General features: G+C 41.3%; 5 protein-coding genes across 10 annotated transcripts; 1 reads left to right on the top strand and 4 right to left on the bottom strand.

The window, feature by feature from the left end:
• Nucleotides 1-18,046: 18,046 nt before the first annotated feature.
• On the bottom strand, nucleotides 18,047-18,625 carry SMIM43 (small integral membrane protein 43). Its single transcript, XM_077300417.1, has one exon. The coding sequence runs from the start codon at nucleotides 18,341-18,343 to the stop codon at nucleotides 18,059-18,061; it is 285 nt and encodes a 94-aa protein (XP_077156532.1). The 5' UTR covers nucleotides 18,344-18,625; the 3' UTR covers nucleotides 18,047-18,058.
• A 10,661-nt stretch (nucleotides 18,626-29,286) lies between these two features.
• On the top strand, nucleotides 29,287-38,596 carry EXOSC9 (exosome component 9). Of its 2 annotated transcripts, none has more exons than XM_077300413.1 (12): nucleotides 29,287-29,437; nucleotides 30,365-30,459; nucleotides 30,851-30,970; nucleotides 31,065-31,167; nucleotides 31,985-32,122; nucleotides 33,292-33,374; nucleotides 34,097-34,229; nucleotides 34,699-34,787; nucleotides 35,041-35,187; nucleotides 36,281-36,465; nucleotides 37,321-37,396; nucleotides 38,466-38,596. In XM_077300413.1, exons 1-12 carry the CDS (start codon nucleotides 29,372-29,374, stop codon nucleotides 38,551-38,553), a joined length of 1,323 nt encoding a protein of 440 aa, XP_077156528.1. In that variant the 5' UTR covers nucleotides 29,287-29,371; the 3' UTR covers nucleotides 38,554-38,596. The 2 variants fall into 2 exon arrangements, with proteins under 2 accessions (XP_077156528.1, XP_077156530.1); XM_077300415.1 differs by having other exon boundaries at nucleotides 29,336-29,437; nucleotides 30,365-30,416.
• A 766-nt stretch (nucleotides 38,597-39,362) lies between these two features.
• CCNA2 (cyclin A2) lies at nucleotides 39,363-48,980 on the bottom strand. Its single transcript, XM_077300416.1, has 8 exons — nucleotides 48,670-48,980; nucleotides 48,004-48,256; nucleotides 44,624-44,736; nucleotides 43,435-43,658; nucleotides 42,773-42,977; nucleotides 41,770-41,883; nucleotides 40,826-40,959; nucleotides 39,363-40,490 (listed from the first exon to the last, which is right to left on the bottom strand). Exons 1-8 carry the CDS (start codon nucleotides 48,829-48,831, stop codon nucleotides 40,442-40,444), a joined length of 1,254 nt encoding a protein of 417 aa, XP_077156531.1. The 5' UTR covers nucleotides 48,832-48,980; the 3' UTR covers nucleotides 39,363-40,441.
• A 2,973-nt stretch (nucleotides 48,981-51,953) lies between these two features.
• BBS7 (Bardet-Biedl syndrome 7) lies at nucleotides 51,954-80,178 on the bottom strand. Its single transcript, XM_077300412.1, has 19 exons — nucleotides 80,010-80,178; nucleotides 78,101-78,166; nucleotides 76,380-76,442; nucleotides 74,294-74,469; nucleotides 72,156-72,342; nucleotides 70,708-70,780; nucleotides 69,039-69,155; nucleotides 67,172-67,302; nucleotides 66,512-66,596; nucleotides 64,264-64,366; nucleotides 62,774-62,966; nucleotides 58,833-58,907; nucleotides 58,016-58,081; nucleotides 56,251-56,390; nucleotides 55,285-55,449; nucleotides 54,395-54,504; nucleotides 54,209-54,312; nucleotides 53,478-53,601; nucleotides 51,954-52,573 (listed from the first exon to the last, which is right to left on the bottom strand). The coding sequence occupies exons 1-19, from the start codon at nucleotides 80,043-80,045 to the stop codon at nucleotides 52,437-52,439; spliced, it is 2,151 nt and encodes a 716-aa protein (XP_077156527.1). The 5' UTR covers nucleotides 80,046-80,178; the 3' UTR covers nucleotides 51,954-52,436.
• A 1,542-nt stretch (nucleotides 80,179-81,720) lies between these two features.
• On the bottom strand, nucleotides 81,721-142,459 carry TRPC3 (transient receptor potential cation channel subfamily C member 3). 5 transcript variants are annotated; one of them, XM_077300407.1, is made up of 13 exons: nucleotides 141,840-142,458; nucleotides 131,564-132,335; nucleotides 120,397-120,582; nucleotides 108,365-108,529; nucleotides 106,128-106,344; nucleotides 104,177-104,410; nucleotides 103,411-103,675; nucleotides 100,839-101,034; nucleotides 96,177-96,386; nucleotides 93,934-94,020; nucleotides 93,219-93,302; nucleotides 89,283-89,358; nucleotides 81,721-85,936 (listed from the first exon to the last, which is right to left on the bottom strand). In XM_077300407.1, the coding sequence occupies exons 1-13, from the start codon at nucleotides 142,067-142,069 to the stop codon at nucleotides 85,794-85,796; spliced, it is 2,865 nt and encodes a 954-aa protein (XP_077156522.1). In that variant the 5' UTR covers nucleotides 142,070-142,458; the 3' UTR covers nucleotides 81,721-85,793. The 5 variants fall into 5 exon arrangements, with proteins under 5 accessions (XP_077156522.1, XP_077156525.1, XP_077156524.1 ...); XM_077300410.1 differs by lacking the exon at nucleotides 141,840-142,458 and adding an exon at nucleotides 133,148-134,841; XM_077300409.1 differs by lacking the exon at nucleotides 120,397-120,582 and having other exon boundaries at nucleotides 141,840-142,459.
• Nucleotides 142,460-144,179: the final 1,720 nt, after the last annotated feature.

Below are 144,179 nucleotides of genomic sequence, written 5' to 3'. Positions count from 1 at the left end.
ACCTCCCTTGGCCAATGCCCTGCTCTGCATCTACTGCATACCTTGCCAAAGCCCTGGACATGTTCCCCTTGAGCACTGAAGCCCATCCCACCTTTGGTTCCCTAAGTCCTACAGGTTGCAGTCCGTGGTGACATTGTGAACCACCACTAATGTACATACACCTTCTGATCCACGGATGTCATACCGGGGTAACCCCATATGCCAGCATATTGAGACCTGACTGGATCTGCTAGTAGCCCAGCCATGAAACATCCTCCTGAACCTGCAATATGCTTAGTCTCCAATGCACAGGCAGATGGGGTCCATGCCACTTTCCCAGGTTGGAGTCTATGCAGTCCCAAGACAGCTCCCTGAACTCATGCTGGCCATGTGACACTTCCCCCTAAACCACTTGTTTGTCCCAGCCCCAGACATAATTTAAGCAACCTCCCTGAAGGACAAAATTGGTCTCTCTAGTCAAAAGAGGCCCCATCACTCCTATAACTGGAATCCGAGCAACCCCAGGCCCCCACGCTATGTGGGGAGTGGGTGAGGACAGGTGACAGGTTTGCAGCCACGTCCTCCCACAAGGCTGGCCTCGTCAGACAGTATCTCATATATCTGCAGACCTGGGCTGCAACGCAAAGCTCAGATGATCAATGAGGCCATCCAAACAGATCGGATGCATAGAAGTGAAGAGGTATGAGAGATTGATCTGCAGAACTTAATATGTAGTCTGCCCCTGCTCCCTCCAGCTAGAAACAGCATTGGCATCACGTGATGGGGAGCCAAATAACGCTGGCATAAATATGAAGCTAGGGAATTCCTGAATGGGATGAAGAGGTACCTGCATCAGAGTGATCTACCAGTTGTTGACAGACCTGCAGTCTATCATAACTGAGACTATATAACCAGATGAATGCTCCCTTAGAGCATTGTACCTTACTATGTGGGTGCCTTAACTTCATTTCCTTGGCCAAAGATCTCCACCAGCTTCTAGGGTGCAGCACCTTGCATACCTTGTGTGGTCCTAAGCAGCCACTTCCTGTGCCAAGCACATTCCAGCTCAAGCCCTGGGAAGCTCTTGGCATTGCTCGCCCATCCACACCAACAGCACTTCCATACTGGACCTGTAATGAGACACACACCCCTCCAAGCCAGGCTGGCCCATTAACTTCAAATAACCTGGGATTGGCCGCCCTGCAAAACAAGACCAGGTGATGACTCTGACACCATTTGCAGAAGGCGTGGCTTGCCTGAAGCCAACAGGTGATGTCCGGCCACTGCTGCAGGTTGACCCGGCCACCAGGGAGCCACCTCCCCTTTTGCAATGATATTCTCCCCTGGAGTAGCCTTTGCGTTGGTGCCCCCTGTAAACTGGCCCTTGTAGGGCCCATCATGCATCACAATGCCACTGGCTGAGGCCCACCAGTGGCATCCAACGATGCCCCAAGACCCAGAGTACATGGCACCCCCGTTCCCCCAATACTGGCACCCACTGCCTGTCTGATGGGCATGTATTGCCTGGCGAAGACAACGGTGTAGCCCTGGCCAGTGGCCACCAGACACCAGTGGCCAGCTGAGGGCCACTGGGTGCTCCATTCCCCACCCATGGGGTGGGTGCCTTCCTACCCACCTGAGCCAGGGACCAGCAGCCAGGCCAGTGGACAGTGCTCACCATCTGCTGTCGAAGATGCCATTGTTCCCCATGGCTGCAAGCCTCCTCAGATTTCCCTGGAGACCTTCCGAGCTGGTGCACAGCAGCCTGCCTCAGCATGAGGCAAGGGGTTGGACTGGATGACCCCCAGAGTTCCCTGCCAACTCTGTGCTCCTGCAAACCAAGACCGTTGCCTGAAGCAGGGGGCTGGACTAGACTACCCTGAGAGGTACTTGCCAACTCCTCGCTCATACAAACCAAGACTGCTGTCAGAAGCATGGGGTTGGACTAGATGACCTTGAAAGGTACCTGCAGCTCTTTGCTCATACAAACCGAGACTGCTACAGAAGCAGGGGGTTAGACTAAATGACCCTGGAGGTCCCTGCCAACTCTGCTTATGCGAACAGTGCCCATGGCGTACAGCATGGGGTTGGACTACATGACCCAATGAGGTCTCTGCCAGCTATGTGCCCTTGCAAAAACTGTAGTTGGTTGTAGCTCCACTGTTGGATCCCAACCTTCCCCCCTTTTTTTGGGAAGAGGGCTGATCCCCACAAAAAGGCATTTTTGTAACCACTGGCTTGTCACGTCTTTTCTTCAAGTGGGCTCCACCTTAAGCCTCGCAGCAGTGCTCAAAGTATTGGCACATGCTCATATTGAATTCCCAACAGGTGCCCCGCCCATCATTCCTATACATGGGCTTACATCTGTCTTGTTCTGTCCTCCTGACATATGGGCCCACTTTCATGTTCTAGGTGTCATGGTCCTTTAAGTCCCACCTTGTCTAGATGTTGTTTGAAGATCACTTGCGAGCCTAATCATTATGCACCATGGCCTCTGCATCCCCAAAAAGTGCTTTGGCCTCCAAAACATTTGTTAAATGATTCTCCAAGTGCCAACTCCCTTCTGGGAGAGCATCAGCCACAAAGCGTAGAAAATCTGTTTACCCCCTTAACCAGTTAGTGAAGGAGTGATTGTTATATCCCACTGTAAAGTTGTTTTTGTTTTTGTTTTTAAATCCCCTTTAAACCCTATTTTTGGAACATCTCGTCTGGTCACAACCTGTTAAATATGTCAATATAATACCCATCATGGGCCCTCTTGATTTCCTAGTAAGGTGAGTACCATATGGGTTTTCACCAGATGCATAACCCAAAGGGGATTTCGTGGACTAACCCATCCCCGCCTTATCTTTATAATAAATATGCAAAGAATGCAGCTGATTCATCATCCAGATCAGATACCCAGAACCAAAGAATCCTGACGCCAATAGGTCCCATCCTGTTGGCCTTCAGAGAAGAGAACTCACCCGAGGTACCGGCAGCCTGCCAGGCCCTGGAGTACTTTCCTCCATACATTATACTCTTATGCCCAGTTGTCTCTTGTTGCTCTGTTCCTCCCTGTTGAACATTCCTGGAGGAGCTAGGAATACTAACCGCACCTACACTGGCCTGTCCCTGATGTGCTGCTATAGCAATTGCTATAGGGTCAATGCCCATGTGTATGGTCTGCATACCATGATGTGGAGCTGGCCAACCCTGTCCATACCACCCAGACATCGTAGGGCCAGGTTGCTGCCAGCTTCACCCAGGCATTGCCTCCTGGCCGTATGACCAGGGTGATCTTGCAGATGTGCAGCAGCAGAAGTCCTGCTCCCCATCCATGTCTGCAGTCCTACAGCATAACCTCAAGCTTGATAGTCAGCCAAGTGTTGGCCCAGAGGCCCAGCAGACAAATCCTGATGGCCCCCTGGCCACAAAGGGGGTTGTTGGTATCCTGGACCCCATGGAGCCACAGGTGAGCAAGATGAGAAACTGCCAATTCCACAGTGGTTAGACACACGTGAACCTAAACCACCTCTGACGGGCTTGGTTGTGCAAATCCTCTCTGAGGAAAACCATGGATGTTCCCTTCCCCATGGCTGGTGGTCCAGATGATCCCTGCCACCAAGATGGGCCCACAACAACCTGCCCCAGTCCTGCACCAATTGTACAACTGCAGCCAGGATCTACCACACCCCCAAATGATGGGCCCGCATGTTGCAGAGTAAAAACACCCCCTGCATAATTGTTGGAAGGGGATGGGGGGCGGAAGCCTCACCTCTCCCACCTAGACCCCCCCTTCCTCTATCAAGGTGGAGGATCCCACTGCCACACATCTTAATGCCCTCAGCATCCCATGAATTGCAGAGGAACCTGCTGCCGCTGCATCATGAAATGTGCCTGTCACATCACTTGCTCCCAAGGCCCTGGAACCAGCAGCTGCCACCAGCACAGCACAGTTCACGGGCAGTTGGGGCTTCCCCCCACTGGCATCCTTTTTCGGCGCCATGGGCACTTGTTCCTCTCTCCCTCTCCTTCCTTTTCTGAAGGGGCAAATGCTCCTGCCCAAACGGCCTGTGAGAGGCTTAGTTGTTTGTTAGTCTAAAAAACAAATAAACAAACAATGCCCTGCAGCATGTCTAGCATCCATTTTCCCTCAAAAAGTAAAATGAAATAAAATTGCTGGGCTTCCCTGACATCGCGAGGCGGTTGGGCCAGGAAAAAGGCTCCTTCCACCAAGCGATGCGTCTTTGGGCGCCCTGAAGGGGGGAAAGAGGCCAAAGAACATCAGGCCATCCGTTTAACTGACGCCCAGTTCAGCCACACACCCTGTTGCCATGCCAACACACATACTGCTCAGAGAATGCCAGGGCTGGGCAATCTCTCCAACCAGCCAGGTCCCTGTCGGTGTTCCTCCCCCGCAGCAGCAATGGCCCCCTTAGATAAGTCTTGGGGGCTTTTTAACATCAAAGGCGACATCTAGTGGAAAGCTCCAGTACTGCATGTACATAGCAATAATAGCTGAATGTCATTTATTGACACCTAGAAAAATACCTAAACGCAACTTTTCTTGCCCCCTTTAAGACCAGTAAAGATTTATTGGTCTTAAAGGTGCTTCTGGACTCAAATGTTGTCGTGCTACTTCAGACCAACACAGCTATCTGCTTGAATCCATTTTAATTCGTGCTACTTCAGACCAACACAGCTATCTGCTTGAATCCATTTTAATTCTTGGGGTTCAGGTGTTGCATGTGTATTTTAGTGTTAGTTTGCTGAATGAAAGAGAACAGAAAGGGGGGGGGGGATCCTGCTATTTAAATTAGTGAGACTTTAAAACTGACAAGCAGCTGTGAAGCCCTATTTTCTGTATTGTAGAGCACTAGGGGATTCCCTGCTGTGTTATCAGCCACTGTGAAAAATGGGTAGGAATCACACAATCTCATAATATGGGGGAACATGCTGAGTGTACAGAATGCATGGCAAGAACCCAGTGGCACAGGTACTGCAAGCTGTGATCGTCGGCAACAAGCTATTGTGTATTTCCAATTTGTATTATTTAAAAATTCCTCCCCGTTTAATTTTTCAATAAGAAATTGGAATACGGTGTTTTTAAAAAGAAAAGCATATGATAAAATAAAAAGCTGCATACTGTAAGTTCATATTGTTCAAAATTTACAAACCACAATAGCATGCGTCCAAAAGAAAATGCAATCTATTTTAAATAATTTAATACCCATTTTGTAAAATCATGTTTAAAGCACAGGCAAATCTTAGGACTATTCTTCCATAAACTGATTAAAAGCCAATCGTGCAGTCTTCCATTCCCATGATAAATGCAGGATGCTTTAAAGTTGGGAGAGAGTTAAGGATTCAGTGCCCACATGGTTAAATGTTTGTGCGAGAATTCAAAACAGAAAAGACATCAAAACCAGCACATCCCCCCCCTCCCCATCTCAAGAGTTAAAATACAGTAGCTATGTTTTTCTGCTTCTCAAACACTATTCCCTGGCAGCAAATTGCTTTCAGTGTTTGCCAAGACCGGGATCAATAAGATAAGTCTTTCTGAAATTGTCGGTCCTAATCTCTAATCAGAAACAGCTTTCAGAGAAACTAATGACAGGATATGATATATCTTCTGCAGTCTCCAAATGAAAACTGGAAATGAAATAAGTGTAATTCATAATTTAACAAGAATATGAAGAATGCACCAAAGGTTTTCAAATAGTCAAATCAAATCACAAATATTTGCAAATATGAGCAAATATTAAGATTCCCCCTGTCCCTGCTCAATTGCTATGCTGAATTGCGAACTCTGAGTTAATCACTGGATTTGTCAGATCTGTGGGTGTTGTACTTGGAATTCATTCATTCATACTCGGAATTCATTCATTCATAATTCAACCCTTTTTGGACATGTTAAAATACCAATCAATATTTATCCATTAAGACTGATGTTTTCTGCATGATCATAACAGACAGACAAGAGATCTGGGCAGAAGCTTTGTCATACTCTATAAACCAGCCTTTTTCAACCTTTTGACCATGAAGGAGTCCCTGAAATAAATTTTCAGGCCTCGAGGACCCCAGAAGTGATGTCAGCTGGCCACGCCCCCTGGAAGTGGCATAACCATCCACATTCTTTGTTCTTATTTCACTCTTCACCACCACCATTACTACTACTACTCATGTAGGCTGGAAAGGGCAGGAACTGAGAAGACAGCTCACAACTGACTTCCTCCCCCTCTCTTTGATTCTTACCCACCAAGTCCTCTGGCTGGAGGCAGCCAGTTTCCTAGCTGGTGCGCAAGTCCATTTAGGCAAGGCCATGGACCCCCTCTGGAGCTCCCACAGGCCCCCAGTGGTTCAGGGACCCAAGGTTGGGAATCCCTAGAACTGAGCCTTCAGGGAGGGATGTATACAAATGTGAAAATAAATAAATATAAACAAATAATAAATATTACTAGATAGAAGAAGGTGGGCTCCACATGTTACAGTATAGCCAAGTACAGGGAAAGCTTGGAGGATCATTGTCCATGGGGTCGCGATGGGTCGGACACAACTTCGCAACTAACAACAACAACACCAGATTTATGATGGAGATTCATCAGATATACATGTGATGGAGTTCTGAGACAAATGGCAGTTAGGTGAATTGCAACCAAATCACATAAACCTTTTTCACATTATGATATTCACATATAATATATTCACATATATTATTGTTGCAAACAAGACATTTCCCAAAATACAATTATAATTAATTTAAACTCATCAAGGCATTAGCTATTAAATAATCACAACATGATCATTAACAAATATTTAGAGGCCTCAAATATTCCCCTAAGAAGAGCTGTGTCCCCCCCCCTTCCCCCAAACCGTGAGGGAGCTGTCCTTCTTTCCTTTGTGAGCCCATTTCAGAATGCTGGAGTAACTACAAAATGTGGTCTAACATGAGCTGATGCCATTTGTGCTTTTATTTTAGCTCCCAACAGAAACACACTTGTGGGCATAGAAAGTGTCTATTTTTGTCACTGTGTGTGATAAGGAATGGGCTTTCTTGATGGAACAGCCTCCAATCAGCACAAAAAGTGCTGAGGACAGTTTTGTGTCAAAGAAAAGAAAGGGAAATCAAAGGGAAGAAGAAACTGGCTTCCTCTTCCCTTCCTTTTCATATGTCCTGGAAAGAGGATTGCAAGTGGGGCAGAATTTCCTGGTTGTTTTCTTTCTCCTGTGATTTGTCATGAGCCTTCAACACCTTCATTTCTAGCGTTACAAATTCTAAAAAGTGGAGTCTATAGGCACAAGGGAAATATGCAAGCACACTTTTAATTCACCAAAACAGCAAGAGGAAACTGGAAAATGAAATCAAAATGTCAAGCAGAAGGGATGGAGGAACCCAACCTGAACAACTCTAATGTCATAAATCTATACCTCAATTACAAGGATCATTTAGATGTACCTAATATACAGCATTCACTATTTTTAGATAATTACACCAGAAAGCAAATAGACCTCTGAAGACTAATATTTCTCTTTCTAGTTAGGGTGCAGCAGTGCCTTCTTAATTGGCTCAAGCTAAATGGAAACAGACGTGTCCAGTGAATAATCACCCAATTAGGGAAGCTTGGACACACATGCAGGACTGGCAGGTTTGCGTTTTTCTTTCTTTCATGAGCCATTTTCAGAAACAGACAGGGTTGACATGATCAAATGTTTAAACGGGCTGGTCTAATGAGATAACAAAGGCCAATTTAGTAGTCACGACGGATCAAGAAAAAGGAGAAGATCAATTTCCTGATAGCGAATACCAATTCAGTTTATAAACCCTCTCAGGCCTCAGAAACATGAACCAGAATTATAATATTGGAGGATTTCTTCTGGGGACAGAGTGAGGTCCTGACCCAAATTCCCTGTGATGGTATATGGTATACAGTGTTATACAACATAGTCCCTTCTCCTACCATAGCTGTCACTGCTGGGATATAAGTACACATTGTTATGGGTGATGCATCTGTGTGTGGAAGGAGAACTTGTATATTGCAAAGAGTTCAGGATGACTTGTACACCTGGAGGAAACATTCTACTATAAAGGCTCTACCACCCAATGGGGTGGGAGGGCTTCCATACACAATATTGGTAGTCCCAAGTGCAGTGTGCTCTACTTCCTTCCCCTGCCATGGTAGCTCTTCAGGAATACAGGGGGCAAGAACAGGAAGTAGCAAAACTGTATGCCCATCACACGGTCCAGCTTCATTCTCCATAATTTCTGCACAGCTCCCACCCCCCCACCCCAAAAAAAAAACACCACCACCTGCAGGAACTTCCAGAGTGGGATTTAATGCAAGAGGATGCATCCCCAAGACTTTACACACACATAACAATAGATTCAAGCGGGTGGCCATGTTGGTCTGCACTAGCACAACATTTGAGGCCAATGGCATCTTTAAGACCAACGAAGATTATTTCAAGGCATGAGCTTTCGTGTGAGCTCACGCCTTGAAATAATCTTTGTTGGTCTTAAAGATGCCATTGGCCTCAAATTTTGTTGCCACACATAGCAACACTTTCTACTTGCTCATTTGGTTTGATTTTAGTAGCCAGTACAAGTGGCTCTGGAATGCATCTGAGCTGCAGCACACGCAGTGGTGCTACCCGTGGAAATTTGTGCAATCGCGCGGAGGCTGCATGTAACGGCCCTGTAATTTGCAACTGCAAATACAGGATTACTATGATAATTAACTTCAGTATAAGATCCTCTCCATATTTGGAAGCAACACTTCTCACAAACTATGGCCTCTAGATGAGCTCTGGCAGCCCTTGCAAGTCCCAGCCTGCCAACAGTTCCTTTTAGCCTGTGAAACAATTACCTGCCAATATCGTCTGCAGCAAAACCACTTGGCCATCAGTGGGTAGTACATATTAGCAGCTGTGCATCTGGAAAAGTGATACGCTGGTGCTGTAGAACTTGTCATCACCTAGTGGAGAGAACCACTGAAGCTCCTTTTTGCCTTTGATGCAATGACTATCAACTAGCCTTTTACATGTACAATAATCTAAAAACAGAGGCTCAATTTTACCAAATGTTTCTGGATTTGGCTTACTTTCTATAGAAGACATTGCAGTGTTTCAATTTCCCCCCTCACCTTTCTTGCAGTGTTATAATTTCCCTCCTCATTTTTCCTGCAAGTTATAAAGACTGTATCATCCTGTTATTTACTCAGAAAAAGTTCCATCTTGTAAACAGGACTATATTCCTACATTGTGCACAAATACCAGTGGCCTTTAGGTCCCTTATTTCTGTGCAACATTTGAAGATGTCCTCAAAAATTAAAAAATGCAAACAGGAAATGCTACTTTTCTTAATAAGAAGGGGAAAATTATATGCCATTTTAATACAACATAAAACACCACCACTTGATTAAGACAAAACAAGTGATACCATTTCTTAATATTTGTTTGTATTTTTATTCACATCTGTATACATATGAGGCACCTTTTTTATTATTATTCATAGGCCTTGAATTAAATCTGTATCATCAGCACAGTAATTTATCTCAAACATCACAAAGAGAAAGAACATTTTTTCCTGTTGAATTCAAAGAGAGAATTGCATCCATCAACCAGTTTATGATAGACCTAGACCTTGAGTATGTTAATTTCCAACACATTTCCGTTATAGGAACACAAAACTTATTGTTGTAGGAATAGATTACACTTTGAGTTTTAGTTCTTTACTTTTCTGTTTCTTACAGATTAATTACCTCACCATTTAATCAGTGTTGTCTTGCACTATACTCCTGTGTAGAGCTCCACCCTTCTAAACACAGGACTTCCAACTGATTTAGAATTGTGTGATCCTGCTTCGGATGGCATGTCCAGTTACCCAGGATGTGCTAGATGCCCAAGAAGTGGCTTTTTAAATATGCAGGTGATCATAAACCAGTGTTGTATTCAATTACATTCATATGGGTCTTGACAGGCCTGGAGTTGGAACATTTCTGGAAAACACTGTAAGCTTCGCATCAACTGATGTCCCAGTATAAAGGAACTCTCTGAATAAAGATTTTAAATAAGAATTTTTTTCTTCATCATCAGTAGTGAAGGTCAGGGCTCTTTAACCTTGGTGCAAGTGCTGTTTTCTTTCCAACATCATTCTTTTCCCCAGAAAGACATATACATAAATCACAAGAGAGCACAAATTTCATTTGCAAAACAAAGAAACAAATTGGGAGCAGGAAGGATTGAATGAATATCAAGAAGCAGGTTGCTGCTGTATAAATTTCCATTCCTGCTTATGTTGCATCCTAAAAAGAGGCCAGCCATTCTACCATTGTCATGGACACATTTCCAAGGAGAAAAGTTATTTATGGGTGGCCCAGGTTTGGTAGAAGCAATTGGGGGGGGGGAGGAAGACTTGGAAAAAAGAACACGACCAGCATTTTCGAGCATATTGTAGATCTTCCTGAAAACACAATCAGCTTTGATGTGAAGCTGGAGCCATTGTTGGCTACTTGTCTAATCTCCAAGTACAGTTGCCTTTTTAACCGGATTGACTGTTCCCAAAGAACACAGTCTCATTTTTTCACAGGGACAGCATTTTGTTCCATTACCCAGTGGGATAGCAGGTCCATCTGGAAAGAAAAGATAATCTCACCTGAGCAAACAATTTTAATACCATGTCTTGTGCAAATGAGCACTTAGTTGAAAAGTAAACAGCACATTTGATTGGTTCATCTCTGCACTTCATAATAAGTTGATTTTTCTCTCCCCTATATACAGTGCTGACTAGGGTTTCATAATTAGAATGGGCAGAACAAAATTTGAGGCCAGGGACACTTTTACGACCAACACAATTTTATTCAAGATATAAGCTTTTTGCACATGAAAGCTTGTGCTTTATACCTTGAACAATAATGTCTGTCTTGAATAAAATTTTGTCAGTCTTAAAGGTACCTCTAAACTCAAACTTTATTCTGCTGCTTCAGACCAACATGGCTACCCAACTGAATCTATCAGAGGTTCCCAAACGTTTTTGAGCCTGTGGGCATTTTTGGAATTCTGACAGGGCATGTGGGGGCAGCAACAAAATGGCTGCCACAAGAGGTGGAGCCAGCCACAAAATGATTGCCACAATTTAACACCAGTAACACAGTATAGAACTTTGTGCTGCTGTTAAAGCAATAGTTTTTTTTAATCTGCAAAGCAATTCAGAAACTTTGCTGGGCAAAAGCCCTACCTGGCTCCATCTTCTTTCTAAAACTACTTGACAGGCACCAGAAAGACTGTTGGCAGTTGCTGTGCTACCCACAGGCACCATGTTGGGGACCCCGATTTATTTTTTTGTATGGAGACTGATCATACAATCCTAAACAGAGATGGTGGTAGAAAGTGTCATTAACTCATAGCTGCCCTGAGGTAACCTGACAGTGTTTTTATGGCAAGAGACTTTCAGAGGTGGTTTTCCATTGCATGCCTCTACGTCGCAACCCTGGACTTCCTTGGTGGTCTCTCATTCAAGTACCTACCTGGGTTGCTTAGCTTACAAGATCTCAGGAGAACAGGCTGAAGAGCCATTCAGGCCAGGGCTTACCACCATCTAAATCCACTGAAGTCATTGGGTTTAGAAAGATACCATTTGGCACTGTAGCATATCTAGAAGACGGTTTCAAGCCCTACCTCTTCAGATTCACTGCATGGTTTTGCCTAAGCCAATATCCACGTATAGCATTCGTCTCCCTTACAACCTCATTGTAAGGACCAATTAAGAAGTAAAAGTGCTATGTGGATTATGAAATTTAGGAACAGCTTCCTAAATAACAAAGTTCAAATCATTATCTCCCAAAGTGTTGTGCCTTCCAGAGGGCTCCTTGCACTTAGTTTATTACAATAGCATAAATGGATCCAAATCTTTTCATTTGGCCCTGGCCAGGGCAGAAAGGTAAGGTCAAAATCTTGCTAATACATACATAGTTAACAAATCAATAATAATAACGTAGAACTTTTAAAAGTGAAGGCACTCGGGTTGGGCACTTTGGCACTGGCCACCTTGGGCTTCCGTGATTGCCAAAGTGGCCGAAGTACCCAACCCTAGAAGACACCTTGAACAAAACTAGGGTTAACTAATTATGACTCTGTACGGCTGGGGTTTTTTTTAAAGCTCAGTATTGTCATGGCAATGTTTTATGCAACACTTTGAAGGGCTCTTTGGGACTATAAGATATACATTTAAATAAATGAAACTCATCCTTGTTTCATCTACAATTAACAGATAACCAGTGGAAAGACCCTGACAACAGCATGTTTTCCCAATTCTATCAATACATGTAGGCAATCACTAGTCGTCAATTAAGCCAACATGACACACCCATCTTTCTGTTGTTTTCCTTGTTCTGTCAATATTGGACAACCAACGGACCTGAACTTCTCTCTCCTGTTGCCCAGTATAGCCCAAACATATGCTTTTTCCTTCCTTTGGTATTCTTAATTCAATCTTGATTGTCCATCACTGGCCTTTTTGTCTTCTTTCACTATTTATTTCCTGCCCATTACCAGCTCTATTATTTATTTACTTATTTAAACAGTATTTCTTTAAACAGTTAGAATCAGTTAGTTTTGAACTGCATTATTAATTTAACGTAATGGGCAGAACGAACATCCTAAGAATTTATCAGCCTGTGCATTTTCTACTCTGCTCTCAAACATCTGAGGCAGGCATACAAACTCTTTACAATGGTCTGAAAAACATTTACCACCTCATTGCAATAGCACCAGAGGAATGGAAACTCTAGGTTTTCATGAGCCAGCAAGCTGCAATCAAGGCAGCTGCATTATTACGCATAGCAATTCTGTGCACTGCCTAACTGTTGATATTGAGGCAGCTAAATGTTCAGGGTAACTACTCAGCCTCTGATGCTACGAGCCAGGGAAATATTTGTGCATTTTTGCCAGGTATTGTTGGGAAAGTGGTCCCTCCTGAAAAAATGTAGGCCACTAAGAATGTAGAAGACGTGCTGAGGGCAAGTGGGGTCTCCATTGGAATCCTGGACCATGGTTCAAAGAGAAGGAAGGTTTAAGTAAGAAAAAAATCATAGGATGATTATTATGTCTGACCCAATCCAGCAATGTGTTTTCTATGCTGTTCTTAGCAGCAGAAGTCCAACACAAACATGTGTTAGAAAGGCAAGAAAAGCTTATTACAGTATGATGATTAAGTGCTTCTCTGTTAAGTGCTTTCAAGTTACAGCTAACTTATGGTGACCCCACAGAGTTTACAAGGTGAGGGATGAACAAAGGTAGTTTACTATAGCTTGCCTCTGCATAGGAACCCAGGGCTTCTTCATGCCCTCCCATCTAAACGCTGACTCAGGGCTGACCCTTTTCAGCCTTGGACCATCCAGATTATGGCTAGCTTTCTCTACACACACCTTTTTCTCTGCAGGGTCTGTGACCAAGTACCCTGTACACTACCATTTCTCCATTACACACTGGATTTCCACCAAAAGCTTGTATACTGTGTTAATGTGCTATGCACTGCAGCCCTGCCAGGCTTGAAAGGGCTACTGTTCCCTCTGCCTTTGATTGGACTTTGTTATTTGTGCTGCTTTTCCTGGGTTGTTCTTGGAAGTACAGCTTTCATGTCTATGGCTGATTAGTTAATTGCTGATGGTTATGCTTTCTGGTTAAAGTTTTATGTTTCAAATTTGCTACCATATAACTGATTAAATTTTGTGATAGTTTCATTAGCTGTGCTCAGATTTTTGATTCACTTCAGAAAACTCACTAAGAGGCATTCTAAATACATATATACAATTTGCACTGCCTATGTCCTATGTTGTTTCCTATGAGAAGAGGGCTTCACAAAGTTTGCACCTAGGGTTACCAAAACAGGCTGTCATCATGACCTCCTCTGACCAGCACAACAAATCGAACTCTTCAGGATGGAGCCAGAGAAGCCACGGTGAGTGACTAAGGAGGACCCGAGGAACCAGCACAGCAGAGGTGCCTGCCAGGAACACCTGCCAAGCCCATACCAGCAGCACCAGAAGCCACACCGCTAGACCCTGCAAAGGAAGCCTTTCCACCAGCCCAGGTCAGCTGCTAGGCCTCCACTAGGCAGGGCTCAAATCCAGGCATGCAGCCTCAAGACTCTTTCTCATTTTTCAGGAATGGCAACAACGGAAGGCCTAAGCTGAGGTAGTACAAAGGAAACAAAATGCCCAATTGGCTGCACATAACTTCCCTGTAGGTCTAGAGTAGAGTGCTGAGGAGAATGCTTCCTCACAGGATCCTGGCCAAAACACACTGCAGCTGCAGGATCTTAACACCTGCCAGCAGGGCAGCTGAGTCTGATTACTTCCCAAAGTATGTAGGCTGAGGTGTGGGAAACCTACCTTTTTGGATCAACCAGCCTACTAGACATGAATCTGTGTGCCAGCTCATGCCCTCTCAAACTTCACTACCTGAGGAGACCTGACTGGGCTGGTACGCCAGACACAGGCATGAAGAAGGGGTATTCTGTCCCTTTACGAGTGAATGAATGTGTGGAAATGGGTGGCTGAAGCTTTTCATGGCAGGGAGATAAACAACACTGCCTGGTAAATAACATCTCATCAGTGGAAGTTTTGAGCCCACCTTTAAAACCAATCAAGTTTTATCTTAGGTATAAGCTTTTGTGTGAAAGTTAATACTTTGAATAAAACTTTCTTGGGCTTAGAAGTGCTACTGGATTCAAACTCTGTTTGCTGTTTCAAACCAATGCAGCTACCAACCTACAACCTTCTCATTAAAGGAACAGGTCATCCTTAGCTAGGCCTGTTGGCAATGCTATTTGTAACAACTACTTTGGGTGATAGCAAGGGTTTATAAACTTGACAGGCCTTGCAGTGAACCCATTGCTAAGTAGCAAAGACTGAAAACTAGGTTTCTCCCACAATAATTCCCTCCTAATCAACCCATGAAATAATGTTAGACTCCAACAAATAGGTCAGGGTTATAATGCAGGAGTCCTATACTTGAGGACAATAGTATGCTTGCTACAATGTTGCCATTGTAATTTGCATGTCAGGACCTTGCAGCTGTCTTAGCAGCTGTCATAGGAGCTATCTGATCCAATAACCTGTTGGCCAGAAGCATCCCCTTCCTTAGTACATCACCCCTGAGAGTAGTGATTTCCAGAATTTAGCCACTGAGCTCATTGCCTGGACTTAATGATAGGCTTCCTCCCAGAAGAAGATTAACAGTCCAGTCATCAGCCTCAAAGATTAAAAATGGCCAGAAGCCTTCAGCGGCATACAGATACAACCACTTAACCATGCATGTAATTTTTCTTTTAAACAACTGTTAGCCTCCGACCTGTTCCGTCTGCTGCTCTCCAAACTGCAGACAAAGTATTCCCCACACACCCTCTGAAAATTGTCTTCATTCAAATATACTAACCTTGCAGTTCCCAGACTGCTTTGCAAGGACATTTGATCAAAAGATTAAGGGTCAGAAAAACCAAGAACTTCTGAAATCCTAAAAATATCCCAATTTTCTGAGCCTCATCTGGTCTTCCAGGATGTTGTTCTTTTGTGCATTTGTGTGAGTTTGACCATCCAACTCTTGACTAAAACCTGAAATCTAGATACCTGATAATTTTTGAAAAAAAAACACAAATGCCTTTTAAAATCCAGAATCCTTCCTCTAAAACTGCCCAAACTTGATATGTCTGTAAATATCCCCCAAAATAAAAGGGCATGGCTTAATTTGAGCCAGGCCTCATCAGGGATTAGCAGACAAAAAAAGGGAGAATGAAAGACATGTTAAGGACCCTCAAACATGTGCAGAATACTTGTATTTACAGTTGATTAATTATTACTGATACACCACACGGGGCATTAGTGAATCCTTCAGACAAGTTACCTTGCCATAGAACTTCTGTAGAGCTTCTTGTTGGGTTTGGCTTGCAAAAAAAATGCATATGAATTTCCATTCTTCCAAATAAACCTTCAAAATAAAAATTTGGGCTAACCATATAATGTTAAGACAGTTTAATGTCCACAATCCCATGCTGAGAACTCGATAAAATATAGGAATCAAAGTACTCAAGAGGTTAGAGTATGCAAGCAAAGAGGATCATTGCAGTCCTACTTTGCTCCTGAATTATACTGACAGAGACTGGAAACCAATTATATACATCTCTTGGTTTCAGAAGGGTAGGAGAGAGAAAAGGTAAAGTGCAGAAAAGTATTTAAGTACACCAAAAATCAATAGGCAAGTCCATGCAAAAGAAGGATTTCCCCCCCACAATAATTAAAATGTTGACTTCACAGGCAAAGGATCCAAGGATGGCCACAAACATAGAGGGCTTTAAACAGCTAATAGTTTAATGAATGGAGTATAGATCCATCTATGGCTGCTAACCACAGTATCTGAATGGAACCTCTGCCCAATCAGACAGTAAACCTCTTTCTGTCAGTGCTAGGAGGAAACTTCAGGGGAAGGGCTCAGCCTCTGTGCCATGTTTGCTAGCCCTCCAAGGCAGTAATTTGGCCGCTGTCTGAGACAGTGTGCTTGACCAGATGCCCCATTGGTCTGATCCAACAGGATCCTTCCTTCCTTCCTATTTATCCCCACCACTCCCGAAACCAGTCCAGCTTCTGGTGGTTGACTGTAAAAGAATAAAAGAGTACAGTACAATATGATAAAAATAAAATATAACCCCCAAATGAAAACAATAGCAAACAACAACAAACAGCAATAAACTTTGATGGCGGGAAGACAATTTAAAAACCCAAGCCATCCGTTGTGTCAAAAGAAGTGCGCTCTACTTAATAAAAGCTTACGCTAACTTCTGCTACAGTTTTGTCAGTCTCTAAACAGTAATGACTGGGGAAGGCACTGGCAAATCACCCTGTATTGAGTCTGCCATGAAAACGCCAGAGGGCATCACCCCAAGGGTCAGACATGACCCAGTGCTTGCACAGGGGATACCTTTACCTTTAAGGAGGCCAGAGTCGGTTTGTTACTTTGCAATGGTTCTGGATTGCACCCATAGATATTTAGCCACAGATAAAACTGTAGAGTGTGTATACTATACTTAAATAAGAAAACATCATCAGACTCTTTCTTAGTTTTCAGACAAAAGACAAAGGGGCTCAGAACATACAACAAGCCCGCTGGATCTAACCTGCACACAGCCCACCTATTTGAACATTATCCCAGAAGCCAAGGAAAGAGGCACAGAGGCCAAGGTCTTCCCCTGAAGTTTCATTCTAGCATTGGTGCTCAGAGGTATTCAGGCTCCTCAGAATCTCTTTGGAATCCAAAAATGCAAGTCAGCTCAAACACAACAACTAAATGGAGAATTTATGGGAGAGGCTACTGGAAGTGTGGAGAAAGTCCCTCGGAGCTGTCATAGATCGCCAGTTCACCTTAGCCATTGCTGTGGGATTGGGGGGGGGGAGGGTTACCAGCTTTGAGGTGGAGCTAGGAAGGACAGAGACCCAGGGGGGGGGTCAAAGTCCACCCGCCAAAGCATCCAGGGGAACCAATCTCTATAATTTGGAGGTGAGCTGCAATTCCACAGGATCCCCAGGACCCACCACCTGGAGGACGGCATCCCTAGTGCTGTCACTAGTACAATTATCAGGGGGAGTCAACATGTGGTCCTTCAGATGCCCATGGATTACAATTCCCACGAGTCCCTGCCAGCAAATGCTGGCAGGGGCTCATGGGAATTGTAGTCCATGAACATCTGGAGGAAACACAGGTTGACTGCAACACTGAAAAACAAACAGCCCTGCAGCCCTGCAAGGGGAAAGGCTGTCGGTCCCATTTCCACACAGCAAAGTGAAGCTTTGGGGAGTTAAGCTAACCCTTAATTCCAAATAACATACTTAGAACTCGGGGGCAAGCGGCCCGCCCGGCGACGCAGCATGTCAGAAACGGGCGCTGAGCTCCAACTCGCCCCCCGCCGACAGACCAAGGCACCTGGGCGGCTGCTCCCCGTCGCCGTCCTCTGGGCCCTAGGGCGGGGATGAGGCGGCCGTCCCGCCTGGCGTCTTCGCCGGCGCATTGCCGGGCGCCCTCTAGAGCCGGCCGGCCGGGCGGGCGGGCTCCTTCACAGGGTTTGCTCGCGGCAGAAGCCCCAGGGCTCCCGCAGGGAGTGGCGGCCCGGCTGCAGAGCGCCCGTGCTGGCCACGGAGTTCTTCAGCTGCTTGATGACTCCGAAGAGCAGCAGGAAGAGCAGGAAGAGCAAGAGGAAGAAGAGCGCCAGGTAGACCAGCAAGTTGAATTCCCACTCCATGCTGCTGCTGCTGCTGCTGCCGCTGTTGCTGCTGCGGGCGCCGGCGCCAGGCTGCCCCGCGGAGGGGAGCGCTCCCTCAGTGCCCCGTGCGCCCGGCATCCGCTGGAGCCCAACTTCAGCCCACCTGCTCCGCCCGCCGCTTGCCTTTAGTGCCCCGGGGAGCCCATGCGGCTGCCCCTCCTGAAGGTCGCCGTGCACGGCCGCCTTGCGGCGCTCCCGGGAACATGGGGCTTGGCGCGGCCGGGACCGTGCGCGGGGGGAGCGGATCGCCTGCCAGGCTTCGCCGCCTCGTTCAGAATCCTAAATCCACCCACGCCGCCGCCGCTGCCGCCTGGAAAGCGGTCCCCGGCGCCTCTCCCGGAGCCCTCTCCGTCCCCCCTGGGAAATGACGAGGGGTGGGGTGGGGAGGGGCGACAAATCTTGATCTGGGATTGTACCGAAAGATGTAATTGAGGATTATACCCCGCTGCGACTCTAGCCACGGCAGCCGTGGCCGCCAGTCTCTCTGAAAAGCCCCACCGAGAGCGAGGGAGAAAAGGAGGACATGTAGGGCGCCCGTGTAGGGGATTAATAGCGCCCGGGGCGAGCTTTGATTCCTGCCTCGGAATGGGGCCGTTTCAATCACGGGGCCATTGTTGTGCCTGCAGAAGGGAAACGAGGCTGCAGGTGGTGCTGAAGTTTTTGCCTGGCTGGAGAAACGCGTCTCTCAGGTTTCCCCGGCAGATACAGAGCCGTAGCCTCAAGTGGGATTTGTCACAGCAAGGATTCATTTATGCCCTCTTGCGCTTTAACAGCTCACTGGTATTCCCAAGCAGGGGGGCAAGAATCATTGTACATCTACTTTATTCCTCACGCCGGGATGCCTGGCTCTGCAGGGAATGGGGAAGAAGGATAATGGTCTCCTTCCAGAATTGTGCCTTATTGAAAGTCAGAGGACAATTTAGCCACCGCCAATTTAGGACTGCCATGAACTGTACCTAATTAATTCATGGTTTTATGTTCTCCAACTGTTAATTCAAAACTGTCCCACCATTTCAAATACACTATCCTTGAAGCAGCTTACAAGAATATTTGTCTGATAATTATTTATTTATATTTATATTCATATACTGCCACTCTCATATGTCTCGCAGCAGTTTACAAAATCAGTAAAAATACAGTAAAATCCCCTAAAATACCCCTTAATACAAAAATATAATATAGCATAACAAGATGGCGAACAATAAAATACCCAACCGCTCCCCCTTCAGCATATGGATCAATAAGTTTCACTGGGAGCAGGGAACCCAGTTGACCTCAATTTAGAGAGCCTCGGTTGGTAACACCAGGTACTGCCCTGGCCTCAACCATACGCTTGGCGGAAGAGCTCCGTCTTGCAGCCCTGCAGAAAGCTGACAATTCTGACAGGGCCCTTAGCTCTTCCAGGAGCTCATTCCACCAAGGCTGAAAAAGCCCTGGCCTGAGTCGAGGCCAGGTGTATATCCCGGAGGCCTGGGACAACCAGTAAATTCATACCCACAGAGTGAAGAGTCCTGACGTATCAATGGGACCATCTTTTCCCTTATATTCCCCAAGAGCACTAAGATCTTTGAATCAACATTTGCTCAGGTTCAGGTTCCTGGCTCCAAAAAGGTGAAACTGGCTTCAACCATGGCCAGGTGGAATGTTCTCCTGAGGGAGGTAAGAGTCCTGCAGAATCTCAATCAGTCTCCAGGGCCTGCAAGATAGAGCTATTCCCCCAGGCTTATGATTGTGGCCCAAATAACTCCTCCCCCCCCCCCCCCCGGATGCTGATCTCATAGCTAGAGGAGGAGGAGAAAGATGGAAAATCACCTCCTTACTTAGTTTTAATTTATAATGCAGCAGCATTAAACAAAGCAAAACACTGGCCTCCAGAACCAGTTTGAAACTATAGCCAGCCAGGGTCATCCAAATGTTTTCTGTAAGTGGTATGTTTAAATTGCTCTTAAATCTGTGACAGAAAGTACCAGTTGTGTTTCTGGTAGGAAAGTTTCAAAATCTTGGTACCTCTGCTAAAAGGGTACTGTCATGCCACTGAGCGTCCAGTAGTGGTAGCGCACAAAGCAGATTCTCAACAGGCAGATTGAGCCTCCGGGGAGCCTCTAGGGAGGGCAGTATATAAATATAATAACAGGGGTAGTCAAACTGTGGCCCTCCAGATGTCCATGGACTACAATTCCCATGAGCCCCTGCCAGCAAATGCTGGGTAATATCTGTAGGGAATAGAGTGTTTTGCTAGGATCTGTTATGGAAGCATGATGGCTGACCCTGGGTTAGTCATACATGACTCAGTCAAGCCTACGTTACAGGATTGTTGTGAAGATAAAATGAAGGTCAGAAGAAAAATGTAAGATAATTTGAGTCCGCATTGAAGAAAAGGCAACAAATAAAACGGACTATAGATGTGCATATTTCTAGGAACTTATTCTTTTCTTACATGCACCATGCATGGGATAAGTCCAGTCATTCTGAATTTTACAGCTTTTTCTCATTCTTTGCTTCCCTGACAATCTGCCTGACATTAATACCTAAGCAAACATTCCAGTTATCTTTTCCAGCAGCAAGGACCAAAAAAGGGAAACTATAAGTGGAGGCATTTGGAGAAATTAGTCGGAAGCCCTGAAATATTCATATCTTCTAGGAAAAGAAACAAAAGGTAGAAATAAACACTAATTTCTTAAGAGTTTCAAGCTTGTTACTCCATTGCATATAATGTTGTGTCATAATGAGAATGTTGCACACACACACATTTTCTGAATAAAGAACGAGTCCCTTAAAAAACAGGCTGCGCTGGCTGCCTGAATATTCATGAAGACAAGGAGCAGAGATCATCTTTTGCTATTCATTATAAAATTGTCTAAGTTTTTGCCACTGGTGTAGAAAAAATATAACTGCATTCGAGTTTAAAAATGATAGTTCCACTAGCTCTCTGACTCTTCTGAGCATGCAAATCAGCCTTGCGGAATCAGGTGACAAGTTGAAACCCAAAACAATTTAGTGCACTAAATAAATGGCAGCAATTGGTAGCTGATTATTTATCTCTTCTCCTTCTGACCTTTAAATCAATACGTCAAAATCGGTAAAATTAAAGTATAGTTTCACTTTTTAGCAGTGAAAGCCTGGCACTTGGATATCTGCAATGGTTGTCAGTTTTAATATAGTTCATTCTGTAACATATTATTCCCCCCACTTTCTCTTTTACTGTAGGAGGCTACACAGAAATCCATGCCGTTGTTGTTGTTGCGAGTTTTAAAATTAGAATGTTGGTTCTTATGGCTGGAATGTTTTCAAATTTTATACTATTTTAATTATCAGTGATTCTTTGATGTACTTTGTAAATACCATGCCACTGTTCAAGATGTTCAGTGGCATGGCCGACCCTCACAGGGGTGTCTGTCCTTCATTTCTACTAGGTGTAATATAAATGATAAAGAATTTTAAAGTATGCTGAAGAATTTTAAAGTATGTTGAAGGGTATATCAGCATTGCCTGCAGTAAACCATTAAGCTTCCAATATCATTGCGTGTGTCATTTTCAGGCATATTGACAAAGTTTTGTTGTAGCTATTAAAATTTAGGATATTATGCATCGCTGTGGAGCTTGAGACAAACACCAGTCAAAATCTAGACAAAGAAATCTGCATCCTGCGCTAGGAAGGGTTTGTGCTTGTGTGGAATTATGCTTTCTCAGCAGATCAAAATAGAATCATTCTGTGCTCGCTTAAACCTTCTTAGGCTGTTTCCAGCGGGCCGCAGAAATGCCGCTTAATGCTGCTATTCCAAAATCATTTACTCTGGAATAATTCCAGTGCCTTTAGACAGTGCCACTGTTTCACAATGGGTGATTTGTTTTAATGATATGGCCACTTTCAGTGTTTAATGTGCTGACAGCCTCTAATCTGAACACAGAATAAATTACATGCCAAAACTAATTCCAGAGCCATCAGTATTTTAGAAAACAGCAGGCATGATGTAGATAGAGGGGGAAGAACATGTAAAAGCTACAAAAGGGGAAAAAATTAGTTAAGATGGAACATGATTAGCAGCAGAGTCAAATAGCTTTTGCTACTTTATAAGTCAGTACTGAAATGGGACATCAAGAAAATGCAAGGTGATATTGGGTTGAGTTCGTTTCCTAACGTTAATCTACAATCCTGCACGCTGCTACGTACATTCGATTCCCGCTAAAGTTTTCAGGATTCTCAAATATTTAATAGCATCCAATATGATAGCCCCAGAAGACAGCTCTGAGACAGGTTCACTCCCCTTTAACACTCTGGAGATGCAGGCCCTACCTCCATACATTCACTTGTTTAGCCTACTTACGCACTAAGCGTGAGACAGGATCTCTCCAGTCAGTTTCCCTTTCTCACTCTTTGATGGCTCACAGACCTTATTTGAGCTGTGACAGCCTAATGGTTTTTCTTCTCCCTACCTCTAAATCTGACTTCCTCAGCCATCCATGATCCCTAATTGCTTGTTAGCTGCTCTAGACATGCACACACACACATACATTCAAATAGGCGCACAGAGAACTAGTGACTGACAAAAGAAGGACCTTTGCCCACCTGTCAAAGATTGTTTCTGGAATTTCTTGTCACAGAGTGTGTAAATGTGTTTTGCAATGAATGACTCATCAAACACTACCACATATCATAAAGAAGCAGTCCCGCATCAACTTAATAGGCCTGATGTGGTCTTCTGACAGCACAGCAATAAATGCAGGGAGAAGGCAGGCTCTTAACCGGATGAATGCTTTGGTGCACCTGATGAGTTTATTATTGCATTAGCGTCTGAAAAGATCAAAATAAGGAGAGTGTTCTGTAGATGAAGATGAAGTTCCAGGGCTAAGCCCATAGTGGGAAGGCAGATCCTGCCCCCATCCATCCATCCGTGTAGGACTGAAGCGCTCGTAGCTTTGATCCTTTAGTGCTGTCTCCTGGCTCTATGAAGACATCTGAAGTGGCTAACAAATGGAAGGAAGGTTACCAATCATGAGAATAAAAGAGCAGCAGCTTCTACTGAACTGCTTCAGTGAGGGAGTTCTGATAGAATGCAGTTACCAACCTCTCTGTTCCCACAAATACTTAATAGAGTACAGAGCCCCTGTGCCTGAGAGTACTGCCTGGCTTGAGGAGCCAGCAGGTGTAGCACACGTATCACTGTGCCTCCACACTGGGTAGGTCTCTACCTGCTCAGTATTCTCTGTCATGCATTAGGGCAAAGCACTTATATGCGGATGGCTGCTTATTTGCCTTTGGATGGCAAATGACAATATGCTACGGGTAGCAAAAGCCACAGCTGGGTCCTTTGAGTAAGTATATAATCTGGGGGGAGGGGGCTATAACTTAGAATGCTCTTCCGTTCAACATGCCTCAGCCCACTATCCCAATAGTGGTCTCCATTTGGGGGGTGGGGTCACTGTGACAGCATTCCCCCCTCCACTGCAAAGAGTTTTAGAACTCTGTCCATTTCCCATTAGTTCTGCTGTCATGTGCTTTCATGAATTAACCTGATTTTTATCATGAAAAGGAAAAGGAGTCACAAGCATTTGACAGTGGTAATAAATGATATTCATAAACGTGTGTGTGTGGGGGGGGGTTGTGGTTTTATCTGCATGGAGAGTATCAGCTAGAGTCCCCTTATTGGAAATTGCATGTGGGGAGCATCCGTCAGTCTGTTGGACAAGGGAGGGCTGTTAACCAACACTCAGCTTCCCCTGATTGCAGGAAGTAGAGTTTGCATTGTGGCTACTGGTGCATGTTCTGTAACATATTTTAAATTGCTTCATTTAGGGCAAGAAGTGGATAAGAACTGTTTCTCCTATTTTATTCTTTCAAAGTGACTCATTATTATTAACAGTCACAGACCTGTTAACTACAAGAAAATGAAGCAATTTGTTCATTTCCAGCTATTCAATTTATAGAATATTGCTGAGAGTAAATGTCAAGATGATCCATGCAACATATTGGAGTGCAATGGGAATAAGGAAGATAAGGTATAAAACTAAGCCACAGTTACTTGCAGACGGGGAATACAACATGGTTCCAGGACTAACACATAGAAGTCTGAATTGCAAGAGCATCTCCTCCTATGTTAATCCTTACCCATTGTTGTTCCTCTGTATATTTCTGAAACAGCCTAGGGATCGGGACATGTCCGGCTGTCCAAGTTGGAATAGGGCCAATCAGGGTGCAGCCAGCTTTGCCCTGATTAGCCCTGCTCCTGTGGCTCCCACCCTCCGGCCCTGGATTCTAGCCTCTTTGCTCTCAGATGCCTCAGTGCCTGGAGCCAGCAGCAGGTGAGAGGCCCCTGGGCAAAGGGTCGTGGTGGAGGGCTTGCTAATGAGGGCCTCCTGGCCTGCTAGGCTGGGCCTGCTGACTGCCTGCTAAGGAGCTCTGTCTTGGGCCTGCTAACAATCTGCCCAGCCCCCGCACGCTCCACTTGATTTGGCTGTGAGCTGCAGCCCAAAGCCTCTTTAAGCTGCCTGGCCAGGGGCCAGGGGACCCTTTCAGGGCCCGTTCTTAGGAACGGGCTTTGAAGCTAGTGTCTATATAAATCACAATCTGTATAAACCATAAATCCACAATGCATCAGTTTAAATACACAGTATCCACTTGAACATTTAATATTAACACATCTTGGATCCTCTTAAGGTGGATAGCCATGTTGGTCTGAAGCTGCAGAACAAGCTTATACCCAGAATTAAATTTTGTTGGTCTCAAAGGGGCCACTGGACTAAAATTTTATTCTACATCTTAGGCATTCTATCTCAAACTGCTTATATCTGCTATGTTAACTTACTGTTTTTATCAGGACCTCAAACTGTCCTTTTCTTGCCCTGCACAAGTTAGCATTTTTACAAAGTTACATAAAATATCATCTAAAACAAGCAGGTGTTGGTGTGACAGCATCTGTTCCACATAATATATTTCTGGTAAAGGCTTGGAGGAGGAGCATGTCTCATGGCTTAAGAGCCACTCAACACTTAACACCCACTCACAGTGGCTGTCCCACCCGAGTGCTTCCTCCTCCAAACGGCTTGCCTCTCTGTCCAGCAGCCAGTCTCCCACCCCTGACACCCCCTCCTCCTTCCACTTCCCTCCGAGGCCCAGAGGCTGCAGATCTCTGCTGTATAAGAGCTGCCCCTGCCCCTGCTAGTGAGTTCCCTTCCCAGTGGCCTCCAGCCTGGGGGAGGGAGAGGCCATCCACAGAGTTCTTCCACCCCCCATCTAGCACTCGTCGTATTCCTGAATGCAACAGGTTTGGCCCCTAGTCCATTCAATAAGTTGAAGCAAAATATTAGATACCATGAAACACAACTTAAATACCACAGCTATATGCCTATGCAGTTAGCTATTTTACACAAATGTGTGTGCGGTTAAAAGGGTCCAAAAATTGGGTTTGTTACATTTATATGCTAGGAAAAGTTGAAGGCAGTAGATAAAGAGGAAGGCACAACATGAGATGGATTGATTCAATAAAGGAAATCATAGCATTCAGTTTGCAAGACCTCAGCAAGGCTGTTAATGCTAGGATATCTTTGAGGTCATTAATTCATAGGGTTGCTATAAACTGGAAGTCATTTGACAGCACATAACACACAAGTTCTGTTTATAACATGTCTGGACTACAAGAGTAGTCAACCTGTGGTCCTCCAGATGTTCATGGACTACAATTCCCATGAGCCCCTGCCAGCAAATGTTGGCAGCGGCTCATGGGAATTGTAGTCCACTGGCATCTGGAGGACCACCGGTTTACTACCCCTGCTACAAGAGATTATTGTGCAAATTGTAATCTAATCAGTAAGATTTAGAAGGCAGTCAGCAATTCATTAAAATGTAAATCAGAGTTGAAGCTCATCCTGTTTCTGATAAATACTGTGAGAGTTTTTTGCCTCACTGCAACAGGAACAGGGTAGGGCCACAAATGAGTAAACCTGGTGATAAATTCAAGTTGGCACCCCAGGATTATCATATTAAATATATGAGCTAAATGTATTGAAATGAGGGCTTTGATGGGTTTAGCATGAGCCTTTTAGAATGTGCAACATCCTTTGAATGACTCTGAAGCATTTGAAGCTTAAATAGTACTGAGTTTCTGTGAAAAAACTCCATTACCTAGTACGTTGTTTTTCAGGAAATATCTTTAAAGTCCTACAGACTTTGTACTACAGTAAGGATGTGAGTGGGTTACTAATACTACTAAAGGCTAATAATGCTTCAGGGCAAAATGGGCTGCATGTTTTTTCTTGGTATTATAGTGTGCCTGCTTATAAGGCTATTTTTTACCAATACATATTATTTGAGTACAGTACTGAAATTTATGCTATTCAAATTGAACACACACAAATACCATTAATTTCAATGTAATAGGATCAGCAGAGCAAGCTTTTAAAAAGTGCTGTGCCTGTGTTTTGCCTAGGTAGCTATTGCAACAAATTTAAAGAGGAGTCTAGTGGCTTTTTAAAGATTTACAAAATTTATTCCAGTTTGAGCTTTTGTGAATTAAAACTGCTCTGAGATCTCCATTCGAAACAACTAAGTGTACATTGGTGGGGTGAGGAGTGAGGAAACAGAAAAAGAAATTATGAGGCTGGTATAAAAACAATAACTAATTAAAAAGTAATCAGAACATTCAGAGTGGGTGAGAGCTACTCCCAAGTGATGATAAACAGCATAGGATTAACATACAATTTAATTAAGGGAAATATTGTGTGAGATTTGTAGTGTTCTATGTAGGACCTTAAACAATGCTAGAGCTAAATGATGGGAAAGATTACAGGCTTTGTTGAGTTGCTAAGGCAGAAAAATATACCAATAAATTGCATTGCATTCGCTATGAAGAGCCTGATGCAGCAAATCCATGACCTTCAGGCCTGTCAACTTGTGACAGAGTAAATGCTTTTTCCCCCTGCAAAATATGTTTCTACTAGATATCTTATGTATAACTGCATGAATTAATTATGAAAACTCTTGGTAGGTATATATATATATTACAGTACTGCATTAGAATCAATAGGATATTCTCTTGGGATAGAAATAACTAAAAAGGGATATAAGTAACTTCTGTACCTGAAAACCAATTACAGTTTACAAATAGGGGAGAGGAAAACACAGACTAGGGGCAAATTGCAGAGAACAAATTTCACCAATGGTGCTTGAGGGAGCTGTGTCCAAAACTCCTCTGAGAAAAGAAAAGCAGCACTACTTGAGAGTGTATTTGAGTTTTGAGGCATTATTTTTCTGGGTTGCAATTCCTTTTTGTTATGGAACACTGACCACTGCTCCTTTTCTGAAGACCTGGATGTTTTGTAAATAATACCATGTCTTTTCATTAAAAACTACACGTTTTATAACCCCAGTGCTTAAAAGTCCTGCAGCCTTGTGATACCAGCAACTATTATGAAAATTTGTTAGCGGTAGAAAAAGTTATTTATTGTATGTTTGTTTCTTTCCTAAATGAACTTTGCACTGGGGCCCTACCTACACAACTACTCACAGGAATAAAAACATAAATTATTAGTAAATTAAACTTCTATTTACTGGTGCCTTCAACAAAAGTTGGTGAAAAGTGTGAGTTTAAACATTAAAAAGAATAATAATAAGCAAATCAACACAAACCTTTGGACAATATAGCATGAGCCTTGCACTTGATACAAACATAGATTAGCATGGGACCCCTATGCTGGTGGGGCTCCAGGGTAACTGTCCAGTGTGCCCATGTGTTAAGACAGCCCTGCATATAATCCCCGAAGAGCAACTCACTCTGTCCATTCCAACAACCTGGTGATCCCTGGCCCCAAATAAGCCCACCTGCCATGACCAGAGCCAGAGCCTCCTTATCTGTGGCCCCAACCTGGTGGAACAAACTCCCCAATGAAATCAAAGCTCTATGGAATTCAAACAGTTCCTTAGGATCTACAAAATGGAGCTCTTCCTCCAGGCTTTCAGATTAGGCCAAAGATGGGGACCTCACTACAGCCTGTCCCCTTACAGGCAACCTTGACAACTAGTATGTCCCTACTGTTGCCATTGTCTCCTTCAACTGTTTATAGTTACCCATATGTTATGCTGTTAACTGTGTATATCTTTCTTATTCATATTGTTCCAAATGCTGTATGTACCTTCCCCATTCCCCATTGGTTTTATGTACACCACCCAGAGACGTTACAGTGAGGGGTGGTATATAAATTACATGAATAAATAAAAATAAAGCCATAAAAAGTAGGATATTTAAGTTGCAGAAAGATGTTTCTTTTATCTTTTGAGAATGTGATAAGGGACAGTAGTAAACTTCATATTCAAGACGTTTTAAGGTTGCAGGCTCGTTTTATGTGAACACCATTGAAATGTCAATGTTTCATTAGAAACTGATTATCGATTGGTTGGTCGTGCTGCTTATGGGTTTGATTGCTTTAACTTTTAATTGCTTTCTTCAGCTCCCTCTAGAGAAGCAGCATACGATTATTCTGACTATATAAAGATTATCCTGCCTAACTCTTACACATTTTAGACCTGGAAATAACAATTACATTTATCTCTCATTCCCCCCCCCCCCACACACACTTTGCCAATAGTTCTTAGTTCTATCTCATATAATTTTATTCCTTTATATTACTAGCTGTAGTTGCAACAAAATTTGAGTCCCATGGCACCCTTAAGCCCAAGATTTATTCAAGGCGTGAGCTTCATCTGAGGAAGTGGGCATGCACACGAAAACTCACGCCTTGAATAAGTCTGTCTTGGTCTTAAAGATGCCATGGGGCTCAAATGTTGTCATTCTGTACTCACAAAAGCCTAAACTTGGTCTATGTAGCCAGGGGGTGTCAGTCTCTAAATCAGTCAGTCGTAGTTTTGGCTGCAGCCAACTAACACAGTGACGCCTCAGAAAAAGACTAAGAGAAAACTGCTGTCAGTCATCCTTAACCCAGGACTGCACCCGTTTGCGTGAGACCCGCCTTCCCTGCCTCTGAGCAACCACCCTCCTGCTGGCGCGCTGCACGCGCGCATTTGGCCTCCCGTCGCCTGCCTATGACGTCCTCGGGGCGCGCGAGGGAAGGCAAACACGAGGGGGGGGCTCGCGAAGAGAGGTTGGGAGCGCCGCGATGAAGGAGACGCCGCTGTCCAACTGCGAGAAGCGCTTCTTGCTGCGCGCCATCGAGGAGAGGAAGGTGCGGGTTGCCGGATAATGTTGCGCTGCGCAACGGGGGAGGGCGGCGATAGGGTGTCCCGTCGCCTGCCGCAGCCTCGCTTTTAGCGCCTGTGGGGCTGGCTGGCCGTCCCCCATGCGGGACTCGGAGGAGATTAACTTGGTGGCTGCTCTTTCGAGTTCCCTGGTGAAAGTAGATTCAAGCGGGTAGCCGTGTTGGTCTGCAGTAGCACCACAAAAATGGAGCCCGAGAGCATCTTTCAAGACCAACCGAGATTTATTCCAGGCGTGAGCTTTCGAGTGCATGCTCTGTACTCTCAGGAGCCTTGTTTTGTCTGAAGAAGCGTGCATGCACTCGAAAGCTTGAATTAATCTTGGTTGGCCCTTGGACTCAGTTTTTGTTGTGGTAAAAGTATCATTTGTCAGCAGTAGTGTGCCTGTTGCCCAGGCTCATTCACTTGGAAAGTTTGAAACAGATTTTTTTACGTTCCATGTAAACCACCCTGAGCCTCAGGGGAGGGCGGTATATAAATATGGATGGATATGGGGATGGAGTGTTAGAATTTCTTTCATCCCAAAGGCGCATTGAAGGGGGAAGCCGGTTGAAAGATCAGTATTGGTGCTTTAATCCAGCTGGCTCAAATGTTGTCATTCTGTACTCATAAAAGCCTAAACTTGGTCTATGTAGCCCGGGGGTTTCAATCTCTAAATCAGTCAGTCAGTAGTAGATGGGAAGAAGATGGGAAAGCTGAAGCCTGTTTGTTGTCTACTTCTTCAGAAACCCCCATCTATAAAAACGTGGCAATTATGGTTAAAATGGAGATGGTGTGTGTGAAAGAGCTGTGCTTTTACTATGTGCCTTTAATTCTGTAGGGACTTTTCTTGATGTCTGTTCTTCACAATCTCAGCTACATATCTGTAACGTATCTGCCATATTCTGACTTTCTAGCGTCTGGATGGGCGCCAGTGCTATGACTACAGAAACATCCGCATTTCCTTCGGTACGGACTACGGCTGCTGCATTGTGGAGCTTGGGAAGACTCGGTTTGTTACTATGCTGATTATGCCCATCTGTCTCAGTCTCCTTAGCATCATTTCCATCTTAGCGTTCTTTACTTAGATTTAAAGTGTGCTGAGCAGCACTTTGGGAGTCCTGTTCATTATATCAAGGGAGGGATGGGGGGTGAAGTAGGATGTAGGGCCTGGAAGAAAAGCAGGCTGCAGAATCTAGTTTCTTCTCCTGTTTCAGAGCAATTTCCAGGTGGCAGCCTGACTGCTCTGCCTTGAGGCATTTACTACTTTCTCCATCTCAATTGCAAGGATGGAACATCAAAAGGACTCCTTTTTAGACTTTCTTTAAAGTGTAAATACAAGGAACGAAATACCAATAACTTACTACAGGCTCATATTTTTGGTCTTTGATTCTCTTCTGCAGAGTTCTTGGACAAGTCTCATGTGAACTTGTCCCTCCCAAACCAAATCGTGCAACAGAGGGTATACTTTTCTTTAATCTCGAGCTCTCTCCTATGGCATCACCTGCTTTTGAGCCTGGCAGGTATGTGGGTTTTTCTTCCCTCTGCTAGCAAAAATAGCAAGCATTTTATGATTCCTGTTTATGCATTTGCTAGTGACTTTTTTAAAATTTCTAGGCAGTCGGAGCTTCTTGTGAAACTGAATCGACTATTAGAAAAATGCTTAAGGAATTCCAAGTGCATAGATACGGAATCTCTCTGTGTTGTAGCTGGTGAAAAGGTATGCACTTACTTGATTTATAAAGACCAAATACTGGAGAATATAACAATCCTTAATTAAAATTTTTGGCCTTGAAGGCTGTGTTGATTAAAACTTACCTCTTTAGGTATTTTGCCAATCTTTGCTAACCATCTACAGAGGGAAGTTTTAATTGACAAGCACCAGAATTTTAATTAAAGATTGTTATGACACTAGCCGTGAAGTTGTTTCTAGTTCATAATATCATCAAAATCCGCTTCATTATTTTAATAAATCTCTATATCTACAAGTGCACTAAATTGTACATAGGAATATAATACTGTGCATAATTCCTTTTTACTCACTTTGTTCACTACAGTATGCATAATACTGCGGCCTTAAATTTGTATGCACACAAACACAGTATTTGGAAAAGAGTGTTTCAGATTTCTGTTGAAAATTAGAAGCAGCTCTGGAAAATGTTTTCAGTAGTATGGGACTACTCAGGGCACTTCTAGCTGTCCTTCATGTGGTACTAATACTACTACTATATCCCAATATGATTTCAGGCATTTTTCTGTGTATATGAAAACTGGTGAGAAGACAGGGTGGAATATTACTGCTGTGACCCTTTTTTGTGTCTTTTCATAACATCTCGGGAACCATGATACAATAGTAATGTCTCTTGTTATGAACATACTGTCGTTTTGCTTTATCTATGTTCTCTAATTGAAACAAGGAGCAACTAGTAAATACATAGCCAGTACATGACTGAACAGATGCTTCAGGCTTATAATTTTTGAGTAGTAGAAAAGCTGTAATCTGCTTAAATTGAAATGGCTTGCTTGTTTCATCTAAGGTTTGGCAAATTCGCGTGGACTTGCATTTATTGAATCACAGTGGAAATATTATTGATGCAGCAAGCATAGCAGCAATAGTGGCATTGTGCCATTTTCGGCGGCCAGATGTGTCTGTGCAAGGAGAAGAAGTAACACTGGTAGGTCTCTCTACAACTAAATAATTGTATACAGTAAGAAGAGTTGGTTCTTATATAAAGTAGGACTTATAAAGTAAGACTTACTTTAGTGTTTGCATGCATTGAGGAGAGGCTATGGCTCAGTGGTAGATCATCTGTTTGGTATGAGGAATGCCCCAGATTCAATTCCATGTGTCTACAGTTAATTGGATCAGGTAGCAGGTGATGTGAGAGATCTCAATCTAACGCATTGCAGAGCTGCTACTTGTCTTGAGTCCAGTGCTGAACTTGATGGACTACAAGGTCTGAATCAGTAAAAGGAAGCTTTGTGTGTTCATGGCACTTACTACTTGGAAAACCAAAAGCACTATACCAATGCCAAGGATCATTACTATTAATAACAACAAGGGATAACTAATGTTATTTATTTCTTTGTTTGATTTCTTATCTGCCGCTCTTAAGGATTGTCTCGCAGCAGGTTACAATAAAACTAAACCCTGAATAGATTAAAACATTAAAATCCAAGCAAATTCCATATTCCAGCAGGAAGAAAAAGCCAACCCAACCTCTTCCCTTATCCCCCCGCCCCCCCAGCACCTCAGGCACAGATCCTAGGGGATTAATCCTGAGCAGTATTTTTGCTTAAGAAGGTAAGAAATAAATGCTTCCAGTGCTGCTCAGGACAAGTAACGACATTCATAAAAACATCATATACAATTTTTTTTAAAGCATTATTCATCTATCTTCCCCCAACTAATAATTCCAGATGCAGGGGGTTGTCATCAGGAGCTGGTCTTACCATCTCCCAGCAGGGTGTAATAATCATTAATTCATTCAGTCATATGCCGCCCTCCCCCAAGGATAAAGTTTTCCTAGGCTAATCTTTGCAAGAATCCCAGCATGCATTACTAAGTGATAACCAGATACTGATTAAACGTCCCAACCTAATAAGATAACTGCAAGAATCAGTTTTCTTTCCAAATTATCCTGAAGTTTAGTCTGATGAAATGAGTGTGGGCATTCTTTTTGGCATCACCTGATGATGATGATAGCCATTAGTCATGTCTGACTGTTGATGATCCTAACATATAAATGTATCAGTTTTTCAAAATTAAGAATTTAGTTAGGTAACATTTATTGAGGTGTGTGTATCTTATCTATAGTTGACTTATTGTACATTGAATTTTTAGTATACTCCTGAAGAAAGGGATCCTGTCCCACTGAGTATCCACCACATGCCTATCTGTGTAAGCTTTGCTTTCTTCCAGCAGGGGTAAGTTAGCATTGTTCCACTGACCATACGTTGTTTATCAGCATCTCAAGAATTTAGACACTTAACCATTAAGCAGAAGTTTGCTAGATTAATATGAATATAATAGTATGTTAGATTAATATGAAACACCCGCTAGCATTGCACAGCATAACATTACTGGTATTCTTTAAGGCAGGGGTAGTCAACCTGTGGTCCTCCAGATGTCCATGGACTACAATTCCTATGACCCTGGAGGACCACAGGTTGACTACACCTGCTTTAAGAGTTCACATCACCTTGGCCTTGTGAAATGTACAAAAGTAAAATCCATCTCAAGAGCCTCTTGTGGCTCAGGGTGGTAAGGCAGCAGAAATGCTGTCTGAAGCTGTCTGCCCATAAGGCTGGGAGTTCAATCCCAGCAGCCGGCTCAAGGTTGACTCAGCCTTCCATCCTTCCGAGGTCGGTAAAATGAGTACCCAGCTTGCTGGGGGGTAAACGGTAATGACTGGGGAAGGCACTGGCAAACCACCCCGTATGGAGTCTGCCATGAAAACGCTAGAGGGCGTCAGCCCAAGGGTCAGACATGACCTGGTGCTTGCACAGGGGATACCTTTACTTTTAAAATCCATCTCATACACATTCCTGTTGAAGAGTATTGATACTGTATTACCTAGGTTGTTGGCTTGTATGACTCTTCATCTCCCATGAGTTTCAGACAACTTATTATTTGAAAATGATTTCAGAACCTACTTATTAGTGGATCCCAGTGAACAAGAGGAACGTGTGATGGATGGTCTCCTTGTGATTGCCATGAATAAGCACCGTGAGATATGTACAATTCAGTCCAGTGGTGGGATTATGCTGTTAAAAGATCAGGTAAAAGTAAAATGCCTGAAGATTGATCACTAAATGGTGCATATTGTGTGTGTGTATTTTGTCCAAGTAGTCAGTGTCTCACAGATGTTCAGGTTTTCCCTTTTGTTTATATTTATAATACTTCTCCACTTGTAATTTGATGGACTCTAATGATGGTTGCTTCTCTTGGTCCTAGATAATATTGGGTTCAGTTAGATTATCAAAATGAAACACAGATTGACAGTTGTTCCAGATTAAAACTGTAAAATCTCATCTTGAATTTGCTTTTTGATGTCCTTATTTTCCCATGCTGCACCAGTGACTCCCAACTAAGCAAACATTTTCCCTTCTGCAGAAATGAAGCAGTCACTTCCCTTTAGGCCTCAAATATGCTTTGAACTCCTGCTCCAGTAGACCCAGTTCCAAGCTTCAAAGAAATCTTTTGAAACTTGTATTTGCCTGTGTCATATTATTGATTTGTTTACCACAGGTTCTGATGTGCAGTAAAATAACAGGGGTTAAAGTTGCAGAAATCACAGAGCTAATTCAGAAAGCCTTGGCAAATGATCAGAAAGTTAGGTAAGTTTTGAGAATAGTACATATTACTGGTATGCATGTATATCACTAACAAGCTGTTGCAATCTTCTGGGATTTAAATTTAAAAAAACTTCTGAAATTTGACAATCTAGCCTCAAATATAATTAAAAGTATAATATCTTGAAATGCCTTAGTAAGAAACAACAGAATTTGTATCTTGAGAACTGACAGTTGTCCAAGACTTTGATGCAGCAGCAGATTTGCATTGCTAAAACAATTTTTTTTCATGTTATAGGAAAGAAGGAGGGAAATTTGGATTTGCAGAATCTATTCCAAACCAAAGGATAACTGCCTTTAAGATAGAACAAGCCCCAGTCAACACTGATGATGTACAAGAGCAAGCTGAAGAAATTATTGCCAAAGCATCCCCTCCTTCCGAAACGTATCTTTTTATAATACCATGTAACAGTGTTTGGAATAGGATCCCATTTTCTAGAGAGAATCCAACATACAACACTCCTTGCATTTTTCGCATTCTAAATTCCAACTATGAATCATTCACACTAGTATAGTGTCACTCTATGCAAACTCATAAGATAGAATGGTCAAAAATAAAATGCTGTTTATTACATAGAACAGAAATCCAAAAGACATCTTATAGGATTAAGAAGCAAAACCATGTCACATTTGCATTTTATCAGTGCAGAAGAAGAGTTTGTTCTTATATGCCACTTTTCTCTATCCGAAGGAATCTCAAAGCGGCTTACAATCACCTTCCCTTTCCTCTCCCCACAACAGACACCCTGTGAGGTAGGTAAGGCTGAGAGAGCCCTGATATCACTGCTCAGTCAGACCAGTTTTAAAAGTGTTGTGGCAAGCCCAAGGTCACCCAGCTGGCTGCATGTGGAGGAAGAGCAGGGAATCAAACCCGGCTTGCCAGGTTAGAACTCAGTGTTTCTAACCACTACACCAACCTGCAGTACTTCATAAGTCCAAGTCAAAAGTCAAAAACTTACTGTCCCATTCTCCTGTAATGAATTGGGTTTAACCAGCAACCTTGCTGTAGCAGATAAATCATGTGTTTATTTCAAATCATACCCTAGGGCTTTAAGAGCACAAGAACTGGCATTCAGTGTTATGAGAAGCAAGGAAATCAAGATCATCTAATTCTGAACTGGAGGAATTAGGCAGGAAAACCTAAAATCCAAAATACATTGGGGAGATTAAAACTACATAAAATAATAGAAACAATGCTGTAACAAATTTTAAAAATATATTAAAAATTAACTCCCATGCATTCAGGAAACACTTACAGGGCTGTCAAGGTACCCCAGGGTTTCATGAAACCCTGGTTGAGAAAGCTTGCCGTAGACTATACAGGCATTTCTGTCAGAAAAGGGTGGTGGAAGTTTTCATCCCTTACAGCTAATTTAGGGTGAAAAATGTCAAATATTCAGAGCTGTGTCTTTCTTTAGATAACCCATTTATCCATTATGATTTTTGGATGACTTTTGGATTTTTCTTAATGAGCTTAGTTTGGCCAACCCAGTATTATGGGCACCTGGCACTGCTCAGATTGGTGAAGGAGTTGAAAATTCTTGGGGAGATTTTGAGGAATCTGAAAAAGAGGAGGAAGAAGTTGCTGAAGAAAAATCTCCAACAACGGAAGACCAAACTATGGAAACAGGAGATACTAGCTTTGGAACCAAACCCAAAAAAGGTTAGTAGGCTTATGAATAATATGTCTTTTAAAGAGATTGTGAAATGGAAAATGAAGAGTTGGTTTCAAATTACAGATTGGTTTTTGTAGGTCTAAGTAAGCAGGAGTTCTTGAATACATTCCTATATTGCTATACATATGACTGGGGGAGAAAATAGATACAGCTGCAGTATTTGGAGGGTTTTATGGCAGCTGACCATAAAGCAGAATGGACAATCTAATTTAACATTTAAACCTACATGTCTGATCTGCTGTGGTAAAAATGACCAAAATGCTTCTAGCTGTGTACATATTTATGTTTTTCTGCAACTAGCTGTTATAGATTGCACCCCTTGAACAGTATGAAATTAGAACTGAGTAGAAGGCAGATGATTAATGCCTAGCATATCTATTATTTTGCAGTCCCAGAAACCGTTTTAAGGGGATCAGAAGGGTTTGTGAATGATTGATGTTGATAAGAAACAGTTGGGGTGGGGGGGGATACTAGTTAATAACTAAAGTGATGTTCCTGTGATAGTGTTCTTTAGGATAGCAGTGTATGTGTCATTCTATATTTGGTAATATATTGGGACAACAGTATGTTTCATTTGCAATGAAACAGTGTGCCCATAGATGGTACTTTTATTATTTGATTCTTCTAGATCACATGGAAAATGTATATGTCCACCCCAGTGACTGCCAGGAAACGAAGGGAGGCTGGGATGGAAAATTTCATACAATGTAGAAAAATGTAATTATTGGCTTTTAGAAGATACCTGCAAGGGGCTTGGTTCAAGCCAGTTCTTGCGGCAAATATACAGGTAGACTACTCCTTGGAAATAATGTACCAAACAACCATCTTCTTGTATCTTCAAGATGAGACAATCGTGTTATCAGACAGTGAAGAGGAAGACATTATCATTCTAGAGCCAGAAGGGGCACAAAAGAACAGGTAATTTCAAGTATACTTAAGTGGCAGTTTGGGTCAATAATTAAGTTAATATAAGGTGAAAGATGAGCCATACAAACACTGAGGTTGAGTAGCAACAAATAGCGCAGAGAGGCTGGTTGAAATTGAAACATCAAGATGGAAGGAGATATGGGGGAGGTTTTATGACAGATACTATATATGGGTGAGAGAAGTTCATGTGCTTGAAATCTGAGTTTGTAAGCAGCCCCATTTGGTTGCTCCTAATTGTTACTAAACTGTTTCTAATTGTTACTTGCTCTAATCCCCTTTGGAAAGAAGTGGGCCAAAAATCCATACCCAATGAATAAAAGCATCACAATGTGACTGAAAGTACTTGGGGAGGGGGAGAAATTCACATTTAAAGATGTTTTGAGTTCAGAGAAGAATTTTCATAAGTAGACTGAATATCAGAGGTTTTTGCAGATGTTGCAGTGTCAGGATTTTGACATGAAGGTTCATGCTGAAGAGAGAAACTAAATGATTTAGGTGTCCCTCAGCATTTAAGAGCTAGCAATAATTTGGAAATTAACCATATATACACATGGTACCAGTCTCTCCCTCATTTACATTTCAAAGATGATCAGCACATGTAAATTTAATGTAAATTCTGATGCCAGAAAGCTAGCTCCTGGAGCACTGATGTACATAATTGAACAATGGACCTGTATCCAATTCTATGTACAATTCTCAAGCATAGTTTCCAGGAATAGGAATGAATTGGTCATAAAGGATTCAACATTTGTTTGATAGATAGCCTATAATCCTTATGGATAAGGGAGAGGGAAAATATGCACACAGGGCTTAAATGGTATGTTTTGCAATCATAAGTACATTTCTGTTAAACTGACTCCAACAGTATTCACAATGGCTTATTGCCAAGTAAGTGAAGTGAGGTTTGAAGTGTTGGCTGCATATACTGTTTAGTTCAGGTAAATGGGCATGACTAGTCCACTGAATGAACCAATACGATACTGTGTCCCATTCCATTCCAGAAATTGCAAAGGATGCTAGGATTGTTTTTTATAATCAAATACTTGTTTTCCCCATACAGAGCAGAGACCTCGTCCAAACAGGACATCGCAAGTAAGAAAACGGGTAGCAAAAAGAAGCGAAAGAGTAATTCACAAAAAAAGCATTAATGCCCACGTTTTTATACATTAAAACTGTCCTTGTACAAACCAAGTAGGGGTTTGGTGTATTTTATTAACTTAATTTATCTTAAGTTGTAATAAAACAGTGCCATTTCCTAAATGCTGTGTATAGAATGGACCTTTTCCCCTGATAAACCCTGTTGGTGGTAGCAGATCTTGTGAACAGGCTTCAAGAGCAGGAATATATATTCTAAATCAGATGAAATTATTGCTACATATGAATAATGTGTATGAATAATCAGAATGAATAAATTCTGCTTATCTTAGAGCCCTCAGCATTATACCAAACAGCCACCCACACATCCCCTTTTATATTCTTCCCAGAAACTGATGCAGCCAAGGGTCTTCTGGCTTGCTGGGATTGCAGTCAATTGATGTAGACTTTCCTCACCTGGTTCTCTTTAGACACCTGGCTTTATGACAGGTAGTAAATTCCACCAGATGTTGGTTGACAGACAGTATTAGAGTGCAATGATTGAAAAACTCAACCTGTTCTGCATCTCTTTAAAAAGAGATTCCTCTAAAGGTGAACTGTATGTACCAGTTTAATGAGGTATCTAACTGGTATACTAGTGAAAATGAAGGTCCTATTAGATCCCTTCAAAGTCATAGGGCACAAGGGCTGTAATAAGAGGTTAGTAAGCAGAGAAGCTCTGGATCAGACAGCTGTTGACTCAAACATTCTTAGATACAGAGAGTTCTTTGACTTCTTGCCAATCTCCCCCTCCCCCCAAGCCTCCTAACACCATCTCAGACTTGGAATTGACTCTGTTGGATGTATAAAGTTGCATAAGACAGTCTTTTATAGGATTTTATTGGGCAGCTTTGAGATAGTTTACATTTGCTCTTTCCATGGTTTGGTTCACTGTAAGCACACCAAGCAGCATTAATCTGGTTTACAAGAATTCAGTTCTGTTGATACAAGTATAAAATATTCATCCTTACAAATGTAGAAAACCTTTTAAACTAGGGTTTATTCACACAAGATGCCCACTACTTCTTCCCTGTGTCAGTACTCCTAATTATGGTAAAAGCAGAACTATTGGCTTTCATTGCCTACAGCAGGAAGAGTGATGTTTGCCCTGTAGAGGTCTGCTGCAATTGCCCTTTTTGCAGGAGTCACGGGGAGCATTGCATTATCCCTCAAACTCTAATCTTGAATACACAGCCATTGCACCTGTAGGTCAGAAAGCCATGCCTACTCTGACAAATAGCAAACGAGGATTAACTGTTGTTCCATTAATACTGGAAACAACATGAGCCAAGGCAGTTCCCAGAACCCAGTGGATGTCTGTTATTTTCACAGCAAGAGAGCTACTACTTGTTTCCTGGACTCCAAGCTGCAGGCCAGTTATTGTTCAGGCAGTGTTTTGTAAGCAGCTTTAGTGCCTTGTAGTTATACAGCTCTGTGTAAGCTGTTACAGGCTTCCAGTAGCTGGCTTGAGACCTTAGCTGTTAGCTGAAAGAGGCATATTAGCATCATTTTGCTAATTTTAAATATTACATCGCTAGCTGTTGTCAAAATATCCTGTAATAACTCTGTCTGGAGAAGGACTGACTTGTAGTATATCAAGCATGCTGACTGACTCCAAGCCATCTTGATTTGTCATTTAGAGTCAAAATCCCTAATTAGATACGCTGTTCTTTTTATTAAAACTATGCATGGTTTGTTTCCCCAGAACTTTAAAGAGCACCACCTTAGTACTTGGAACAAGATTGCATTTACAAAAGTTTACATTAAAACCTTATAAAAGTAGAAAACTTTGTAATTTTCTGTGGTAATATACCAGAATGATTGAAATATAAGTAAAAGTTTAAAACTGTACATTGCTATTGTGGGTAATATACACCTTTGAGAGCCTCCATTTCCTGATTGTTATAAGTTTAGTTTCTCTGGTGGTTCAATCAATGATACAGCATTGTACCTGAAAAAGAGACAAGTTACATGAACACTTTAAATATATGCACAGTATATTAAGTTAATAGCCTTCTATCTTGATTAAATATATGCACAGTATATTAAGTTAATAGCCTTCTATCTTGATTTCCTTCCCAATGGTAGCTCAAAGCAGATTACAATACTCTTATCCCCTAATTTGTCCTCACAACCACCCTGTGAGGCCTGCTTGGCTGAGACAGTAACAGGCCCATGGTCATTCAGAAAACTGAAAATTAAGAGTACTCAATCAAGTTGGCTACACTTGTGCAAAAAGCCAACCCATGATATTCTGTAAATCCTCATTTATTCACTGCCACTTACTTTAAGGCCTTGTATTTTTCTCGTACGGACTGCTGTGTATGCTGTGCTGCTCTGTGGTAGGTCTTGTGAAGGTCCAAGAGACAAGGCTGAAGACTTTCTATTGTGTATCCTGTTACTTTAACAAGAGATTCAGGCTGCCAGGGAGAACAGTGTTAGTTATTCCATGACTGCATTTGTGGTACAGGAAATCAAATACAGAACTGTTCTTGTTACTGCAGAACTATTGAAGCAAAGCAGAAATTTGTGGCGTTCTATACCAAAGCAGATCTCCCTTTTTAGATAGGAAAAGCTCTTTACTGCAAAGTTCTGTTTTTCTTGCATGTGTAAACAGAGGAAGAGAGGAGTGCCTAGAGTAGAGGCAGCCAAACTGTGGCTCTGCAGTTGTCCATGGACCATGATTAGCCCCTGGCATGGGCTTATGGTAAATTGTAGTGTATAGCTACCTGGAGAGCCAGTTTGGCCACCCCTGGTCTAGAATGTCTTAGTGATTCTGTTTACACACTAGAAGTTTAGGCATGCCATGCTCTTCCACAGCATCATTTCACCTAAACACTCTTCTAATCCCATTTATTCCAGTTCTAACAGAAGGATGTAATGTTGCTGAATATTACACTGTTAGTCTTCCAGCTGCCTTAGACAGTGGAGTTTGTAGCATATGGTTATGACTGGACTCAAGCTTTACAGATCTGCAGCTAAGTTATAAAATTACACCCATGCTGGATGCCAAAAAGATTTAAGCTCAAAACACCTAACACTGTGAGATCTATCTAAGTAAAGCTGTATGGGATTTGGCTATGAGCTGTTTTATCAACTATGAACCTGGATGTCATTTAAAGAGTTTACCTACTTGAAAAAAGCCTAATGTTTCTCATAGAACAGCCACTGATCTTAACAGTTTCAAGTATTACTGCATACCTTTGAGGGCCATGTGTTTGGATACATACCCAAGTTCTCCCAGCGATTGTGTAGTTTGCTATATGAAATGCTGCAGCAGCAGTAACTGATGGCAAGTACTTCAGGAATGGGTCAGCATCGATTAGGCTTAGCTCTCCCAAATACTGTAGAGGGGGGGGGGGGAAACAGGTGATTGCTTTCTTTATAATACCAAGACATCCTTGTTGATATAGAAAATAAACATGAATTTAGCCTTGTATCATGACTATTTTAGCTGTCCATATCTACGGTGCAGAACTACACAGGCCTTCAAGAGCTCACCCAGGAGCCTCTGTTGAACTATGTATTTGAATTTATTTATAGCCTACTTTTCTCCCAACCTGGATCTCAGAGCAGCTTAGAACATCATTCTTTCTTCCTCTGTTTTCTCAAAACCAACCCCATTAGGTTGGTCACGTTGAGAGTTTGTGATAGGCAGGTCACCCAGTAAGCTACCATGGCAGAGTGAAGAATCAAGCCCAGGTCTCCCAGGATCCTATAATACTGCATTTGCTATGCCTTTTCTATAGCCCAGCTATAAAGAAAACCACATCCAGTTCACACTCTCCACTAATGGGCCAAAAGGTATACTTCCTTTCCCCTTCCCTCACTTGGTCGCTACCTGGAACAAGCATAGCGAGCTGTATGGCAGACATTTCTGTTTAGGCACCTTGACACACACAGCTACTTCTGACAGTGTTACAAGCCCCACCCACACCTTCTTTCCTAGCAAATATGTAGTTGAGGCTGTTAAAAGATATAGCCTATCCTTATTCTGGATACTACAGAAGGGACATGTTGCATGCATTGTACGTGTGTTTTTAGTGGTGTCAGAATCCATCTGTATTCAGCCTTCCAGTGGAATTTAACATAATTATCCATGTTACAATCCAGGCAGGAAAACATTATGCTTTTCAAACCTTACATCTTTCTAGCACTGTATTAAGCCAAGGGATACCCCCCCCCAACTCTTCCTCAAATTTAAGATGTTTTCCAAAGAATAGAAACACTCACCGTTGCCAGGTTTTCCACTTGGGAACTAGCTGGCTGGTGTAAGAAATACTGAGAAAGGAACTGGTTTATAGTTGGTGCTGCCAAGTCAAACGACAAAACTTTTAAAACTAAGTGCTCCATCCTTAGGACTTGTTTCTTTGTATAAGTGTCATCTGTGATGTAAACAAATTCTGTCACTTCAGGAGGGTAGATTTCTTCAAACTTTCTACAATAGAAAGAAAGCAGAATTGCCTATAGCTCATTTTACAGTCACCTCTCCCCCTCACTCTTGAACTTTATTAATGACTCATGAAGCACAGAGACTAATTCATATTGAATTTGGTTGGAGCCAACAAGAATTTGCAAAGTCAAACAAAAGCTTTCACCTGCAATTACTACTCAGGAAAACCTTGAAGTTGGCAAGGACACAATTACTACTAGCTGCTCTTATTTATGCAGTAAAACATCAGGAAAGTTTCATCCAAAGTTGACAACATGATTTCACAGATGTTGCTCTTCCTGAGCTCATGTATTTTGATTTTTATACTGGCAGAGTAGTTCAAGGAATACCAGGTACTAGAACAGTCTTTGATTAAATGCAAAGATATTAAGAATGCAAGAATGTTGTTTGATAAGAAGGAAAACAGCATCCATTCAATTCAAAATAAGTTTGCTTTACTTACGATGCTAGCAGCATGGCTGCAGTTCCTACAAGCTGAAGCTTCCCTCTTAGCACTGACATAGAAGAAAGAAACCTGTCAATGTAATTTACAGCCAGGTGCAGAGTCTCATTTTGCAGTTTGTATTCTTCACCAACTTCCACTAGCCAATCCACAAGAATAGCTCGCATGTTATTTGTAATATCTGGCTGCTTCTTCATGTAACCCACTTTGGGCTTGCATTTCACCTGAAGAAGAGAAAGCACTTCATTAGTTTCTTTTTCTATTTCATCTGTCCATCCCCTGCACAGTAGTCAGTTGGCAGATTAATGTATTTTGCACTGCAAGATTGCTAGCAGATATGAAGAGCTAGCATCTGTTTGCCTGTCCTTACCTCCAGCACATCTTCTGGCACACATCTACTGTTTACTATCTCATTGCTATCTCCAACCAGCTAGAGCACTATTACTTATAAAATTCTATGGAGGATATGTTTGCAGGCAAGTAATGCAGTAACAGCCAACACTAAAGTGGCTACTGATGATGCTACTTATTGATTTGGTAGTTATTCCCCATCCCAGCAATATAAGGGTGGTATAAAAATCTAAATAATAATAATTTCAGGCAGATTGGATGAAGCTCTTCCATAAAACATGTAAAAACTAAATGTAGTGTTTCATGCTAATATTCTCTGATGCCCCTTGCATAGACATGCATAGTTGAATCTAGAACAGTATAGAGTGCATGACTCACATGTTTATCAAACATGGACCTGGTCTATACATGAAACAGAATGAAGTACTGGAATGGTAAGATGGTTAAAGAGATTTCACCATTTCAAACTGCAGCTTGAAGGATCACGTTGTAGGAGTATTCCATATTAAAATTCCTTGCAATACAGAAAGACAGCAGAGCCAGCAAAGAAGGGGAATAGAATCCATCATGCTATGCTCATTTTCTGTCTGCAGGGAACTTATGTGAAGGAACAGTTAAAACAATGTCTATTCTAATACCTTATTCTAGTGACGGTATAATAGACCAACCTTTGTTTCATATAAGACCCTCAGGAATGTTCTTTGGATAGGGCCATAAGATGATAAGATAAGGGAGTGGGCCCAATATTCTAGCAACAAGAACATCAAGCAATATGAGATTTGAGAAACCTAAATAGGTAACATCCCTCCTCTGTGCCCATCCAGGTTTTTTTTTTTACCTCCATTTCCCTGAGATATTTAAAGATGTCATCAACATAGTCAGGTACATGATTGACATTTACAGTTTCTTCTACTTCTTGGACGATTGACATGTCCATTATACTTGGGGATCCTAAAATGAAAGATATTTAAATATAGTACAAGTTCTTAATCTCATGAAGTCATATAAATGGAAGACAGAACAAATGTAATGAGAGGTGTCCTGATATGTATTGCTCATCTTCTCCCCAGCTCCAACCACCAGAGCCTCTCATAAGGGCTCTAGTCTTTGCAACAATGTGGCTAGGCCAGCTTTGTTAAGCTATATTCCAACTATATGGGAAAGTGCCCACCACATACTACAAAAGTTACAGGTACTCGGGGTCCAAAGCAAATCTCCTCACACAGAATATGCAATACCCAAAATCATAATGTTGAAAAGTGTTAACTCAAGCTGGGTGTTAAGCTACTAGCACCCTACTTGGCCCCAGAACACCTAGCCACAGTGATCATGCAACGCTTACCTCTAGACCAGATTTCTGTAACTCATTCTATATAGGCCTTCCTTTAACCTTGATCCAGAAACTACAGCTAGTCCAGACCGCAACGTCCAGGATCCTCACAAGAACACCGTGGGGGTCCCACATGCAGCCTGCTCTCCCAACAATTGCACTGGTTACCAAGTGAATTCCGTATAAGATTTAAGGTCTTGGTAATCACCTTTAAGGCTATACGTGGTCTGGGCCTAGTGTACCTGAGGAACTGCCTTGCTGTCTATGCCCTCCAAAGAGCTCTGCCACTTTCAACTGGCTAGTGGTCCCTGGCCTTAAAGCAGCACATCTGACCTCAACCAGAGCCAGAGCTCTCTCCATCCTGGCCCCCACCTGATGAAATGAGCTCCCCAACGAGGGCCATGCCTGAACGATCACAATTCCGCAGGGCCTGCAAAAACAGAGCTCTCCCACCAGACATTTGGTTGAGGTTGACCAAACCAACATCTGCTGGGGCCCCAGAAACCCCTCCCCATGATCAGAACCCCAAACTGATCAACCTATGAGATTGTAGTTAGGTTGAAGTTGTCACAGTATTGGAACTGTTATATGAAAAAGTTATTGAACCAGTATTGAAATCAGTTACTATTGTATTGAAATATACTGTATTTATTCCTATGTTCAGCATAAACTGCCCTAAGCCATAAGGGAAAGCGGTATGTAAATATAATAAATAAAACACACACACACACAAAAAATATCAAGGAAAAAGATGACAAAGTAGTTTCAAGACCTGGCCTTTAGACCTTATCTCTGCATCACATATTTAAAACAAGAAAATCAAAGTAAGTAAAGTCTTGATTGGAATTAATCAGACTGCAGTCTTGGCCTTCATAGAAGACAGTTACATGCAATCCTCTGTCAAAGGGCAGCTTTTAGGTAGATGGATAAAAAGTCGAAGTCCTAGAGATACTAAATCCCTTTCCTCCCTTGTGAAAATTGTATAAGGCAGTGGTCCCCAACCACTGGGTCGCAACTCCCTCTCCCTGCCCCCCCCATGAGAAACTCGCCAGGCTGTGAGCAAATCGGCCGCCAAAGCAGCCGATTAGCTTGCGGCCCAGCAAGCTTCTTTCTGTGGGAGTGGGGAGGGGGAAGGGAAGCGCGGCAAATGCGCATGCACGGCATATCCGTGCATGCGCGGGTGTGCTGCACATGCATGTTTGAGCATGGGCTGCCGTGCATGCGTGGTGCCCGGATCGCCCTCCCCCCCCCACGGTCTGCAACCCCAAAAAGGTTGCGGACCACTGGTATAAGGGATAGCTTTAACTAGACTCCTGCCTAAAAGTGAATTCTTGTGACCAGAATTAGTAGGTTCCCAATTTAAGTAATCTGGGGGACAATGATGATGATGAGCAAGAAAGTGGGACTAGAGCAAGAAAAGCAAGTTAAGGAACATCTAATTTTGATTGCATACTACAGATTTGCACACTTTGCGGGTCATACAGCACAGACTGGCACATGTGCTCTGGAATGCTTAACTGTTCCATGTCAGAATTTGTTTAAAAGCTGATTCTCCACTCCAGGTGCTCCCAACATACTGGCTCCACTGCTTGGTCTCAGCATGTTTCTAGCCGAGCATAATTCTCATTCACACCCCTGCTAACATGTTCATAGGGAGATGTTGCCCACTGCCAGTCTACAAATACTGCAAACAAATGGTTGTCAAGGTGAAAGGAGTAGGAAGCAGAATAATTCTGAAGGCTCTACCTGACCAAAGTATTTGAGGAATACAGCTATTTTTCTAGAAAGCTTTTAATAGCATAGCAAACCTCAAAAGCTATTAAAATCTCAGTAGGAAAACAAAGCAGTGTAAGGAAAACAGTTGCTCACAAGTGAAGCAGTCACTTAGCCCTATAACGGCATGTCAAACCCAACTGCTGTGAACAAATAGATAAAGGTAAAGGTATCCCCTGTGCAAGCACCGAGTCATGTCTGACCCTTGGGGTGACGCCCTCCAGCGTTTTCATGGCAGACTCAATACAGGGTGGTTTGCCAGTGCCTTCCCCAGTCATTACCGTTTTACCCCCCAGCAAGCTGGGTACTCATTTTACCGACCTCGGAAGGATGGAAGGCTGAGTCAACCTTGAGCCGGCTGCTGGGATTGAACTTCCAGCCTCATGGGCAAAGCTTTCAGATGGCTGCCTTACCACTCTGCGCCACAAGAGGCCACAAGAGGTGAACAAATATAGTCCTGGAAAGAGCTGCTCCATATATTGGGTTAGGTCCTGTCAGAAATCTCAGCACATGGGAAGCCTTTGGGCACAGAAACTCAACACCATTGCTGTCTTCTCACAGGAAGTCGAAAATGCCTCCTTAAAAGGCTGCTCCTGGAGGGATGGGGGACCCCTAAAAGCACTATGAAGGCAGAATTAACTAAAATAGCCCCTTCCCCACAGATCTCCATGGGATGCAACTTAGTTCACAGGCATGAACTATGGATCATGAAGGGTATTCTTTTGTAGCTAGTGTATGAACCCACCCTGTACTATAACACAGGGGTAGTCAACCTGTGGTCCTCCAGATGTCCATGGACTACAATTCCCATGAGCCTCTGCCAGCATATCACACTACCCTCATCATTCATTACTTGGATTTGCTTGTCCAAACAAGATCTAAGAAGTAGATGATTTTAAAGCACAACATTCAGCATGTATCCATAATTTCTCTCCCCCTCCCCACCAGCAATATCCACATGTTAAGATCCTTGCCAGAGAGGGCCAGCTGCTCCACAGTAGTTCAGGGACTCTGCTTGAAAACAACTAGCTATTACTAGTCAAAGCCTTCAGGGAGGGCAGCATATAAATATAATAAAACAAACCCCCTCACTGCAAATGCAGAGTGACCCTTACCAGAGCCAAGATCCATTGGGTTCTCTATAGGCGTCAGAGGCTTCCTACTGCCCATTGAAGCCACAGCTGCCTCCAAGGCCAGGTACTCCGCGTTTGGCGAGAGCTTTTTCGGAGCGCCATTCTTCTTCGGTCTGGGGCTCTCGGGCTCATCGACGTGGATGGTGAACGCGGGCTGCTTGCTGCCCACTTTGCCCACGGGCGCGGCCACGTAGTTCTCATCGTTCGTGCTCCACGGGACTGGGCAGAGCGGAACCTGCGCCGGGACCAAAGCATTCTCCGTTGGCGACTCCGGGGCCGCCCTGGGCAGGGCGCTCCTTCTCCCCGGCGGCCCCGCACACCTTCTCGCGCGACTGGGTGGCCTCGAGCAGCTCCCGCACGGGCGCCAAGCCGCTCCGGCCACCAGGGGCCCCACGGCAGAGGGGGAGGAAGCGAGACCGGGGAAGCAGAGCCCCCCCCCATCCCTCCCTAACACCGGAGCGCCCCCCGCCGCGCGCTCTTCCCCCCCCCCCCCCCGAGGCGGACGTAGAGCTCGAGCCCCGGGAGAAGAGGAGGCCGCAAAGGAACACGCCCGAGCCTAAGATGGCGGGTGCGGGGACAGGCCGAGACCCCCGTCCCGGGGAGAGGCAAGCAGCCCGCCGCGCCCCCTTCCTCCGTCGCCCCCGGTACCTGCGGCTGGGCCAAGCGGAGCTGGTTGTCCCGCAGAGCTCCCAGGACCGTCCGGGTGGCCGCGGCGGCGGCGGCGGCGGCCGAGTGGGGGGCGCCCTTGGGCCCCGGGGGGACGTTCTCCTGGTTCTCCCGGTCCGAGTGGGCGGCGGAGCTCGCGAGCATGGCGGGGGCGCTGCTGGGCTGCGAACTCGCGAAGGGAGGGAGGGAGGGAAGCGGCGCTCGGCGCAACCGCCCAGATCCTGCGACACTCCGCGGCTGCTCCCTCGCTAGGCCCGCTCCGCTTCTCGCCGTTCAAGTAGCCCGCGACGATTGAATCCACCAATGGGAGCGCGGGCCTGCTGGCGTCACCGCGGCCACGGCAGCCCGCGAGGGACTGAACAGTTCAAAGGCGAAGGGCGGAGCGAGGTGGGGAAAGGCGCCCCGCGAGTGATGAAGTCAGGCAGGGACGGCCTTTGTTTTGAAATTGGCGCTCCGGGGCACGTAAGGTCGGGCGACCGAGAAGGCCCTGGGAGGGCTTTAAGAAACAAAAATGTTAAGGGGTTAAGCAGGCCCCTTTTGGCACTTTAACGAAATAATCTGTAAATATGTTAATGTGAGTGAAGTGCCCTTAAGGCGTTAGGAATGAATGATCTCCAAAAAGTCCTGCGGACTGAGGGCCGCGCCCTCCTTGATTTGGGTCAGCCTGGCGCATAATTGTCCCGTCCTCATTTCCTGTTGCCTTTTTTTATCATTATTATATTTATTCATTACACTTATGTATCTTAGCTTTTCCTAGCTCTATTGTCTAATCTTTTATTGTAATATAAATCTTGCCCTCTCATTAATGTGACCAAAGTACAATAGCCTCAGTTTGGTTGTTTATGCGCCTAGGGAGAGCTCACGCCTGATTTGATACCTATTTGTGGCTTTGGTCGTCTATTATCCTTAAAACTTTATACTTGTCAGCTTTCTTAACTGACTGACTTCCACACCCTATACATTGTAATAGTGAATATGAATTATCTTGGCTTTGGTCCCCAACGACAGATTCTTAAACTACCCCTCTCAAGCTCCTTGTGGGTGATGATGAAGCAAACAAATAGAATTTTTTAAAAATCAATTTCAATTGCATCATTATTAGCCTTTTAAAGTTGTGTAATTATTTAATAATGGTTATATGACTATGAGCCATTATGCACAGTGACAGCCACAGTGGGCTACAGCCAGTTTCTTGCAACAGGGCAGTATGCTCCACTGCTTCTCCTGTACTGATGGGGGAATATTTCCCCTCTGGACACGGTCTATCTGTGTATACACAACAGCCAGAGTGGAAAGGTTTTGGCCCGTTTCTCCAGGGTGTGTGTTAAAAGGCTTTGTGGCACCACAAAGGCACCACAAAGCCAAACAGGGCATTTTCTGTCCCTGCTGGGTCACCATAGAAGGAGGAGTTATAGGCCTGGAAGTCCCAGCTCTTTCCTGTGTGCTCAGGCTTGGCCGCCACTGGCAGCTTCAGCCGAACAGGGAACACTAAAAAATCAGCGTTCCCTTGCCGCAGGCCATCAGAGGCCCTAAAGTGGGCCAGGGCTGGGCTGGTATCAACATTGTGCGCAAGTGGGAATTTGCCCAACTGCCATGCGAGCACCAGCCTGGTGTTTTCCCCTGTGCATAACCAGGCTGTGTTATTTTATTCTACAATAAGCTTTCATGTACTAACCCCCACCCCACCAGTCTTAGAGGTTGACAGAGTTTTTTGGTGAGATGTCAGAGGAGCACCCTTTATCATTAATTTATATACTGCCTACGGGAGGTGAAGATCAGTCTGCTTATGCCTGGCTCACATGTGTGATCTTCAGCTTGTTTACTTTGAGGTAAGTCTCACTGTATTCAATGAGACCTCTTCCTAGGAAACTGAAAATATCGCAACCAAGTGAATATTCAGACTTCCCTTCAAACCAGAGCTCACCTATCGGGAAGGGTGGTATATAAGTCTAAGAAATAAACCCTTTATGTTCCACGTCATTTGACAAAGACCTCAGCATTTCACCATGAATCACTTTCTCTAGGGCAATCCATTTGGGCTAGTTTGGTGTTTGATACTGAATCAAATGAAAAAAACAAAACTGAGATGATTCCTAAAATAGGATTCCTTTTAGACTAAGAATGTGGTTCAGTGGGATCCCTGTCTTTTGCAAAGATAGTCCAGAACACTTTTGGTTTTGACTAATTTTAAAATTGCCATAGCAAAGATTGAGAATTCTTACCACTCAGAGTAGACACTACTTACCTATCTAGAACAGGAATCTGATGATATCTGAGGCATCATATTATCCCCTCTTCTTTAAAACAAGAAAAGAGACTGAGTCCTAAAAGGTTACTGTCCTTTGGTAAATTAAAAGTCACAAGCTGAACAGATTGCTGCCTTTAATTACTGGTAATTGCTTTAGGCGTTTTTCCAGTAGACCTTTAATCTCAAAAGTAAAATTTGCTTTCCGTAATTAGGTTAAGAAACACAGCAATGAAGAAAAAAAGTGAGTACAAGGTTTAATTCCATGGCAACCAGGTTGACAACCAATGATGTTGAACAGTACTTTTTCATCTACTAGGGATACCTACAACTTCATTTGGGATGGATCGCTCAACCATAATAAGCAGTGTAACAGAACTGACTCCTTTCTCTTACTGTGCTAATTTAAAAAAAAATTAAAACAAACAGTTCACAGTGAAAGCTACTAAGTAAGAAGAAAACAGCTTGCTTTTTACACAGTTCTGGCACAATGAACAGAGGCTTGTTCAGCAATTAATTTGAAATAGGACCTATATTACCAAGTGAGAAAGGAGTGAAAGTGGGGATCTGCCTACTGAATTAATTCCCACAACAGGCAAAGAGATTTTTATCTCCCCTCTCCCCCTGTGTGAACAGTAACAATTACTACCATTATCCTGTTTTGGTTAATGAATGACTGAAAAGCTGAGATTCATAATAAGGGACAATCTGAGTTCCGATAGTATCTTAAAGAACTGTTCTGTGCAGCTGGTGCAATCTGAATCCATTTTCACCCATAATACATACCTTTCTCTAGCAATTTAATCTTCCATCTAATATTCTTTCCAATTATTTCCCTTGAAACTAAACCATAGTAGTGGTTTCTACTATGTTGGGCATTCCCCTCCATAGACAAGCAGAAGCAATGTCCATCTCCTTTTGCATGTTACTGACCATTTTAAAAGTGTTTTTAAATTCTTAAAATAATGTTTCAGAGACCTACACTGTTTTATTTAGTAGTCAATAAGAACAACTAATCAAGTTACATTAAAGAGTTTTATTATTTCCCTTCTATATACATTATTGCCTATAATACATGGAAAATAAAGTAATGTAACATTTAATATACAGAAAATATAGTACACCATTTCATATGGCTATACATTTGCAATCTTTAGACATTTTTCCTCATTACATGATTGAAAAAAACCAATTAGATTCCTTCAAACAGGAAAACAATGTGGAACATTCTCCAGCGTTTGAATATAATGTATTTTGAGTATGTGTACCTGATCTATCTGCACATTTCGCTAATTTTTTCAACCACCATTCAAGTTAAAAACACATTTATATCATTTCATATATGTTCTATTCTTGCCTATTTCATCAACCAGATTCCCTAAACAATGTCTAATATAGAACAATGGGACCCTGTTTTGCTAAGTTTTATTTTTATCAAAGTGACAACGATGCATATTTGAATGAAGATCTGACTGTCCCAGAGAGCTGTTTAAATTTGCATAATTTAGGCAGCACTATCAAAAAAAGCAAGCAGAGTATTCTGGTCATAACTTCCCAAAATTTCCAGGAGGAGAGGAACTTTGGTTTTCACATTAGTGCCTTTGAATTTAAATTTATCTATAAACAGATCTGTAATCATACCTGAAAATCAAAAAGATACGAGAGTTAAAATCAGAAAAACAAATTTTGTATGTTATCAGTTGCAGCTGTTTGACAGAACTTTTGGATAATTGACAATAATTAACTTTAGAAGATATGAAGGCAAATGGAGATCAGTCAGAAATCTTAGCATAAACAAAGCAGGGAACTACTTAAGAGCAACAGAAATCTTGTCATTAACATTTGGGTAATACAACTGATACCTTCAGGACCGCCTACTCCAATACAAAATACTCAATTTTAGCTCAATTTTAAATTGGTTTTGCAATGTATTTTATTATGCTGTTCCAATTCCTAGCTGCCTTGATCATTTTGGTTGGGCAGAAAAGCTTGATATAAATATTCTCCCATAGTAGTATGTCTGCATTGACATTGATTGTATTTATTTTCATTATGTACCTAATGTGCCACTACTAATTCATGCACATTTCGCTTATGTTTGACCTTACTTTTTGTAGCCCAACACATTTATGTACTCACTATATATGTCTGCACTTCTCTGGCACAGAGATACTGCTAATAGGGCCAAAGAAATGTAAGGAGTTAATAATCACCCCCATTCAGAATGGGTGAGCATTCTAATGGGCTTCTATACTAATTTCAACAGAAAGTACACATTTATACATCAACAGTGATCTACTTCCTCCATTGAAGTGGAAGACAAAACTATTGGTTCTGAGAGAGACTTATGTACATATCAGGACTTCTGTATCCATACTACAGAATGTTCGTGAATGCTGCCTTGGAAGTTGATGTCTTTCCCCTTAAAAGTGAACAGCAGGTAAAGGCCACAAGTGTTTCATATTTATCTGTGGAGAAGCCACCACTGTTCAAAGCAAAGCACAGTAGTATCATTAAAATAGCAAAGTTGTGCTAATGAACCAACCATAAAGCCGTTCAAGGGATGCAGGTTGTTTTTCATGTTCTTTGAGCAACTGTTCTGCCTCTTCCACAATATTACGGTATTCTGGAATCAGGAAGTCTGTATTTCCTTCATGAGTCTGTAATTCCTTAAATGAATAAAACATTTAGAAGATTAACTCCCTGATAACAAACAACTTGAATTTTTGGAAATTAAAGTATGGCTCAAGTAAGAGACAGGGGAATAGACAGACAGGGAAGATCTTGATCTTTTAAACAAGCATTGATTATAAACCTTTGCCAAGAGCCTCCATCCTTTGCCAAGAGTCTGGAGAAGGTGCATTTCTGAGATTTCAACACATTGTTTTGCATGCATAAGGCAAAAGAGCATCTTCAATATAATTCTGGTGAGATGCTATCTGGGCAATTAAGTATCATCGAAATCCTCACGTTATATGGTACAATTTGCAGTAATCAAGTACAGGAAAAATTAATCTTTTTTGAAGCTGCATGCAGACAATAGGTTTTTCATACCCAAACTTGTATATTTACACCGAACCTTATCAAGGCAGTTTAGTTGTTTAAATGATTACAAGGTAAAAGGATAAGAACAGCCTGAGACAATGTCATAGTGTGTTCCATACCAGTCTTAAATCACTTCAAACAGCACAGATATAGCAATAAAAATCCATAACAAGCAAAATTATCCGCTCATCCCTCCACTGCACCTATAACTTTGCAGTGCAGCAAACTTACTTTTAAAGCATCTATGAGTTCAACTTTCTTAGCCAACATCAACTGGTAGTCTAATTTTGGGTGGATTAGCTTTAAGGTGTGGTTCACAGATGCTTCATTTATATCTAGAAGAAAGAAAGCAATTCAACAATATGAATATGTATTTTATACAATACAAAAAAATAGAGAATAAGAGCAAATCCTTACCACAGGATATACTGAGATTGATCTTCCTTTTGGTGGCTTCTTTAGAGAGCACATCTTTTAGAATAGATATTGTAGATATATTATCAGATTTGAAGTATCCCTCCCCTTTCCTGTGTAATGGATGTTAGAAATAAAAATTTAGAAGAGCAGTGTGCTTGTGTAAGATTCAACCTCTAACTGCACTTACATAAGATGTGCAACTATGTCTCCCTCACTCATGATTCATACAAAAACAGTCTTTTAGATAAATATTTGGGCGGTTACACATAGCAAAACAGCATAAACAGCCTAAACTAGCCTGAGCTCATTAGAGCTTGGAAGCTAAGCAAGGCTGGCCATGGTTAGTGCTGGAATGGGAGTCCACCAAAGGCAATCAGAGCTACTATGCAGAGGAAGGCAATGGCAAACCATCTCTGCCCATCTCTTGCCTTGAAAAACCCATGAGTCATTGGCACATACCATCAGTACCATGAAGGTACTTACTTAATTGATATTTAACAAAAATGGAGCACTTATTACATCATTCTTATTACACATATTTTCAAAGTTAGCAGGAAGTCTGTCTTCTACACTGGACTTCAATTCCCATTACACTGGACTTCAGTTCCCATTCTATTCACAGACCAGGCCTATTGTAGAAGTCTTCAAATATTCTAGCCAGCACTTGAAAACTGCTAGAAAAGTTCTATTAAAACCAACAGCACTTTCCCCGAGTAAATACGTTTAAGATATACATAAGCAGCAACACTTCAGAGAAACCATACCAATTTAAGTACTGTAAACACTTTCCCAATCAACAGGGACCTACATTCCAGCATTTTATTTATTTATTTAGATTTACTTCCTTGTAAACAAAATGAGCACACTTCAGCAACTGTGGTTCATTTTACCGGTAAGTGCATTCAAGCTGTGTATCCAAAAAGGTGTTTTGAAAGTAGAAGCTGATGCTCTCTCCCACTGGTGTCTTTTCAGGAACTTCAGGCAAACAAAACACAACCCAGGAGTGAACTTCAGAAAAGCTAAACTGCCCTTTGAGAGTTAAGGTATTCATGGGTCTGAAAAGGAACACAGTAACAGTTACTAGGAAGTAAATGTCCTTTTAGACTAGGTAAAGTGAGGGGAAAGACGGACTATCCAGCTGCTGTTCTGCCGGTCAAAATGTATCTCCCTTGTCCCCAGGGGCCTTGTGTGATCCCTTAAAAAGGCATTCTTGGGGGAAAGGAGATCCACATAAACAAAAAGTATGGGGAGAATCAGGCAATATCACCCTCTCTCCCATACATAAGCCACTCAGTGGCACTGTTAAACTATATAAATCATGGCTATTTTTAAAGAACTCATGTAACTAAAAACTGTGAATTACTAGGAGGCAACCTGAAAAACACACCTGCAGTCAGGAACTAACTTACAAGCAGGACAACACAAGCACAGTCAGTTTCAAGAAATTACTTTAATAAGATCTTAAGACAGGGTTAAAGATCAAAGTGGTGCTTTATTTTTTCCCCATACTATGCAAACTATACTTGTGCAGAGAGTTTTACTAGAATCAATAACAGTCTTGAGCCCAGTGAATCAAAAACCCACAAAGAAAGACCATCTCAGCACACATGTGGCAGCCTTCCAATCAAAGTATTATTCACCTCAGGAATTCTATCTTTAACTTTGTTGGAGCTTCTAAAATTTGAGAGATAAAGAACTGTCACACAAACCAAACAAATACACTGTCCATACACAAATTGCCACGCATTTTCACTACAGATGTCACAGGTGAACTGCTGGTGAAATTGCCATCAACTCAACACTGAAGTGCAGTAAACCTGTGCAAAGAAGCTTCAACTAATTGCTTGTAAACATACCTGTCTTGGTCAATGCAATGTGTCCGCTGATGAAGTGAAAGTGGCTTAATCTGATACTGCTGAACTTGACAGGTTTTTGGTTGAACTCTTGGAATTACATATGCTTGCAATGTCCCATAACGGCCTTCAATTGACAGAATCTGCATCAAGATCAGGATTGAAGAGAAATAAGAGGAATGCTGCAGATCTGCATCGATATTCAAATCAGGTATAAATCAGACAGAAAGATGTTAACACAAGACAAAAACCTAAGAAATATTTTCAAAGCAGGTAGTGTTACTGTAAGACTAAGAAGAAACTGAAGAGTTGTGATAACCTGCTAAATAGTCACAGGTTTTTAGATAACTGTGATTCAGATATAGAATTTGGAAGGGAAGGATGAAGAACTTCTTTGAAAAGCTGGATTTAACACCACCTTGTGAAGTTTAGTCTGCACCTCAGACTCCACGAAAACTAAACTAAAAGTCAGAACATTGTTATATAGAATGCCATGATAGCTATACTTTAGCAAGCATGCCTAATGTAATCTGATCAAGAGATCCACAACCACTATTCCTCCTCCTCAAACAAGTGATCAGTGAAAACTGGTTCCTAGGCTGCCCAAGAGGAAGGCTTTTCTTCTTCACCATTTTGTCCTCCCAGCAATCCTCTAGGATAGATTGGGCTGAAGTAGGGTGACTGCACTGCATGGCTGAGGCCCATTATGCACGGAGGGGAAGGTCCGCATTCGGGGTGGAATGGCATCACCTAAAATCACTGCTAACGCACGGCACTGGCTGCAACCAGCTGTAGATTCGGTGCATGCTTTCGGGCGACCAGGGCACAACCAGAAGCGGTGCCAGGGTGGCCGCGTGCATAATTGGTTACTCGGTTTTGCTGCCGTTGCGTTCCGGCCCATGCGTAAGCAGTCTTCCCCCTCCGCGTTTTCCATGTGACCCAAAATCACCGTTTTGGCGGCTGTGCATAACAGGCCTGAGTGAGAATCTGAATCCCATCTCCAGTGAGAGGTGGTATACAATTTGAATTAATAAATAAATGAATAGTGGCTCTACATGAAGTTTTGAGATTGTGCATTAAAGCTGGGCAAATGGATACAACATATTTTGTAGCCACAGAACAACCTTTGGCATAGGTAGCCTTCTTCCTGCTGCCTAACAGGGTGGGGGGGGGGGAGTATAAAGAGCCAGCAAGCATCCTTCTCCACTGGGAGAGGCGCTGTCTCCTTTCCCCTACATTGCCCCTACCAGATGCAGAGAGGACTCTCCCTGCACCCTCACAGGGTGACATGGCAAACATTCAAAAACCTCCTGGTGGGTGGGGCTCACTCTGGAGGCTTTCAAAATTTGGCACATCGTCAGAAGGACCCGTCACTTTTTATGAGGGATGATGATGAAGATACTCACTATTTATATCTACAGTTACAGTTACTCATATTCTCCAAGGCAGATATAACATTCTGTGAATATGAAAAAAATCCTATCTTTCTATTCATATTAAAGTAAATGAATTTCCCTTAAAAGAAAGGTGTGTTCTCACATCCCTTCAACTAATTTTCACCTTCTATGTGAGTAACTAAAATTTATCCCACACTGTTTTTTCCTGACACCATTGCAGAAGCCATAGTACCCTGACAGAGTCATTGATACTGTCATTGCTGCTCTCCTGCGAATTAGCTGAAGTTCACACGACCAGAACAGATGCAATAAGCATGTGAACATTTTAAGAAATGCATCTGAAAAGCTTACAAGTATCTCAGAAGTTTTACCTTAAGTTCCAACCTTGTTGTGTTTGCTTGACACCGATAGGTGGCAAGGAGGAAATTGCCATTTGGCTGTGGAACAATTAGAATTAGAAACAGTTTGTTTAGAAACAAGAATGTAGACTCAAAATTGATTTTATTCACGAACAAAGCAGTCTATAATACATTTCAGAAGTAATGGCAAACCCATGGTTTGCTACTACATGAATAAGCCCCAAAAGAGCTTGATGTTTGCTCATGCAAACTTTTTCCCCTCCTCTATTGTTTCATAGTGAAATATTATTTCCACTATCACAACATGCCACAGTATGCTTTCACATGAACCATCAGCAATGGGCTGAATCCCAACGGAAATTTTCATAAACAGAAGGGCAGGAGGCTAATTTTTATAAATCACCCCCATACTGTTCATGAGGGGCTCCCGTTGCCCAGGATCAGCATTTCAGAGTTGTGGCAGAAAAGGGACAGTGAGGAAGGCCTTGTCTACTGTAAAATCCTTTCTCAGCAGAAAGAATGGATGACTCTACGTGTCCAACATTATGTCCTTCTGGTATGTCCCATTGACTTCATGGAGAGATGTGCTCTGCAGTACAAGAAGTGTCAGTTCTAGTCCTTTTGTTTTGCTGACGTTATAATGTTTCTGGCTAAAAAGATGAATGCCTTATTCCTGTGTTTTCCCCAATGGGCCTCAACTTCCTAACTCTTTCCCATTTGATCCTCCCCCCCCCCAGTGAGCTTATAACTTCTCATACAATCTCAATGTGTATTAACCTGATCTCTAAACTGGGATTTGGTACTAATGTGGGTCTGGGGTTTTACATACCTCAGATTCACAGTCAACAACACTCACAACAGCTGAATTTTTATCCACGTCCTTCAGGTCTATTGGAACATCACACTGTGAAGATAAGGAGTCCAAGATTAGATTTAAAAAAGATAGCCAAACACTTTTTCTGAAAACACATCCTCCTTTTAGGTAAATTTCATTGTCTGAGACACATTAAGTTAAAGTAGACATTACTTCTCTACCTGTGCATCACCAGAAAATGTTCACTAATTCCACATCATACCACATAAATGCACAAAAGGAAAAGTACAAACATGTCAGAAAGGAGTATGAAAAGGAACAAAAAGAGCTACTGTGGTTATCAGAATGTTGAATTAGGATCTGAAAGATCCATCCTTTGAACCCCACCCTGCCATGGAATGTTACTGGGTGACCATGAGCCAATTACACACTCACAACCTAAGCTAACTCACAGAGAATGATGGAAACAGCTTTTGTGCTGATTGCACCAGGTCAGTACTTGAAGCCTTAACACCCGTCCTGGTTTCCAGAAAATCCAGGAGAAAGTCACCTATCTTCCCCAACAAATATTTGACATTCTATAAAAATTTCAGATAAAAGTTTAAATATGGTAAAATTGTACAGTTTTCAGGCCAATTAATTCTACAAGGCAAAGTAAATCAGGTAATTGGATTAAATTTGTTGTTGTTATGTGCGAAGTCGTGTCCGACCCATCGCGACCCCATGGACAACGATCCTCCAGGCCTTCCTGTCCTCCACCATTCCCCGGAGTCCACCCAAGTTTGCACCTACTGCTTCAGTGACTCCATCCAACCACCTCATTCTCTGTCGTCCCCTTCTTCTTTTGCCCTCGATCGCTCCCAGCATTAGGCTCTTCTCCAGGGAGTCCTTCCTTCTCATGAGGTGGCCAAAGTATTTGAGTTTCATCTTCAGGATCTGGCCTTCTAAAGAGCAGTCAGGGCTGATCTCCTCTAGGACTGACCGGTTTGTTCGCCTTGCAGTCCAAGGGACTCGCAAGAGTCTTCTCCAGCACCAGAGTTCAAAAGCCTCAATTCTTTGACGCTCGGCCTTCCTTATGGTCCAACTTTCGCAGCCATACATTGCAACTGGGAAGACCATAGCCTTGACTAAACGCACTTTTGTTGGCAGGGTGATGTCTCTGCTTTTTAGGATGCTGTCTAGATTTGCCATAGCTTTCCTCCCCAGGAGCAAGCGTCTTTTAATTTCTTTGCTGCAGTCCCCATCTGCAGTGATCTTGGAGCCCAGGAAAATAAAATCTGTCACTATCTCCATTTCTTCCCCTTCTATTTGCCAGGAATTGAGAGGGCTGGATGCCATGATCTTTGTTTTCTTGATGTTGAGTTTCAAGCCAACTTTTGCACTCTCCTCCTTCACCCGCATCAACAGGCTCTTTAGTTCCTCTTCACTTTCTGCCATTAGAGTGGTATCATCTGCATATCTGAGGTTGTTGATATTTCTCCCTGCAATCTTGATCCCAATTTGTGACTCCTCTAATCCCGCATTTCTCATGATGTTCTCTGCATACAAGTTAAATAGGCAAGGCGACAGTATACAGCCTTGCCGAACTCCTTTCTCAATTTTGAACCAGTCAGTGATTCCATGTTCAGTTCTCACTGTTGCTTCTTGACCTGCATATAAATTTCTCAAGAGACAAATAAGATGCTCTGGTATTCCCATCTCTTTAAGAACTTGCCACAATTTGTTGTGCTCCACACAATCAAAGGCTTTAGCATAGTCAATGAAGCAGAAGTAGACGTTCTTCTGGTACTCCCTAGCTTTCTCCATGATCCAGCGTATGTTGGCAATTTGATCTCTAGTTCCTCTGCCTCTTCGAAATCCTGCCTGTACTTCTGGAAGTTCTCGGTCCACATATTGCTGGAGCCTAGCTTGTAGGATTTTGAGCATAACTTTGCTAGCATGAGAAATTAGTGCAATGGTGCGGTAGTTTGAACATTCTTTGGCATTGCCCTTCTTTGGGATTGGAATGTAAACTGACCTTTTCCAATCCTGTGGCCATTGTTGAGTTTTCCAAATTTGCTGGCATATTGAGTGTAGCACTTTTACTGCATCGTCCTTTAAGATTTTGAATAGTTCAACTGGAATGCTGTCACTACCACTAGCTTTATTGTTGCTCAGACTTCCTAAGGCCCATTTGACTTCACATTCCAGGATGTCTGGCTCCAGGTCAGTAACTACCCCATTGTGGTCATCAGGGATGTTAAGCTCGCTCTTGTATAGTTCTTCTGTATAATTTTGCCACCTTTGTTTAATCTCTTCTGCTTCTGTGAGGTCCCTACCATTTTGGTCCCTTATCATACCCATCTTTGCATGAAACGTTCTCTTCATATCTCCAATTTTCTTGAAAAGATCTCTGGTCCTCCCCATTCTATTGTTTTCTTCTATTTGTTTGCACTGTTCATTTAAGAAGGCATTCTTATCTCTTCTAGCTTTTCTCTGGAATTCTGCATTCAATTGGGTGTATCTTTCTCTTTCTCCCTTGCCTTTCACTTCCCTTCTCTCCTTAGCTATTTGTAAAGCTTCCTCAGACAGCCATTTTGATTTCTTGCATTTCTTTTTCTTTGGGATGGTTTTAGTTGCTACCTCTTGTACAATGTTGCGAACCTCTGTCCATAGTTCTTCAGGCACTCTGTCTATCAGATCTAATTCCTTAAATCTATTTGTCACCTCCACTGTGTATTCGTCGGGGATATGATTTAGTTCATACCTGAGTGGCCTAGTGCTTTTCCCTACTTTCTTCAATTTAAGCCTAAATTTTGCAACAAGAAGCTCATGATCTGAACCACAATCAGCTCCTGGTCTTGTTTTTATTGATTGGATAGAACTTTTCCATCTTTGGCTGCAGAGCACATAGTCAATCTGATTTCTGTGTTGACCGTCTGGTGATGTCCATGTGTAGAGTCGTCTCTTGGGTTGCTGGAAAAGAGTGTTTGCTATGACCATTGTATTCTCTTGACAAAATTCTACCAGCCTGTGCCCTGCTCCATTTTGTACTCCAAGGCCAAACTTGCCTGTTATCCCGGTTATCTTTTGGCTTCCTACTTTAGCATTCCAATCCCCCATGATGATAAGCACATCATTTTTTGGCGTTGCTTCTAGAAGGTGTTGTAGGGCTTCATAGAACTGATCAACTTCATCCTCTTCAGCAGCAGTGGTTGGGGCGTAGACCTGGATCACTGTGATGTTGAATGGTTTGCCTTGGATTCGAACTGAGATCATTCTGTCATTTTGGGGATTGTATCCCAAGACTGCTTTTCCTACTCTCTTATTGATTATGAAGGCTACTCCATTTCTTCTGTGAGATTCTTGTCCACAGTAGTATACCTGATGGTCATCTGAATTAAATTCACCCATTCCTGTCCATTTTAGTTCACTGATTCCTAAAATGTCGATGTTCAGTCTTCTCATTTCTTGTTTAACCACGTCCAGCTTGCCTTGATTCATGGATCTGACGTTCCAGGTTCCTATGGAATAAAAATCTTTACAGCATCGGACTGTCTTTTCGCCACCAGTTACTTCCACAACTGAGCGTCCTTTCGGCTTTGGCCCAGCCGCTTCATTCATTCTGGCGCTACTCGTACTAGCCGTCTGCTCATCCCCAGTAGCATATTGGACACCTTCCGACCTGAGGGGCTCATCTTCCAGCGTCATATCGTTATGCCTATTGGAACTGTCCATAGAGTTTTCATGGCAAAGATACTGGAGTGGTTTGCCATTGCCTTCTCCAGTGGATCACCTTTTGTCAGAGCTCTCAGCTATGACCTGTCCGTCTTGGGTGGCCCTGCACGGTATAGCTCATAGCTTCACTGAACTACGCAAGCCCCCTTGCCACAACAAGGCAGCGATCCTTGAAGGGGGATTGGATTAAATAAAAGATTTCAAATGAAGAGATCTAGCAGATTACTGTGACTACTCACTTGCAGCAAAACTGTGTCAATAGCCGTCTGGACTTCCAAGACAAGGCTGTAGCTGGCATCATCTCTATTTAGGGTGAACTTATCATTTATGCTAAATGTTGGTACGGTTGAAATGGCAGTGCTGGACTGAGAGTTCATCTGGTACTTCTCACGCTCCTCAAGGACTTTGACCTGCAGCTGTTCCAAATCATTTCTATAGCAAACAGAATAGCATGTGAATAATTAGAAATGGTCCTGCCTTGTTTTTCTTCTTTTGATCTAGGTAAAAACATGATTTAAAAAAATAGTTTCTATCTATTTTCAATAAAGGAATAATTCACTATAATAATTCAGTTAATGTAGGACATACTTTTTATTTGAAAAAAATCAGTTCTGTGTACAACAGATTTTATACAGTAGGATTATATTTTCTATATGCTATTTTGTGTATGGTCTTTCTCATGCTTTCCTAATGTAAAACTTGTATACTCTTTTCCCAAAAAGTACTCAAAGTGGGAACATGTTTTGGTAACGCTCGCTTCATCGCAACAGCTTCTTGAAACTAACAAAACTTTCAGTTTAGGGGTTGTTTTTTGTTGTACTGATGGCATGGTGGTAAATAAAATGACTGCAACCTTCTGATTGATCATACAGTTATTAGAAATTGACTGTAGTTCTGCATATTGGTTTGACTGTTTCTGACCCTTGGTGCTTATCAAGAGAGCAGGAAGGAATGTTTTGAATAGGGTCAAATTGGTCTTATCTTGTGCACCAAGGCCAGAAAGCATGAGTAAGCCATCACAATATGTAAACCTTGGGAACTGGGATTGATGCCAGGCAAAGATCTGGATCCCTGTCAGCAGTACCTAGAAGGCTGGCATAAGGGCTGTAGGGTGTTCCTGGGAGGTGGAGTGGGGAGGTAGAGACCCCAGGCTACTGGCTCATCCTGCAAGGCATCATTTTTCCCAGCCTCCACGGGAAGGGTATTTAACACTATGTAATCCTATTGTTCTCTGTGCAGATTTGGGAACTCCCCTGTGTCTATATTTCTTCTGCAGTACAAATATAAAAAAGGTTTTTCTCTCAGTGTGATTAATTGGGGCTGGGCAAAAGAACACTAATTAGGCCATTTGGCTATCAGTATCACAAACCTGACTCATTAGTTACCTACTTAGATATTACAAATTAGACATGCACATAATGTTATTTTGATTAAATCTTTGGGAGAAAATAAATGTCTTTCAATATAATAGGACACCAACAATTTAACATCTGAAATCCCAGGGGAGTTGATGCAAAACCATATGATGCAATCAAATGCATACCTTGAGCTCTGAACAATGAATGAATTCTGGGAACTAAATTAACATAAAAGGCTTTGGTGGACTCCCCCCCCCCCAGTTAACAGGATACAACCTAGCTGATGAACTTAAATTCATTTTACCAAACAGTGAACCTGTTTAAGCCAATTATAATTTTCTTAGTGCAAAAGAAGAAAACTATTACATTACCTTAAGGATACAATCTTGTTCTGCATTTCATGACTCATCTTTACTTCATCTCCTGATCCACATTCTCTATAGACATGCTCTGTAGTCAATCCCGACACCCACCCTAAAAACACATATTCCAAATTATGAAAATTTTCAAAGCCATTTATTAAATGTGTACTACCGTCAAATACTACCAGGCTCAGATTTGAGAATGACTCTGTTGTGTGTGTATGTGTGCTTAAGAGTCCTTTCATATGCAGGCAGGATGTGAAAAACTAGCCCTTGTCATTAGGGTTGCCAGCCCTAGGTTGGGAAACACCTGGCGATTTTGGGAGTGGAGCCTGTGGAGGAAAGGGATCTTATCAGGGTATAATGCCATACGGTCCACCTTCCAAAGCAGCCATTTTCTCCAAGGAAACTGATCTTGTCATGCAGAAATCAGGTGTAATAGTGGAAGCTTTCCAGGTGCTACTAGAAATAGGCAACCCTACCCGTAACTGAAAGGCATATGAAGCTTTTGGATTTGCCACATCTTTGGACTGCTGGTGCAGAGGACATTGAAAAAGAAAATTTGGAAGCTGAATTCATTTAGCCAGCACAAGCCACACCATATTCAACTCATCCTGATAGGCTATTATTATTGTTATTATTAAATTTATAGTCTGCCTTCCTCCTAGGTCTCAAGGTGCATTGAGATTGTATGTGATTGTATTGCAAAATATGGAAACCACCACTGAAACAGCATCACTGCAGTCAGCATCTCCTTTTCACCAGGCACTGCTTTGTGGTACCCAATATTGCTATGAAGCTAGCACAGGAAAGGTTTCAAGGGTGTTCAAACATGCCAGTTCCCCAGGGTATCACTGTCATAACTGACCTAAATTGCTTCTAGGTCAGCTATAAATGTGGGATTTAGGGCTGTTATCCAATTAATTTTTTTCAGAAAACAATTAACTAGCTTTTAAACTTTCAGAATGAAATGATGTCATTGACTATGGTGAATCCTATTAGATTTGTATGTAATATTTCAGCCAGGCTCCAGAAAGTATAGTTCAAGATAAAACTTTAAATATTTGATTTTTAATGTACATGTTGAACAAAGGATCTTTCAGAAAATCAATAGAAAAGTAGAATTAATTATGTTTGCAAGTGAACCTTTTTTTCCTATAAATATTCTTTGTTAAAGCTAAGTGCTTGTTATCTTTTTCCAAAGGTTTATGCATGAGTACTGAAAACGGTGACTGGTTAATGCATAAGAAAACCAAGCTCATATTCAGCCACCAGGTAAAGAGTTGGGTTGGATTCAGCCAGTTTTTCTGCTGATGAAAAAAGGAGGATGTTCTCTTTGACCACCCAAAAGCCTAGGCTGGGGATCATATGACCTGGCCTGAATGTACAAAAGCCACATGGCAACTGTAGTAATAAAGTAATTGAGCTTAGTGGATCCTCACTAGTAGGGTATGCCATATACATTCTCACTGGCCTCAGTCTTAGCAGGGAGAGTTGTAGTGGTAGTTCTGACCACTAATTTTCTTGCTGAATTTGCATGCTGACAACTGAAAAGTGCCTGAAATCTCAATGAACTCTGTTTGCTTCAAGGTACTTTAAACTTGGATAGTTAGTTAAAACATCTGCAGAAAAATTGGATTAACTGCTTTTTAATAGGGATTAAGAACTGATACAAGAAATCTTGCTATGTCATATGTACCTCATATGTACCCACTGATTGGCTTATTGTATTTATGTTGATTATCTCATATTTAGTTATGAGCTAGCAAGTCACCTTTAGCAGACCCCTTTTAATTATGAAGAGCCTGGCTAATCCCTCTGGTAGTTCCACTCCTCTGGAAAATATGAGCAGTTCCTGTGAGAGGCTGCTGTTGTCACCACCAACATTCACCTGTGACCTGTCAAATTGTCCTGCCTTGGTCTGCCTTCCAGCTGACTGTCAAGCAGTAGGCCAGCAAGTATTCTTAGGCACAACCTGTCTTGCTAACTTGATGAATGGACACAAAGGGTAGCTCCTTGGAAGTGGGGAACCCTGGGGGGACTCCTGACAGCGAAGCTGAGTGCAAAAGCTGGCTAGACGCAACCCATCATCTTTCAGCCTAACAACCTAATCTCAAAAGGTTGCCAGAATGGTTAGATAAAACTTAATATAAAACATAATCTCATGTAATGAAAATATTACACTCAGTTTCCGGATCCCAATAATGTTTTATGTATATACATTAAAAAATTTGTTTGGAAGCATTTATAAAATAACCTGAATATGTTGATGTTACAATCTCATCATAGCCTTCTTTCCCAACACAGCCACCTTGGACAGATGTGACGCTCTCTGAAAAGGCCTGAAAAGAACACAAAACCCACTAGAGGCACAAACTCATTTCTCCAATGGATACACTCACAAAACAATAGGACTGAATCCCCCTGGACAGATTACAGATTAGAAAATGACCAAAAATACTTCAAAGTGAGACCGCTTCAGAAGTTTACTCAGCTTACTTTCCCTCTTCAACATCAGCTAAGATCAGCTAACATCATCAGCTAACAACATCAGCTAACAACATCAGCTAACATCAGCCATAATTATTATAAGATCTAAGGCGGCAAACTTACTTCTTGGATTACTTGACCTTCTAACCTAATTAGAAGTAACATCTCTCCACAGCAGCAGCCACACTTCTTTTTGTTCATTTTATTTATCTGAGTACATGCATGTGCGCTCTCTCTCTCTCTCATACACACACACACAGCTGCCTCTGAAGTCAATACAATACTTCATGAATATGATGAAGAGAGTGCTGGCTCAAAAGGTTGTTACACAAAACATTAATTAGCATTTACACAGTGAAACATGCTTCTTTGGTATTTAATGGATAACAAATGGGTACCCCTCTAGAGATTGTCACAATAAACTTACATATTCATGTCTGAGAACAGGGGTGTTTGCATTTTCAAAGTTATAGATTTCTAAAATTCCATCATCTCTGCCAATAAGCAATTCCTTAACTCCATCTCCTACAATGTCAAAGCTATCCATACATAAGACACCTGTAAAATAGAAAGTAGACATCAAACCAAATAATTGTTTCTGGTTTTAAACCCCTATAGCAATCTGTACTGTGTCAAAAATAAAATGACTATTTAGACCTGATCTAAAATGAAGCAGATAAAACGAATGTTAATGTCTCCACTACTAAGAAAAAGAGGCATATGCAGGGTTGAACTAATGTCCTGAAGTTATAGTTTCATTCAAATAATGATGGACAGAAAAATACACAAATAATTGCAGACTGAATATTATCACAAGGCATGGTGGGGGAGCATAAGAACCAATAATTTGCCACGTGTGAACTAGTTCCTCCTTCATTAAAAATGTCAACATATGGATTGCAAGATATATGTGTTGTACAAAATGCCAGAAGTCCACTCACATAGAATCTGATATGTTGACTGTGTGAACCTGACAGGTTCAATTTGCAATTAATACTAGCTAGTTTTAATCTAAGGATTCTTAAGAGTTTACAAAACAAACAAAAATCACAGAATACTTTGCAGGACACAATATTACCAATCTGAAAGGGGTGTGCAGTGACCCTACATTAATCACACCTATTTCTCAAACCAAATGCCTAGATCATGGCTGGACAACCATGTTCTTGTTTAATACTGACTCCTTTTCCTTGCACCCTCATATGCAACTACATACAGGAAATGTTTGCATTACAAATGAACATCTCTTTCATTAGTGCAGTTAGTTCTCCCAAAAAGGAACATATCTACCCACTGGTTTTCCATCACCAATTGTTATGATATAATCCATACTGGCTACAATGGCTCTGAAATGTTGGGGAGGAATTTTATAGTTTATGTTAGGAGCCACACCTGTTGCACTCAGGAATACAATGGGCACTAGATTGGGGGGGGGGGTAGAGTGGAAGAACTCTGTGGATGGCCTCCCCCCAGGACCTGGAAAGGCTGCAGACAGTTGTTATGAAACTCACCGAAAGGGGCAGTTCTCACACGGCAGGAATCTGCAGCCTCCAAGCCTCAGAAGGAAGAGGACGGAGGAGGGGGTGGTCAGGGTACGGAAGGTGATGTTATCTGCTGTGAATTGTTGTAATTGTATTATATGAGGTCTTAGAATTTTGGATTATGTTTTACAAAACATTTTTATTGTGAATCACCACGAGCCAGCTTGCTGGGAGCAGCGGTATAAAAATCTAATAATAAATAAATATAGCTGGGACACTGAGTCATATACAAGCAGTAAAGCTACTCAGCAACAGCTAGTTGTGTGGTTCACTGAAATTCCTGGATTTTCTGCTTTTGGTGGGCTTTGGATTCATGTCTTTATTTCTTGTTTGCCACTGATGAGAGCTGCGCAATTGCACAATCAATGAGAAGTCTGATTGATTGATAAAAACTGCAATCAGACTTCCTTCATTTCTACTTTCTCATCAAATCTGAATCAATGGGGAAAAACAGACAAAAATAGACTTGCTGCAAATTTGTGCTTTTGACCTACAGAAAATACAAAAGGGCAAAAGGCAGGAAGAATCACTAAGTCCGTTTTTCCCCAGCCTCGAAATGGAAATCAGCTAATTTGTTATACCTCAGTGTCAGAACACCACTTATATACAGATTCTTATATGTTTTCTCATGGATTTGACATTACATTTGCAACTGATTCCTTAAACCACCTTTTATTACTGAAAATAATGCATTTTTACTGCCTCCCCATAATGGTATAACAATGACCTGGGATAAACCACTGAGACACCTACCTCCTCTTTTTTTCTCATTTTCAATTTTCCACTTTTCAACAGGAGAAGCTGCGGAAATTTGTATCAGACCTATTTTGCCATCAGATGTGCCAAAAAGTACTTCTTCACCAGAGTCACCTATGAATACAAAATAAATAGATACTGTGGGTAGCATATGTAGTAGGATTCTGCATCCTCTGTTTCAGAACATGCTAGTAATTACTGTAGTGGTTTCTTATGGGAGAGTCTTCAAAGTATCATGGCACAAGAAGCTGTTTGTTTGCTTTGCTGCAGAAAGTACTGTTCTAAAATGAGTTGTCCTACCAGCCCTGGAAAACCATCTGCCAACATATGCCACAGAAAGCCACAGTTACTACCCTCTACATCCTTCTTCAAAAAAGAAAAAGATATAAGAGCACTGGACATTCCAGAAGGATCCATGATAAATCAGCCACCTGATCTCATCTGATCAACTGTAACAGAGACTGTTCTGTAGGTTTTACTAGGAGGGTCAAATAGGGCTTCCAGCAACAAATTTACACTGCGAAAAAGGGTCCAGAGGAAAGTGAGTCTCTCCTTGTCCAGTACTAGGATACCAATAAATCCTCCTCTCCCCAATGACTAGTATTATATGAGACAAGAGATCCAGTCAAGGATCTCCAGCATCTAAGTAGACCTAGAGCAAAATGAACTCAATCAGGTCACACCAGAAAATCAACCCATGACTCGAGGCCCATCAACTTAGAAATGCTTAGAAAAATGTCAGAGGGAATATGTGTACCTTTTCACCGAAAACAAACTGAGTTCCCTGGTGTTTTCTTCTGCACATGGATACAGACATTTTGACAACACACTTCTGGTCAGAAATACTTGTAATGTTAGGCCCCCTTGTTTCTAGAAGCACATATAGAATTTATCTACACTGGAGGTATTCCAATCACAGATGGCCTACAAAATGAGAAGATCTACCGCCTCTTCACATGAGTTACAGTAAGATAAAGGTAACATGACAAAAAAGATCATGCTATTACTTCTAGCTGCCATGGCCCAATATGGGTCTTGATTTTATAATGAATCACCAGTAGTTTATTACAGAATAACAGCAGAACAATAAGATAAAATACATGATATGCTTGTTTACACCAAAAAAGGTGTAACAGTAAATACCTAATAAAAAAACCCACTAAAACACAAAACAGATATAAATTGTTAGAAATTGGTAAGGAAATTGAGAATTAATTTTTTTTAAAGCCGGTTAGGACTAAGTTTTCTAGAAAAATGGCAACAATTTCCCTTCGCCAGTTTAATGGGGCTTTAAAAGGATACAAATACATTTTCTCAGTTCTCAGAGCACATCAGTTTCACACTCTATGAACTATCAGACAGAAATTGACTACTGATTTAGTAATTGCTGGTGATTCATCTGACAACAGTTTGTTAATTATGGCTGTGTTGTTTGCAGCTATTTGCTCTGACCCAAATGTCACTAGAGGGAAGATGAACCTAGCTCAGGCCTTAGCATAAAAGGGACATATACAAAGTGAATTACTAGAATAACTGTTAATACAGCACTCTAACCCCATTTAATTTTATAGGTTTCAAGAACCTGGGCAACATTTTTTAAATTTCACCTGAAACTTATTTCTATATTTTAAAATACTTTCATATTGTATCAGTAAGTTATACTTACCGCCATTTCCTTCATTCAAAGCCAGAACAGAAGGTGGACCAGGGACTTCCATTTCATACAGCAAATCTGATCCCTCAGGAAAAGAAAGTAGGGAATACTGTTAACAGAAATCTTCCCAGTGACTAGTATTGACTTATTTTCAGGTGGGAACGAAATAAAGGACATTTATTATGCCTCTATCTTGATCGTGGGATAAAACTTAGGTCAAATCCATCCAATTTGTGAAAAAATAAATAAATAAAATTAAAACTAGAGCCATGATCTATTTACAGCAGTGAAAAGGACAGGGGGAAGGGCAAAGGAAGCCTGAGTGCAAGAAGAATGGAACAATTAAGGTACTGGTACCAATAAGGAGCAGGGGGAAAATGGAGACGTCTCAGTAAAAACATGGGAGGTTTCAGCAAACCATATTGGTGCTCAGCACAAGGTGAGCAAAGCTGTCAAGGAAACTAATTATAAGAATTGTGGAAGGAAAGAAGCTATAGATATATAGGCCATTAATCATGATCAGTTTGGGAGAAATAAGTGACTGGTCCAATTTCCAAGACTGTCAGAAAAAGAGGTTAGCTAATTCCCCCCCCCCCTTCAGTAATAGTCTGAAGCTCAGATTAGTAACTTTGAACTTCCTAGCTATCAGGTGTCTTCATCCTTAAGATGTTTTAATCAATGGGGGAAACTTTGAGACACACTTCTCGTCTCATTAAAATATTTGTATTCATAGATTTTTTTTTTACTCAATTCAATTTATTTATATTACTCCCTCTTTTTTTAGTTTGTGAATCTCAAGACCTCCATAAATATGAATTCTAAAGTTTTGAAAGCCTGAACTAATATTCACTAACACAGCATCAAGAATACTGGTGAACATCATAAATTTTGCTGTAATTTCTGTTACAAGTTATAACAGTAGTCTACTATGATACTCCCCTTCCCTCACTATAAGCAAATACAATAAAACAGATTGCAATTTTCTTGATACAAAATCTAACAGTCCTTATAACATTGCAGCTTCAATTTGCTTTGCAAAGATTTGCTTCTACTGCTATACAGCATATTAATTTATAATATATGATTGGCATCATATGCACCATTATTTATATATTTGACAAAATAGTTAACTCTGGAATGCTTTGTAATTTGAGACATACGATATTTGTTTTGTTAAAACTTCAAATATGACATTCTTACAGGTAAAATGAAAACTTTGCGTTCCAAATTGAACTGCAACATGTACATATATGCACTATGAAGCAATGATTGGTTGCAGTTCCTGCCAAAGGAATACATGATGATTGCAGCACAAAATGTGGCCTCCTCTAACTTTGAAGCCAAGAATAAGACAGGAATCCCAAAATAAAAAAACATTCTCCCATCTTATAATAGTGCATCTGCTATTTACCTCTGCTGCTATCAATATGCAATAATGGCAACAAACAAATATGGTTTACCTGCAAAACCCTAAGGACTCTGTCTTGACAGGCCAGGACTGGTGTAATGCAAGACAGTTTCTCTACTGGAAGACAGAGGATATCATTGATTTTATCTCCTGATAAGTAGTAGTGCTGGTCCTTACAGTCACAGTAGTGATTATAGATATAACTTGCACAAAGAAAGAGATCTGATCCAGATATATACCTAAAAATAAATAATCAACAATAAACAATCAAAATCAATACTTGCGCAACATAATTGCCACCAAATGTGATAATTCTTTGAACATGGTGAACACAAGACGTTTCAGCATTAAGCTTGGGAAGTCTGTTCAGGACACTTAAGAAACATTCTTGAGTGGGTCTACCCCTAAGTTAGCTCCGTGTTATTCAATGAAATTTATTCCCAGGAAAGTGCCCTTCAGATCACAGCATGTTAGGGAAAATACGTATAGCAATAGCTTGATTTTAAAAAGCTACAGGGCCATTCCCCATGAAGATGAAAATAGAGGGATACGCACACCAACCCTGAGCTGACTAACAGTATTAGTTTTGCTCCTGGTTGCACTATCACATATATACAGTAGCCTAAAAAACAGTGCCAAAGGAGTGGTTTTGTCATGCAGGTATAGCAATATTAGACAAGAATCAAGTGGCACATTAGAGATTGAGATTAAGTAAATACATTGCAGCATAAACATTCATCAGAGGTCACCTTGTCATATTCAGTTGGAAGATACACTTACATCAATATCTAAAAGCCTCAGACAGGCAAGGAAGGAGGATGTTATCAAGAGAGACCAGAAGGCACAGTTTCTGATGGCAGAGATATCTGCCACTACACTGGAGGGACAAGTACAGCAAGATCTGATCAAGAAAGTAATAAATCCACTCAAAGTGAGTGAGGACAGTTCTCAACCGTAGATGAGTTGTCAAGATCCACTCTAATGAAAGCAAGTACAAGGTGAAATATAAATTCAAATCCAGTCACAACCATAACAGAGACCATACACTGGTCTTGCTAAACTAGTTAACACACCCACAAAGGTGGGGATGTCCCCAGGTTATTCAATACTATAATGAAAAAGAAAATAATACCTTTCCAAAAATACAGACCATATCATATACTTTAATAAGACCAGTGAATTAATTATTGCTTCTGTCTATCTATAGGAAGCAAATAAATAAGCCCATTTGGGTGCAAATAGAAACAGATTTTATGATGCATCAATATTTAATAAATTAGCATGATTATATCAAACAACCCTATGTTTTGCCTCTGCATCAATTACAATAGATTAAAGTAATATGCACACAAGGTGCAGATGGTTCTGTGGAAAACTCAATTAGAAGACTTAATTTAATCATGGCACAGTTGAAACAGTGAACAGTGTTTCAACTTTATCTTTCAATTCGACTGATTATATTTGAATGGCTCAGCTAATTTCTACATTTATTATTTCAATTATTTTAACAATTCCTATTAAGTCAGAGCTCATGCATATATACTGCTGAATCCCTTCATATGCAGGTATGATAGAGAACTATAGACATGACAAATGGCTGCGATCCAGACGAAACTGGCAATTTTCACCAATGAAACCAGAAGCAACATTCTGTGGAGATCAGTAAGTTACAGTGACAAGATGCAGGCAGGAAATGTCCATTCTGACAATGGAAAATTTAGTTCAACTCAATGTTAAATAAACAAATAAATCTAAAACTCAAAGCAAGAAATAGTGTTGGAGTACACTGCATTGATTTTTAAAGGGGCATTAAATGATCTGAAAGAGCCTCTTGTGGCGCAGAGTGGTAAGGCAGCCGCCTGAAAGCTTTGCTCATGAGGTTGGGAGTTCGATCCCAGCAGCCGGCTCAAGGTTGACTCAGCCTTCCATCCTTCCGAGGTCGGTAAAATGAGTACCCAGCTTGCTGCTGGGGGGTAAACGGTCATGACTGGGGAAGGCACTGGCAAACCACCCCGTATTGAGTCTGCCATGAAAACGCTAGAGGGCGTCACCCCAAGGGTCAGACATGACTCGGTGCTTGCACAGGGGATACCTTTACCTTTACCTTTAAATGATCTGATTTACTCGGATGAATACCTAAGGTCAATGACACTTCTAAGTACTATTAATGTGATGTTTCAACATACTTACATAGCTTTGATGCTCTCCGTGAGATTGGTATCAAATGAAAGAAACTGTTTCCCTCTCTTTGTAAAACCTCGAACTTCAGATCCTGAAGCCACAAAGATTTTCTCCTGGAGTGTATTCAGGGCACCTCCAAGTTCTAGCCTCGCAATCTTTTCTCCTGGCAAAGTCTGGAACACTGGCTTAAAGGGGGGGAAAGTTATATTCCATTACAAAACATATAATTCTAAATTGGGGGTGGGGGAGATGCATTCCTTTCGGTGTTTTTAAAATTATTTCATAAAGGATAAATTTCAGAAAGTGGACCATACTTTATGTTATGGCTTACAATTAAAATCAGTTAATGACTAGAATATTATTTTATCATCAAATTTGCACAACTGCAACATGTTCCCAAAACTGTCAGTAGAAAGACAACCAATAAAACCAAATACCCAACCCTAAAAGCCTGACAAAATAAAAGGCCTTGCATAGTTTCCTGACTTCCCCAGATATTCCATAATACCAAGAGTTATGTCCTTGTTCAGCACCTCAAAAATCTATTGAAATGCACAATTTAAACATGCATGTGACAATAATAGCAATGTCTTCATTCTCATGCAGCTTTGTTTCCTATGTGTCTTTTAAGTGCACATGAGTTTTCCTGTGACTTCTTATTAATCATGGCTAGAGTCACCAGCATGTGCCCTGACCTGAATGGCCCAGGCTGAGATCATCAGATCTCAGAAGCTAAGTAGGGTTGGCCCTGGCTTATATTTGGATGGGAAACCTAGGGTTGTCACATAGAGGAAGGCTATGGCAAACCACCTCAATGTCACTTGCCTTGAAAATCTATGGGGTCAATTTAAATCAGCAGCAACTTGATGGCAGTTTATACAAACACAAACAATCTGTTTTTCATGATGGGGGAAAGAACATGACTGACATAACTTACACTTGTAGTATTGCTTTCTGGGGGAAGAAAATTCACAAATAACTAATTTACTTGTTTAGAAAGTTCAGATGCCACCTTTCCAAGGTAGTGTATATCTCAATACAAAGCTGAAAGAATCGGTTTGGTAGTTACCAACTAGGAACAGAATTTGATAATTGCCATGCAGCCTGTTCATGCATCTGATAGACAAGAGCTTCCACATAGATCTTTAATAGGATCTATTCCCGTATGTCTCTGACGTGCCCCTGGGCTCCTGATTTTCTAAAAGAATTCCTATCACCGCTTGCATCGCTTTTTGTATGCAAGTACAAGTGATTGACAGTGAAGAATGGCACCCAAGAAAGCTTTGATGTTGACAGAAACAAATACCTGGAAGTGCTTTTATACTCAGCTTTCTCCCATGAGGAATGTAAGTCAAGTCTAAGTGAAAGCTTCCATTAAGATCAGCCTGATCACTGTGGCTGGTCTTAAAGGAAGGCAAACACATTGGGAGAGGCATTCAAGTATACATGGCCCAAATTCACTGAAGCTCAGTGTGCCTACACTAACACTGGAAGCTCCCAGGGAATACTGTCGCTGGTGAAGGAGCATCTTGCATAGCCGAATAATCTTCGGAGAAGGTTCTATTGGTCACATTATGGTATTCCACACTCTTAGTTTCAGAAATGCCATTAACCGACATGTTAGACGTGCTGGGAGTTGTAGCCCTTTGTTTACACTGCTCCCTCCACCAAATTGCCAATCACATTTAAATCTCTACCAAATTCCGAAAGGATTCTGAAGGTTCTGTGGGAAGATTACCTTAGAGCAGCTTCTTCCCAAATTACAACCTGTATATTACATTTGTGTGAATGTTACATACATGTGTTCCCATGCTCTATTCTATATATACCACACCAGTGTGTGCTCTAATGAAGTTATTGATGAAGAATATGTGAGGAATTAAACAAGAACGATACTAACAATATCCCTGACCAGGATAGCCTAGGTAAGATCTCAGAAGCAGCATTGACCCTGGCTAGTATTTGGATGGAAGACCTTTAAACCCCCCTTGCCTGGCTGCTAGACAAACCCTGGATCTCCTGGCTACATTACGCATGTCATACATGCAACAAATAAATAAAATAAATAAGCTAACAATTACAGGAAACTACTTACCACAGGTTCTCCTTTTTTAATCCCAAAGCAGGTAACGACACCGTCCTGATCTCCAATGACAACCTTAAAATAAAGTAATATGAAGCCATGTCGACACTGCTCTTCAGAGAATCTAGTCATTTCTATACACTTCAGAAAGATGATATCCGGCAACACCACTCTGCTCCCACACCATTCTGCCAATAAAGACCTGCCAACTTCTAGAGCTGGAATCAGATGCAGCCTCCATGCAGCACAAGGACCACAAGCCTCAGCACTCCCCAAGGGAAAACTGAGGACAGCTGTCTTTAAAAGATGCCCAGCATTATATCCTGCAGATTAATTTTTTAAATTTCTATATCACACTCCCAAAACGGCTCAGGGCGATGCATGTGTTACAATTACCAAATAGTTAAAAACATAATAAAGTATTAAACAATTTCAAAACATTAACAAATTAGAAATATCTAGAAACAATAGCAACATCAATTACTGTTATACTACCCAGAGATAGATGGGTAGCCATCTGGGTAGCCATCTATTAGGAGATAGAACTGGATGTCATCAGCATATTGATGACATCCCGGACCAAACTGGGATGAGCTGAGCAAGAGGGTGCATAAAAGATGGAGACAGAACCATGCAATAGATTCTCCCCGAACACAACAATCTCCCCATGGCCTTGGAGAAAGGAGATCTGCCACTGTAAACCTATCCCACATATTCCCGTGTCGGTGAGACAGCAAGCCAAAAGTCTGTGATCAGCTATGTCAAGCATCACAAGCAGTGCCGACTGACTTTGATACATCTGTCATCAGAGCTCATCCCTCATGGCAACTAGTACTATGGCCAGACCAGAAGTCAGGCTGGAATGGATCCAAGACCAAAGCTTCCTCTAGTGACTAGTCCACAGCGGCCCTTTCAACCACCTTCCTAAGAAATGCCAAATGCAAAATGGGACAGTAGCTGGCTGAGTTGTGCAGGTCCAGGGATGGTTCATTCAGTAAGGGATGAAACCACTGACTCTTTGAGCCCCTTTGGCAACTCTCCCATTGAAAAGGAGAGGTTGATTATCTCCTGAAGAGACTTCATGACAGTCTAGCCAGGCAAAAACAGAGAAAGTTCTGCCCAAGGGAAGAGTGTCTAAGTACTGAGGGATTACCCAAGGAACCAACAGGACAGGGCCCATGGCCCAGGGGTGGCAAGGCTCCAATAAACTGAGCTGAGGATGAGGGACCTTCAAAGTTGCAACAGGAAGAGAGGGGATTCACTGAGGGCTGTGACATGGATAATGGGAAGAGCGGAATCTGAAGAGGTGATGGGGTCAGTCTATGGATCACTCATTAAGAGCCACTGCCCTATGAAGCCTGAAGTGGGCGGCCAGGAAAGGAGACTGAGGAATTGAGTGCAGCCCAGAAAAGTCAATATTAACTCTTTTTCCCTTGCATATACCTATATTATTTTTTTCTAATTGATTCTACGGTATACACACAAAATGATGCTGCTTGTACACTTCATGTGGCGTGGCTGGGTGTTCATATCTAGCACAAAAAGTGTATAGTTATTGCACAAACCATTGAGCAGATGATCAGTGCTGTCAGCTCTGAATGACACAGCCTGTAAATTCTGGGGTTGTTGCTTAAGGCTACAAAGGGCTATAGTATGCCAGGATGGTTCAGGAAGGTGCTAACTCTCATATCTGACAGAAATATCACACATGATAAAACAATAAACTTCTCTACCTTCTGCATTGCCTTGCGTCCTGATGTAGGGAGCAGCTTCATAGTTTTCTGAGAGGTCACTCCCACCTAATTGGGGAAAATAATCCATCCTTTAATAGGAAAAAATTTCAGGTCTGCGAAGACTCAGGCAGTGTTAAAATTATGTCACAAGAGTATTATTGGAATATTCTTTGCCTTTGCATTGCTTTAGATGGTATATTTCCTATTTTTTCTATTTCCAGTTGATGTTGTAGCATACCTGAAGTAGCAGCATCCAATTAGATATTCAACCAAACTATGGTGTGACGGGAACTCTACCCCTTATGAAAGCTGTCAACACTTCCAAGCAATATACTGTCCAAGAAGTATGAAGAAGAGCTAACATTTTGTACCCCTGCCCCTTTACTATCCTAAGGAGTCTCAAAGCAACTTTCCTCTCCCGACAAAAGACACCCTGTGAGGTAGCTGGGGCTGAGAGAACAGGTCAACCAGCCCAAGGTCAACCAGCTGGCTACTTATGGAGACATGGGGAATCAAGTCCCGTTCTCCAGATTACAGGCTGTTACTCTTAATTAGTATACCAAACTGAAAGAAGAGCATGGGACACACTAAAATACGCTTAATAAATACTGGTGGAGATTTTAAAAATATGAGAACAGTGAGAAGAAATGGAACTAACTACAGCTCACACACAGCATCAGCAGTCACAAATCTCTTATATAACAGAATCGTTTTTAAGAGGATTTTGATGCTTAAAACCTACGCTTAAAGAGTCTCACAACAACTGCACTATATTAACAATATCTAAGAACTGAGTATGTAGCATGTCATTAAAGCAAAATTAAGTGAAACAAATCAGCATCTTGGAATGTTTGTTACATGCATTTGTTATTCTCTGGAATCCAGTGAACATCTAAGCACATGCTTCATTTAGCACATAGAGCAGTCAGGCTGCAATGAAAGGCAAAGTATGTGTACTGATAACCCTTGTGTTGCAGATCTATATGCATGCTTAACTTGGATGAAAGGTGCATTGTCAATGCAATTTACTAATGTTAGGAAAAGGATCACACTGAAAATCCAAATGTATAAAAGAAAGACATTTTTGAAGTCGTTTATACAGAATACAGATCCATTAAATAAAAAACAAGATTCAGTTGCATCGCAAAATGACACTGGTATTGCAGGGTGGACTCTACTCAATCATAAGGCACATTTGTTAATACTTTTGTTAAAAATCAGTGAGAAGGTGAACATTTCTATCGGTTTCAACACAGTGATTATGCTATTAGTAGGGCTGCCCATGGGCCTGGAGAAGAGCTCCTTGTTCCTTTACTGGGGGCTCAATCATGTAGAAATGCAGAGCTTAAGTTTCTTATGACATGGAAATAAACAGCATCACCTGGAAATAACATCCTATTTAAGAGACAGGCGATTTGTTTTTTTTCCGGACAGTTGGCAACAGTAGCCGGAAGCTAAAGATCTGTCTGAAGAAAAGGCACAGAAGAGAACGAAATCATTCCATTTCGTGGTCCGTCTTTTCTTGGCGTGTAAGTGATGCCCTCGGGGGCAGAGAAGGGATGGCCTCAACTATAGACACCGAAGAGGGGCAGCAGCGGCGAATGACCTGGAAGGCAACCGGACGGCCCCCGCCAGTCTTTCGGCTTCCCTAGTGTGTTTCGGGGCTTCGCAAATGAAAACTACACAGGCAAAAATTCAACAAGTGTCTTTCCCCCCCCAAGCAAATCGCCATGTTATTATTTGCAAAAGCACACCCACAAACCAGAAGCGGCATTTTTGCATGGCAGGCAGGAAGTGGTGGGGGGGGGACCAGCTCCACAGCCATCCCCTCCCCATCCCCCGGTCGTCTTCTCTCGGCCGCCCAGACACGGCCACACGGACGGCCGCTTCCCTCTCCCGTTGGTTGTACCTGCAGATAATCCACCCGGCTCAGGTTTAGCTCCATGGCGGCCAATTAAACTTCGTGCCCGGCTCCTCTGCCCGGGGCACCCGTACCCCCGAAGCAGCTTTTCACCCCGCACCCAAAGCACGGCCTAAAATGCCGCCGGTCCTCCCGTAACTATGGCGACGGGACTGCTTTACCCACGCTCAATCAGGGCCGGCTACCATTGGACACGACCTGAAAGGGGGAGGCGGGCTCGGCGTATGATTGGCCAAGGAGGTGTCACTCTAGCAAAAAGCTTCCTCTGCTTACGAGGTCGTCCGGGGTGCTAATCAAACCGGGAGCGAGAAGTGCGCAGAGGAGGAGGAGGAGGGGGTCGTGCGGTTGTGCCTCCCCGGCTGCGAGGCGCTCGTATAGCTGCTTCTGCAAAGAACCGCCCTCCTGTTGCGGACTTCTGGCTCCCTCAGGTCTACGGTGGAGTGAACGCAGTGCTAGTTAAAGGACTATTCAGCTTGGGAGGGAGGTATGAATGCAAACGTAATTTAAAACACACAAAAATATAGCCCGGTGTTTTATGATGAGGGTGTAATTACATACCCGGGAAAGGGGTTGCCACGTAGTTTTGTAGGCCAGTGGTCCCCAACCTTTTTATCACTGGGCACTGGTCAAGGCTTGACAATTTTACTGAGGCCCGGGGAGGGGGGGGGGTTAGTCTTTTGCCAAGGGATGGAGCCCCTGCTCCACTTGCTTTCCCGCCAGCGCACCTGACTTCCTGCTGCCCGCTGGGGGGGGGGTGCTGCTAGCAGCAGCTGCACAGTGCCACACCGAGGGGGAGCCCCAGCCATGGCGGCTGCCAGAGAGCACCAAAGGTGAGCCAGTGGCAGAGTGGCAGGGTAGCCCCTGAGACAGCAGCCCAGGAGGAGGGCGAGGAGGAACCGTGGCCCAGTTCTAACTGATCCACGGACCGGTACCAGTCACCGGACCAGGGTTTGGGGACCACGGTTGTAGGCAACACAGCTACCCCATTGGTGAATGCAATGATGGGACCATGTCACATTCAATAGGAGTATGAATTGAAATGCTTGCACACAGCACTGGGTATTTGCCATACAACTCCAGGTTTGGGATTGGATTAACAACTCCAGGTTTAGGAATTCCTGGAGATTTGGAGATGGACTTTATTAGGGTGCAATTCCACAGAACCCAGCCTCCAGGAGAATTGGTCACTGCAGTTTACAGACCAATTGTAATTCCAGGAGTTCATCAGAGCCTACCTGGAGGCTGGCAACCCTAGCTGTGAATATGTAGCATCACAAGCATGGTGGTGTATTTGTCACACTAAAAAATAACACGGAAATTGCCCAAATGTAGTTGAGCTGTTAGTGTCAGACCATTGTCTCCCATTCTGATTTTAAAAGTGTTGTAGTTTCCAGAAGCAGGTCTTCATAAAAGTTTCTGGAGAAGCCCTTATGTTTGGATTAGCAGGCAGGGATAAGAGTTTAGCTTGCCACCCTGAGAATGAGCCCCCAACCCCCTGATTTCAACATGCAAAGCTTCCCACCCAAGCACTCCATTTTCTTTGATAGAAATGTTAACATCTGTAGGCACATACCAAATATATACATCTCTCATAAATAAGATACATAAACTTAACTGTTAATTATCACACAAAAACCATTGCAGAATAAAATCCAAGCAAAATAAAACAGTCACTAAAGTATGAATATTTTATTGGACAAGTAAGCATCAGAGGCATTATGTAGAACAAAATAACAAAATGTCAGCCCTGCATAGGATTTGTATTTTTTTAAAAATCATCTCCGCTACATGAAAATGTAGCTTTTGACAGTTCACTTAATCTGAAGTTTTAAAAAAACCCTCAAACACTACTTCTGAAGACAAATATAATGCAAATTATACATGTAGGGCTTTATGTAAAATTGTATCTCTAAGGTTATAGATAGTTTCTCTCCATGGTTGAACATTCAGTTGGCCATTCCATGGCTTATTCTTTCATTAAGAAAGCAAATGAGACTGGGGACACTTGTCCAGTGAAAGACAAGAATCCAGCTCTATGCACACACACACTATGGAGGAAGTCCCAGTGACCATAGTCAGTTTCCAAGTAAGTATGCATAGAACTGGGTAGTAGATCCTATTGATTTGACTATACATACTTCTTGTAATTCTTGGAAGTCCATATAGTATTGCTATAGAAACTGCAGAGCTGGAACATAGCAATTAAGTCTTTACACCAGCATATTTTGAAGGTGACTTCGTGCTGTCATGCTACCACAGTGTGCACAACAGCAATGCTGGTACAACTCTGCTCAAGTAAGGGGCAGAAACAGAGGCTATTAGGGCTTGGCAAAAAGGGATCAGGAGCTAATTGAAATTCTGAGCGCTTTCAGCCCACAGTCCAGCTCCCAGTATTACCATAAGTATTTCACTTCACTACTTATTTTGGCTACAAAGTATGGACATATTTGTTGGTGAGTTCCAGTCACACTGTTCCAATTGCTGCTACTGCCTCTTAAACAGTCATGCCTTGCTTGATCACTACTCAAAGTAACACAAACAAAAAGTGCAGATTTCTACTGCAAGTCTGTGTGGATGTAATACAAAAGAGCAGAATGTGATGACACACAAGAACTGGTACCATAAACTTATTACCAAAAATACCCAAATTTGGTGACCCTGTAGGTGTTTTGGAATTCTGAGACAGGCATTGCCACAAAATGGTTGCCTTGGGAGGTGGGACCATGTACAAAATGGCTGCCATGGGGCCAGTTACAAAAGGTTAAGAAGCCATAGAATCATACAGTTGGAAGGGGCCATATACACCACCAAGGATCAGCCTAAGGCCAGGATCACCAGCCTTTTTGAACTTGAGGACACATTTGGAATTCAGACAAGATGTCGTTGCAGCAGCAAAATGGCTGCCATGAAACAATGGCTGCAACAAGGAGTTCCAGTCACAAAATGCTTGCTGCAGTTTAATTTCAGCAGATCCTTGTGCTATGGTAACAGCTGCTGCCAAAGAAACATTAAAAAAAATCTGGACAGGCAATCAAATCTCCAATAATCTATCGGAAGGCTTGCTTGGCAAAACCCTTGATAGGCACCAGAAAAAGGTATTGGCAGGTGCCATGGTGCCCAGATACAGCATGTTGGAGACCCTGACCTAAAGCATTCAAAAAGTGATGTCTTCTGGAGTCTTCTGTATACACGTTCTGCTTCAATGAAGTGGGGAAACCCCAGGCATGGCTTTTTTTGCTTTGGAGAGAGTTATTTGGCAGGAAGAAACAAGTGGGCATCAACTGACATATCAGTGCCTGGGACCAGGTACTCTGTTGTTGATGCAGAGCATTAGTCTGTGCTGTCTCTATATCTCTTTTCACACCCTCCAACTAGTTATGAGGCAAAGATGGTTCCATGCTCCTATGTGCTTTGTGAGACTGCAAACTCTTTTTAGCATATCTGCACCTTTCAAGCAACTTATCAGACACTTTGTTGATCTATCAAGGGCATGCCAACAGGGAAAAAGCATAACCCATTAATCTTAATGTGATGCAGCTTTTAAAGGAACTGAAGGTTACAATAACAGAGATCTCAGTATGATGTAGTAGTTAATGTGATGAACTCCCCGTTCTGTTATTTAGATCCCTATTCTGCCTTGGAAGCTTGCTAGGAGACTTTGGGCCAGTCACACACTTTCAGCCTCACTTTCTGTGAGGGTAAAGTTGAGGAGCGGAGAATTATGTCAGCCATATTGGTCCCCATTGAAAAGAAAGTTGGAATCTAAATGAAGTTCCTCAAGTCTTGCATTTAGAACCTCAATTAAAGTTGTTCTATAAACACTCAGATGTTTTCACAGCTGAATCTCTGTGGACATGACATCCTTCCCTATCCCCTGTTCATTACTTTCACAAGGGTTCTCTTACTTGGAATGTGCTGAAGGATTCTCTCCTCTCTGGCTCATTTTGCTCTGGGAAGAGCAAGTTTCGGTCTTCACAATCTCGCAGTCACTGCTAGTGTGTAAGCCACACAGTTAGGCAGCTTGACGGGATGGAATATAGTGGCAAGGGATGGTAAACAGCAGGCAGTGAAAGAGTCTTATGAACAAAACACATGCGTAGCTGGATAAAAAACATATGGCAGGCTGTCAGTCAATAATAATAATATTCTTGCAGACGTGGCTTTATATGACTTCTCCCAGCCTTCTCTGATGGATGCCACTTGCAGGTTTTGAACTTGAGATTCTTTATCCATGCTGTTCCAGAAAACTAAAGCTTTTTCTGCTGGCTTTTGAGCCCTGGTATATATATTGTCACCATGGCCCATGGACGACTTACATGAGGTGTACTTTTCCAGTTTCCCTCTTTGGCTGTGTCAGTACAGGGTGCCTTGCCTTGTGTGAAGTGCAACTTCTAGTCCTACTTCCTTTTGTTTTCCTATTGATGTGGTTGTGATTCACCAAAATAAAATACTTAAATTTATCTTTTCCCCTGGAGAGACCTAACCTCCCATTTTCTATTTGCTTCCCACCTCAGTGGGAATTATTTGGGAGATGATAGTATTGCTTTTTGACAATGTGTCTTTACTTGTTGCTTGTCATACTGCATCTGCTCCCCTTGCCTTTCACTCCCCCACCTCCCAAAAAACCCTTCTTGTTCCAATAATGTGGTTCTCCCAGTCGGATTTGATCCTTTTCCCAGGGAAATTACTGATGCTTCTTCTGTGTTTCCACTCAAGTGATCTGTAGGAATGCTCTGCCTTTCCTGAGTTTCTTTTCTTGCCATTAGGGCTGTTGGAATATGCAAGATCTGCAGTATGCAAAATTGAGCAGACTACAAAGGGTATCCTGCAGGGGGCATTTAGTTTAGATAGGAAAGGGATTTCCTGATTATTTTCAAATTATCTCCTGCAATGTCCTGATTGATTCAATAGATGTCCTGCTTTTTGAGACTTCTTGCATACTTCCTCCCTGCTTGCCTTCAGAACAGTTGAACAGAAGAATTACTTCAGATAACAGCTAGCTAGGTCTCTCTCTCTCTCTCTTTCCTCTTTCTATACAAAGCTGTTTCCTTTTAATAAAACCATTTTATACTTTAAGCAGCTTAGTGGTCTGCATTCAAATTCTGCCAACAAGGATAAGCTGTTTGTATTCAAACACCTGTCTACAAGGATCCATATGTTGGCTATGGGGCATCATCCACAACTGGTGGTTGTTTCTCTATGGTCTCTGTTGCCTAAACTGATTCTGTGGCATTTTCACATTTCTCTATGGGAAGAGCAGAGTACACCAATAAACACTATACAGGGTTGCTTTGCAAATATTTCCTGTTGAGATCAATGGGACTCAAAAGAGATTGAATTTGGCTGGATCATGCTAAAAGTAACTTCAAGTAATCTTTCACTGAGCTATCTGAACACTAGTTACTACATTCCACAGAATCCTGTTCACTAGCATGGTAGAGAACAGCTTTTTGTTGTTTTTTTGTCTTTGCTCAGTACAAAGAATATTCAAAGGTTGTCCAAAAAAATTAGCAATGCAAGATAGTTGATATACAATTGCATCTTAATAAATGCAAAATATGCTTTATAGTACACATTAAATAAAACAAAACTTTTTTGCATTTAAATTCATAAAAGTTTCTAAGACTGTATTTCAAACAAAGCTGTACATAAAGTTATTGAGTGCTAAAAATCTACAATATATTTTTCAAGTATACATTACTTAGAAATATTATTGCCAATACTTGTGCTGTGGTCAAAGTCCAAAGTGAAGTTAGGTCACATAATTCTAGGTCATTCACATCTCAATATATTTGGGCTGAGTTTCTCACTTAGTTTATGTATAAGAATTGCTAACTCCTCTGTCGCTTGAGACTTATCTTCTAGAAGTTCATAACGAAGACTGGATATATCTTGTTTAATTTCTTTTAATTCACCTGTGGAAATAAGGAAAAGAAAGATTTTAAAGGTATTTGCTAAGGTTACTTAAAGTGCTTGTTTTGGAGTTTTCACTTAAAAATATGTGACATTCTCATTTTATAATCATGAATCACATGCAAAGCATTGGATTACAATTGTACTTTTTAACAGGTTAATTAGCATGTTTACACAAGTGTCTTATTGCACAATGGAGCTTTTCAATGAACTAATATTAGCACCAGCAGCAAGAAATGCCAGGGTACTGGAATGTTGTAGGTCTTGCTTCCTTGGGCACTACACAGACATGTGCTGTTGGTTTTTTTCCCCCTGGAGCCAAATTTGATTGGGAAGAGGGGATGAAATATATTATTTTCAGTTTATATCTCAAGATAGCAGATAGTTTTCATTCAAGTGACTATAACTTCCCTTCTATACACACACAATGAAAACCATGAACAATTGAGAGAGGCTACTTCAAAACCACACTTGGTATTTTTGTGCTGTACTCATGGTACCCATGGCTGCCATGACGCCTGCTGACACCTTTCCTTAAGTTCTGCCAGTACTGGTAACTTCCATTTCAATTTACCTCAAGAGGTGCGTATGGACACAAAATCTTGGATAAAGCTTTGCTTGTCTTAAAGATACCACTGGACTGTTACTTTAGACCAAAATTCTGAATCTGTTTAATATGGCATTGTAAAAACTGTAAGGTAACACTGAGCTATTTTATTCAAGTTTACTAAAAGGCAATCAAACCTGAACTCTATTGATATCAATCAGTCACACAGAATGTTTAAGTTAGAGGTCATGCAAATGATCAGAAAAATCCTATTAAAATGTGTTAATGGGGGGAAATTCCATTGTGTTTTATTTCAGCCTGGTATTAATATTTATAGCATCTTCAGTACTGAGCTTGCAACATTTCAAAAGCTCAATTAATCCTGACAGCAACACTTAGAAGTAAGTGTGACATGTATGAGAAAAAGATGAAGAATCTTAAGAGTTGACATAAGAAATAATTAGCATCATCATTCAAGTCTTGTTATTGCAGTTTTCAGTGCAGAATACATAGTGATTAATTAACAATATAATTTGAAACTGGATTAAAACAAATATTATCAGTTGATTTTTTTAAAAGCTTACAGTATCTGTCATGTCTATAGTATTCACAAGCTGATGACAAGAAGCTTCAATAAAATCTAAATGTAACTTTTATTGTGGGTTCAGCTATAACATATTTGCTTCTTTAAGCAAAAAATAATTAATACCTGTTCACTGTATTTCCTTTAGTTGTATACTAACTGTTTGTATCCTAGAGTAAGTCAGTTCAACATTTTTGGGATATTTTTTCTATTTTCTGTGTCTGTTTTCTTTATTTTGGATAGTGAATTCAATACATGTGGATGTTTCTAAAAATTAAGACTGCTAGAATTTGGGGGCTTAATAGTTTTATTCTGTATCTTTCTAAATACATTTGTTAACTGATGAAAAAACATAGTGAGTCCAAAGTTATAACTCTCTCATATGGATGAAATAATATGATATTATTGATACACAACAGATACCTTTATGTTTGTTGACATATTTTAAGGCACAGAATAGGAATATTCTGTGGCACAAAAGCAAGAGACCACATAAGGAGAACCCCAGGAATTGTTCCACAGATGTTACTTGCAGAAGGATCTTTCTAGATTATTAGAAAGGAGGGGCTGTAGCTGTTCTTGGTATGCAGAAGGCCCAAGGTCAATCCCTGGTATGTGGTAACTCGAATTAAAAGGTCTAAGTAGATGATGTGAAAGACCTCTTTGCCTGGGACCTTGGAGAACTTCTGCCATTCTGAGTAGACAATACTAATTTTGATGGACCAAGAGTCTGATTCAGTATAAGGCAGTTTCATGTGTTCATGTGTATTTTGGTGCTGAAATGTGAAAGGCCAGCCAAGATTCACCAGTGCATCTTTCTTCCATCACCTCTGCTCTTTGACAGAATGATAGGCTGACAATTGCATGTTTCAAGAAGATAATTGCAACACCTTGGATAAAGTAAGAAATAGAGAACAGCCGGCTGATTGTTTATTTTTAATCAAAGACATGTTGTGTATTGCAGTATTACATAGTGAATATGTTACGTGTAATCATAAATATCTGTCAGTGAAACTAATGGCTAGTCCATTCAGGTCAATGCATGGATTGAATTCTCTGTGCTGTTATTCCAGGCAATCAAAAGTTTGTTCTACTTCTTGAAGCACACCAGAAATACTGTTTGAATAAGGGCCAAAGGAAGTCTTTGACTACTTCTTCCAACATTTTTGGATGCTTCAAAGTATGTGCATATGTACATAGGAATTGGATTGGGGTGCAAATTTAGGGTGAGAGAGGGTGATTTCCTTCATCAGTCCCCACCCCAAACCAAATCTATTAGTCATAGTGAGGAAGAAATAAGATGTCTTTTTTTAAAACATTAACTGTAAAAAAAATGCAACTTCAGGGAAACAGTTTTGATGAAGGAAAGAGGAAACCCCTGACCCAGCATCTATCTGATTTACTTCTCCTGCAGGCTGCTTTGAAATTTTTAAAATGCCATTAAGTGATCCAGTCATGAATTTTTACATAATGTATATTCCCGCCTGAAAACGCTCTCCATTATTAGCAGGAAGGCCTATGCAGCAGTTTAGCTATTATGTTCTAGGCAATTACTGTTTTTCTGGAAGACCATGAAACAATTCTTGTTTTGTTCCTCAGCACCTAGAATAGCCAGCAGACCCCATCGCCACTCTTTCTAAATTGTAAAATATGAGTAATCATATTTTCCTTTCTATGAGTTGATTTTATTTATTTAAACCTACTGACACAGCATTAACCAAAGCGGTTTCCAGTGAGCTAAAATGTCTTTTGCAAAGAATATTTGATAAGGTGCTGATATAAATTTATCAGAAACGGTAAATAAACAAATGAAATTTTGTTTGCAGTTGTTTTGTAGCTCGTCTAGGGGTGCCAGTTTCCAGGTGGCACCTGGAGATATACAACTGATCTCCAGGATACAGAGACTAGTTCATGTGGAGGAAATGCCTGCTTTGGAAGTTGGACTCCATGGCATTAAACCCCATGAAAAGTCCTTCCCTTCTCTCAACCCCACTGTCCTCAGGTTCCACTCCCGAAATCTCCAGGTATTTCCCAACCTGGCGCTTGCAATCCTAAACTTGCCTCAGAACTTCTCTGGAACATTCAGTTGCAATGCAATCCTAAACAGAGCTACATCCTTCTAAACCCAGTGAAGTGACTGCATTATAGTCTGACTTCACTATGGACAATATGTCCTGCAATTGTGTATGTGAATGATTAAGTCTGCAGCATCTCTTACCCTCATTGACTTCATCGTTTTCTTTATCCACTTGTGCTTTCAAAACATAACGTTTTATAAGCCTCTTCATGATTTGCTGTGTTGGTGGGGGAAAAAAGAACATTATTCATCACGTTTATAATCTTATCAGCCTAAATAAATAAATAAATAAATAAATAAATAAATAAATAAATAAATAGTGTTGCAGTCTGATGGAACTGTTCTGTTTTTATCCTATCTTTCCTCCATGGAGCTGAGGGTGGCACATATGCTTTTTCTCCATAGAAGCAATTCCAACTAATATCAGTGGAATGAGATTTATTTCTGAATTACAATTCCAGAAGAGCAGTCATGTTAGTCTGCCCCACTACCAAACAGGTGTGCTGTGCTGCCTTAAAGATTAAACTAAATAAATCTTATCCCAGTATAAACTTTCAACAACTTGAAGGTTTTTTAGGTGCTACCAGACTTCTGGTTAGAATGTGGCAGTAAATCCAAAAGTGTGACCTTTGTGGGGGAACTAATGCATATTGCCACATTTCTTTTATGTTACCTTGACTACCAAGCCGATGACCCTGATATTACACAGGTTGTTTTCAAATTTCCCAAAAGCCAGAGCATCACCCCCAACATCTTTCATTTGCTGTTATGATTTTTACGTGACATCAGCATGTTGGGGAGCTCCTGGATCAAACCCCCAAATCCCCCTCCCCTATTACCAGCCTTATTTCATTTGGCAACCCTAGTCACTTGGAAGCAGCGAAGGGACATTAGTGACATCGGCAGGGGGTTGCTCTGATTTTGGGGCAAAACTCTATGGTAAGAAGCCCATTCTACCATATAGATTTTGCCCACAAACCAGAATGTCACCCCTGAGGTCTGCAACATGCTACATCACTTCTGAGTGATGCAGTGACTTTGTGTTTACTTACTGGTTTTCACTCCTCAGATCCTGTAAGATCCCTCCATCTCTCCTCAGCTAGTCCCACAAACCTGGCATCCCTAGTAGAAACCATTATAATAATCTTCATCCAGTGGGGATCAGAGAATGTCCAGAAGGGACAGACATAGTGACCTTTATTCAATCTATTTTAGGAGATAGCCTGATCCTGCCAAAAGATTATGATCTTATTATAGAGGAAGCTCACAGGTCCTTGGGTCAGATACAGGACACTGTAACCAACTAAACAAGGAAGCAGAAGTCAAACACCTAGGCGACAGGGCTGCCTTAACAGCATTATGGGCCCCTGGGCAAACCAGTGTACTGGGGCCCCTACGACAACCACTCACAGGAATAAAAAATGGTCGATAATATTAAACATACGTTTATTTTATTGGCACTTCAACAAAACTGGTGTTAAAACATTTAATATATGTCGTACAGTAGCAACTAATCAACATGATAAACATTTAAACAACACACAAGGCTTGAAAATACACAGATTAGCATGGGGCCCCAATGCTCATAGGGCCCCTGGGCAAGTTCCCATTGGGCCCATGTGTTAAGACAACCCTGCTAGGTGATGTATTTACTTGGGAACAGGAACCAGATGGAAGTCATCTTCTTAGTCAAAAGCCAAAGATGCTGGAACTATTGTACAGCCTGGGCCTAGAAGATATTAATCTAATGCTCCGACCAATGGAATCAGCTTCTACAAGGAAAAGGTACCTGAGACTGAGACTGCCAGCAACTAATCTACAAATTTGGGATATGCTGATGCAGATTCGGCTGGAGAAAGATCCAATAGCAGTTAGGTATTTTCAATGGAGGTGGTGCTATAAATTGGGCAAATCATAAAAAATAATTGTTGTCCACTCATCTACTGAAGCTGAATTTCTATCTGCTTCTGAAGTGTACAGAGAATCAGAATATCTTATAATGTTATTAGAGAATTTTGGTATTAAAAAAACTTTGCCAGTTCTACTGCTAGAGGATATCCAGACTTGTATAGCCCTCTCTCTTTTAGAAAAGAACAGCACGTGGACAAAGCACACTGGAATCAGGAACCAGTATGTAAGGGTCCTGCAGAGACAAGGACTTATCAAACTACACTCCTGAACCACTGAGAAAATCACAGTGGACCTATTTACCACACTGCTACCAAGAGACAAATACCAATGCCTGTGGTATAACCTGAACATTGTGGAGCTCACAGACATAGAGTCGAGAGGAAATGTTGGAGTGAGCGACTTGACATGCCTGGACATTGGGAGGTGCTACATTATTTATTTATTTATTTATTTATTTTCATCTTTCATTTATTTATTTATTTATTTATTTATTTATTTATTTATTTATTTATTTATTTATTTATTTATTTATTTATTTATTTATTTATTAGATTTATATACCGCCCTCCCTGGAGGCTCAGGGCGGTTTACATTGAACTTATGAACCATGCATCACCCTCAGTGTGTATAGGTGTTATCTCCTTGAATTGGATGCCTTTCTTTGTCTTAACCTGGAAGCTGCCTTCTGACTCGTTTTCTCTCTGTGTCCTCTTACTGCACATGGACTTCCATGGAGACATGTCTCTGCAGGTCTCTCCTGTCGATAACAATGCCTTCATATTCCCACACACAGGATGCCAGACAAGCTGGCCATTTGCGATAGGGAAAGTACTCTTGAGATTAGGCTTCTCTGTTTCCTTTCGAATGCAACCTGAATTTGAACTCTATCTACTTGAATAAATGTAAGCTTATCTTTTTTGCAATATACTTCTTGGAAGATTTATTTATTGCACACATTATCACACCTCTATGACTGGGCAAAATTCTGCTATATACACCAAATATCTCAATAGTTATATCCAGAATCAATCTCACATCAGCTAATTTAGACTTCACAGCCAATAAATCTAGGATATTCATTCATTCATTCATTCATTCATTCATATTTTTATACCGCCCTCCCCGAAGGCTCAGAGCGGTTTACATATAACTTTGAGTTGGTTTATATATACCAACTCTATGGGCACTTTTGAAATTCCACATGTTTAGGATCCAAAGAACAGCTTTAGTTGCTAAGTAAATCATTTTACAACACTGGACATTTCAACTATATAGATCTCTGGGTTAATAATACACTGGCTAGACCCTTGTACAAAAGAAAAAATAGCATATAATAGGTGAGAAGCTCCCAGAACCTTTAACCTCCATTGAATCCATAATGTTCCACCTTACTTTCCCCACTAACCCTAACCTACACTCCTGCCCTACTTTTTATCTCTCTCTCCTCTGCAAATAGGACACAGTAGGGAAGAGAGAGGAGTGGGCTATATGGGGTTTTTTGCCATATTAACTTTTGTGTGAAAATAAAAAGCGTAGTTAAAAATATTTCCCACCACTTTGTTTGTAGTCTTTATTGATGTTTTTTAAGTTAACCTAATAAAAATATTTGACTCCAAAGAAGGACAATACCAAAGATTTCTTCTATGACCACATCTACATTCTTCCAAAAGCACTGCAGATGATTGCTCTTTGAACCCCAAAACTGAACACAGAAAGAGAACAAGAGCAAAAGAACTCTGCAGCTTTTATATTTTCATCTCTCATTCAATCCTTAAATTGCTGTAGAAGTTGTATAATATAGATTGTAAACACATTTACCCAGAAGCAAGTTTTACTTATTTTAATTGTATGTTTGTGAACAAGTACATTTTGGGCTGAGATCTGGAGGTTTGCACATGTTCCTCTATTTGTGGGTGTGTGTTTTTTAAACTTCCCTGCTAAGCTGGTGTTTCCACAGAACATCCAAACTCACCCATTTAAAAAGTAGAGTGGGTAACACAAGGGCTATGAATAACTGCCTTCTTATATTATCTGTGCAATGCGATTAAAAATCTGTCAGAAAATCTACTTCGCTAATACTGTGATGGCCCAGTATGTCAGAAGCATGGAAACATGTAGTTTATTCATATAAACATGTTTTATAAGAGCTGCAGAATAACTACTTACCTGATAGCGTGTGGGCTGATTGAGAATGCTATTAAAGCTGTGTGATTCAAAAACCCTCGAGTTGGATTGAGAAAAGAGGTTAAGCTAGGAGAGATTAAACTCAAATTAGAGTTCAATTACGTTCAATGGAATTTACAACTGTAGCCTAGCATCGTTTTGATACGTACAGAAATCAAGCAGCAAATGTTCAGCATAAAACAAAATGAGCTTAGATTCTGCAAATTTCTTATAATAGATGTTTACATTCAGCTTCAAGAATGTGCTCTAGAAGAGGGAACCTTGCATTTCCCTACCCTAAGGAGTCTCAGTGCAGCTTAACAATTGACTTCCCTTCCTCTCCTTATGATGTAGGAAGGGCTGAGAAAGTTCTGAGTCAGCTGTATCTGACAAAGGTCACCCAGTAGGCTGCATGTAGAGGAATAGGGAATCAAACTTGGTTCTCCAGATTAGAGGTGGCTGCTCTTAACCACTAAGAAGATATATTTATGAAGAAGAATAATGTGGCTGGAAAACAGTATACTGTTCAGTAACCAGTACGCTTGTGGCACTAGCTAGTATCCCCAAAATGCTAAATTTGGGTACTGAATTAAGTCCTTAAGCAGGCCGAACAACACTTAAATATTCGTAAAGGACAGTAAACTATTATGTATTTCAGTTATTTCTATCAGTGAGGTGACCTATACAATGCCTTCCCAAAGGGACCTTGAGCTAGTACCTGCAGTGTATCCTGAGCCTGCAGGGCCTTCAGTCTTGGAGGCCCCAGTATGGACCTGCCCACAACCAGACCCACCACTGAAGCATCCTAGGAACAGAGGAGGCAAAGGGAAGCATGGATAAGGCACAAAAGTGCACAACTTATGGCTTGAGACCTAAGGAAATGCTAGAATAGACAGATAAATCACCACAGGATCATGAGTTGCCTCAGATTGGGGGTGGAAGCCTAAGTGGGACACAGTGACTCCTATAAAGAAAGTCCTATAAGGCTGCAGCCAGTGTGGGATCAACTTGTTTGCAACCCTCCTGATGATCCTACCAGTTGCCTGAATGCCTGACTTGCTTAGCTCTTGCAATCTAGTGGTGGTTCTGGATTGTACTATGAGATCCTGGACATGAACTTTGCATAGGAACCATAGAACCCTTGCTGCAGACAGTGAGCAGGACACCTATTCAACTGACAGGAATGCAAACCAAGAGAATGGCATTCCACAAAGTCTCCAACAAATCTGGTTGTCTACTTTCAAAGCAGGATACATATCTATAGCCCATTTGTCTCTCATTGAAAAATGTAGGATCTATATTTTTCCATGGACTACAGATTGGTTTTTCAGATTCTGGAGATAATTATGTTTGCAGTAAATAAGGAGGCTTACTAATCAATCTCTCTAAAACATTTCTTCAGTTTTTATCCAGAGAAATTGAGCTGGGGTTATATTATTTAAATGTATTGGCCCCATGTTGTTATATTTATTTGTATTAGTTGACCTCCACTCCCGGACTCAGCCGGCTCATGGTGGTTTACAATAAAATCTTTTTAAAAACCCATAAAACCCAATGAATACAAAAAGCAATATGTTTGCAAAAAACAATCTACAGAACTCCTCCCTTCCCATCCATCTATCCATACCCTACCACAACAGTCACCATCGCCCGGGGAGGAGATATCTAGTGTTGATGCCCATCCTATGGGCCTATGGAAGGAGGGACCCGGTCTTCCTAGACTGGTCTCAACCAAATGCCTGGTGGAAGAGCTCCATCTTGCAGTTCCTGCGGAACACTGACGGCTCCGTCAGGGCCCTCTGCTATTCCAGGAGCTCATTCCACCAGGTCGGGGCCAGGACCGAAAGGCTCTGACCCTGGTCGAGGCCAGTCATGCCAGCAAATTCAAACCCGCAGAGCAATGAGCCCTGTGAGGTGCATAAAAAGACATACAGTCCCTTAGATAAGTGGGACCCAGACCATGGATGGCCTTGAAGGTAAGAACCAAAACCTTGAACCTTATCTGGAAGCCAACTGGTAATTAATGCAGCTGCCTCAGTACAGGCTGAACATGGGCCCTCATGAGGACCCTAGCAGCTGCATTTTGTACCAATTGAAATTTCCAGGTCTAAGACAAGGGAAAGCCCATAGAGTGAGTTACAAAAGTCTAATCTGGAAGTGACCATTGGGTGGATTACTGTGGCCAATTGTTCTGGGGACACGTAGGGCGCTAATAACCTAGCTTGGCACAGATGGAAAAATCTTTTTGATCTGAGCCTCCATAGATAAGGAGGCATCAAAGATCACCCCAAATTCCTGACCACAGGCACAGGCATAAACTGTACCCTGTCCAGGCAGGGGAGGCGCACTTCCTGGCCCTGTCTCCTTCTACCCAGCCACAGGACCTCCATCTTGGAGGGGTTGAGTTTCAGATGACTCTGCCTGAGCCATCCAGACATTGCTTCCAAACATCTGGCAAATGTTTCGGGGGGGGGGGTGAAGTCCGGATGGCCATCCATCAGGAAATAGAGCTGGGTGTCATCTGCATACTGGTGACAACCCAGCAAAAAGCCCCAGACCAGCTGTGCCACAGGGCAAGTATAGATGTTGAAAAGTGTGAGGGAAAATATCACCCCCTCCAGGTTTACATCACTGCATAACTCCAGATTTTAAAAGGGAAAAAAATAGAAAAAAATATTTTAAAAAGTTTTGTTTATGTATTTCTGTAAATTGATACAGTTGTGATTAGACTTCCCCCATGAAATTTCTACTTCATCCCCCCATGATGACATTGGACACTGGACATATATATATTGGTTACTTATCAAAGTTTCTCCCCTTTATATTTCCATATTGTTTAAATTATAGAACTGTTCAAGAAGGCATCCCCTCATGAGTGCAAAGAATTACTTAGGATTCAAGAAACAATGCCCTAAACCAGACAATTCAATTAACCACAATTCAGGTTTTGTTAGCACCTACCCTAGATTTTGAGTTGCCCAGTCCCATTTCCATGTCCTTCTGCAGACTTCTCCTCCTGCATGTTAATAATCTAATGATCCTCAGGAAGAAATAAATAAATGACTTTGGACTTGGTACAAGACTGAATGGAGGTGGCAGTGTTTTTCCATCATCAAAGTATGATAGCCAGAGCTTAGAGCGAGCAAATTTCCACTCTACGTCACTGTCATCCTGTATCAGAAAAAAAAGAGATGCCTGTTTTTTCTGTTTCATTATCCTGGAGACTGCTGTTTCTGTTTTCATGATGAAATCAAAGAAAATATTGCAATCAAGGAAATGCGTTGATCATTTCAGCAAATAGCCAGTTTTTACATAAGACTATATAACTCTGTCTGCCCAATCCTTGAAAGAGTCTTCTTTATGTATTAAAAGGAAACATATTATAGATGCAAAGGGATACTTTGGGAATGCCCAGGGTTTAGTCATACAGCTTTGTTGATTGGCACTTGGGCACAACATTGGGTACAGTGATTATTCTTTTTCATTGCACATTCTTCTAGCTTGCTGAATTTCACAATAAAATGTTTTGCTGTCCCTCTGAATCCAAAATAAAAAAGCTTTCTGATAGATTAAATGGCTATCCAATAAACTGAAGTAATGCTATCTAAGAAAAAGGTTTTAAAACTATACTATGCTGTTATAACTGCAGCCATGCATGTTCTCAGACAAATACCACTGAGTTTCTAATGTGTCTCTAAGATTAGAATCAAACTTTTGAAAGTGGTAAGCAGAAAAAGATGCTTACATGGCATGCTGAATAATTAATCTTGGGAAAGCAGTTTAATCATAGCAAGATTCTCACACTATGCATTTTCTTCTCAGAAGAGGTATAAAGGAAATCACTCTTGTTTTTTAAATTAACAGGAGTAAGCAAGTAAGGCATTTCTATTTGATAGAACTCATAAAGGCCCTTCGGTCAGTGATTCTTAAACTTTTTGACACAGCACCCACCACTGTAAACTTATCATGCTTTCAGAGACCCACTTCTGAAAGTGCGTTCCTTTGATGTCAACGGGCTTAGAAAGCTACACTGTTATACCTCTGACCTGGGTAGTCCAGGCAAGCCTGATCCCATAAGATCTTGGAAGCAGCAGCTGACCCTGGCTAGTATCTGGATGGGAGACCTCCAAGGAACACTAGGAGCCATCATGATACAGTGGCAGGCAATGGCAAACCAACCCTGCACATCCCTTGCCTGGCTGCCAGACAGTCCTTGGATCTCCTGGCTACACTACACACATGCCAGACAATAAATACATAATAACATTTCCGTACTTTTTGTATATTAAAGTAATTCCATATTACTTTTGCTCCTCTGCAGCATAAAACACCAGAGTTGATTGCAATATACCATATACCTTTGCATCCTTTAAAACAGGGGTAGTCAACCTGTGGTCCTCCAGATGCTCATGGACTACAATTCCCATGAGCCCCTGCCAGCAAGTGCACTCATGAGGGGAAGTTACACCACCCCTCCCACCTTCTGTCTAGGACAAAAAAGATCTCCACTTCTACAGTCTACTCTATTTGGCTGAAGGGAGCTTTAACTCTTGTAAGCTTATGCCTAAAATTCTTGTTGGTTTCTATGGTGCTATTGGACTACAATCTAACTGTTCTACTGCAAACCAATATGGCCTTCATGAAAGATTTTTCAGTTTATCATCTCCGTGCTATCTGTTCGCTGCCCACCCACTGAAAAGCTCTCAGGCTTGAGCATGGGAAAGGAGGTGGCTTCAGTCCTTCTTCCCTTCTTCCCTCCAAGCTGTTCCTGCCCACTTAACAGAGATATAAACCAATACGTTGCCACAAAGTCAGTCATCAAGTTTGTACCCTCAGCCACTCAGGCAACACTCATAATATTCGAATCTAACGAACTCATTAATTAGCTTATTCTCTGACATGATATGTGTTATTATAGGCCAACAGGGTCCTCAAAATAATAGAAACAAATCTGACGTTTCAATCCTGAGCTGCTGATCTAAAAGTAATTCATTTTTCAATAAAAAAGCTACAATCTTCCTAAAAAGAAGGCTTCAAACATGCTTAACTAGTATCTATCAGCATTTCATTGCTTTGTTTAGGACTTAAATGAGAAGGAATTTCTCTAATAATGTAGGTATATTGTCCACTAAGGATAGTGCAGAAACTGCAATTAGCGCTGTCATCCAAGACCCTACCTAGCTCTACTTGTGAATCGTTAAGGGATTCACCTTTGAAGTCTACGGAGGAGATATGTATCATGTGACCCACTGTGTTATTGTGGCCTATTAACCCCCCATAACTTACAGGGGTATTCTATGCAAAGCAGTAGTCTAAAACCATTGATTTCAGTGAACTTATCGTGGGGCAACTCTGCATACCATTGCACTGTTAGCCACATAAATTGTCACAGCTATAAATTATTATTTTGATTATGTATACAAAAAGGAGGGACTGGACAAGGAATAAATGATTTCAGAATAGATATACTTAAAATCCTTAAACTACAAGATTCAGATAGCAAAAAGAAAAGGAAATAAATACATGGCATTAAATATATTTCATGATACACAGAGAACATCCACTACAAAGATTACACAATATTAAAAAATACTGGAACAAAAAGCTGCACCAAGTAAATTCCTTCTTATCCTCCAATTTTATTTACAGGTGGAAGACTTGCCAGTGTGTTCCCCAGTTCAATAAATGCCTTCACATAATAATTCCACAATTATTATTCGGCTTTACTCACAATCCATAGCCTTTCACATTTTTACTCAACATTATATTGAAACTTTGTTGTATGTTTCAAGAGCTCAGAAAATCTCATGTTAAATATACAGTTGTATTGGAAACTTATAATCAACATGAAGGGATTACTGTCACTGAAGAAAATTATTATGTGAAAGCATTTATTGAACTGGGGAATGCTCTGGCAATTTTTCTACTTGTAAATGAAGTTAAAGAGGATAAGAAGAAAGTTGCTTGGTGCTGTTTTGGGTCCAGTATTTTGTTGTAATAATTATTTCAGCATTTTAATCTTGAAATATGAAAGATAGCATTTATATGATGTCATAGAAACCAAAGCAGAGTACCTATGCTTTAATGACAAGCATTAGACACACCAACAGATCATAAATTTATAGGCTGCTGCCCTAACTTTAGGTACGGTAACGTAACAAAATTACATTTAAATACTAGGCTTTTCTAACAATATCCTCCCAACTTGGTTCTATACAGGTCAAAACTGTCCTAAAATTTTGATATTTTGTAGTCCAAAGCCTGCTTGAAACATTTTTGAATCCTTTTAATTAAAAAACATGTTCCAAAATTTTTGAAATTCTTGAAAAAGACAGTTCAAATAAGTTTCTCCCATGCTAAAAAGATTTTGCCAGAATCTACATGGCAAACCCTCAGATAGTTTATGATACACACAAACATAGCTCATGTGCTTTCTCCACTCTCTTCTTGCACAAGGAGTATGATGAAAAGCTCCTTTGTTTTGGAAGACTTGAGTGGATGCCAAGATGAATGCAGGGATCTAGGTAACCTGGACCTCTCCTCCCCATTGGACAGGATTTTAAATTAGGAGGATTAGAATCCCCATTTGTAGGAAGGAAGGAAACTTTAGTTTGCTTATATTTGTATGTCACAGTAAACTGCAAACTATTAAAAACTTTCCATAGAGGTTTTGTTCTACATATGTTATTTCTGCTGGTTGTGTGTGTCTGTACTGTGTTGGATATTTTTCGCTTCTCTCTCTAGTGGTCTTTCCTAGCTATTTCTATGGGAGGGCTAAGAGCAGCAGCTATGAGAAATCAAAGCCACCACTAGAGGTAGCAAAACACATGGAGAAATGGGGAAATAAGACAGGGCAGACAACCCACCAAAACAACATGTGCAAAATCCTTCATCACACTCTGCATGAAAGTGTAAAGGGTGCATGAGTATAGTAATAAACTGTTTGTGCCTGCCACAAACAAAGGAGCACCTGGATCCTGCCTAGATTTCCATGGAGGGAGCAATTTTCATTGATTCCTCCCTTCCACAGCAGCCCAAAACACACCCTGAAATGCCACTTCATAAGGGACCCAAAGATTAGTTCATGGGGCAATCAGAAGTCTCCTGTTGGATGGAGGACTGGTGAAAATCAACCCATCCCCTTGTTCCTATAGAAGTTTAGGTAGAAACCAGGCCAAAGTAGTGCCTTGATATTAATGGGTTGGATCCAAACACAATTAAAGAAGGGCTTTTCGAAGTGGGTTTTACCCATCCTGCTATCAGAAGCACCCTATGACCTTGCAAGTATGCTGTTAAGGGCTGGGAGAGCTACCTGAACAATAAATGAAATTAAGATGAGAAGGAGAGGGCTGATTCCCTGGATCCCTTTCTTTGCTATAGCTCTCCATGCTACAGAGAATATTGTCCAGAAGGATTTATTGGTCCTTGGCTGTGGCTTCAGGGAGCATAGGAGCTGTTCAGGGAAAACGGAGGCAGGAAAATCCGCTGCTCTGAAAAGCTCCTAGTTGCAGGAATCTACCCATTCTAAAAGAATTTCTTATTCTGGGAAGGTATACAGCAAGAGCGAGTATACTTTTAGAACTAAGTTTTTACAGAAAAATAAATATAAAAGTTGAAATCTACCTCAATTTCTTGGTATGAGCTGTTGATCATGGCAATCAGCATATTGAGTAAAACGACAACCATTGTTACATTATATATCCCATATAACACATAGCCAATGTTTTCGATGAATTTATGATCATACTTGAGGACAACTGAAGTGACCTCCGATAAGCCAAATATTGACCAAAATAAGGTCTTAAAGCTTTCTTCAACTCTGCAGGAAAGAAGAGAGCATAACTAAATACTAAGACCAACACTTTCTATTTGTCAATTACATTTAAAACAGTATTTATAGAGCAAAGTACCCAGTGCAGACATTTAATCAAAACAAGATGTAAATAAGAACATGATTTCCCTGTTTTTGTCTGTATTGTTAGTGGAACAACCTGTTTTTAAATCCATGTGTACTAGGCTACTGCTTTAAAGTCAAATTGTCAAATATATAATACAGGAAACAGCAACATATCAAAAGGTCCCAGGAAAATGGAAGCAAGTTATTGGTTTAGATGTAACGGCCAAACCATGATTAAATTGTGACTTGGAATTATGGAATAGAGTTAAGAGCATAAAACATCAACCAGCATTTGGAGATGGCAACCAATTATGGTTTACCACAAATCCAGAAATTTTTCATTAAAGTGGGACGGAGAAAGAATGCACGTGAGTCCAAAAATTCCCCAAGGATTGTTTGGCCATTTTTCTCAACGAGACTTTTTCTTTCCCTCCCTACTTAATTAGAGGTTTTTAAAGTCAAATTTTTTTTATCCAAAACGATCATGTACACCTGCAAAGTAATGATCACATCTGAGCATACTTATCAAATCTTAATCCCACATTTCCCCCACAGAGATCCAGGGAATAAACGATTATTTCCTCTTCCATTTCATCTTCAAAACAATCATGTGAGATAGGATAGGTATGGATTTTAACCTGAGACTCCAAACCCTTAGTTATGCATTCTAACAATTACACCATATTGGATATAGAATAAAACATGCTTCAGTACTTGGATTTCAGTGGGTTTAATGGTAGGCAATTATTTTGAATCATGCCCAGTGGCAGCACAAGATGCTGCCATCCCTTGTCTCACTACTGTAACCTCTGCCCTGGAGGCAAAGGAAATAACCATGGTCCTTCCCTTTGCTATTACTCTGCATACTCCTTGGGAGTATTTTTGGCTGTTGGTTGACTGGCAGTAGGAATAGATGGGAGGTTTTCATTCTCTAAAACCTGATACCTGATATATTGGAACTGTATGTAAAACTTAAAAATGGGGATATTACTATCATCTATGCAAAAAGCAAATCATGCCATCACCAATATTATTTATTTCATAAGCATTGTACCAAAGAATAAAACAGACATGTGGGATGGCTTGTGATCTAAAACTATATTGCAACACAAATGGAAGAGGGGGGAAGGGGGAAAGGGAAAAGACAATGCAAAAACTTCACACTTTTCACACTACAGAAAAACAATAAAGAAGGCACACTTTTGATGCCCTACTCAGGGAATAAGATAATGAATCTCTGCAGGAGAGAAGTGGGCAAGACAAGTCCTACGTGGAAAGCTGAATGGTGACTGTGAAAAATCTCTGTGAAACTTGGCTTGCTTTTCTTGTTTGGCCAATTGTCACCGCAGCTGGCTAGATGTCTGGCACAGTTTAACAGGTGACATCTGTGATTATTAATTGTGGCTTGGTTATGCTTTGTAAAACGGTGGAGCAGTAGAAATTTACAAACTAAAACACAGTCATCATCACAATGAGGAAATATTATATAGAAACTCAACCAGCAAGCAAATATTAAAACAATTTTTGAAGCACTGAATTGTTTTCTAAATATTATAGGTGCCATGGACATGACACAACGGTGGAAACAAAACCCTAAGGGCAGAATAGATGTTCAACATGATCTGATCCAGGCACACGATGTATCTCTAACACAGGAGCCCTACAGCAAGCAGGCAATGACCAATACTGGACAACACCAAGTCAACTTGCAGTTCACAAAGAAGCTGAATAGATTTTTCAAAATTGCTGTACCCAAGGGTAAGACACCTTCAGACATGCAGATTTTATCTCTCAAAGACTGAAGCATCAGCTAGTAAACTGCAGCATGTATCAAACAGTCAATATGGAAGAAGTAATGCAGAGTGACTGTTTATACCAAACCACCTAAAACACAAAGCTTTTTAGTGGAGCCAGTTCACCATTTCAACCGAGTACTGGACAGATTCAAGTAACCAGCAGATGCCGTAGCATATTTCACACAGGACAACAGTGTGATAGTTTCTGAGTTTCTGGGTATGTGACTGAGCCCAGCATTACTTATCTGTTGCTTTCTCGGATTCTTCAGTCACTGTGGAGGCGTTAATAACACGAAGCTTAACCATATGACCAACACGTACTAGCAACCATCTCTCCATACAAGAAAAGAGCTATACTGCCAGTTAAATAGCTGCGCACCAGTCATTATATGGATCAAGAGGTATGTATAAATCAGTTCTTACCACAAAGCTCAAATTGATGGTACCGGAAAATGGGAGCAAAATAATGTCCTTATTCTATAAAAATTTAATTTTTACTTACGTTGTAAAAGCTGGGTTTACTTTGGCCCCAAGATAGTAGGAGTACAATATGAACATCCCAATCATAAAAGCAAGGAAAACCATAATAAAAAGGACCATAAACTTGAAAATGTCTTTTACAGTCCTTCCAAGTGAAATCTGCAACGGTCCAAAACTCTCATTTGCAGGCAAGATGTAAGCTATCCGAGAGAAGCTAAGAACAACAGCTATTGCATAAAGGCCTTCTGATATGATCTGTGGATCAGATGGAAGCCATTTATCTCGAGCTGGAAGTAATAACATAAATGAAAAACTCAGTTACTTCATCCATCTTCCATTTGTTTTAAAAAAATAATCTAATATTTGGCAGTTGTTTTACATATGTATCGTTATAAAGATAAATGTTTATGGAGCTATTTTTTAAATTAGAATTTACCTACATTCTGGGCAATAGTTTCTTAGTCAAGCAACAGTTTATTAATCACCTTCTTTATACACTCAGGCACAGGCTTAAGATTGCTTTTTAAAAAGTTGTCCCTTTCAAAAAACTAATTTTCTGCATGCTTTTCGAGATGGCACTGCCTTTTGTAAGATGGTGTGGTACAATGAGCAACAATAGTGCACTGGAAATCTAATGAACACTAAGGCAAAATAAATAAAAAGTTGTATATTTGGAATTCTTATTTTTTAGTATCATAATGAATGTATAGTTAAAGGTTGGTTGTCATAACGCTGTTCCTTTAAAATAATATCTGTCATTTTAGCAGATCTAAAAAGAGCAGGCTTACCATAAGTAAAATATTCTATATTTGGAGGAAGTGTCACCACAGAGAGGTCTGGTGCATCGATGTTCTTGTCCACATATTGTTGGGCTTTTGTGGCCTGCAGAAATGCCAACAGCCTGGCTGTGAAAGCAGCAATGAAAATAGATAACATCCCAAAATCCAGAACATTCCACAGCTGCAAAATATATTCCCTGGGCCCTTCTAACCACAGTTCCTTGCACTCAGACCACATCATACCTGAAACAAAACACAGAAGTAACATACTGAAAAGGTTATTAAAATAAATTTTGGCATCCTTACATTACAGGACTAGAAGAAATAGACCTATCATCTAATAACCAGCCTTTTTGAACGTACTGCTAGGTCAAAGCTCTTCAGAATCACTAACTTGAAAACTTTACAAGATATTTAGTGATAAGCAAGAAAGTACATTGATATAGCAATTCATTTGTTAAAATATTTATAACTCAACTTTCAAATAAAAAATTCTCCAACATGGATAAATCAGATATAACCCATAAATACAAGGACAAAAATCACCATAAAATGGCCGGGGAGGTGGGGAGGGACATCCTCCATAAAATACATCACATGATAAGAAGTCATAACAAAGCCACAAGCACAAAAATGTTTTAGACTGCAAAGCCATACTATTATATTCAAGGTTCTATATGCAATTAAAAGTTCTAAGAGCCTAAAAAGAGTAACAGGAACCTAAAATCCAACCTGATCTTATTGCACACAGATAGGCTTTGCAGCTTGCTCAACATTATGTTATTTTCTTGCATCTGATGGTTTTGTATTAAGTAATGTAAATGGCTAGATGGTGACATGACTGTTAGCACTGGTTCACACATGCATGTCTTTTCATTGCAGAGGTAATAATATTTAGCCGCCAAAACCTTGGAGGTAGAGGTCCATAATTCCATTTACATAATTCCAATTACAGCTCATCTCTAGACTACAGAGATCAGTTCCCCTGGAGAAAATGAATGCTTTGGAGGGTGGAATCTATGGCATTGTATCCCACTGAGGTCCCTGTCCTCCCCAGGCTCCATCCCCAAATCCCCAGGAGTTTCCCCACCTTGATCAGGCAACTCTACCCACCTTCCTCTTCTGGCAGCCAGGGAGGACCTGGCACCCTTAATGCCCACAAATACATAGTGAGCCTACTACAACAGCATAGCAATGGTCATAGCAATGATAGTGTAAGAGTGTGCTGTAAGTGGGTGTTACAGGGAAACTGTTTATGGTGGAAATTCTACTACAGGTTTCTTGCCTACATTCAATAAAATTGGAGAAACAGTCCTGGATGGAACTGCTATATAATGTCATATGCAAAGTTCTTTGGCTGGGATCCAGTGATGCACAAGCAAGAACACAAAGAGTTCACTTCTGCTTTTGTAAGGTCTTGCTAATCACCAAATACTTTCCTCCCTGCATGTGGGTTGCACAAAATCTTGCACTAGCAGAAATAGAAGTGGGACTACAGTAAGTTTGACATAGTGCATTCCATGGTCTTTTTCTTGCATTTCCACTAATGGAAGAGCTGCAGCACAAACCAAATTTCTTTGTGTGTGTACTGGAGCCAACCCTTTGGTTCACAAATGGATCACAAGTCAGTAAGTGTTGAATAATTATATGCATATGTATATATGCATGTGTTACTCAGACCTTAAGTCTCTTGGACAGAGCATGTTATACTCTGAACTAAAACAGTATTTATTATTGTTATATATATATGAGAACAATCCTAAGCGTATCTACTCAGAACTAAGCCCCCATATGTTTCCATGGGGCGTACTTCCAAGAAAGTATCCTTAGGACTACTGCTTGCTAAACACAGATTTATGTCTAGAAACCATATTGGTTTCTGAACATCACAAGCAAAGAATACAAATGAAAATTCTGTAGAATCAAACTAGATGACACTAAGATAAAGCAATATACATACCAAGTACCCATACCATGATCAGCATCTCAGTCCAGGTGAATTGAGTAGTCTTCACCCTAAAGATTTGTTTAGGGTAATCAGTAACAGTCATATTTGGTAATGTTGAGATGCCTTCAAATCTGTCGGAAGCATTAAACACCAGCAGGCACAGGAAAATAATGAAGGAAGCTGCATGTGCCACAAATTTCATAAAAGGACTTCGGAGAATTTTTCCAAGCTGGGAAGGCAAAGCAAAAGAACTGTTTTTTTTTTTTAAACAATCATTATTATTTTCAACAAATATATTTGAGGCAGAAAATACAAATGTATAACACTAAACTCGGGGCTAGAAAGTTATAATAATTCTTTATACAAGTTTTGGAAACTACTTCTTTAGGAGATATTATGTAACCCAGTGGAGCCCTACCCTGGATAAATCACCCTTTTGGTCCCATATCAAAGGGAGCATCTGCACCCATTGTCCAAAGCTACCTTTTTGGCTACGTGACTTTTACCACATACCTGCTCTAGGAAGAAAGGTATAAAACCCCTGCGCGCTCGCTTGCTCTCTCCCCTACAGCGACACCCAACTCGGATGCTGGCTGTTCGGATTGCTGACTTCCCACCCCAAGGCACCCAGCTTCTCCAACTTTCTCAAGATAGATAATCGTATGATTTCTGCTGCCACTTCTTTTCCCCTTTAGAACTTAGCTATATCTTATTGTTTTCTCTTGTGGTTGTGTAGTGGTGGTCGTCTTATTTCTTAAATAAAGCATACACCTTATTATTAATCAGTATTTGTATCCTGTGGATTTCTACAAGGATTAATCACCTCGTTAACACAGCAAACAGATTTCGCTACTTATCCCTTGTGCATAGCTAAATTCCCCAAATTTTGATAGACCATAAGGGGTACTTGAGCATTTCGCTTAACAATTATACTCAGGGTTTCAAGTGCACTAAAACTAGCTTCTATACCAATTATATTGAAAATATTCTCCAGATCCTCCCACTATTTACTATTCCTGAATTTTTGATTTTTCAGCACAGCTCCCATCAAGACAACAAATAAAAATAAACAACAACCAAACAGTTGACTGTCAGCATCACCAGGCCATTGATGTGGATAATCATGATGCATACATTTAGATTTCTTGTCAGTTTGTAAGGCTAGAATCCCAAAGAGGCCTGTTAGCATTATTATAAAACGCCTACCTCTAATACCTTGACCTGGGCCTTTTCAGTCCTGGCCCCCACCTGGTGGAATGAGTTCCTGGAGGATCTCTGGGCCCTGACAGAGATGTCTTAGTTCCGCAGGGCCTGCAAATAGGAGCTCTTCTGCCAAGTGTCTGGTTGAGGCTGGGTAGGGCCAGGAACAGGGCCTTGCCCTCTGGGATATGAGTGGGTTGGGTTCAGCTGGGTAAGTTCCACCGCCACTTGGTTTGGGGTTGGATTTTTAGGCTTGTTATTTTATTGTATTAGGGGTTTTTATCAGGGGGTTTATATGTTGTAACCCGCCACGAGCCTTGTGGGAGTGGTGGGCTGTAAGTCTAATAATAATTGAAGTTGGCAGAGAATGCATATGAGGAGGCTCACCCAACTCCTAGGCAGGCCAGGTGCTGGCAGTATAAGGAGGAAGAAGAAACATCTCCCATACCGTGTTCCCAATACTTGGGGCAGCAAAATGTGATGTCATTAGTGTGGTCATGAGAGATCCATTGCCTATCTTGAGCACTGTTGTTGCAGGGATGAAAACTAGCCCATTCAGTATCAGTAAATAAATATGTGCAGACCCACAGTTTATTAGCCAACAAGCCATGGATTTTGCTTGTCTGATGCTTGACAATTTCTTCCCTGACTGTACTATCGTGGCAATCAATAACTACAGGAGACTTATCGAGACAATAGTGGGGTTGATTAAATGGGTAATATTCAGCTTGATAGATTATAAAGGTGTAAAGGCCTGCCATGAAAAGAAAGGACACAAGCTGCAGAATATGTTCCCCATAACATCCAATAAATTTCTTTAGGGAAAATTTAAATAGTTATTCTTTAGAACAAATAGACTGTAAAAGGCTTTGGACACAGAAACACTCTACAGGGGAAAAAAGTGATCACAAAGATTATAGCGATAATAATTTGGTTTAGGGCTCAGAAATAAGAACATCGGTATTATTTCTTACTCCCTTCAGATGCATACCCACATCAATACAAGACTTTAAAAACTGCATCTATTTGCAAAACAAAAAACCTTGTACCCTGCTACATGGTGCAATCCAGTAGCCAACAGCAAGCAAGGGAAGGCCGAGGGCAACCACTAGCACAACCAGGCACTTGATAGCTATGGCCTGTTCCCGTAATCCTGAGAGGTTTTCATACCAGATAGTCAACAGCTGTTGCTGACAATTTGGATGGGCCACAAACTGCAGGTAAAAAAGAAAAAGAAAACCAAGTAAATTGATGGTAAAGTACATGTAATTATTCTGTTGTCTCTTGAGACATATAATCTTCCTCATTCTCTAAAAATATGATTAATAAGAAAAAGCTCTAAGCTAAATGAAACAGATTATATTGTCAAAACTTTAGTATAAGCCAGTTGCAAATCTTGCTGTTCTCGTAACAAAAAGTTACTGTTGTAGGCAACCCTGAGAGCATTTAGGAAATGAGGACTAGTGTAAACTGGTGCACTGATGTCACTTCCTGTGAAAACCTGAGGTGACATCTTGGGATACAGAAGGATTTTGCAAATCCTAGAGTACCCCATGGCATCACCAGAAGTGAAATCTGTACAAAATGCTGGTGTGTGCCAGCTCCTCAATTTCCTCTTGGTCAGCACTTTAGTCACCAGCAGGTAACAAATCAGGTTGCCTCTTGCCTCAGCCTGCAGAAGATTCCTTACCAGTGAGCTGGATGGGAATACTGACTACTCACCTTTCTAATCTCTCTGATGCCGTCCCTTTAAGGCTAGGTTGAGTCTCTTAGGAACAACTTCCTGTTTCCCCGTTTCTTCTTCAGAAATCTCTCTCTCCCTTCTATTTTGCCTGCCTGCAGTATGGTGGATGTAGAGATGCCTCTTGCACCTCTCCCCATCTAACTAGCTAGATTAGATTTGGGACTATCACATTACCTTTCCTGTCTAGAATGGAGTTCTCTAATACATAGTTGTTATATTTATTTAATAGCACAACCAGAGTCTGTCTGTGTTGTTTTTTGGCCTACATGTACTCAGTAGCCATCAATCCCTTGCTGTACACACTAGTTTAATTAAGCACTTTGCTAACTTTTCTGGATATTGCAGACCTATGTCATGGATCCCCCCACAATATTCATTCAGTTATGGGCCCAGAAATATTCATATTTTTATTTATAATTATTTTTTTGTAAAAGAGTGCAGTGGCTTTTAGCCAGTTAAGTTTGGAGGTTTGCATTCCTAGCAGTCCATAAATGAGGCTTGCTTGGTGGCTTGCACTTTCCCCTTCCAGTCAGGCAGAGAGAAAATAGTATGCTTCCTTGTTTTGAAAGAGCACAACTTAATTCTATTGCTATTCAGCTAGGGAAGCCTGAGATCAGGGCTGGCTTGATTCAACAGAAGGGGGACAATTACTCGACTGAAAATTATTCTTCCTTTGGAGGGCCTATGCTAGATAGCTGAAAAGCCCGCTCCTCCTGTACTTGCTTCAGATGCCACACAAGCGGAGAAAGATTAATGTAAGCAACAGGAGAAAAGGAATGTGAAAGTGGAAGCAGTTCATGTGTCTTGTGATATGAATGCAGAAGTTTGTACCAGATTGATGAACTAACCATGGAAAATCATGAGCATTCAGGAGAACCAGAAGTTGAAACAAATAATCAACACAAAATAAATTTAGCACAATCCTGCAGCCACAGAACGTACATTCAGGTTTCACATAAGAAGCTAGGCCATTGCTGCCATGAAACTAGTAAGACTATGAAAAGAAATCAATTGGTTGAAGGTTTGACTTTGTACCATGCACTAATTTCATGTATCGTTGATTAGTTTTAATGTAAACCGCCCTGAGCCTTCGGGGAGGGCGGTATATAAATCTAAATAAATAAATAAATAAATAATAAATAATTATGATAATGACTGCCAATCTTGGTTACTCTCTAAAGAAGCTAAGCTGATTTCTGCCTGTACATCAAGTACAAAAGTAGAAAATGGACTTGTTTACGTTGACAACCTACTTTTGGCTTATGAAGATCCCGATGACAATGGAGAGATTATGCATCATCTGAATAGACAAGCAAAGGTCAAGTACCTTAGACCTATGAACTACTACTTGGGGAGTCAATTGCAGAGGGATCAAGATGGGAGCTTTCCCATTCACCAAGAGCATAAAATCGGAGATCTGCTGACTCTTCTATACTTGGAAGAATCTTGCCCTGCACTGCCACCCATAGAACTGAATTATATCAGAGATGAACCTTCACCACTGACAGATAAGACAGACTTAAAGTTCTGGTAATTACCTTCAAGGCTGTATGCGGTCTGGACCCTGAATAGTTGGAAGACCACCTTTCTACCTATGTCCCCCAGAGAGCACTATGCTCTGTAAACATTAACTAGTGATCCTTGGGCCCAGGGAAATTTGTCTGGCCTTGACCAGGGGCCAGGGTTTTCTCTGAGCTGGCCACCACTTGGTGGAATGAGCTCCCAGGAGATCAGGGCCCTGCCAGAATTAAAACAATTCTGCAGGGCCTGCAAAATAGAACTCCTCCACCAAGCCTTCAGTCGAGACCAATGAACCAACTCTACCAACCAGAGCTTCCAAAGGCCCCTCCAATCATAAACTGCACCCTGCAGATGAAGAGCTGAATCACAGTGCAGTCATTAACACAACTGTAGAGTTGTAAAGTCACAATGTCCTACTGTTAAATATTAAATGTTAAATGTCCCACTGTTGCAAATTACACCATTAGTAATGTTATATGTTCACAATAATGATGTTTTCATTATATCAAAAACTTCAATGTAAACCACTCTGATCTGCAAGGGAGGGTGATATATAAATCTAATTAGAGAAAGAGACAGACAGACAGACACAGAGAGGTGGGGGAGGGAAGGAGCAAGCCAGCAAGCCAGCAAGCAAGCCAGGTATCGTCAAGCCTTTGTTAAGCCCCTATATATTTCTACATTCTCTAAGCCCAACATTTCCACTGCAATTGGCCTGTTGTGCAGAAAGGCTGAAAAACCCACAGTTAAAGACTGGAATGCTATAAAAGGGTTTCTTAACTTCAACTACCAGCCAACAGCAACCCTAGACTTGAAATTTCCACAGACGCTGATTGAGGAGGTGATTTCTCAGACATAAAATCAACTAGCTGTCACCGTATCCTTTATGAAGATGGCATCATAAGCTGGTCAAGCACTAAGAAAGAGATAATGGCCAACTCCACTGCTGAAGCAAAATACATATCAGCTGCACTGTCAAGAGGTACAATGGATTCATCAGCTTCTAAGGGAATTGGGCATAGACGATCCACTGCCAAAAACATTGTATGAAGACAACCAAAGCTTCACTCATCTGTCCAAGTGAGAAGATGTACAGAAATATAACAAACAAATTGATATAAAGTACAATCTAGTGCAAAATCTGCAGAAAGCTGGAATCACTGAATTGATTTACTGCCCAACAACTGAGTTGCTAGGAGATGTGATAACCTTTAGGCCAAGATTCAGATTTGAAGAAGTAAGAAGTAAAATGAACTTTGTAAACTGAGTCAAAGAGTCATTGAGAGGCCGTGTCAAAAACTGTGCCTTGTACGATGCTTCTTGCCTCAACCTGCAAGATGAGGAGAGTCAGTTTGATAAATTGGAACAATGGTAGCTTGCTGAATGACCTTGGTCCATTATACACTCTGAGCCTAACCTTGGTTGTTTTGAGAATAAAATGGAGGAGAGGAAGAATAATGTTGTAAACTGCTTTGTGTTTCCATCGAGGAAGAAAACCAGATATAAATATCTAAAAAGAATAAAATATTTCCTATACCTACTAAGATATTGCTTTTACACAGGGGTAGTCAAACTGCAGCGCTGCAGCATTGTCTAGCAGGGGCTCATGGGAATTGTAGTCCATGGACATCTGGAGGGCTGCAGTTTGACTGCCCCTGCTTTTACATATACATTCATGATTGAAAGTGAGTCCTTTCTAAGGCTATTGTAGACACTTCAGACAAATAAACATTAGCTGAATAATCTTAGAAGAAATAAAAGTAAGAAACAGACACAGAAATAAATGTATATAAGCCCAATGCATAAATAGGCTCCTGTACACCTTTCTCTGTGTGGGATTCCAGAAGAGTGGCCTCTTTAAGCACGTATTGTGCAGTATGCAGTCACCAACTGAAAGATGTAGAAAATGCTACTGGGGCTGCAGTACAAAAATTATCCCAAAATCCTACTGAATATGGTGGAATGTATTTCGGCATAAACAGGCAAAGGGTCAGGCCAAAAAAGGTCTCAGCCAGGTTTTTATTTTAGCCTTTGTGTGCTGGAGTTTCCAGTGATGGATCATGTTATTCCGTGATTAAGGACAGAGCACCAAAGAAAAATCCAGCCAAAGTGATGTAGCTTTTCCAGGCAATGACCATTTATGCACTGGTGGTTTCACAGTGGGCTGCAGGCTGAAGTTTTAGTCATGGCAGGTTGCTCCACCTCTTCCTGCACCCACATGGGGGAGCATTTGGCCCAGTGCGCCTCATCCACCCCCGATTTGTGTTCTTGCATGGGACGTGGGGCAGTGAAGTTCCCAGTGTATAAACAGTCAATGGCAGCAATATGGGTAGCGACTCCTTTTTACCTCCCTTTCTCTTTATACCTGTGACCTAGAAACATCTATACAGTATGAACACTCTGCAGAGGGATCAAGCCATGGGGAAGATCCCACTGGAGATTTATTTATGGTAGCAAAGAACTCCCTTCTGATTCTGATGCTGCCAACACAGCTCCGCTAATGGTTTTATAAGATTCATTATCAGCTACTGAAGTTACATATTAACAGTTGCCATGGTTCTTAAATCTAATGCCCTTAGTTGGAAAGTAATATGAAATGACAAGCTTCCCAAAATGGCTTTTCCTCTTGGGCTATTTTAAGCTTCTAACGGTTCCTGAATGTACAGATTGTTATCACCATATAATTTTATGCTATTATTAGACTTGTTTATTTGGAGTGTCACAAAGTTGCTAGCATCACGGTAACACTTCCATAGGCTCAAATGAGATCCAAGATGTATTTCAGAAAATAAAAATATTAACAGTTTCTTTTTTTTTTTCATGGGGATTTCATTTTAAACCTATTTCATGTGTGTGATTTACTCATTTACACTTAAAAAAGGAGGCAAGACACAAAAGCATCAAACATAGCATCTGCAAAAGGAAATACGGCCAATAGTTTGTTTGCCTGGTGGGAAGCTGAAATCCAGCTATTGAGAGCTTAGGTAATTAGTCAGACAAGTCAGCCTTTAATTAATGCAGGCATTCATAGTTAAGAATCATGTTAGGAAGGATTGAAAAGTGATTGACTCACAGTGAAATGCTATGTAGGGTTACTCCAATCTGAGTCCCCTGACTTCAGCATGGTGAGAGTGACTTCAGCATGTTAAGAGTGGTAGCTTCTAATCTGGACAGCCAGGTTTGATTCCCCATTCCTCCACATGCAGCCAGCTACATGAACTTGGACAGACACTGTCCTATTAGAACTGTTCTCACTGAGCATTTTTTCTCAGAGCTCTCTCAGCCTTACCTACCTCGCAGAGTGTCTGTTGTGGGGAGTAGAAGGGAAGACAATTGTAAGCCACTTTGAGGCTCCTTTGGGTAGTGAAAAGCAGAGTACAAAAACAACTGTTCTTCATTGAGGATTAGTACATTTGAAAATAATATATATATTTTACAGTTAAATTCTCTAGTCACTCCACTCTTATCCCACTGATATCATGGGTACCCAGGGGTTCAATTCTGACTAATCCTCAACCCTACTGCATCTCATACTACCTCGGAGTGCTGCATATGCCCCACCATCACTGCATTCAGCCCTCAAAACCCTTAGGCTTGTCTTGAGTGCACAGCCTGCAACTGTTTTGCTCCTTTAAGCAGAATTGTCGGTATATAGAAGACTGTAGTCCAAGGACAGAAACCTTACGTTTTATGATGTTTATTCCCATGCTGGAGATTGTTGTTGCAACAGCAATCACAAGCTGCAACAGCACCAGTCATTTCTCAACTTCATTAATTTCTCAACTCCACATGTGCAAAGTATTCATTGCTGCTCAGATGTGGAGTAGGGGAAAGTCATGAGAGCGCACCAAGAAACTCTAGTGCAGTGGTCCCCAACCCCTGGGCTTCGGCCCAGTGCCGGGCCGCGAAGGCCTCGGCGCCGGGCTGAGGCTCCCTCTTCCCGCCCCCCCAGGAGCGAGAAGCTTGCCAGGCCGCGAGCAAATCGGCTGCCGAAGCGGCCAATTAGCTTGCGGCCCGGCAAGTTTCTTGCTTGGGGGGGGGGGAGAAGAGAAGCTTGCTGGGCCGCAAGCTAATTGGCCGCTTTGGTGGCCGATTTGCTGGCAGCCTGGAGGGGGGGGGGAGAGCGCCGCGGCTGCCGGCATGCTGGTGGCGCAAACACGCATGCGCGGACTGCCACACATGCACGTTTCTGTCCGGCGGGGGTGCAAACGGGCACGCGTGGCAGTTCTGCACATGCATGCATGCGCAGTGCTGCCATGCGTGCGCGGGGCCCTGGGCCGCCCTCTCCCCTTACTGAGCAGCAGCGGGCCACGGCAGCCAGAAGGTTGCCGACCGCTGCTCTAGTGGATCATGACCATAATGGTATAGGTCTGAATTTAGCACTGTAAGTATCTGACTGGTGAAATTCTTCATGGGATTGCAATACCATATTGGATCCAGCTAGGTTTTCTGACAGGAAAAGAGATTCCCCTTTGACTGCATGGGATCTGCATGTACAAAAGCCACATGGGACAGAGACTAGAGTAAGAAGGGCAACTGGGAAAAACAAAGTGGAAAAGTTGGCTGAAACCTCCTTTTTGTTGGTTTGTAGTTTGTCCTCATAATGATGAAACTCTTATTGCCCACCAGTTGTTCTTACTTAGACAACAATTTTAAGCAGAAAACAAGATAAGATCACAAGAGGACTGAACAGGATATCTTAATAGAGCATGTAGGCTATACAGTACAAGTAATGTTCTGGCCTCTTCATCCATAACAGTCTACTGGTATTTAAAAATAAAATGGCCAACACTAAAGAAAAGCCCCTAAAATGTAGGCCGGAGATTATGAAGGCACAAGCCAGGAAAGTTCAGCACTGTGCAGTGGGAAAAATAATTTGTATGGCTGCTTGAAGAGAACATGAAAAGAGCAATATTAGATCAAATCAAAGCTCCATTTAGTACACCACCCTGTTTTCAACAGTGTTGAGCCAAATGCCGTAGGATGCTCAGAAACTTAGTAGTAAAACAGCCATATCCAGCTGCTTGCCCTCAGGCATCAAGCAATCAGAATACTGTGACTGTAGATGTTCCACATCATTCCCTCTTGCAGCAAATGTCTTAGTCATGCATTCGTAGTGATGGCAATGAAAATTTCTGCTTAGAGAAAAAGTCAGGGTTTCTGCATATTGAGGGTCTCCCTAATAATACAGAAAAATATCCATTTATGTGATTTGAAAATTCATTTTTCCCCACCTGCAAAAGGCCTGACAAGATACAGCATCCTTGGAATGCTGAAGGTTAGTTAAGGATTAGGGGACAACAAAGGGAGATGGGGAAACTGGTCTGCTCAAGCTCCTAAAAGTTTGTTGCATATCCTGAGGGAAAGAGAACTGGGTTAGAGGCATTTCCAGTTGGTTCTTCTCTCCACATGCAAGATTTCCCATGGGTCTTCAGGTACTCATAGCTAATAGTTATATAGACTTTTGTGACTGTGTCTAGCACATCACCTCTAAGGAATCTGATGATTCTCAGAAACCTAACAAACAAAAGGAATGGCAGTTCTTTAAAATTGTCTGTATTTTTCCATCTGTGCATTTATAGATAGAGATGCTCAGTGGAAGAACTTAGCAGAGAAGGTGAGAAAGAGGTCTTACAAATGATTTCACAAGCTGCCTTCTAGCAGCCTTTTAAAAAGGCACCTTAAGAATGTTTTAAATATGATTTTACTATTCCCTAAATACATTTCCCAATTTACCAAATCTGTTCTTTTTTTTAAATTGATAGCATCTTTTAAATAGCACCACTAGCATCAACCATTCCAACTATTTTTCTTTTCTTATTCACCCACAGAGACAAAAACTTCAATAATCTTCAAGCCACCGCCTATTCCACTAGTAATTTCTGTTGCATTGCCACTCACATAAAGACACCTTAACTAGTACTTATAATTCTCAATGCTCAGTGTGTTTACTTTGAGGCTTAACTCAGAATATGCAGAGGGAGCAATTCTATTGAGCAGGACCAAATTGAGTTTTACATTGTCACTTCTACGTATAAAAGACCACAGCATTTTATAAACTGGTAACAAAGAACCAGATTTTTCCAGCCAAAGGGTTCAATTTTATTTGCAACTCAAAAATTCCAGTAAAAATGGAGGAAAAAATAAACAAAACAAGAATTTCAAGCAATACTGCATCTAGTAAGATGAAACAGAGCATTAAAACTGTTTTCAGAAGACCGAAATCTAAACACATGTTTACTAAAGAGATAGCAACCTATTAGTAGTGTTTTGCATTCATAATGCCTAGTGTAGAATATATGGTCACAATTTAGAGTCTTTAAAAATTATATAATGGTACTGGCAGACCCAAACTTTTTGTATAAGAATAGAAGATAACAAGAAACAAAACAGTAAACATTGGTTCAACTTAGTGATTCATTTTCAAAGGCAACATATTTATAAAACAAAAAAGAGTTGGGGTGTTTTTGCAAAGTAAAAAGCATTATTGTATCTTTCTGAGTCTTCTCAAAGAGTTTCTGAATACTGCAGTCTTAGAGTTAAGCAAATACTGTGTGCTATCATTTTGTGTCCGAGAGCCAAACTGCTACTTTTTGACCATTTCCACACAATGAATCTACCCCCGGACAGCCTTTGAATTTTGGCGGCTTTTAGAGCTCCCTCCACATGATGTCACTTGCATCCCATGGATATCAAGGAGCTGGGACAAGTTTTGGCCATTTTTAACTCATGATGAGGGAAATTGCCAAAACTGGATTTACCACGCTCAATCATGCATCCCATCAGTGAGCAACCAGAGATAAGCCCTTGCGGAAGGGGAAAGACGCGAGAGTCTCTGTAGCATTGTCGTGCCCTCGCACCCGCCCTCCTCCTCTCTATTTCCTGCTCTAAGTATTTTTTTAATGGTGTGGTTTGTGTTGCAGTGTGACTGCAAAGGTAAAAATACATTGTCAAAGGTAAAATAAAATTTTCTTTAAAGTGTTCACAGCTTTTTTTGGATCAGGCAGGCAAAACACAGCCCCTTTTCTGTTTTCTGGAGATGGGGAATGAGCTGGGAAAGAGGGGGACAGGTGATCGAACAGCCTTTTCCCAATTATACAGAGGTCTGAGTGCTTTGTTTTTAAGCCAAACATTTATATAAAATGCCTTTTTGGGCTTCAATTACCATGTCTAGCCCTCTCACAACTCAAGCAGGCAAAAACAGTCCTGTTTGTGTTTTCTGGAAGTGGGAAATGAGCTGGGAAGGGGGGGGGTGATCAAACATCCTTCTCCTGATCATGCAGGGGTCTGAGCACTTTGAGTTTTAGCCAACCATTTACACAAAATGACTTTTTGAGCTCCAGGGACCTTGTGCAGCATCTCAGAAATCCATCCAGACAGAAATAAGTACAAAAGAACAGGAAACCCAAAAGGGGTGGAGAATGCTGTATCATTCTGGCGTTTCTCCATAGCAACATGGCAGTGTGGATTGTTATTAAAAATGCATTTGTGTTGTGGCATTACCACATAGCAATGCAGAAGTGCCTTTAAAAAAAAAGTTTCGGGGCTGGGAGAGAAGAAAGTTTCAGTCCACGAGAGAACTGCTGTGCTGTGATTGGTGGTTTGCTGTGATTGACAAGCCAAGGAGCAGAGGGAGAAGTTTGTTTGGCTTTCCCTTGCAGCTTCATCTGGAGGCAAAAAGCTGTGATGGGGCAGAGGGAAAATATGGGAGGGGCCTCCCATGAGGAAGGCTGCAATCACGTTTACCATCCCATATTTGCAAACAGAAAACCACTGGCATTTTACCTCTCCGTGCGGAAATGGTCATTGTATGGAGAAACTTCATAGGGTACAAAAGCCCCCATACCTCCCCATACCAAGTTTCCCTGAGCTGCAGGTGTGGGAAACTGCTTTTTAAAAGATCCCAGGGGCTCAGTTTGGCTCAAGACAATAATGCAGAGGTGTGAAAGGGTTCCTGCATTACACACACACAGTGCATTACACACACACATTTTCCTGACCTGAAAAGACTGGGATTGGCATTAGCTCCATTTTGCAGTCACAAGCACAATATTCCAATTGGTAAAAAGGTGACGTAGTTTAGCCCTCCATGTGACATCCTGCTGCACCATCAGAATGATCGAGATGTCCCACTCCCTACATAAGACAATGTCTTTTCTCAAGGAAATACTATGCTTCCTTTGGGAAGCCAGTTATGTTTACTGCAGAGCTTATGCTGGCCCCATAAGTAAATTTCCTCATCAACAGAGTAAACAGATAAAAGGACCAGAAGAAGGTGAAGCTCCAGGGATGTGAGAATTCCAGGGATTAGATGCATTCCACAAGTAAAAACTACCAAGAGCAACATGAGGTCTCTTACATGTCATAACATAGTGCATTAATCTAATATGCATACAATACATATCTCAAACTTTAAAGAATTAGGTAGGTATCAATGAGGGAAGAGTGTTTAAAAAATCCTGTGACACTATCCAGATCTTATAGTAGGATGATCACAATTGATTTATGTATAGCAGAATAATTCAGTAAATTGGTTTAACAGATGGCACTCTATAACAAAATGTGATTTATAACAAAAGCTGTGAAAGATCTTGCTGACACTGGGAATATGGACATGACCATTCTTAGGTAAATAAATGTAGATGTCAGTGTACTTCTTGAATTCATCTACTATTAGAGTGTTTTATAAACCCTCTGAGGTAAATGGCCAAGATGATCTTGTTGAAGCCACATAAATGTAATAGAATATAGGATTTATAGCTCTTGTTTTTACAGACACTCTATTCATTATGAAAGGAGGGGGCTTATAATTTTTGTCAGTGGAACCCACTGAAAATACATCTTATAGTCACTCACAACATGATAAATACATAGAGATTTGAACCAGACCTGTTTTAAGGGCCAAAATATGTCTCTAATCAGTAATTAACCCTAGCATTTCTACATGTACATGAACCAGAACTTCTGATCCTCAAAGAATAGCCTACTGTAGAAATTGGCTATGACAAAATGAAGAGCCTTCTGAAGAGGAGTGCTATTCTGAATGATCTCTGGGGCACATATAAACAGTGCAATCTCCAGTGTACAAGGTAATGACTAATATAGACATGACACAAACCAGCCAAATTCTTCTTGATTATGTTAAGTCCTTAGCTTTTTTCCACTGAAATCAAAACACAAAAGTGTTTCTCTTTGGCAGGATCATGTCCATTGTTTGAGGGCTAGGAGGGAGTGTTGGTGCAGTCAGGAGCATTATAACCATATAATATCATTTTGGTTTACAGAAGATTGTTTTCCTGATCATCTTACTATGATAAAGTGGGAGTAATACATAACTCATAACTGCATCTACTATTAGAGATACACATACCAACTGCATTTGTTGGATATTTGCATGGATAACAGTACCCTGACTTGGATGGCCCAAGCTACTCTGATCTCATCAGATCTCAAGAGTGAAGCAGGGTCAGTTCTGGTTTGTATTTGGATGGTGGACGCCCAAGGAAGCCCAGGGTTGCTATGCAATTGCAGCTAACTGCAAACCACCTCTGTTAGTTCTTTTGTGTTGAAAATCCTGTGGGGTTACCATAAGCTGACTATGACTTTACATCACTTTCCACCACCAATGACACACATTATATTTTCATATTAAAAGGTCAGTTTTCAAGCTGTCTTATATTGATAACAGTGTATTATTCTAGCAAAGAAAAGGGCCTGTACAGATTTTTCTATACAGCATATTATTGTAAGGTCATTAACACACACAGATTTTGATGCAATGAATCAAATAGCATGCTGTTTTAAAAGGCTAACTACCTTTTTCACTTCATATTTAATTGCCAGTTTGACCCGAGTCAGTGAGGCTCGGTGCCTTTGTGTTTCAGGTGGCTCAGCTTCCAGATCTCCATTCAGAATGGATTCTACCTCTTCAGAGTCTCGACAGAGATCAAGGACGCCAACCACAAAGTCCTTGCATTGCATAGACAGCTTGCGATAGTCATTCTGAAAAGCAGAGATATAAAGTTAATGGCCTTTGACTCATATAAAACAGATTTATTTAACAGAGAAAAATGCAGTTCAAGTGGATAACTAGCAATTTAGTAATACAACTACTCACATTTATCAATTCTCTCAAAGCGTTATTTAAGCTGGATTGCATATCTGTATTCTTTTTCTGTGTTCTTTTTCTTCATTTTAATACTGAAATGACCATATTGCATAAAAACTTATAGAAGTCAAATATCCACATTAAAATACTGAAATATCATTGAGCTAAACTGGGATAAAAGCCACAAAAATTACTAAATACTATCTCTATGATTAGTGCCTGGACAACAGAATCAGTTGCAGTAAAAGTAAGAAAATAAAATTAATTAATTAAAGTAATGGTTCTTGCTCCCTCATCACAACTTTCATTTTATTTCTGTTCATCATTCACTTCCATTTCCCACCCCTCCTCAGATTCTAGAGTGATTTTAAAGTTGTGCTTCTATTGACCATTTATGCACTGGGAACTTCACTGCCCCAGCTCCCATGCAGGAGCACAAATTGGGGGTGGATGAGGCACACCGGGCCAAATGCTCCCCCGTGTGAGTGCAGGAAGAGGTGGGGCAACCTTCCACAACTAAAACTCTAGCCTGTGCGTAAATGGTCATTGCTAGCTTTTCATGAATATAACATCTGAAATATCACCTTAGGGACATGCAAGGCAGGCCTAAAAGCCTATTTTCTTAGGCAGAAACTTCCCATCAATACCCAGGATGATTGAATTTAACTGTAAAAAATTGAATGATTATGGGGAGAAAAATACAACAAAGACTTGTCTACTATTGTTAGATCTTTGAGGAAACTGATAAAATGCTAAATAAAGAGATTATGGACCTTGTCTATGTAAACTCAGAAAGTATCGATCTGAGAACAGGATACTTTGCCGGGTAGAATGTCTTATCTATAAAGTAGTTCACCAAGTGAATATTTCCATTTTTTCCCACTGTAGCTAGGATATTCTCAGATGGATTTTAAAAAGCGGTACAGCTCTGGATGAGAACAATTCCACTTCCCAATGGGGTGCAGAGGAGACTGTGTTTCTAAATGAATAATGAAAGCCACTTTTGAGAACCAATCAACTGCAAGCTGGAAAAATAAGAGTTATATAGAATTTGTCAAATGAATTGAGGAATAAAAAAGCATCATTTAGGATATGGAAGGAAGGCCATATTACCAAGGGTGAGTATAAACGAATAACCAATAATTGTAGGGGAAGTGTTAGAAAAGCTAAAACTTAATATGAGCTTAGGCTAGCGAGAAGTGCTAAACATAGCAAAAAAGGCTTCTTTAGTTATATTTCAAGTAAGAATAAGAGTAGGGACTCTGTAGGACCACTGTGAGCACAAGAAAGTGAAATTATAACAGATGATGTTGAAGAGAGGGCTGAACTGCTTAACTCCTATTTCTCCTCAGTCTTCTCTTGTGAGAGAAATAGTGTTCAATGTGGAAAAAATGTAACACAACAGGGGAGATGGGAATGGTAGCCTAGGATGACTGTTGGGGCAGTCCACAAACACCTAGTTTCTTTAAATGAAACAAAGTCTTCTGGGCCAGATGAACTGCATCCAAGAGTACTAAAAGAACTTGCAGATGTCATCTCTGAACTTCTGTCCATTACGTTTGACACTTCTTGGAGAACAGGTGAGGTGCTAGATGACTGGAGGTGGGAAAATGTTATCCCTATATTCAAGAAAGGGAAAAAGGAGGATCCGGTTAACTACCGACCCATCAGCTTGACATCTGTAGCTGGCAAAATTTTGGAAAAAATCATCAGTCAGTGGCTTGAGTGGCTGCAACAGAAAGCTGTGATTTCTAAGACTCTGCATGGGTTTCACAATAACAAGTCATGTCAGACCAACTTTGTGACTACCCTGCTGGATCAGAGGAATGTTGTGGACATAGTTTATCTGGATTTCAGTAAAGCTTTTGATAGGGTTCTGGCTGCCCTGACTCTGTCTCACACATTTTGTTAGATTGCCCCTTATACGAGCAGTGTTGGGATGACAGCTTTGTTGCTTTGCTGGGAAACAAGCCTTCTGTAAGTAAATCTATGACCTTGCAATTTCTGCTCTCTGACAAAGACCCAGAGGTAACCATTTTAGTTGCCAGAGTTTTAACTAAGATGCTTTTATAATATGCTGCCTACCTTGTATTTTATCTTTTATAGTTTATTTAATCATTTTAAGATCTGTTTGGTTATGTAACCCCATGGCCTATTTTATTATTTTGTTTTAAACCCTATTTTAAACCCTATTTTATATGTCTTATACATATTTTATGCCAATAAAAGGTTACTGACTGACTGACTGATAAGGTTCCACATGATATTCTTGTTGACAAGTTGGTAAAATGCAGTAGGGATCCTAATTCTGTCAGATGGATCAATAACTGGTTGACAGATCATACCCAAAGGGTACTTGTTAATGGTTCAGCATTGTCTTGGAGAAGAGTGACAAGTGGAGTGCCCCAGAGATCTGCCCTGGGGCCTGTGTTGTTCAACATATTTATAAATTATTTGGATGAGGAATTAGAGGGCATACTTATTAAATTTGCAGATGATACTAAACTGGGAAGGGTAGCAAACACAACAGGAGACAGAATCAGAATGCAGGATGATCTTGATAGGATTGAGAAGTAGGCTAAACTGAATAAAATGAAGTTCAATAGGGACAAATGTAAAGTTCTTAATTTAGATAGGAAAAACCATATACACCAATATAGGATGGGGGAGACTTGTGTCAGCAGTAGTATGTGTGAAAAGGATCTAGGAGTCTTAGTAGACCATACATTGAACATGAGTCAGCAGTGTGACTCGTTGGCTAAAAAGGCAGATGGGATTTTGGGTTGTATTGAACAAAGTATCGTGTTCAGATCATGGGAGGTCATGGTACTGCTTGATCTGGTTCGGCCTCACTTGGAGTAATGTCATCAGTTTTGGGCACCACAGTTGAAGAGGGATGTAGACAAACTATAGCATGTCTGGAGGAGGGCAACAAAGATGGTGACGGGTTTGGAGACCACGATGTATGAGGAAAGGTTGGGGGAGCTTGGTCTGTGTAGCCTGGAGAGGAGACGACTGAGAGGGAATTTGATAACCATCTTCAAATATTTAAAAGGCTGCCATATAGAAGATGTTCTCTCTTGCCCCAGAGGGATGGACCAGAACCAATGGGATTAATTTTTTTAAAATCCGTCTAACATTTGAAAAAAGTTCCCGACAGAGCGGTTTCTCAGTGGAACAGGCTTCCTCCCAGTAATGGGTTTAAACTATGTGTAGAATGGTACTAGCTAGATATCGGGGGGGGGGGGATTTCAGTCAGAATAGTTCAGCAGTGGAGTCAGCTGTCTGAGCAGGTGGAGTACTCCCCCTCACTGGAAGTCTTTAAGCAGCAGCTGGACAGATACCTATTGAGGAGGCTTTAGGCTGATCCTGCACTGAGTAGGGGGTTGAGCTAGATGGCCTGCATGGACCCTTCCAACTAATTGGAAGAAGCTTGTAGCCTTGATTTACTGGTCCCAAAGAAACTGGGCCTGACTCATCTGAGAATATCTTATAGAGTTGGAAGGGGCCATACAGGCCATCTAGTCCAACCACATGCTCAACACAGGATCAGCCCAAAGCATCCTAAAGCATCCAAGAAAAGTGTGTATCTAACCTTTGCTTGAAGACTGCCAGTGAAGGGGAGCTCACCACCTCCTTAGGCAGCCTATTCCACTGCTGAACTACTCTGACTGTGAAATTTTTTCCTGATATCTAGCCTATATCGTTGTACTTGTAGTTTAAACCCATTACTGCATGTCCTTTCCTCTGCAGCTAAAGGGAACAGCATCCTGCCCTCCAGGTGACAACCTTTCAAATACTTAAAGAGGGCTATCATGTCCCCTCTCAACCTCCTTTTCTCCAGGCTGAACATTCCCAAGTCCCTCAACCTATCTTCATAGGGCTTGGTCCCTTGGCCCCAGATCATCCTTGTCGCTCTCCTCTGTACCCTTTCAATTTTATCTACGTCCTTCTGTGCAAGAGAGAATTGATGGTTATTCAGAGATGAGAGGAAAGTACTTTCCATCAGCTGTGAAAAGCACCTCCTTTATTATTTTTTCACATGTCCCAGAACTATGGCCTGGAAAATAAAAGAGATTCTGGAGCAATGCCCTTATTTAATGATTTAAATCATTTATCTACTGCCTCATTATCATAAGGTTCTGATTAGCCCTGCTTAGATTTAAAAGCTCTGTGCAGACATCAGTCTGATGAGACTGCACTTTTTTAGTGTAAAAAATGCCACCCTGAAGTTTATACCATATTTTTGAAATCGCTATTTATAAACATTTTTATTTATGAGATATAGGCAATGACAGTCCAAAAACTCAGGCAAAGTGCATTTTTAGTTCATACTGTTTGGATTATGTAGGTATTCAAGATATGCATGAGTGTATTGTTGCATATTAAGTAAAATAGAATTACATGCAGTTTTTTCCTCATTAATGATACACTAATAAATCTATAGTACTCTGCCTTGCTCCAGGTGGGCCAAAATATCTTGTTCCACTTTCACTGACTACTTAGCAAAAGTTTCCCTGGAATGTTTGAAACTGCTATTATTAACCAAAGTTTTATCACAAGTTTAACACACATTATGCAGATCTTCTATAGTTTTATTTATTTATTTTTATATATCTGACCCTTTTAACAAAGATTCAGTGGGGCTAGCAGTCATTTAAATCACTTTAACACTGTTGAATCCCCATGTATCCCCATCCACTGGGGCTTGGATCCTCTGCCCTGGAGCTCACTTCATTTGCTAGCACTTCCATTTTGCAGTGGCCAACTGAAAACCATTGCATTTTTAGTGGAAGAGGAAGCGCCCAGCATGGCAGATGGTTGCCAGATCCAGGTTGGGAAATGCCTGAAGATTTGGAGAGTGGAGCCCGAGGAAAGGTGTGAAAAATGCCACAGGTTTGTAGAAAAATATGAAATATAAAAAACAAACAGTTAGGGTAGTTCAGCAGTGGAATAGGCTGCCTAAGGAGGTGGTGAGCTCCCCCTCACTGGCAGTCTTCAAGCAAAGGTTAGATAAAAAAAACAAATATAAAAAACAAACAAAATATGAAATATAAAAAACAAACAAAAACACAAACTCCAAATGATCAAAGAAGTACCTGTAGCTTTAACAAGTGGATTCTTTGGTACCTATTCCTAAGCAACCACAGCTTTATAAGCCGGGTTTCACTGAGTAAAAGGCAGGTGGCACTGACAATATGGTCTATCTACCACAGAGACATCTGCTTTTTATTTTTTTCAGCAAAGACTTCCAACTCCCGCTGGTAGATTTATTAGCCCTTTTAAAAGCTGTTGTACATATATTCCCCCTTCAATCAGGGTACAGAGCTTTCAAAAACAGAGGTTTTCAAACATTTGGATTGGTACAAGTCATGATACATTCCATTGATACTACATTTTAATCACCCAGGGCTTTTTTCTGCATTGTTCTTTCTTTCCTATTGAATCACACTAAGCTTTTATAGAAGAAAGCCCTATGAATGCAATCTGTATTTCCTTGACAAGAGATAACCTAATGAACAGTGACTACTGTTCCATTAATGTATTTGAAGATTTAAATTTTAAGAGCTGCAATAGCTTTAAGATTATTAGCATTTTCTCATCTTTACCAACAGTGCAAATAGAAGTTCTAAAATTCATTAGTTCCAAACTTGCATGGTTTTGGCCTATGATGCACAGCCGCTGAAACGGCGGTTGGTGGTCACATGGAAAACGCGGAGGAGGAAGACGTGAAGCAAACCGCAAACCACAAACACACGTACGGAACGCAACGGTGGCAAAACCCAGAGTAGCCACTGGCTGTGGCCGACAAGACGGCGATGCAGAGTAAACAGGAAGGGAGGCGAGCATGGTGCTGACCGAGGCTGGACCGCCAAGCAGGGCGGCTACTGCACACACAGGCACAGGCCCTGCCGCCGGAACCGAAGGGCATGGAAGGGGAGACAGCAAGCACACCCAGAAGTCCTGTACACCATGGACCTCTCCGATTATGCACGCGGCCACTCCGGAGCCACTTCTGGTTGCGCCCTGGTCGCCCGGGAAGCTCCACTTTCTTCCGTGTTTTGCTAACGCAGCTTTTTTGGCGGCATACGTCGACTCTGTGCTCGGCTGCCGCCTGTGGCGTGCATTATTGGTGATTTCAGTTGCCGCCATTCCACCTCGAATGTGGACCTTCCCCTCCATGCATAATAGGCCTTTGAAGGCAAAAGCTGGTTATGCATGCTATGCTTCAGATGGCTTGAGAGGAGCTATCAGTTCAAACCCCCGAAAGTCAGATAGAACCTCCTTGGAAGAGAAGGGGAACCCACTGCAGACCATGATGTTTCCAGAAGGCTTAAGAACCCTTTAAATCAACAGTAATATCTGACCCCTCAACACTTGATTCCTTCCAAATCCAGCCTGAACTTCTCTTTGGCCATTGGACCTCTAAATATGTTCCCTTGGACTTTAAAAATAATGTTAGTGAACCTGAGCCCATTCTACACATGTTGGATAATGCACTTTAAAAGTAGATTTTCCTGTTTCACACAAGAACATTCAACTCCAAAAACACATTGAAAATGAATTATCCAATGTGTGTTGAATGAGCCCCAATAGAAGCTACATTTAGAAGGCAGAGAGTAGGCAGAATGGTACTTCTTCTCCATGGTATGTGACTCTAACCAACATGATTCAAGGATTAGGCCTACCGGTAATGTATCAAAAAACGGCACACTTGCCTGGCCTACCATAAAACACTATTAGTTGCAGCCTGGATACTGCTTGTACAATATCTGTGCTGTTCATTTCCTTTCTGTAAGTTACTCTGTAGAAATTCCTCCCCTCTCTGCCCCCAATCAAGAATTAGAATTTGGGTCTAGCCTGTGTTTCCCTTTCCTTATTGAAGCTCATCTCATTTGCAAGTCTGTGCTCTCCTTAGTTTCTGTGTGAGGAGGAATAGTACATGACCCAAACTAATGGCACTCAGATAGCACCAGGGGCAAACTGCAACACTGTGCTTCCATTTTGTGCACGAAGTGTAAGCCACAGTGACACCTGTTACTGTCAATTTACATTCACTCTGAGTCAACAATCAGCCACTGACAATCTACCAGTAATTCATATCCCAGAAAGGTGCTAGAAAGGTCAGAAAGTTTCTGATAAGAACACTCCCAAAACCTATAAAAATATAAACTACATAGCCAGATCAATGGGTCTGCTACAGCAGTGGTCCCCAACCTTTTAATCACAGGGGACCGGTCAACGCTTGACAATTTTACTGAGGACCGGGGGGGTAGTCTTTTGCCAAGGAATGTGGCCACCGCCTGAGCCCCGCCTGCCTGAGCCCCATCTCCAAACCGGGGGTTAGGGACCACTGTGATACAGTACAGCTTCGTTGAAAGATCTCCCAATTGGATAATCTAATTATACAGAAGTCTAACGTTTTCTGAAAATGGGTTGTCCTATGATTTGAACACAAAAGGAATCACTTGCAAGACAGCTATCACAAGATTTATAATATTCCTATTAGCCTATTTCTTAGCAAAGGCAAAGAAAGAAAATATATTTCTATGAATCTATCATAAAATTCAGAGGTATTGTCCACAGGAACAAATGTCCAGGAATGAGATGAAGCACAGTGGCAATATACTATAGAAATCGAAAGTGGGGTTTCAATCCAGCCAGTTGTTTTCACTCTTGCCCAGTTCCCCTCATTTCAGTTCTCAGTTATCTTCATACATGTATTTTGCTCCTACAAATCACACAATTCCCATCGTACGTTTTTTTGGGCTGTCAGCATAGACCCTTATTCACCAGTGGAAATGCTAGCTGGATCCATCTTTAACCTTGTTTCTTGAATGATGTTGGTCAACAGAGAACAGGGATTCTTATAATAGACTAAGACTAGAAGAGAAGAATGCATTATTACAAGTAGGGATAGGGATGATAATTGAATCTCAGCAAGATATTTAGTCTGTACAGTTTTTTTCTTCCCCCATTGTATTAGAATGGAGAAAGATACAAATGACACAGAAGGATTTCCCTGCCTGCAACCTAGTTTCTAAAGGCATATGACTTAAATGGGTTGGCAGCTGGCACCCTAGTTAATAGCGAAATGGAGTTTTATAAATAGAGTAAAGATGGGGTTTTACAAATAAAGTAGCATTGATGACTTCAGAGCATTATCTGGCAATTAGCACACTGAAGCCAAGAAATAAAACAGCAAAGTACAATAACATTAACGACATTACCTGAAAAGAAGCAAGAACAAGCCTTTCCCATATGTGCACTAGTGACTTAAAAAGTAGGTCTTGTACTGGGGAAACACGTAGTAATGCTTGCAAAGCTCTACTCTTTCACAAATATGCCCATTACTTAAGATTTCTTCTGTCAAAGATAACATATTTCTAAGTCTGTTATTATCTACATTTTAAATCAATAGCACAACTTCCAAAGGAGTACATGCACTAGAAAAAGGATCTATATTCATCAATATGTATTTTATTCTCTTGAGAGTCATAGAGGAATTTTCTCACACCAATGCATTTGAATATAACATTCAATTCTTATCTTATTACATGAGTTTGGATCCAGGATGTTGTGTATGTATGTGGTTTTCAAGGGACCTTGTAAGATACCTTGAACTTGGACGTAAGGGATCCTGATATCTTGCTTGGGATTCACCAGCCCCAGATCCTTAGCCAATCACAAAATAGACTTATGGACCATAAGTCTGAGCCAATCATGTGTTTTGGCGGGAGCCTAAAAAGTGTATATAATTTCCAATAGTTATTGTTCAGTATTTCCAGTTTCAGTAAAGTTGTTGGAGGTGAGTATCCATGTCTTACTGAACCCAAGGATTTAATACAAAGAATTTAGAATATATTTACAGTGCATTATTTATTATTCTTTCCAGATGATTTTCCAGGTAGGCACAGGATACAACTGTGTACCACAGGAGACAATTTTGTTGTGGAGCACAGGAGACAGTTTTATAATGACAAATTCTATAGCCTTTCATTAAATATTTCTGCAAATACTAGATTTTCAAAGGGCCAACTAAGACTGACATGAGTTGCAAGTGAAGTCACTGCTTTCTTTGGACTACATCTCTTCTTGGCAATTATTCTAACAATTGTTTGTTCTGTTAACAGTATGTGTTCAATTATGTCTGGCAAATTACATTGTTATGTTTCTGTCAATCAGAAAAGTAAGATCTGCAATATTACAAGGAAAGATACCAGACCCTAGCCTTGAAGATGACTATACAATGGAGTGCCTGTTTTCCTATTATAGTTCTAACTCTAATAAATCTAATCAGGACTATGCGTACACAGATGAACTGATCAGCAATGAAGAAAGGTAATTCCCAAGAAAGAACACAACAAAACAGTAATGAATCACCATAATATAAAACATTAAACAAATCTATAAGAAACTAAATCACTGTGTAGAAGGGCAAATTACATCAGAAAGGTTTGGCTCATTATATCCTGTGCATGGGAACAGGTACAAATAATAAAGTTACTAAATGAGAAATAAAGTGTGTGTGTGTGTATGTATATACATACATACATACATACATACATACATACATACATACATACATACATACATACATACATACATACATACATACAAAATTAAACCTGTAATAACGTCATTTAACTGTTCATTTTAACTGAACTTAACAATGAAAATCACATTTTGGTATTTATTTATTATTTATACTCCATCCCCCCCTCCCATGGGAACCCAAAGCAGCTTATAATATTCTCCCCTCCTCCATTCTCCTACAGCAAATCTGTAAAGGAGGTTAAGCTAAAATAATGTGATTGTTCCAAAGCCATCCAGCAAGACAAAATGGGGATGTGAACACAGGCCTCCTAGGGTCCCAAGATTTTATGCTGTTCATTATATGACACATAATACGCCTTTGTTAATGTGTTAAAAGACCCAAACAAAACCATATATCATCACCACCATCCTGTGCTCCATATACGTATATACACAGTTATCTTCCTTCACAGCACTCCAATGTGTTTATTATATGCAGCTTAGAGAAAGCTACAAAGATTAATGGTTGCTTCCTTACAATAATTTAGGGAAAAGGTTAATTAAAGAAGCAGAATAAGAACTCCCATTAAAACATCAGCTATAACCGTATAACGGTGCCATTTTTGTAACTGTGTTTTGTTTTCAATGTATGTCATCTAACCTAGTATTTTTCTGAATAGAAAAATTTATACCAAGACAGGGTGCTTCTATGACCAATTTGTAAGATCCTGAATAATATAAAAGACAGTACTGAGTAACATCTATCACTAACAGTGCAATCCTAGTTACAGTGTTCTAAATTCAATGAAGTAAATAGGATTAGAAGGGTATAACTCTGTTTAGGATTGCACAGTTATTAACATATAATCTGCAACAAAGGATAATTGCAACACAGTCATAGATGTAAATGAAAACAATGGAGTGGGAAGTGGCACATCAGATTTTAGCAGCTGACTCTTGGAACAGCAGTAATTTGGGAGATGAAGCAGCTTCATGTTGTCCTAATGGAAAAGACAAATACATATAACTTCCATAACTTGTAACAACCCCATTCAAAATGTGTGGATGTAATAAGAATATTCATTTAGTACCCAGGATGAAAAGCTATGATGGGGAACGGGTTTCAGATTACATTATTTCAGGTGACTGAACTTCAATAAAAACAATTATTTTCCATTACAGTGAACAGATTTGTTTTCTGTCATACTATTTCAGAATGTTTTTCATATTAGACATATTCAGTTTTGCGATACATTCCTTTTAAGTAATCATATCAAACACCCAAAGCCGCTTAATTCAGTACAAGAGACACAGAAGTTATCAATAGAGAAGCCTTACCTTGAATTCTTTCTCAATATTGGCAAGTTTAGCAAGTTCATTGCTGAGTTCTAAAGCGGTAAGAACTGGATCTTCACTGGATAGAGACAGGTAAGCAGGACTTGCCAGTCCCTTGTATGCATTTATCCTTGACCTGGAATGGCTAAAAGAATCATGCTTTTGTTTCTCTGTACAGTCATTACATTTGCAGAAATAATCATGAGGTCTCTCTATCCTTGCCCCTTTCATTAACAACATGTGCACTACTTCATACTTCTGACAGTGGGCAGCCAAAATTATGGGAGTGATGTCTGGGGAGAAGCGGGTACCATCTTCATCATACGAATAAAAATCATCGTCTTGGAGTTCCTGTTCACAGGGGCTCAGAGTCAGTCGCTTGCTAGCTGCAAACCCAGGATGATTCAAGATCGCTTCCACTATCCGGACATACCCTTTGCTGATTGCTAGCAGCAGGGCATCTCCAATCCGTGCCAGATTCTCCTTCTTTAACAGAAGTTCTGTCACCTCCAAATGTTCATTTCCCACAGCGAGCTGCAAGGCATTTTGGCCCATGTAGTCAACGCAGTTGACATTTAATGTGTTTGACTCTTCCAACATTTTGCGCACCACGGGGATGTTTCCATACTCTGCTGCGTCCAGAAAGCGCTCTTCCTCAGCAGTGAGGCTTGTACCTCTTTCATTGAACATGAAGGCTGGACCTCTAATGGCTTGCCGCCTTCCTTTCTCCCTCATCACAGTCATACGCCTCAATGAAGGACTTCCATCAATGGTCCTAATCAACAGAAACAATTATTATGGGATACTTTACAGAAATCAATTCCATAAGAGGCAGTATGCAGAATTTATAGACTGGGGGGTTTCAAACTGCTTTTGTATTGCATTTTAGTAACTAGCTGCTAACAGATTTTTATTTTTATTTATTTATTTATTTATTTCAGACTGATCCCTTTTAGTGACTGGCTGCTAGTGTAATGTACCTATTCAGACACACCAGCTTGTGTCAGTTTAGCAAAGTGTAGTTGAACTGCAGTTGACTAAATTTTTTGGTCTGGTTATCACCTCTTCCTTGCACTTCTAAATTGCTATGGTATGCTGTGTAAAATGTCTGTCATTTCCCGCCGCCACCTCTCTTTTAGCTATGTGAACTGCCTTGGAGGGTTTCTTTCTTTCTTTCTTTCTTTCTTTCTTTCTTTCTTTCTTTCTTTCTTTCTTTCTTTCTTTCTTTCTTTCTTTCTTTCTTTCTTTCTTTCTTTCTTTCTTTCTTTCTTTCTTTCTTTCTTTCTTTCTTTCTTTCTTTCTTTCTTTCTTTCTACAGCGACAGCATTGGGATCAACTGACCAATGTTTAAGTGATCAATTGATCCCAATGGTGCTGCTATAGCATTCAGAACATTTAAGAAAAAAACACCTCCAGGGCAGCTCGCACAACAAAAATGGGCAGGGAAAAGTGAAGAGCTTTAAAAAAGTTAGGCTTTATGCCACTTTACATAGCCTTCCATTTTTGAAACATATTTTAAAAAATATAATAACAACATTTACAAATTTGGTACTTTTTATAGTAGGTCTATAAATGAAAGATATTAACCTGAACATTATCTGAAGAGTTGATTACTTGAAATCAGGTTAACTACGGATAACATCCGGTTTAGAATGGAAATGTGAAAACCAGAGCCTGTGTGGAGTTATTCATCTATCTACCGATGTCAGCTTCATCTCAACAAATAATCACTGCAAAACACAACTTGATGGACATTATCAAGCCCAAAACAACTGCACAAGTATTAGAGAAAAGTTAATATATTTTCTATCAACCTTCCATGCTTGCTTAGGAAACTGCACATGCATATAATAATCACTGATTATTATATAAAAGGTCTATTCTTACTCATGCTCTAAAAGTTTATTTCCGTAAAAGAATTTTAACTTGCTGCATTATCATATACCAGTAAAGTGATAACTATATTATCTGAAGTTGGAGAAATGTGGGATGAAAATAAAATACTGCACCTAGATTTGTAGCCATAAAAAAAGAAACACACACCTTTATGGGACCATGATAATAGACTGGAAGTATTAGGAAACACCATGCAAGAGAATGAAAATAATTACATAGTAAAATAGAATAGCAAAAACAAGACACAGGAAACAGTGTTGACTTAAAATATATATTACCAAACTTGTTAAAGGCTTATTTTTTAAGTATGTTAAAGACAGATAATGAAGATTTTTATCATTTTGGAGGTCTGTTGGAGGTTGCCTCTAAGAATGCATCTTCTGCAATCTGTCCTATTTTAGTGAGAAGATTTATCACAGCAGCAGATACAAATGTGTGTCTTCTAGGCTGTTTCTGCATTTCAGTTGATCAGTTTAATAGGATATGCTGAAGCAGTAAGTCATCAAAGACCATGGGACTGTGGGTGTATTTGGCATAGGCTTCATTCTTGTATGCACAGCTATAAATTATTATACCATGTTACAAAGCAGGTGCTTGCCCTTAAATTGCATTATAATTTGTAGTTGGTATTCTAAACATTGTGCATGAAGTAAGTGGAACAAAAGGCAGTGCTGAATCCTGTACTAATTTGTTTGAGATTAAGGCCCTTCTGATTGTTCTTTGTGCCAATATCCATGCAAATGCAGAAAAGTGATAATGGGTTATCCAATTGGGTTATTAAATGAATTACTACCATGCTGGAAACATCTGATTGGTAATACAAAAAATAGAAAAAAATAATGATGCACCTCAATCCTTATTCTTTCAGCGCTGGAAGTCTTTAAATTGGCACAAGCTCTGGCTAAGCTTCCAATGTGAGCATTGTACCAACGTACAAGGATCAGTACTGATTACACAAACGTTGGTAGCTAATGAGTCCTCCTGTGCTAACAAAGATGCTTCTAGTGAGGCGAGAGATAGAAAATGGGGAAACATGTCAAATGCCCACAAGGGGAAGAGACTGGACATGAATTGTACTGGAGCAATTGTACTGAAGGATAAGGGCTTAATCATTTTTCTCCCATATTGATTTTATGATCTTTCCCACAGATGGCCAATAGCAGCTCTAATGCCCATTATGCACGGGCCGTACTGCCCACATTGGCGGCAGCTGCACTTTGGGGGAAATCCCCGATAACACTCGCTGCCACTGCCAGCATGGGCGCCCCCCAGCCCAGGGCTACAGATGGCCTGAGTTAAGCAAATGCTGGATCTTCCGTAGCTTCCTGGGTAAGCCGGGGCAGCGTCAGGCTGGCGCTGTGCATAATCGCCAGCACCAGGCCTGTCAGCCCGCCCAGCCCCAACTCCGTGGAGCCACAGAGCTGGCAGGGGAAACCCCCTGGCCCCACAAGTGTGTGTGGAGGGGACCTGGCCCCTCCCCACCTCCCCCACCCCAGCTACTTCACTTACCTCGGCCAGCAGTGATCCGGCCCTCCTGACCCCAGCGCACTACGTGCTCACTACGCAGGGGCAACCCAGCATGCCCCACTCCCGTGCATACACAGGAAACGGCAGGGCATTGTGCCCTGCCGCAACGGTGCAGCGCCAGCGCGGGGAAGCTGCCGCCATGCATAAAGGGTCTAAGAAGAATATAATGTGTGCAACGCTTCCTACTGGAAGAAAGCAGATTCCTTTGAAATGTAGTGTTGGGGAAGTGTTTTACTTTCGGCTGCCAGAAAAACAAATAAGTGGATTCTAGAACAAATCAAACTTAAAGTCCCCTTAGATTCTAATATGAGTAATCTGAGGCTATTGTTCTTTGGTCATAGGATGAAAGACAAGAATCACTGGAAAAGACTCTAACGTTAGAAAAAGTAAAAAGGCAATAGGAGAAGAGAATGGCTGTTTACAGTAAGACATTTTGAAGGACATAAAGCCATAGGATCACTATAAGTCAGTAACAATTTGGTGACACACTCACACCTACTACTATTAAAAGGGCAACATTTTTATGCTGAACCACTTGGAGTTAGTCTCTGAAAATTTCTGAGTAAACTATAATGCTTTCCAATGGTTACTTCTTGCCAGGACTTGGATGGTGGCAGCGTCATGCATAATTGGAGATTAGTCCTGCTGCCACCATCCCGGACTACCCTCCCTGTGCATAATCGGTCATAGAGATACAAACATAACACAACCAGGAACAAGGGCCAATGATACCGGATATACACCAAATGAAACCAAAGTCTTCACCTGCTGGTGGAAGACACTGAGAGGAGACAAAGATCCCAGGGGATGGAGTTCCAAAATTTTGGTGTCACAATCAAAAGGTCGTTTCTCAGATTGCGCCCCCCCCCCATTTAGCTGCAGAGGACCAGCACTGTGTAGTGGTTAAGAGTAGCAGACCCTAATCTGGAGAACCAGGTTTGATTCCCCACTCCTCCTCCACATGTAGTCAGCTAAATGACCTTGGGTTAGTCATAGTTCTTTTAAACCTGTTCTCACAGAACAGTTCTGTTAGAGTTGTCTCAGCTCCACCTAGAGAGTTGGTTTTTTTGTACCCTGCTTTTCACTGCCTGAAAGAGTCTCAAAGCAGCCTTCCCTTCCTCTCCCCACAACACAGGTGAGACTAAGAGAGCCCTGAAAGGACTGCTGGGTCAGAACAGCACTATCAGAACTGTAATGAGCCCAAGGTCCTCCAGCTGACTGCATGTGGAAGAACGGGGAAATTAAACTTGGTTCTCCAGATTACCTCACAGGGTGTCTGTTGAGGGGAGAGGAAAGGAACAGTTTTTGTAAACAGCTTTGAGACCACAGGTACTAAAAAGTGAGGTATAGAAAACCAGTTATTCTTCTCTTCTTCTCAGATGGCAGAGGCACCCAAAGCAAGACCCCCAAAGATGACCGGAATAGAAGAGTGGGTTCATATAGGAGAAGCTGGTTGTTAAGTATGGTGTCCCCAAGCTCTACAGGACTTTGTCAATGCCAGCAACCTGAATTGGACTAGAAGCAAATTGGATCAAGGAATGATATGGTCCCTGCAACCAACTCCAATCAACATTCTGCCCACAGCATTCTGTACCAAGGGCATAGAATAATAGAGTTGGAAAGGACCTCATGGGTCATCTAGTCCAACTCCCTGCACTACGCAGGACACTCACAACCCTATCACTCATCGACTGTAACCTGCCACCCCCTTAAGCCTTCACAGAATCAGCCTCTCTGTCAGATGGCTATCCAGCCTCTGTTTTAACATTCCAAAAATGGAGAAGCCACCACCTCCCAAGGAAGCCTGTTCCATTGAGAAAGTGCTCTAACAGGAACTTCTTCCGGATGTTGAGATGGAATTTCTTTTGAATTACTTTCATCCCACGGGTTCTGGTCCATCCCTCCGGGTAAGAGAGAAAAATTCTGCTCCATCCTCTATATGGCCTTTTAAATACTTAAATAAATTATCAAATCCCCTCTCAGTTGTCTCCTCTCCAGGCAGCCTCCCAATAGAGCACATTGCAGTTGTTATTAGGGCATATACCATATTGGTAATATCTTTCTTGCCCATGATGGAACCGATCCGTTGAAGGTACCCTTGGCAACCACTGCTATCTAATTATCTAACATGAGGCCTGGGTCCAACAATACCCCCGGCTCCTTTAGGGAGAGTGCAACCCCATCCATTCCTGGATCAAACTGCCCTACTCCCAGCATTTCCATTTTCTCAAGACAAATTTTATCTTGCTAGCTTTCATCCATTCCAAAACTGGCTCCAGGCACATGTTCAGTTTCCACAGCCTCTCTGAGATCTGCTGGAAATGCAAGATAGAGCTGAGTTTCATCAACATATGGTGTCACCTGCATAGTAGTAGTGATTCAACCCAAACCTCCAGATTGCCTCTTGTAATTGCCTATTTTGTTTAACATATAACACCTTCTTACTCTTTCCCAGATCAGTTTATTCTCCACTTGATTTATTCATGAACAAAAAACCAACAGTTCAGTTGGACATCTCACGCTGATTGACTGTTTTATAGTGCGTTATGGAAACTATTGCTGCTCATTCACATAAATTCACACCTATTTTCTTGTGGAGTGTTGTTCTCACTTTCACATACTTTTTTTCCCCAGGCACCTAGCAATCATAACATAGGGATCCAGGTCTGTAAAACAGGTACTGATTGTGTATCTATTATAGGCAAGTTTGCTAGGCTTGCTGAAAAATCAGTTATCGATGGTAATAGTTTTTGCACTGAATGGCCACGTGAGTCAGTCTGCAATTCTGAGCATATGATAGTGAGTATAGGCATTATTTAACAAGCACCTAAACTTACTAGGCAATGCACAATGTATTGTAGGATCTATTTCTGCATGAATATATTTAGGCTTTAGCTGTTAGTTTCAAGTAAATTCCCCTAAAAAAGGCTGCAGAATGTTATATGAGGAATTAGCACTTAATTACATTCAAACTGGTGGGGGGAGGGGGGTTCTTGCCTTAAGGCAATTTACAATGAAAAAACTCTGATCCAGTTGAAAATGGCTCTTCAGACTCTGAACAAGTTTTACGCTAAGGATTTGACTGCATGAGTTTAATTAATTGCAGAAGACATTCATTAGAAAGTTAAAAATTAAACTGCAAATTGTAGCATACTTTGGTAAATGCTAAAATATTGAAATGTGAATGCAGGCTATATTATACCATAAAGAGACGGAATAATTTTAGATAATCTATTTTCTTTTATTCTCTCTAGGAAATTTTCTTTTATCTCAAGCCTTTTGCTCTTAGAAACCAATTGTAGGAAATTTATCATCTCCATCCACAAACAGATAAAAAAACAGTATATTCCAGACAGAGACATCCTTATAATCAAAGCCTTTGAATGGGTATTTAAAAGTTGTGAAAAAGAACAAGGCCATCAAGGACTGGAATGTGCTCCGATGGGAACATGTAAGTAGAAAGTATATCGATTTAGTACTACTCAGAATTAAAAACTGATTCCTTTCTCTTTCCTATGTTTTTTCTCTTTGCTCTTCCATGTCTTGTTTGTAAGATTCAACTATAATTAATAGAACTGTTTTTAAATATCTGTCTCTGTATTGGTTTAACCAAACATTTGCAAAAATAAAAATTAGCTTTTTGAGACTAGAAAATTCTAGGATTTTCTGGATATAACAGTTAGGCCATGCATACTTTCTCTGTGATGATACTGACACTGATTTTCCTGGCTCTCATAACACTACAATTTATATGTGCAAAAATAAATTAAAATATCTTCACAGTTTATTATGCTGTGGATTCTATTAGCACCAGAAGATTGTATGTTGTGGCCATAAAAGATCTCCCTCCAAAGCTATTTTTTAAAGGGTGGATTTGCACAGCAAATGGATCCCAAGTCTACATTTGGCACTACAGTATACAAGCAGAACACAGTTACAAACAACAGTTTGTGTACCCCCACCTATAAACACATAGATAGATCCGGAGATATAGCTATAAACTTAAGTGTCAGTTACAAGCTTCTGTTTTGTGTTTAAGAAAGAGGGAAGCAATGTTTCTGAATATGTAAAACATCCTGATGTACTGACCATATCTCTTGCTGGGGTACCCAACCCCAGTTTAGATAGAGGGAAAATATCATTATTTAAAGAGATTGTATGCAAAGGCTTTAGATTTTGAGCCCCCTGAGAATACCATGACCCTCTGGTTAGATAGGTTAGAAAGAGAGGTGCATGAACATTTGGCAACTCTTTTGTCTATCATGTTTGGTTAAACTGATACAAATAATGGCACTTAGAACAGTACTAGTGGAGACAGATGAATTCCACAAATAGAAATTTCCTTTCAAGTATATCCTCTCTCCCTCTTTTACAATTGGACCATCTTTCCTTTGATCAGAAGATAAACGTTTGAGAAAATGCTTGTTTAAAAAAAACTGGCAGCAAAGCAAAATGATTTCACCAGTTCTCAAGACATCAACAGACACAGGAACTGGAGCTTCACAGTAGCTATTCTAGAGGTCTGAGAAAAACACCCCTGACTCATCTGTTTCTATTAAATAAATGTCTTCAATGACAACTCAGGGTATTCAGCAGGATATTAAAACATGCTAGACTGAGGTACTGTCTCATATTTACAAAATAAAAGCACTGAATGAGAGGAAGGAAACTCTTCTTGCACACATTTCAAAGGTGCTTTTAATGATGATTTTAACATATTTATTTAGGCAAGTATAAGCAAAACAGGATGAATAAGATAAGAGGATGAAAGATGCTCCTATTGTATAAACCAGTCATTCTGTCTAGGCTCTTGGTTAAGAACAGAAACTTCCTGAAATGCTCTCAATTCTAAGACTTATCCTTGGGGGATATTAAAATACAGACAGGAAAATGATTCCATGGGAGATCATAAATGACAGACACCAGGGGGTGCTACAGAATTACTCTGCCTACATTCCTAGGTTCAGAAGAACAGTTATAAAATTTTGTTTTGTGCTTGGGATATCATGAGCAAGGGAGAAAAAGAGAAAAGAACTGATATAAACTGTTAATAGTTTATGTGGTAAGCCAAGTTTATAGTGGTTCCTTTCTCTTTTTTCCTTGGTCCTAAACAGATTCTGGAGTCCATTGTCTTAGCAGTGTGTTATACTGTTTAGCATTGTCCTGTAAAAGAAAGAAGAGAGCAACTGTCAAAGGCTAAGTTCTGATGCCTGTTTTGAAGAAATCGCTTTGTCCAGCTTGAGAGCCAAGATGAGTGCAACCTGGCTGCAGTTTCCTTCAGCAGTGAGGGCACATTGTCAGTTATTGAAGAACTGTCAATTATTACGTTATAGATTCTTTGGATGAGTGAACCGACTCAATTAAGCTTGACATCTGTGCTTTCTAGTCGGCCATCTTTTATCTTACACATTTTCTAGTTCCATATTACCTGTCATAAAACAGAAACAGTTGCATGCCAGACAGATCACCACTAAACTCACATTTCAACTTTCAGGAAAGATATTTTTGACCCTGTTACAATTATTCTCCCTCCCATTTTATCTGTACAGTTCTCAGCTACATCTTCACGCTCCCTAATCCTGGTATCCACATTCCATGAGGTTATGTCCAGACCAGCATTTTTTAAAATATGCACTGTCAAGTACACGAAATCACACAGAGAGGTCATTTTGCATTGCATTGTCCTGTCTATCACAATGTTCCTGTCTTCTTCTTTTGCTTCCAGATCACTGAAGAGGTACATAACTGTGCTCTGGCTGATCCAGCAGTATTTTATATATACCACTTGTAAACACTCCACGTTCCGAATCAGTCAAACAGGGACATGCAGATACTATGATTTCTCTGCAGAACGTTCCTAGTGCATACCACACGAAAGAACTACTTTGGAGGGAGAAATGAGGGTGTCACTGACCATGGTGCTTAATCAGCCACCATATTTACAGCTACTTAGACACACAAGCAACCCTTTTAAAAGGTTATTTCCATTAATTTCTGGTCTGGTGCTCTGCCAGTCAGTCACTTTGGAAAAGCCATCTGGAAACACCCTAGGTCTTGTACTGGGCTTATTTAGCACAGTTGTCTGACATCTTTTCCTGCATTACTGGAATCTTAATGCATCCATATACATACTATGCTAATTTCCCCTAGTAACATCTGTGACCAAGCTAAACTCAGCTACTTTGGGACTAGTCTCCAGATTTATACAAACACACCTTCAGAAAACTGAATACACGTGAATACACGGAATCACGCAACTCAAGTATTTGTGAAGAAATATCTGAAGATGGAGCCAGCAAGTCTGTAAGGAAGCAGCATGTGTCTGATAGGAAATGCAAAAAGCAAGAAACCAGAGCTGGATGGAAAAAGAGGAGTGATGCAGACACACCCAGTCCAACTGACATCATTCACAAGTCCCCACTAGCAACAGTGAGCCAGGATTGTTTAACAATTTCAAAAATCCCAATAAGCATGAACAGCCAATTATGAAAATGCTTGCAAATGCCTCCCCCCCCCCCCCACCATCACCTTCCCTAAAAATTTCTCTTTCTCCTCCTCTCAATTACTCTCTTCCCAACTCGCTCTAAATTAACTCTTGAGCCATGTAAATCTCTCCTTAGACGTCTTGTCTAACTGGAGCCCCGCCAATTGCCCCCCCCATTCACTTCTTGGTGGTCCGGCTTCCCCCCTCAGGCAAGCCTTCCCACGTCGGCAGGCTCGCCGGAAAGGGGGAAAGGCCAAACTTGGAAGCGTCCCCGCGCCGCCTGTCGAGGAGCCATCGCCGGGCCCTGTCCGCCCGAAGGGGGGCGCCACCCCTGTCCCGCCCAGCCCGCCTCAGGCCCGCCGCCCGACTCACAGGGTGCCCAGCATTGGCGAGGGCGGGTAGCAGCCGTAGGTTTCCCGCTGGGTTTTCACCGCCCTCTGCTGCTGCGGGGGCTCCAGCCCGCCATTGACTCCCCTCCAGCCCCGCCGCGCTGGCAGCTGCCGCTGCTCCTCTTCTTCGGCGGCCCCGTCGTCCTCGTCCTGCTTCTGCTGGGGGAAGGTCACTCTCGCGGGCTCCTTGCTCTTCTTGCCCTTGCCGGACATGGTCTGGCGCCTCCGAGCCGCCCTGGCTTCTGTCCCCGGCCGCGGCTGGGCAAAGAAGGGAAACGGCGGCCGGCGAAGGGAGGAAGCGCGCGGCTCCTCCAGGCAGGCGCTGGCTGCGGCTAGTCCGCCCGGGAAGGAGCCCGGGAGCCCGGCCAGACGAGCTGGGGACTGCTTCGGAGGAGAGTGGTGGTGCTGAAGCGGCGGCCGCGGAGGAGGAGGAGGTGGGGAAAGGCACCGCCGCGCTGCCTCCTTCGCCCCTCTCTACTTTTCATCATCTCGTGCTAGGACAGCCTCATTACTCAGGCAGAGAGGAGAGGGCGAGTCAGCAGCCATCAGAGAATATATCAATCCGTTGGCAATCGGAGGGAGGAGGAGGAGGAGGAGGAGGAGCCCCTCTTTGCAGGCACACGAGCAAAGGAAACGGGAGACTCTCGCTCACCTCCCAGGGCGCGCTGGGCAATTTGGGGAATGGCAGCTGCTCCTACAAAAGAGAACTCCAGGGTGCAACTTGGCTACAGAAAGTGCCCTTCACACTTCGCCCTGTGCCAGGAGCTTTTAAAAAGCGCATTTGTTCGCGGAATGGGTCCACCTGCGCTACTTTTTAAAAAGAATGTGCCATTCCTGCTTGAGAGGTGTACTGTAGAAGGACAAAAGCTCCAGGGGCGTAATGGCTAGTTCGAGGGCAGGTCATTAGGGAAAGATGAATAGGTTCTCAGGCTGAGGAGTTTGAGGGTATTTTTACATCATTAAAAGCTCAAGATCTTCACTTGCTGGGTGTGCACATGGGGACATCCAGCATCCCAAAAACTATTCAGAGTTTTGCTTGCGTTAAACTAGAACTACCCAACCTAAATTCAAAGTCAAATGAAAGATATTCTTTTCAAAAAGGTGTCGGCCAAAACACATCTATTTAGGCATCACAAATCTGTTCTGCAAGAACAAATTGCATTGGATTTTAAGAGGGCAATTAGCTTATTACTTCATGTGGCAATAAGTAATCTTGTGTTTAGCTATATTTACTGGGCTTGGCTTTGACAAAAATCACAGTGTAAATGTACACTTCCAGACAGACAATATGAGCAGTAAAAAACCGAAAACAGTAATAATGCTGCATTGATGTGTGCCTCACTTGAAAATGAATCTCATTAAGCTCTATTGTACAAGGACAGGAAGCAAAGATTCTTGCTATTGCAAGTACGGAATGTTGATATATGTCTTTATTTGTGGTGCCAATATACTTTTAGTTAAAATGCATTTGAATTCTCAGTACTGCTGTCCTGTTAAAAGCATTAGAGATTTGATTAAGGGCTAATTCATGCCTTATTTAAATAAAATGTGTAGAATGTGCTCCTATATTGTATATGATCCCAGGGCATGTTTATATCTTTGCAAAATATTAGTTGCAAATGACTTCAGAGTCAAACTGTTGCTGACCTTACCATGTTACTTTCTAGCTGATCCAGAATGAACCTTTGTCATCAGTGGTTTACAAGGTAAACCGACATGGGAGAGATCTAGGATTTGTTATTTTATTTTGGTTTTAACTGGAAATGCTGTACATACTCCTGTATTGCGTGTCCAGATGTAGTGGTGCCAAGCCTATTTTCTAAGAAGACCTATCACTAACTAGACCTATCACTATTTTCACTCTGGAAGCTCAAGGCAATGATATTTGATTTGGAAATGCATATACTCTCTGACATTTGACAGATCAAGTTGTGTGCACCACTTTTGGAATTCATAATAAAACAATGAGCATGCCACCGAGCAATCCCATCCTAACCATAGTTTACAGCTGTCTCAGTCCATTGATATCAATGGACTCAGAGGCAGGTAACTCAGAGAGGCAATATGATCAAGCTACTTTAATGAGGACATACCTCAGAAACATTGTTTTGAAGTAGATTTTTTTTTCTTATGCCTCACAATGTATGCATTTAGTACGTAACTTTCTTAAAATTTTGTTCAGAATGTCAAAATTCAGTACACACTAATACGATTGTGAAATTAGGCAATATGCCCGGCAAAACATAAATGTTTGGTACATTCCAGAACTTAAATATTACTTTAGTATGCAATAAAGTTATACATGTAATGAGAAGGCAGGCCA

The sequence above is a fragment of the Paroedura picta genome, chromosome 10, assembly GCF_049243985.1.
Source record: "Paroedura picta isolate Pp20150507F chromosome 10, Ppicta_v3.0, whole genome shotgun sequence".
In the NCBI taxonomy this organism is placed as follows: Eukaryota; Metazoa; Chordata; class Lepidosauria; order Squamata; family Gekkonidae; genus Paroedura; species Paroedura picta.
This window is presented reverse-complemented; position numbering and strand designations above follow the sequence as displayed.

What these genes read in the sequence shown, in the direction of transcription:
- BBS7 (XM_077300412.1), bottom strand. Translation starts at nt 80,045, where the DNA reads ATGGAGCTAAACCTGAGCCGGGTGGATTATCTGCAG. An exon ending in AAATGAGAAAAAAAGAGGAG is followed by an intron (nt 67,303 to 69,038) that starts GTAGGTGTCTCA and finishes TCTATTTTACAG; the next exon opens with GTGTCTTATGTATGGATAGC. An exon ending in AACTCATAGATGCTTTAAAA is followed by an intron (nt 53,602 to 54,208) that starts GTAAGTTTGCTG and finishes TATTCATTTAAG; the next exon opens with GAATTACAGACTCATGAAGG.
- TRPC3 (XM_077300407.1), bottom strand. Translation starts at nt 142,069, where the DNA reads ATGTCCGGCAAGGGCAAGAAGAGCAAGGAGCCCGCGAGAGTGACCTTC. An exon ending in GGATTGCACCATGTAGCAGG is followed by an intron (nt 106,345 to 108,364) that starts GTACAAGGTTTT and finishes TTGCCTTCCCAG; the next exon opens with CTTGGAAAAATTCTCCGAAG. An exon ending in GCTCATACCAAGAAATTGAG is followed by an intron (nt 96,387 to 100,838) that starts GTAGATTTCAAC and finishes TTTCTGATACAG; the next exon opens with GATGACAGTGACGTAGAGTG.
- EXOSC9 (XM_077300413.1), top strand. Translation starts at nt 29,372, where the DNA reads ATGAAGGAGACGCCGCTGTCCAACTGCGAGAAGCGCTTCTTGCTGCGC. An exon ending in GTGGAGCTTGGGAAGACTCG is followed by an intron (nt 30,460 to 30,850) that starts GTTTGTTACTAT and finishes TCTCTTCTGCAG; the next exon opens with AGTTCTTGGACAAGTCTCAT. An exon ending in GTGTTGTAGCTGGTGAAAAG is followed by an intron (nt 31,168 to 31,984) that starts GTATGCACTTAC and finishes GTTTCATCTAAG; the next exon opens with GTTTGGCAAATTCGCGTGGA.
- CCNA2 (XM_077300416.1), bottom strand. Translation starts at nt 48,831, where the DNA reads ATGCTCGCGAGCTCCGCCGCCCACTCGGACCGGGAGAACCAGGAGAAC. An exon ending in CCCAATGGATCTTGGCTCTG is followed by an intron (nt 44,737 to 48,003) that starts GTAAGGGTCACT and finishes CTTTCATTTTAG; the next exon opens with GATCCCCAAGTATAATGGAC. An exon ending in AAGTGGAAAACCTGGCAACG is followed by an intron (nt 41,884 to 42,772) that starts GTGAGTGTTTCT and finishes CCCCCTCTACAG; the next exon opens with TATTTGGGAGAGCTAAGCCT.
- SMIM43 (XM_077300417.1), bottom strand. Translation starts at nt 18,343, where the DNA reads ATGCCGGGCGCACGGGGCACTGAGGGAGCGCTCCCCTCCGCGGGGCAG.